General features: G+C 48.5%; 31 protein-coding genes across 31 annotated transcripts; 21 read left to right on the top strand and 10 right to left on the bottom strand.

The window, feature by feature from the left end:
- Window positions 1–14,424: 14,424 nt before the first annotated feature.
- Window positions 14,425–15,278, bottom strand: EI90DRAFT_3018072 (uncharacterized protein; the record flags this gene model as incomplete). The annotated part of the gene is made up of 3 exons (XM_039057182.1): window positions 14,425–14,486; window positions 14,576–14,670; window positions 14,830–15,278. The coding sequence occupies 3 exons, from the start codon at window positions 15,276–15,278 to the stop codon at window positions 14,425–14,427; spliced, it is 606 nt and encodes a 201-aa protein (XP_038913635.1).
- Window positions 15,279–31,946: 16,668 nt separating this feature from the next.
- Window positions 31,947–35,967, bottom strand: EI90DRAFT_3290899 (uncharacterized protein). Its single transcript, XM_039067250.1, has 7 exons — window positions 35,495–35,967; window positions 35,383–35,396; window positions 34,847–35,295; window positions 34,633–34,769; window positions 34,314–34,474; window positions 33,970–34,167; window positions 31,947–33,899 (listed from the first exon to the last, which is right to left on the bottom strand). The coding sequence occupies exons 1-7, from the start codon at window positions 35,690–35,692 to the stop codon at window positions 32,111–32,113; spliced, it is 2,946 nt and encodes a 981-aa protein (XP_038913636.1). The 5' UTR covers window positions 35,693–35,967; the 3' UTR covers window positions 31,947–32,110.
- A 2,823-nt stretch (window positions 35,968–38,790) lies between these two features.
- EI90DRAFT_3067280 (uncharacterized protein) lies at window positions 38,791–40,570 on the top strand. Its single transcript, XM_039061010.1, is given in 6 exon segments — window positions 38,791–38,816; window positions 38,829–38,852; window positions 38,896–39,015; window positions 39,072–39,655; window positions 39,736–40,387; window positions 40,409–40,570. 4 exon segments carry the CDS (start codon window positions 38,896–38,898, stop codon window positions 40,520–40,522), a joined length of 1,470 nt encoding a protein of 489 aa, XP_038913637.1. The 5' UTR covers window positions 38,791–38,816; window positions 38,829–38,852; the 3' UTR covers window positions 40,523–40,570.
- A 1,813-nt stretch (window positions 40,571–42,383) lies between these two features.
- On the bottom strand, window positions 42,384–42,623 carry EI90DRAFT_2928123 (uncharacterized protein; the record flags this gene model as incomplete). Its single annotated transcript, XM_039054956.1, has 1 exon — window positions 42,384–42,623. A coding segment is annotated over one exon (240 nt), but the record flags the coding sequence as incomplete, so codon positions are not given.
- A 2,147-nt stretch (window positions 42,624–44,770) lies between these two features.
- EI90DRAFT_2998482 (Osmotin thaumatin-like protein) lies at window positions 44,771–45,910 on the top strand. Its single transcript, XM_039056263.1, has 4 exons — window positions 44,771–45,108; window positions 45,170–45,358; window positions 45,412–45,528; window positions 45,585–45,910. The coding sequence occupies exons 1-4, from the start codon at window positions 45,021–45,023 to the stop codon at window positions 45,743–45,745; spliced, it is 555 nt and encodes a 184-aa protein (XP_038913639.1). The 5' UTR covers window positions 44,771–45,020; the 3' UTR covers window positions 45,746–45,910.
- An 83-nt stretch (window positions 45,911–45,993) lies between these two features.
- Window positions 45,994–47,623, top strand: EI90DRAFT_3223560 (VIT family-domain-containing protein; the record flags this gene model as incomplete). The annotated part of the gene is made up of 7 exons (XM_039066476.1): window positions 45,994–46,388; window positions 46,458–46,600; window positions 46,790–47,016; window positions 47,080–47,134; window positions 47,203–47,254; window positions 47,317–47,395; window positions 47,459–47,623. Exons 1-7 carry the CDS (start codon window positions 46,111–46,113, stop codon window positions 47,621–47,623), a joined length of 999 nt encoding a protein of 332 aa, XP_038913640.1. The 5' UTR covers window positions 45,994–46,110.
- Window positions 47,624–47,763: 140 nt separating this feature from the next.
- On the bottom strand, window positions 47,764–50,836 carry EI90DRAFT_3126915 (ubiquitin carboxyl-terminal hydrolase 14; the record flags this gene model as incomplete). The annotated part of the gene is made up of 10 exons (XM_039063959.1): window positions 47,764–48,108; window positions 48,182–48,315; window positions 48,371–48,703; window positions 48,755–48,840; window positions 48,906–49,726; window positions 49,783–49,901; window positions 49,959–50,141; window positions 50,204–50,435; window positions 50,491–50,634; window positions 50,744–50,836. The coding sequence occupies 10 exons, from the start codon at window positions 50,834–50,836 to the stop codon at window positions 47,764–47,766; spliced, it is 2,490 nt and encodes an 829-aa protein (XP_038913641.1).
- Window positions 50,837–52,282: 1,446 nt separating this feature from the next.
- Window positions 52,283–53,800, top strand: EI90DRAFT_3156126 (uncharacterized protein). Its single transcript, XM_039066034.1, has 5 exons — window positions 52,283–52,923; window positions 52,984–53,117; window positions 53,178–53,277; window positions 53,333–53,371; window positions 53,432–53,800. Exons 1-5 carry the CDS (start codon window positions 52,675–52,677, stop codon window positions 53,510–53,512), a joined length of 603 nt encoding a protein of 200 aa, XP_038913642.1. The 5' UTR covers window positions 52,283–52,674; the 3' UTR covers window positions 53,513–53,800.
- Window positions 53,801–53,827: 27 nt separating this feature from the next.
- Window positions 53,828–57,197, top strand: EI90DRAFT_3067300 (uncharacterized protein). The gene is made up of 11 exons (XM_039061011.1): window positions 53,828–53,911; window positions 53,956–53,997; window positions 54,057–54,117; window positions 54,197–54,488; window positions 54,540–54,738; window positions 54,809–55,255; window positions 55,313–55,830; window positions 55,881–56,151; window positions 56,204–56,588; window positions 56,649–56,786; window positions 56,843–57,197. The coding sequence occupies exons 2-11, from the start codon at window positions 53,956–53,958 to the stop codon at window positions 57,085–57,087; spliced, it is 2,598 nt and encodes an 865-aa protein (XP_038913643.1). The 5' UTR covers window positions 53,828–53,911; the 3' UTR covers window positions 57,088–57,197.
- Window positions 57,198–57,901: 704 nt separating this feature from the next.
- EI90DRAFT_3067306 (uncharacterized protein) lies at window positions 57,902–59,033 on the top strand. The gene is made up of 4 exons (XM_039061012.1): window positions 57,902–58,101; window positions 58,173–58,299; window positions 58,370–58,791; window positions 58,872–59,033. The coding sequence occupies exons 1-4, from the start codon at window positions 57,925–57,927 to the stop codon at window positions 58,932–58,934; spliced, it is 789 nt and encodes a 262-aa protein (XP_038913644.1). The 5' UTR covers window positions 57,902–57,924; the 3' UTR covers window positions 58,935–59,033.
- EI90DRAFT_3067307 (ribosomal protein L21e-domain-containing protein) lies at window positions 58,997–60,039 on the bottom strand. The gene is made up of 5 exons (XM_039061013.1): window positions 60,015–60,039; window positions 59,890–59,959; window positions 59,719–59,833; window positions 59,449–59,648; window positions 58,997–59,370 (listed from the first exon to the last, which is right to left on the bottom strand). Exons 2-5 carry the CDS (start codon window positions 59,948–59,950, stop codon window positions 59,258–59,260), a joined length of 489 nt encoding a protein of 162 aa, XP_038913645.1. The 5' UTR covers window positions 59,951–59,959; window positions 60,015–60,039; the 3' UTR covers window positions 58,997–59,257.
- Window positions 60,040–60,147: 108 nt separating this feature from the next.
- Window positions 60,148–61,152, top strand: EI90DRAFT_3067309 (ribosomal protein S9; the record flags this gene model as incomplete). The annotated part of the gene is made up of 5 exons (XM_039061014.1): window positions 60,148–60,155; window positions 60,312–60,366; window positions 60,525–60,841; window positions 60,909–60,966; window positions 61,031–61,152. 5 exons carry the CDS (start codon window positions 60,148–60,150, stop codon window positions 61,145–61,147), a joined length of 555 nt encoding a protein of 184 aa, XP_038913646.1. The 3' UTR covers window positions 61,148–61,152.
- Window positions 61,153–61,692: 540 nt separating this feature from the next.
- EI90DRAFT_3067310 (uncharacterized protein) lies at window positions 61,693–63,459 on the bottom strand. The gene is made up of 3 exons (XM_039061015.1): window positions 62,939–63,459; window positions 62,520–62,903; window positions 61,693–62,418 (listed from the first exon to the last, which is right to left on the bottom strand). Exons 1-3 carry the CDS (start codon window positions 63,055–63,057, stop codon window positions 61,758–61,760), a joined length of 1,164 nt encoding a protein of 387 aa, XP_038913647.1. The 5' UTR covers window positions 63,058–63,459; the 3' UTR covers window positions 61,693–61,757.
- A 1,760-nt stretch (window positions 63,460–65,219) lies between these two features.
- EI90DRAFT_3146302 (peptidyl-prolyl cis-trans isomerase) lies at window positions 65,220–65,945 on the top strand (the record flags this gene model as incomplete). Its single annotated transcript, XM_039065398.1, has 6 exons — window positions 65,220–65,261; window positions 65,350–65,368; window positions 65,501–65,547; window positions 65,602–65,680; window positions 65,743–65,798; window positions 65,862–65,945. The coding sequence occupies 6 exons, from the start codon at window positions 65,220–65,222 to the stop codon at window positions 65,943–65,945; spliced, it is 327 nt and encodes a 108-aa protein (XP_038913648.1).
- A 3,016-nt stretch (window positions 65,946–68,961) lies between these two features.
- EI90DRAFT_3126923 (uncharacterized protein) lies at window positions 68,962–71,160 on the bottom strand (the record flags this gene model as incomplete). Its single annotated transcript, XM_039063960.1, has 9 exons — window positions 68,962–69,183; window positions 69,240–69,782; window positions 69,836–69,960; window positions 70,011–70,104; window positions 70,157–70,255; window positions 70,309–70,416; window positions 70,472–70,603; window positions 70,672–70,887; window positions 70,954–71,160. The coding sequence occupies 9 exons, from the start codon at window positions 71,158–71,160 to the stop codon at window positions 68,962–68,964; spliced, it is 1,746 nt and encodes a 581-aa protein (XP_038913649.1).
- Window positions 71,161–71,433: 273 nt separating this feature from the next.
- Window positions 71,434–73,238, top strand: EI90DRAFT_3146304 (Met-10+ like-protein-domain-containing protein; the record flags this gene model as incomplete). Its single annotated transcript, XM_039065399.1, has 9 exons — window positions 71,434–71,605; window positions 71,635–71,730; window positions 71,779–71,877; window positions 71,934–72,005; window positions 72,061–72,125; window positions 72,177–72,287; window positions 72,337–72,573; window positions 72,625–73,008; window positions 73,086–73,238. 9 exons carry the CDS (start codon window positions 71,434–71,436, stop codon window positions 73,236–73,238), a joined length of 1,389 nt encoding a protein of 462 aa, XP_038913650.1.
- A 339-nt stretch (window positions 73,239–73,577) lies between these two features.
- EI90DRAFT_3126925 (uncharacterized protein) lies at window positions 73,578–76,401 on the top strand (the record flags this gene model as incomplete). Its single annotated transcript, XM_039063961.1, has 14 exons — window positions 73,578–73,756; window positions 73,818–74,021; window positions 74,085–74,227; window positions 74,287–74,408; window positions 74,461–74,581; window positions 74,642–75,015; window positions 75,079–75,210; window positions 75,269–75,403; window positions 75,462–75,487; window positions 75,541–75,792; window positions 75,843–75,961; window positions 76,013–76,119; window positions 76,177–76,299; window positions 76,354–76,401. 14 exons carry the CDS (start codon window positions 73,578–73,580, stop codon window positions 76,399–76,401), a joined length of 2,085 nt encoding a protein of 694 aa, XP_038913651.1.
- A 582-nt stretch (window positions 76,402–76,983) lies between these two features.
- Window positions 76,984–79,324, top strand: EI90DRAFT_3067322 (uncharacterized protein). The gene is made up of 9 exons (XM_039061016.1): window positions 76,984–77,598; window positions 77,653–77,872; window positions 77,928–78,017; window positions 78,070–78,159; window positions 78,216–78,293; window positions 78,347–78,459; window positions 78,518–78,554; window positions 78,612–78,737; window positions 78,804–79,324. Exons 1-9 carry the CDS (start codon window positions 77,201–77,203, stop codon window positions 79,071–79,073), a joined length of 1,422 nt encoding a protein of 473 aa, XP_038913652.1. The 5' UTR covers window positions 76,984–77,200; the 3' UTR covers window positions 79,074–79,324.
- Window positions 79,325–80,690: 1,366 nt separating this feature from the next.
- EI90DRAFT_3067326 (uncharacterized protein) lies at window positions 80,691–87,058 on the top strand. The gene is made up of 16 exons (XM_039061017.1): window positions 80,691–81,024; window positions 81,077–81,236; window positions 81,289–81,578; window positions 81,632–82,451; window positions 82,506–82,724; window positions 82,779–83,047; window positions 83,114–83,127; window positions 83,177–83,194; window positions 83,247–83,267; window positions 83,322–83,599; window positions 83,656–85,073; window positions 85,123–85,172; window positions 85,229–86,091; window positions 86,148–86,273; window positions 86,333–86,563; window positions 86,615–87,058. Exons 1-16 carry the CDS (start codon window positions 80,840–80,842, stop codon window positions 86,861–86,863), a joined length of 5,211 nt encoding a protein of 1,736 aa, XP_038913653.1. The 5' UTR covers window positions 80,691–80,839; the 3' UTR covers window positions 86,864–87,058.
- Window positions 87,059–87,455: 397 nt separating this feature from the next.
- Window positions 87,456–89,027, top strand: EI90DRAFT_3156138 (uncharacterized protein; the record flags this gene model as incomplete). Its single annotated transcript, XM_039066035.1, has 2 exons — window positions 87,456–87,649; window positions 87,707–89,027. The coding sequence occupies 2 exons, from the start codon at window positions 87,456–87,458 to the stop codon at window positions 88,920–88,922; spliced, it is 1,410 nt and encodes a 469-aa protein (XP_038913654.1). The 3' UTR covers window positions 88,923–89,027.
- A 308-nt stretch (window positions 89,028–89,335) lies between these two features.
- Window positions 89,336–91,666, top strand: EI90DRAFT_3067331 (uncharacterized protein). The gene is made up of 3 exons (XM_039061018.1): window positions 89,336–89,744; window positions 89,796–91,286; window positions 91,341–91,666. Exons 1-2 carry the CDS (start codon window positions 89,665–89,667, stop codon window positions 91,270–91,272), a joined length of 1,557 nt encoding a protein of 518 aa, XP_038913655.1. The 5' UTR covers window positions 89,336–89,664; the 3' UTR covers window positions 91,273–91,286; window positions 91,341–91,666.
- Window positions 91,667–92,126: 460 nt separating this feature from the next.
- On the top strand, window positions 92,127–94,314 carry EI90DRAFT_3126930 (uncharacterized protein; the record flags this gene model as incomplete). Its single annotated transcript, XM_039063962.1, has 12 exons — window positions 92,127–92,179; window positions 92,230–92,551; window positions 92,612–92,727; window positions 92,784–92,877; window positions 92,934–92,994; window positions 93,056–93,064; window positions 93,121–93,292; window positions 93,350–93,469; window positions 93,530–93,761; window positions 93,814–93,905; window positions 93,988–93,995; window positions 94,052–94,314. 12 exons carry the CDS (start codon window positions 92,127–92,129, stop codon window positions 94,312–94,314), a joined length of 1,542 nt encoding a protein of 513 aa, XP_038913656.1.
- A 640-nt stretch (window positions 94,315–94,954) lies between these two features.
- On the top strand, window positions 94,955–95,952 carry EI90DRAFT_3067341 (uncharacterized protein). The gene is made up of 5 exons (XM_039061019.1): window positions 94,955–95,037; window positions 95,092–95,184; window positions 95,240–95,366; window positions 95,418–95,590; window positions 95,658–95,952. The coding sequence occupies exons 1-5, from the start codon at window positions 95,005–95,007 to the stop codon at window positions 95,820–95,822; spliced, it is 591 nt and encodes a 196-aa protein (XP_038913657.1). The 5' UTR covers window positions 94,955–95,004; the 3' UTR covers window positions 95,823–95,952.
- A 160-nt stretch (window positions 95,953–96,112) lies between these two features.
- EI90DRAFT_3281479 (Yip1-domain-containing protein) lies at window positions 96,113–97,302 on the top strand (the record flags this gene model as incomplete). The annotated part of the gene is made up of 6 exons (XM_039066827.1): window positions 96,113–96,142; window positions 96,238–96,244; window positions 96,296–96,358; window positions 96,408–96,831; window positions 96,894–97,011; window positions 97,069–97,302. 6 exons carry the CDS (start codon window positions 96,113–96,115, stop codon window positions 97,219–97,221), a joined length of 795 nt encoding a protein of 264 aa, XP_038913658.1. The 3' UTR covers window positions 97,222–97,302.
- On the bottom strand, window positions 97,123–97,836 carry EI90DRAFT_3067345 (uncharacterized protein). Its single transcript, XM_039061020.1, has 3 exons — window positions 97,778–97,836; window positions 97,644–97,708; window positions 97,123–97,545 (listed from the first exon to the last, which is right to left on the bottom strand). The coding sequence occupies exons 1-3, from the start codon at window positions 97,826–97,828 to the stop codon at window positions 97,359–97,361; spliced, it is 303 nt and encodes a 100-aa protein (XP_038913659.1). The 5' UTR covers window positions 97,829–97,836; the 3' UTR covers window positions 97,123–97,358.
- Window positions 97,837–98,925: 1,089 nt separating this feature from the next.
- On the bottom strand, window positions 98,926–99,620 carry EI90DRAFT_3018092 (uncharacterized protein; the record flags this gene model as incomplete). Its single annotated transcript, XM_039057183.1, has 2 exons — window positions 98,926–99,287; window positions 99,329–99,620. The coding sequence occupies 2 exons, from the start codon at window positions 99,618–99,620 to the stop codon at window positions 98,926–98,928; spliced, it is 654 nt and encodes a 217-aa protein (XP_038913660.1).
- A 3,554-nt stretch (window positions 99,621–103,174) lies between these two features.
- Window positions 103,175–103,858, bottom strand: EI90DRAFT_2927960 (tectonin 2; the record flags this gene model as incomplete). Its single annotated transcript, XM_039054952.1, has 1 exon — window positions 103,175–103,858. The coding sequence occupies one exon, from the start codon at window positions 103,856–103,858 to the stop codon at window positions 103,175–103,177; it is 684 nt and encodes a 227-aa protein (XP_038913661.1).
- A 1,539-nt stretch (window positions 103,859–105,397) lies between these two features.
- On the top strand, window positions 105,398–106,470 carry EI90DRAFT_1771147 (tectonin 1). Its single transcript, XM_039052182.1, has 2 exons — window positions 105,398–105,450; window positions 105,500–106,470. The coding sequence occupies exon 2, from the start codon at window positions 105,587–105,589 to the stop codon at window positions 106,265–106,267; it is 681 nt and encodes a 226-aa protein (XP_038913662.1). The 5' UTR covers window positions 105,398–105,450; window positions 105,500–105,586; the 3' UTR covers window positions 106,268–106,470.
- Window positions 106,471–107,635: 1,165 nt separating this feature from the next.
- On the top strand, window positions 107,636–109,613 carry EI90DRAFT_3156145 (uncharacterized protein). Its single transcript, XM_039066036.1, has 2 exons — window positions 107,636–108,927; window positions 108,977–109,613. Exons 1-2 carry the CDS (start codon window positions 107,815–107,817, stop codon window positions 109,334–109,336), a joined length of 1,473 nt encoding a protein of 490 aa, XP_038913663.1. The 5' UTR covers window positions 107,636–107,814; the 3' UTR covers window positions 109,337–109,613.
- A 2,211-nt stretch (window positions 109,614–111,824) lies between these two features.
- Window positions 111,825–112,801, top strand: EI90DRAFT_1771352 (uncharacterized protein). Its single transcript, XM_039052183.1, has 4 exons — window positions 111,825–111,849; window positions 111,923–112,188; window positions 112,294–112,425; window positions 112,506–112,801. The coding sequence occupies exons 2-4, from the start codon at window positions 112,095–112,097 to the stop codon at window positions 112,673–112,675; spliced, it is 396 nt and encodes a 131-aa protein (XP_038913664.1). The 5' UTR covers window positions 111,825–111,849; window positions 111,923–112,094; the 3' UTR covers window positions 112,676–112,801.
- On the top strand, window positions 112,678–113,506 carry EI90DRAFT_1771427 (uncharacterized protein). Its single transcript, XM_039052184.1, has one exon. The coding sequence runs from the start codon at window positions 112,927–112,929 to the stop codon at window positions 113,404–113,406; it is 480 nt and encodes a 159-aa protein (XP_038913665.1). The 5' UTR covers window positions 112,678–112,926; the 3' UTR covers window positions 113,407–113,506.
- Window positions 113,507–132,415: the final 18,909 nt, after the last annotated feature.

The following is a 132,415-nucleotide window of genomic DNA, read 5'->3' on the forward strand; positions in this document are numbered from 1 at the left end:
TTTGCTCATATGCATCAGTCATCGATTTTTGATCGAACCTCATACCTTCCAGACCAGAGCTTGTGATGCTCCACCTCCAGCTCCGGACTCCTGTACTGGAACCCCATTGCACCTCCACCTCCAGAACTCCAGTCACATCTCCGCCTCCAGACTTTGACCTCCTCCTCTGTCATATCTCCTTGTATTCCTTATTACATTTCATTTATTACATCTAACCAATATTCCAGACTTTGACTTCTGACTCCGGACCTCCGGAACTTACTCTGGACCCTGCAGTCTCTACTGTATGGTGTCATTTAATTCCCTTGTTGCCTCCTCCTTATTTAGACAGCTGCTTCCTTGCCATATTAGTCAGCTGTCATTCCCCACAACCCCCTCCACTCATTCCCCTCTTGGCCTTGCCCTTTTGGGAAGCACCATAGAGTTCCAACCCTTGACCCTTGGGGTTGTTCCCTCAGTCCCCCTTTGTCCTCCTTCTAGTTCCCTTTGTCCTCTGACTCCACTCCTGTATTATTATATATACACTGTGTACATAGTTTCCTGTACCCCCAGTCTGAAATCGATAACAACTAGAGTCGACGACTAGAACCAGAATCAACTGGATTGTCCCCCCCCAAGAGACTCCCCCTGCTAACCTGAAGTTAAGGACCACCTTAGACAACAAAGCAACAGCACAGTGCTCCACCTGAGTCACTGAGGCCAAGGTCCCTCCTTTCCTGAGTCCCTTCTCCACTTCTGGACAATATCGCACTCTTCTAACACCTTGCCAGACTGTCCATTATGGATCTCATGTCTGGCATCAGTGTGACATCAAGGATGTATTAGCATTATGATTCCTCATGTCTATGGAAAAATCACATGGGTCAAGGCAAGCAACTCACCTTAACCCATGTGACACCTTTTCTGCATCACGGGAACATGCTCGGCTTCTACCCATAGTCATGTTATGAACTGTACAGTACATTTCCCTTTTATAGCAGCCAAGTGGGGAATAGGGAAACTTACCCTTCTTCTCAACTCAATCCCCGCTTAGGCAAGTTGTAGCTACTTTCCATAATACATGACAACTCAATCTGTCATATCCATGCATACCCGATCCCGACCTGACTCCCAGACCTCCATCTTCACCACCTCCGGAGTCCTACCCTACCGCTGTCCATTCCAATATTCACCTTCAGTCCTGACACCACACCTCCTCTCACCCCTCATGCCACCCCCACTCCTCCATCCTTCTCCTGCCCTATCTCCATCTGCTCCAATACTCACCTCGGACTGAACATCACTCCTCTCGCCACCCTCCTCCTACTCCTCCCACTCCTCCTACTCCTCCTCCCACTCCCCCTACTCCTCCTCCCACTCCTCCTCTTCCTCCTCACAACACCTCCACCCTTCCGTCACTCTCCTACCCTTCTCCCATCCGCTCTGATACTCACCTTCGGACCTGACACCTTTCCTCTCCTCCACTCCTCTCCCCTCTCCCCTCTCCTCTCTCTTCCCTCTGGCCCTCTTCTGCTGACCTTCCACCAAGTTACAACCTTCCGCCGCTGTCCCATACCTTGTACTTGGACACCACTTGTACCTTCGCTCCGAGACTCCATCATAGTTCCTACCTTGGACTTTGACTCCACCTCAGCTTTAGTCCATTGCATTGGTGACCTCATACTACGTAAACACCATTGCCAATATTCCTCGGACTTTCAACCCCGCCTCCGTAACCTCCGTAACCTCCGTAACCCCCAAGCTCCATGGATCATCTTTGGCACTTTTGCTGCTTGTAATGTATCTTTTGTGTTTCCCCCTCATCCTTATTTGGACTGCTGCTTCTTCCCATTCTAGCCAGTTAGTCATCATCCCCACTTCCCCTCCTCCTCCTGCCCCTCTGGGCTTTGCCCTCCCTACCTCCTTTCAGATGTATCATGTCATATCCATACAATCCCGACCTCCGCTCCGGGCTCCCGGAACTCCGAACTCCGACTTCCGGAGCCCTACTTCCCTTCCGTCACCTTCTCCTTGCCAACTCCCAAGAGGTTATCCCACCTCCGGCTCGGACACCACCTTCGGTCCGACTCCGGAACATTCCGGGTCCAACCCCAACCTCGACACCTTCCAGACGAGTATGCAAAACCTATGCTCCTGACTCCGGACCTCCGCTCCGGAATCCCGTTCGCGTCTCTGTCTCCGGAACCTCCGGTCTTAGCTCCGACCTCGGACTTTGACCCCACCTCCGCTTATACCCATTGTATTGGTTAGCTCATTCCATTTAATTATGTTTGCCAATATTCCGGAGTTTAACTTCCGAGTTCGGACTTTCCGGACTTATGTCGGACCTTGCAACTATTGCATTGCTCCATTCAATTCCGCTATTCTCCCTCATTCCTATTTGGGCTGCTGCTTCCTTTCTATTCAGTCAGCTAGCCATTCCCCACTCCCAACCTCCTTCCTTCCTCCTTGGGCCTTGGCCCTTCATTCCTCCTTTGAGAAACACCATTGAGTCAAACCCTTGACCCTCAGTGTTGTTCCTCTTCCATCTCCCTTTGTCTCCTTTCGTCCTACCCTCGCTCCTTTTGATTCCGGACCCCTCCTTATATACAATGTACATAGTAACTTGTAACCTCAGTCCGAAATCAACCTGAATTCCCCCCAAGAGACTTTCCCTCTGCTAGATCCGAAATTAGGGACCCCCAGGACAACCAGCAATGGCACAGCGCTCCGCATGAGTCGCTGAGGCTGAGGTCCTTCCATGCTAAGTCTCCGATTCCATTCCGGAGTCATCCGAATCTGCCCATTCTAACATATCACAGGTTCTGCCCTATGACCTTTGGTACCACTCTGCTTCTGTCATCCCTTTGTTCCCATTCAGATGCCTTCGTTCCGATTCGGACCCCCTTTGTTTCCTTGTGCTTTCGCCCTCTCCATTATATATATCGGCACTTGTACATACTTGTTTTAGGCCTTTAGTCTAAAATCGACCTGAAATGCCCCCTAGAGACTTCCTGCTCGCTGCCTATGTGTCAGGGATGGTACAGGAGAGGTGGGGGTAGCAGCGTAGCCCCCAGCGCTAGCAGCCCAGGCAGCGGCAGAGTGGCGGAAATGTATAGCAAATGGCCCTCACTCAGGCTCGCATCCCTGTCTGGCTTCTTAGGCTGAAGCAGTAGTGATTGTTATTAGGATGAAAGACTAAGCTAAACTAAAGTAAGACACTTGCCTGAAGCAGTAGTGAGAAGAAGGCTGCTTCTTCGGTTCTGCTTTGGCTCGGTTTATATACAGGTGGGAACGGGTCACGTGGGGGGTGCCATGTCAGCCTGGGTGGAGCCAGGTTATTGCAGATGGCTCCACAGGCGGTCCCAAGTGTCAGAGGGGAGAAGTACAAGTGAAGATGCATGGCGTATCCGGCGGCGCAGTATCCATGCAGGGTACTTGGTGCCGGACATGTCCGTGCTACATGGGTGAGGGGAGAGGTCATCTGTATAAAGAAAGAAAGGAAAGAAAGAAGACAAAGGAGAAAGGGAAAGAGGGAGAGGAAGGAAAGAGGGGCAGTGGGAGGGTGTGGTGCGGAGCGGCGTGCCCTGACATCACCCCCTCCTTAAGCCACTTCGCCTCGAAGTGGTTAGGGGGTTTTCTCGCTCTCTTCCTGGGGTGTCTGGGTGTGCTCTGTAGAACTCCTTGATCCGGTCGCGTGCGTTGGCCAGGTTGTCGCGAGGGAGCCACTTGTTTTCGGAGTTTGGCCAGCCCGTGAACTTCACCAGATACCAGAGCTTTCTGCGGTGCCAGCAGGAGTTGAGGACCTTCTCAACTTCATACTCTTCCCCTCTGTCTACGATTTTGGGGCCTGGGCGGGGGTTGGCAGGTCGTTTGGCGATCCCATCTGGACAGTAGGGCCGGACGTTTATGTCAGGGCACACACCCTGACTAGCCCGGACCCGGACCCGTGTCCAGACCCGCTTCCACCTGCCGTGCTTCCCACACGCTCCACACACCGCATGCTCCGGGCCCGGTTCCTACCCCTTCATGTGACTTCCGGGTATCCCCGGAAGTTTTCCTGATATGGTGGCCACTGTGGGAAGATGAGAAGTTAGCTTCCTTCTCATCTTCTTACCCACAGTAGTTGTGCCCTGGACAGGGCTGGTTACACCACAGGCTGTGGACCATAGGGGAGGGTCATGGGGACCCAGGAGTCGTCCCCTGACAGTTTGTCACCAATACCACTGGGTGGACTCCCCTCTGTCATGCTGTGAGCTGGAGTTTGATGGTGGTGGGGGATATGACCTTAAGGATTTTGAAGGGGCCAGTTCATTTGTGGTCTAGCTTCTTGGTAGGGTGGTCCGTGGTGTAGTTTTGGGTGCTGAGCCAGACTTGATCACCTTCTTTGTACTTGGGCGCTACTTCTCGGTGTCGGTCGTAGTAGCGGGCCATCTCTTCCGCTGCATGCTCTAGTGCCACCTTTGCCTCTTCCTGCATTTTCATCAGTCTCGAGGTGAATGCGTCTGCAGCTTTGACTTCTGATACACACGTGGGTTCCATCCCCATCCTGGGGTGTTGGCCTGTGTCGAGCTCAAAGGGGGTGCAGTGGGTCGAGGTGTGGATGTGGTTATTATGGGAGAACTCCGCTAGCGGGAGCCAGTCCACCCAATCATCCTGGCGGTGGTTAACAAACACTCGGAGGTAGGCTTCTATCTCCTGGTTCACTCACTCTGTCTGTCCGTCCATCTGCAGGTGGTAGGGCGCCAAGGGGGTCAGCTTGACCGCTAGCAGGGCCACTAGCTCTTTGGAGAACTGAGAGACGAAGGCGCTCCCTCTGTCGCTGAGAATCTCTTCGGGGAGCCCATGATGCTTCCAGACATGTTTGAGGAAGAGTCGGGCGATCCCGGCCAAGTCTACCGCTGTGACTGTAGGGATTGTGTGGATCTGCTTAGAGAGGCAGTCCACCACCACTAGGATGGCATTGTAGCCCTTAGACTCAGGGAGCTCTCCGATCATATCCACAGAGATTACCTGCCAGTGGTGGGTGGGGATCTTGTTTGGCATGAGCTTCTCCACCTTCCGCAAGGGGAATGACTTGACTTGATTGCAGGCGTCACACCCTGCTATGTAACGGCCTACATACTCTGCCATCCGGGGCCACCAGTAATTGCAGGAGACAAGCTCCAGGGTTTTCCATCGCCCCAGGTGTCCTGTCGCCTGCACGTTGTGGTGTAGCCGCACCAGGTCGTGGCGGAGTTGCGGGTCCTTCGGGACATACACCTTTCCCTGGTAGAGGACCAGCTCTCCATCTCTGCTCCATTCATCCGTCCTGAGGGTTCCATCTCCCAGCTCCTTCAGCGCTTTCACTACCTTCTCATCACAGTCCTTTGCCATGTGTATTCTTTCCAGGATGGCTGCCTCTTCTCCCTCCACTGTGATGGCCTCGGCCATGCAGGCTTCAAACGATTCTGGCTGTAGGAGGGTCAGGCTGTCGTTGTCATCCCTTCCCTTTGGGTGGTCAGCACAGCGAGAGAGGGTGTCCGGCTTCCCCATGAGTTTCCCTGGTCAGTGGATGAGGGTGAAGTGGAAGCGGGACAGGAACAGTGACCACCGTGCTTGGCAGCAATTCAGCCTCTGCATGGTGCGGAAGTAGCCTAGGTTGCGGTGGTCCGTGTAGATATCGACCTTCTCCTCAGCCCCTTCTACAAAATGATGCCACTCTTCTAGTGCTCGGACTATCGCGAGCATTTCTTTGTCGTAGATTTTGTAGTTGCGTTCTACTTCGGTGGAGCTCTTGGACATGAAGGCGATAGGGTGGAACTCGCTGTCGGTTTGGAGCTGGGACAGAACGGCGCCAGTGGCAAAGTTGGAGGTGTCACATTCAAGTTTGTAGCAGCCGGAGTCAGCGGGAAAGGCAAAGATGGGGGCGGAGGTAACGGCGACCTTGAGGGCGTCGAAGGTGCACTCTTCATTCTCCCCCCATGTCCAGGCCTTTGCTTTATGGGTCAGGGCATGGAGTGGCCACGCCGTCTTGGAGAAGTCCTTGATGAAGCAATGGTAAAAGTTTACAAAGCCCAGGAAAGATTGTACCTCCTTCACCTTCATCGGCATCGGCCAGTCAAGGACCCCTTGGACTTTCACTGGGTCCATGGCAATGCTACCCTCGGAGATGACAAGTCCGAGGTATTCGATGCGGCACCGCTCAAACTTGCACTTTTCCGGTTTGAGGAAGAGCTTCCTGCTTCGCAACGTCTCCAGCACTTCCTGCACGACCATCCGATGCTCCTCTAGGGTGGATGTGAAGATCAGGATGTCATCCATGTAGCAGATAACGACCTCTCGGTCGATGAACTCCCAGAGGATGTCATTCATCATGGTCTGGAAGGTTGCTGGGGAGTTGCATAGCCCAAAGAACATCACCATGGGTTCAAACAGGCCCCAGTTGGTCACAAACACCGCTTTCCACTTGTCACCATCTTTGATCCGTACGTTGTTGAACCCCCAGCGCAGATCTAGCACTGAGAAGTACTTTGCATTGCGAAGGCGTGCGAGGACGTCAGAAATGAGCGGGAGGGGGTACAAGTTCTTGACCGTTATCTCGTTGAGCTTTCGGTAATCCTGGACCAGGCACAGGGACCCATCCTTCTTCTTAATGAAGAATACAGGGGTGCCCATCGGCGACTTCGACAGGCGTATGTGCCCATTCTGCAGGTTCTCACGTAGGAACTCATCCAGCTCTTTCTGTTCCGGTCGGGATAGGGGAAAGGTCTTGCCTCTAGGAAGCTTGGCATCTGGGGTTAGGTCAGTAGCATGGTCCCAAGGCTTCCGGGGGGGTAGGACATCGAAGGCTTCCTTTGAGAATACATCCTGGAAGTCTCTGTAGTGCTCAGGCACCAGCGCTTCCATCGTCAGTGTCATATCCATCCCCAGCCATCGACTTCCGGTCCCTCCGTTCCCTCCGGTCTAACTCCGCTCCTTCTTCACTAACCTCGGAGCTCCCATATTCCGCAATCCTCTCGGTACCCCTCGATGGTCACCACCCCCTCATTTCAATTTATTACCTACACCTCCCTAAGTACGGAGCCCCGAAGACTTCCGGACAGCTCCAACGTCCGCTAGCACACTCCTGCCTCCGCTGGGCAATACACTTGCCTGCCCTGCAGAGCCCACCTTCGGGCCTATCCCTCCTTTCCGTTTCTGGGTTATCGCCTGCCTTTCCGCTAACCCCGCGACCCGACTCGTCGGTAATATTCAGTCGGCTAATGTTTAACCCCGTTAGCTCCGCTCCGTTCGGCTCCGCCAATTGCGGACCCGTCTTCGCTGTAACCATATATATATCCCACTTGTACATAGGTTACACTCCAGTAATAAAATCAACTAGAGTTACCCCCCTTAGGTTCTGATTGCCAGTCAGTAAGTTAGGGCACGGACGTGTCACTAGGCACAGCGCTCTTGGCAGAAGTCGCTGAGGCCAAAGCCCTCCACTACGGAGACACTCCCTCGTCTCGAATCTGGTCTCTGACAGTCAGCGGTTTCGCCTCTGCATCTTGGGCTTCTTCCACTAGGCATTGGGACGGTGTGGTCATCGCCCTTAGGTTGTGCCCCCACTCTGGCAGGATTATGGCAGCGTAGATCCCGTCCCCAGGCTCCACTTTGGGGGTCTGCTCAGCAGTTGCTTGCAATGGCCGGCAGGAGGAGGGGCAACGGGACATGGTGACCTTCTGTCGTGCCCAGTCGACCTCTGGGTTGTGGTGTAGCAGCCACGAGTGCCCAATGATAAGGGATTGCTGCCCTAGGTTTGCCACGGCGAACCGGGCCCACTCTGTGTGTTGCCTGAATGTCAACAGGGCTTCCAGCTCTTCAGTGATGGCCCCATTCTCATTTGGCATTCCATCTACATTGCGCACTGGGATAGGTTGGGGGAGCGGGGTCATCTTGAGCCCATGCTTCTGGATGAAGTCTGGGCTTATGAAGTTCCCAGTCACACCGGAATCTAACAGCACCGAAACGGCAACCGTGGTGAGGGAGGGTAACATGGTCACTTTTACTTTCATGTTGAGGGAGCAGGGGGACTGTTTGGCAAGCACGTAGATGGCAGGTGGGGAGATGGCCACCTCAAGTGGTGGGCCAGCAGCTTTCGTGCCTTTCTTGGTTGAGGATGCAGTTTTCCTCTGTTTCTTAGCAATTACCTGGTGGAATTTGGACAATGGTGCGGACTCACGCGTATCTTGGTATTTACACTGGGTACTATTGCTCGTAGGCAGCCGGGACGCATCCCTCACTGGTCACCTTCCTGAAAATCCTCCAGGGGGTCTGCTTCCTCTCCCTCCTCATCTCTTTTGGGTGTCCCTGTCAGCTGGCTTCTCAGCCCTTCTGTGAGTGCTCAAAGGTCCTCCAGGTGCATGTGGCGCATTCGGCAAACTTTTGGGAGGGGGCAGTCTCGTGCAAAGTGCCCTGGGGCATTGCAGTTGTGGCACAGCCCTCGCCGTGGGTCAGCCCTTGAACGGTCGAGGTCCATTGGCTGAGGGAGCAGAGCTGGGGGGTGCGGGGCCATGACTGTGGGGGTCATGGGGGCGGTGGTGGATCACGGCGGGGGTCCGGGTGGCGGGCATGTGAAGGGCTGGGGGGTTGTCGGTGGCGGTCTCACAGGGGGAAGGGGCAGTTTAAACAGGGGGAGGCGGGGTTGCGTCACCTGGAAGCACTGCCACTGGTTGTCGAGGAGGGTGGCTTCTCGTTTCCATTCTGCCCAGGTCCTTGGCATGGGATGCAGGCGATAGATGCTCTCACAGAGCTGCGTGTTGATCACTTGTTCGAAGCGGTCTACCAGCCCCACGTCACCTAGCCGCGAGGCAGGGCTGTGGATCTCGAACTCCTGGATAATCTTGTCCATGGAGTCAGTACCTTGCTGCAGGGTGGCAAGCTTCTGTCAGGTGGTGGCTTTGCGGTTTGGATCTTGGAACATGGTGTTACGGATACGGAGTCTCCAACAACCATATCCGTTGCATAGTCAAAGACTTCTCCTCTCTATCGCTCCCCCTCTCTCTCCCTTTTGCCCTCTATCCCGATACCCTATCCTCCTTACTCGTTCTACCCCTTTCCCCCCCTCGTGCAAAGCTTTCCCCATTGGGGTTTTGGTGCTGGCCAAGGTTACTTGTGTTTCACGGGATTTCCTGCGACCCTTCCATTTGTAGATAGTCACATGTCTTGTACAGAAACCACCGAAGGCGGTTCCCGCTAACTACTATTACTCTCTACAACTGTCTTGTGTGTCGTCCCCTGTAACAACCCTTCTCTTGTGACTCAACTGAACCTGTGTGACTGTACAACTCACAACATGTCCTATAAGTCTGGTTATGTCGAGTCCTCTAGCGGTCCTCGCTGTGAGAACTCGAGGTTGCAAGTCGAAGACTCTCGACATGTATATCATCCTATGGAATCTGTACCCTATGGGACTTCATCACTCAGCTCTCCCCCCAGTGCTCAATGGACAACGTCATATCACGATCTTGGAGATCGTGAATACTCTGAGGCCCACATTCCCATGATGCCGGCATGCTCGCTATGCAAGTGCCAAGTAGCCGTCCATCCATCGTCTGTTCCCTCCCTCGTCAGTCATCACATCCCCCCGCCAATGGTATGTTCCCTTTGGGAACGCCAAGTCACCGAAGGCCCCGCTAGTCATTCCTCATTGCACGCTCATGATGTCAACCTGCTACCGGTATGTTCGCGCTGTGAATGCCAAGTAACCGATGGCAGTTATACAAAGTTCTTACCCACCTCATGAGTCACGACCACGCACACGGTACGCTCCATCAAGGAGTGCCAAGTACCCATGGCTGACCCGTCCATCCTGACGTCTCCGACTACCTACCATCAATTCCTTAATAGCTCACTACATCACCAACCACGATCGATGGGAATTCGATCGTCCACTCCCATGCAAGACTGGGATCACTCATCAATTACATATCCCATTATGGTACAGACTTCGTCATCCCTCTATAAGAATGGATCGAGGAAAGGGGATTTCTCCCCATCCCTGTAACACATGGCATCGAGCTCCACCATAAAGTCGTCCATAGTGATTGCGGGAGATCCCACTGTCAGCAGCGTGATCGTGCACTGTGTCACCCATGCTCCCACAGCTCCTCCTTTCATGTACGACAAGACGAAGAGGATCTGGGACAGAGTGTCAGGGAACTCTGCTGCGCGGACATGGAAATAGATCCTGCATTCCGCCTTGAAGCGGTTGAGGTCCTCGCTCGCACCAGTGAAGGTGGTGGGTGTGGCGACCTTGGGTGCTTTGGGTTTGGGTGCAGGTGTGGGTGCGGGTGCGGGTGTGGGTGGTGGGTTTTGGATTCTGCTCTCGAGGATTGCTTGCAGTTCCTGGAACCTGGTCAGCAGGTCCTGGTACTGCTCCTCAGTCACCATGCTGGAGGAGGCGGGGGAGACTAAGTTGAAGCCTTCTTCTGCTGTCAGGGATGGTACAGGAGAGGCAGGGGTAGCGGCGTAGCCCCCAGCGCTAGCGGCCTGGGTGGCAGTGGAGTGGTGGGAATGTATAGCGAATGGCCCTCACTCAGGCTCGCGTCCCTGTCTGGCTTCTTCGGCTGAAGCAGTAGTGAGAAGAAGGCTGCTTCTTCGGTTCTGCTTCAGCTCGGTTTATATACAGGTGAGAACAGGTCACGTGGGGGGTGCCACGTCAGCCCGGGTGGAGCTGGGTTATCGCAGATGGCTCCGTGGGCGGTCCCAAGTGTCAGAGGGGAGAAGTACAAGTGAAGATGTGCGGCATATCCAGCGGTGCAGTATCCATGCAGGGTACTTGGCACCGGACATGTCCATGCTACATGGGTGAGGGGAGAGGTCGTCTGTATAAAGAAAGAAAGGAAAGAAAGAAGACAAAGGAGAAAGGGAAAGAGGGAGAGGAAGGAAAGAGGGGCAGCGGGAGGGTGCAGAGCGGTGTGCCCTGACACTATGAAATTAAGGACCAAATGGACAAACAGCAATGGCACAGTGCTCCGCTTGAGTCACTGAGGCCAAGGTCCCTCCTTGCTAAGTCTCCGGTTCCCCTCCAGAATCGTCTGCCCTCGCCCAGTTCTAACACAATCCCTGCTTAGTGAGTTTGAGGAGCTTGGGATAGGATCCAGCACCTGGCTGCCTGGGACACTGCAAGTGTCCAGCTCTGAGGTAGGGCCACCCCCGGACAGAGGCCAGGCCCTGACAGAAAACCACAATCAACATGCTAGAACTCACATATGAGTTCTTGAAAGGCATCATGCACCTTCATGGACTCCCAAGATCCATAGTGTCTGACAGAAACACTAATTTTATGTCCAAATTTTGAACAGAATTAAGATTACTTGGCGTTCGTCTAAAAATGACAACCACTTTCCATCCAGAAGGTGACAGACAAGCTGAACAAATGGTTCAGAGCATCATCCAAGTAATTCGTGCAGCTGTTCCACCAGATCAGTGTGACTGGGTACTAAAGGTCCCTCTTGCTGAGTTTGCAATAAACTCAAGTGTGAATAAATTGACAGGGTATGCCCCTTTCGAACTTATCTATGGGACAATACCCCATATGATGGTGGAAGTTCCACTGACTAACCTCCCTGGAGTGGGTGCCTTCGCACAGAAAGCATTAGATAACCTCCAGGGTGCCCATGATGCAATAATAAAAAGTTGCGTTGAGCAATTGGTCCAAGCCAATCAGCATTGGTGCCCAGATCTGCCTAAGCTGAAGGTAGGTGACTTCGCCTACTTGGTGTCAGGGCACGCCCCGACACACCCCACCCGATCCCCACTCCGCTTCCCCGCTCTGCACTGCCTCTCCCTCCTCTCCCTCTTCCTTTCTCCTGTTCTCCTTTCCTCCTTTCTTTCTTTCTCTCTTTCTCTTACATGGACCACCTTTCCCGCTGCTCAATGTATCACCAGCACGCATGCCCATTTCCCCTCCTGTATCTTACATCCCTATATTGCCGCCACCACCGCTGCATTCGCCCTGCACCCACAGCGGGCCCTCTCAGGATCTCCCGCGGAAGCACCCGGAGAGCCGTGGCTGTGTGCAAGGGTGACGTGGTGCACCCCACGTGATCGATCCTGCATGTATATAATAACAGCTGGAGTGGGAACCAAAGAAGTAGCCTTCTTCTCACATTCCCACTTCAGACTAAGTGGTCGGGGACACTCACCCCACGATGGGATCGCTATCCATCCCACCGAGTCCTGCATGCCAGGACCTTGCCACTTTCGGAGCTGTCCCTGACACTTGGCAACAAAGGACCTCAACCTGCCTAAGGGAAGAGCAAAGAAACTCCTCCCCAAATACGTCGGGCCATATGAGATCCCCGAAGCACCCAAGGATTTATCCAATTATACACTCAAGCTCCCTCCAGAGCTTCTCAATAGGGGTATTCACCCCAAGTTCCATGTTTCTCGCTTGGCCCCACACAAGCCAAACAACTCACTGCTATTCCTGGGTCAGGCTGCCCAAGTCTTCTATGACTTTGGTGAAGATCCTGAACAGGAATATCAGGTCCAGGAAATCCTGGATCATTCCTGGGACACTGGCGGTAGCCTGTGGTTCCGTGTCAAATGGGGCCTGGGGGATCTCACATGGGAGCCTCTCACTCATTGCGACGAATTGGCTGCATTAGATGACTACCAATTGTTACATGGAGTCAATGCAGTAGAAAGTTTGAATAAGGAAAGCAAATTTCCTTCTATTCCCACATGAGGGGCTAATAAAGCGCCCCATCCTACATGCTCCCAACAGACTACCCACTTGGGAATAGTCCTACGACCTAACAAAGGACAATAATGGCACTAGTTACCATATTTGGGTTTTGCCTCCGAGGGTATGAACATTGTTCCCATGGACAAAACTTCATCCTTCTTCTTTTCCTCCATCATGTCTGAGCAAGTGCAAGATAACTTCGGGAGAGAAATGCTGCCTGATGACGACCATGGGCAAAGTCCATGATTGAACACCACCCCCATGGACACTGAGACCACAGGTCCCACTTTAGGCAATGTTCAAAATACTTTGACACCGGGTGCTGAGGCCCCCAGCATCTCCAATATCCCTGATCCTACCCCGATACCAACAGTATCAGGGCATCCTTCCCCTGTGATGGATGTGCAAGCTACTGCAGCTTACACTGTGTCTGACCATCAGACAATGGGCCCGCAATTTTTTGTGGACTCGATGGCACCAGGACAAGCGCCACCATTGCCATACTTTAACCCCAATCTCTGGGGTTACTGCCCTTCCCTCCCTCATGGAGCACCCACTCCTGAAGCGGCTCACCAGCCACATGCTACAATGTCAGGGTCCTTCCTGACTGAACTCCTTACAGATGCAAACACCCGTGTTCGACATCTTGACGACAATGTTGTGGGGACAACTCCATGCACAGTAAAAAGTCAGATTCTGCGGAATTTACCCACCAACACACACTACACATCCGCTGATGCTCCCGATGCTCATTCTATCACTATCCAACACTCCATACACTCACTCCTTATTTTTCCATATTTTCCCCATCATTCCCGACAGTCCCAAGCCAAATTCCCACACCCAACCACGCTGCCAATTTCACCCCCTCTCCAGATCTCCATACCCACACATACAACCCAGCCGTTTTTCCACCCATTGGTGATGCTCTACCTTCCTTATTCACCCACAGAGCATTTCCCAGAATGGCAACCCCATATTCAGATGGTTCAGCATGGTGTAGGGTCTCACATGGTCTTGACAGCACCTGTCAATGGCCACATCTCAAGAACTACTGCACCAAATGGGGTGAATAAGGGCTCGTTGGAAAGCTGGAGACGAGGAGGTTGCTGACGGGAGGATCGGCGGGCGCTGTGGCGAAGTGTTGCGGAGTTAACTTTCACAATTCCCATTTCAGACCTGTTATCATATATTCCCCATTCATTCATATTTCTTTTATTGTTTCTTTGTTCCCAATTGGATATTCATTATTTACGGTTGCCTAACGGCCCGTTTACATTCCCCCATTCCATTCATTCCATTTCCAACTCATACAAAATAGATAATAGCTTGTACATAACAAGTGAGTACTGAATAGACCCGTGAAGGGGTAAGAAAGAGTTACATCCAAGTGGCAAAGATGCCATCCACGACCCTAACGCCCCCCTTGAGCTTGTTGCTTACGTCTAAGATCCCTCTGCTCATAACTCTCAGCCTTGACATCCAAGACAGATGTAGGTGAGTGTTTAGTTGAGGTTCTAGCAGACCCGGTAGCACCCCAGGACCAAAACCTGGCCCCACGAACCACACCTGTGCACACTACAACCCTCCCCCTCTTCTCTGTCTCAAGTCAAGGTGATTGACCCATTACAACGAACTGTCGCAGTCTCAAGAAGGGACTCGACGTATCCAAGAAGAAAACATAGGGCTCCATGAGGAACTCTTTAACATCAAGCTTGAGAACCAGTGTCTTACCAGCAAGTTGCAGGAGGTCTTGTTACACCGGGATTTCCTCCAACGAAAGTGCAACTCACTGGAAAGGGACCTCAAGGCATATGAAAAAGGTTGCAAGGAAGACAAGGCATCATGCCCTCAAAAAATCCCTTACACAGAAACACGTACCCAGAATGCCCCCATTGAGAGGGTGCATTGTGTAGACAACAACCCTCATCCACACCCTGGACCAGTCAAACTGGCCCATCCTCAAGTATCCATTGCTGACCCAACGGTGGGCCATAGGGCCCAATCCAATACATCCAATCCCAAGTTGGGAAAAGAGTGGGCACTGCATCACCCCCTTCTACCACTCAAATATTCGTGGTTCTGGCTACCTAGCCAGAATCACTCTCCTTCTCCTGGGACGTGGAGGAACATACCCATCCCAGGTTCCTTCCATGCCAACGACTTCATACATGGAGTTACCATTAGTGGCCAGAGATGGCTCATCACCACCAAAATAGGCCATCGTCAATGGTGATGGGACAACTTCATACTCCCATTCCTGAATACAGTGAATGGGTTCAAATTCCTGGTCAACCTCAAATGGATCAATCAGCAGGTTGGGACAGCTGGCATTATCAATGATGCCCTGGGTGATGTTCATGACCTTCATGCTCGTTACTTCAAGCTGAAATTCGAGGGCACAAGGAATCCTTCTGTGGATGACTTCAACAAGAGGTATGGGTACGTCCAAAGGACTCCCAAAATTCTCAACAAGGCAGGGATGAAGTACATCCTGCTGTTGTTGTGGAGGCATCATCCTTCCAACAAGGCAAGGGCCCGTAGGGTGGCCAATATGACTGCCTTCAAATTCTCGAAATTGCATGTGGGCGACTACCCCATGCCACCTCCCCCTCCATTGTGGTCAGGGCACTTCGTGCCTGAACCAGCTCCACCTGTGCCTCCACAAAAGACGTGGGTTTCTCTCTCTCAACTAATGGATGGTAACTATGGCCATCTACCCACCACCTATCCCCAACGAGGATGAGGATATGAAGAGTGATGGCGGGGTGACTACAGGGTCAGTTGACGAGGCTGTTCCTCTTCCTGAATGTCGTTTCCCTGCTGCGATCCGGTCTGAGACCAAGGCCACTGTTGCTGGCCCTTCAGACCTTTCTAGTGCTGCCATATTGGCTGCTGCTGACCCTTCCTCCAAGAAGGTTTAATCACCTTCTCTTCGTTGAGGTATATGTGCCTCATTTAACATGGAGGGGTTAATCACCCCCCTGTTCTATCATCTGCTCTGGTGTGTCATTTGTACCGCTGAGGCCTAACGGCCTCATCCATCATTTTGTTTTGTTTTGTTTTCTGCTCTGGGACCGTTGTAACAATGGTGCTGCAAAGGCCTAACAGCCTTTGCTTTACTATGTTCTCCACCCCATTCTCTGAACCATCATAACAATGGTTGTGTGAAGGCTTGATGGCCTTCACTTCCTTATTTTCTCTGATCTGCTGAAACAGTGGGTTGGTGGAGGCCTAATGGCCTCTACTTTATATATCTTTTCTTTGGTCTGTCGAAACAACAGACCCGTGGAGGCCTAACAGCCTCTACCTTGTATTAATTTCTGGATCCATCGAAACAATGGAGCTGTGGAGGCCTAACAGCCTCTACTTTCACTTAATCCTGAAACTGTCATAGTAACAGTTTCATCAAGGCCTAACAGAATTCTTGTAAAATTTTGAGGGGAATGGCTTAATCACCATTCCCTGCCTTATATCTATTTCTTGACAACTTCTTGTTATACCTGCCTGTGTGATATTAATATCACAAGGGAGGGTGTAAGGGAGATAGGCCGCATATGTCATATCCATCCCTGGCCATCGACTTCCACTCCCTCTGATCCCTCCGGTCTACCTCCACTCCCTCTTCACTAACCTCGGAGCTCCTGTATTCCGCAATCCCCTCGGTACCCCTCGATGGTCACCACCCCCTCCTTTCAATTTATTACCTATGCCTCCCTAAGTATGGAGCCCTGAAGGCTTCCAGACAGCTCCGACGTCCGCTAGCGCACTCCTGCCTCCGCTGGGCAATACACTTGCTTGCCCTGCAAGCCCACCTTCAGGCCTATCCCTCCTTTCCATTTCTGGGTTAATGCCTACCATTCCGTTAAACCTGTAACCCAACTCGTCGGTAATATTCAATCAGCTAATGTCTAACCCCATTAGCTCAGCTCCACCATTTGCAGGCCTGCCCTCATTGTAACTATATATACTCAACTTGTACATAGGTTACACCTCAGTAATAAAATCGACTAGAGTTTACCCCCTTCAGTTCTGGTTGCCAGTTTAGTAAAGTTAGGGCACGGATGTGTTACTTGGCACAATGCTCCTGGCATAAGTCGCTGAGGCCAAAGCCCTCCACCACAGAGACATTCCCTCATCTCAACCTGGTCTCTGACAGCATACTTGCAGCCTACCCTATTCATTCTTTATTTATCGCATCGGGTTTGTACCTGACATGACACTTCTATTCCCAAACCCTTCATTCTACCATGCGGTCCCAAGCTGCAAATATCACATGTACATACTATATATTTAACCTACATGTGAGGGGGTAAATGCTTCCCTCCCCCATTGATAAATACAGCTTCATACAGCATACTTTAACGGACTGGGAGTGTGAGGCAATAACTGACTATCATGAGATCACTCACAAACTCAACCATCTTAACAAGCCTTACAGTACACCTGGCTGGGCATTCACATGTTCATCAAGGACTACATGTCCTCCTGTACAGCATGCGCCTGCGCTAAGGCTCCACAACACAAGCTGTATGGCTTGCTCAAACAGCTACCTATTCCCAAATGCCCATGGCACTCCATATCAATGGATTTCATTGAGCACCTTCCCAACTCCTCCGGCTTCATGGCTATCTTGGTTATCATCGATCGGCTATCAAAGCAGTGCATCTTCGTGCCAACAACTGATACCATAACAGCCCCAGAGTTGGCGAAGTTGTTCCTCCTCCATGTCTTCTCCAAGCACAGTGTTCCCTCCCACATAACCTCCGATAGAGGTTTAGAATTCATCTCCCACTTCTTCCGCTCTCTTGGCAAGGCCCTGGACATTCACCTACACTTTACCTTGGGTTACCATCCCGAAGGCAATGGTCAGACCGAACAAATGAACCAAACACTGGAGCAGTACCTGCATGTCTATTGTAACTACCAGCAGGGCAATTGGTCTGAGCTCCTGCCTCTGGCTGAGTTCACCTACAATAACATGCTGAATGCTACAACCGGTGTTTCACTGTTCTTTGCTAACAAAGGTTACCACCTGAACTGTTTGGCTCACTAATGGAGGTGGCTGTGTAGCCATCAGAGGGAGAGCAGAATGGGATGAGTGTCTGGAAGTACAGCCTGTGGGTTGGCCAACAGTAACTTGGCACTCCTGGGAACATACCGGTAGCGAGTATAACATGGGCTCCTTGAGGGAGCCACCTGGCTGTCTGCTAATGGGGACTTGGCACTCCTGGGAGCGTGCTGGTAGCGTGCTGGGAATGGTTGGCTAGTGGTGACTTGGCACTCAATGGAGTGTACCAGCAGTGTGGGATACTGGGACTCCCTTTGGGAGTCACCTAGTTGGTGGCTATTGGTGACTTGGTGCTCATGGGAGCATACCAGTAGCAGGAGTTGTTGGGGAAAGTGGGCTGGTGGACCAGTGCACGGTAGTGGGTGACCGTGGGAAGCAGGACCCATGGGTGCATGGCCAGGCATCCTGGAGCTGCCTGGACCATATCCCTCTCCTAAGGAGGTGGGATAGGCTACAGTTCCTGATAAGGGACTATTGGATGGATGGGAGTGACTGCTCAACCACCCGGTGGACTGGTGGGAGCAGGCAGCAGGAGGTTGGGCATGGGAATGCCCTCCTCATTGCAGTTTTGTCATGGAAAGGATGAATAGGGAGGTGGACATGGTTCCAGGGTTACAGGTTGAGTGTACAGTGGTGGCACAATGGTGTGACAGTTACACAAGGTTTGTAGGTTATGTATTCAATAAGGAAAAACATATTGCCATTTGCCATACATGTCATATGACTTGTGTCTATCTAATACAAAGGTTGTAATGGCCAAGGGAAGTCCCTTGGAAATCAACAAATCCCCCAGCCAGCACCAAAACCCAGTGGGAAAGCTTGGCATGGGGTTTGGCAAAGAACAAAGTGAAGGGAAGGAAATGTCTTACCTGTGTGCATGGTCGATAGGAATCTCCATTTCCATAGCATGAACCTTGCCATACACCTGTCAGGGCACAGCCCCTGACCCCACACACCCTCAGGTACCCTTCCCCCATTTTCTCCTATTTTTCCCTTCACTGTTCCACAATCCCGCATGCACACAGACCCGTGGGAATGTTCTGGGCAAGTTACTCACCCAGAAACCATCACAGCCATGACCGTGGGAACTTTCTGGGCGAGCAGCTCGCCCAGAATCTTCCCACGGGGGGGTGCCAATTATGGAAAGTTGGCAAAGAGCCAAAAACTGTATAGTTCCCAACTCCCATTTGTAGCGGCTTCACAGGAGGTTGAGAAGGTTACCCTTCTTCTCAACTCATTTCCTGTGAAGGCTGGGGCTAGCCCCCTCAGTGAGTTTGAGGATCTCGGACTGGGACTAGACACCCCAGCATCTAGGAGGATCTCCTTGGCCCTGTCACGGAACGAGGGCCAGACCCTGACAACACCCCAAGCGAGATCTGACTTCAGTGCGAGCCCAGGAATACTCAGTCAATCTCGACTCTCTCTCCACCAATTTCTGTGAGGAAATGAACCATGCACAGCAGCACTATAAAGGCCCTGCAGATGCTTGACAGCTACCTGCTCCCCTGTTCAACATTGGAAGCTCCGCATTCATGAAGGCCAAGTACTTCCACACCACTAGGCCTTTGGTGAAGCTCACCAATAAGAACCTTGGGCCATTTGAGATCATTGCACAGCCAGGTTCTCACTCTTGTACCCTCCACCTCCCTGACACCATGAAGGCTGTGTGCCCAGTCTTTCATGTCTCCCAACTTGAGCCCGCTGTCCCCAACTCCATCCCGAACCACATGCAGCTGCCACCACTGCCAATCAAAATCAACAGCAGACTTGAGTACGAGATCACCAAGATCCTCGACTCTAAAATCGATCACCAGTGAAGCTGCAAGCTGTTGTATCTCATATGTTGGGACGGTTACGAAGGGATGACAGAAGAGACTGAGTGGCTCCCTGCAACTGAACTTGGTCACGCTTCAGACCTCGTTGCGGACTTTCACTCACAATACCCAGATAAGCTGGGACCAACATGCACCTAAGACATGGGATGGAATGGATGGATTGCACTTAAGGATCATGTAAGAACAAAGTGGAGTAGGAGTTGGAAGTGAATGTTGTGGGCTGATCAACTCTTGACCCTGTCATGCTCGCCTCCCTCTCCCCCACTTCCCTTGCCTCACACCTTGCCCTTGCCTCCATCAATTGCCTCTCCTCAGTGTCACAGACATGTTCCAACAGTTGTCCTGCCACGGTGGTTAGACCAGAGATCACTTGATGGATGTCATGAAGCACCTCATAAATCCTGTCCTTGCCTGTCCTTGTCATTGACCACCTCATCCTCCTCCATTTTCACATCGTCCACATCCATTGTTGACCCCTCTCCTTTCAGTGCCTTGATATGGGGTCACTTCATAGCTTGAGGCATCCTGCCCCATGTATGCCTGGACTTCTGACATGCAGTGCAGATGCCACAGTCACTGTTGCCTTTAACGCACCCCACACCTCTCTTCACACAATGCTCACAGGGTGGTAGCCCTTCCCCCACCACCGATGTAGCAGCAGGACACTTTGATCAGGATGATCAGTAAAGGTTCCTGGCAAAGATCACACTGATTGGGGTACTCACCTTGCCTGTGACCACATCTGACACCTTTGATCACCTCTCCTCCTCAGCAGCAAGGTGCACAGCCTCAGCTCTAGCCCTGGCCACCTCCTCTTGTTGTTGGACCTCATGACATGCAATCTCAGCCCTGCAATGCCACAACCTCTCCACTTGCTTCTGTTCCATCAGCTTTACATTGTGATCGGACTGATCGACGATGTCCTCCTTGCTCCACATCCTTATATCTGCTGGATTTTTCTTGGGAGCCATGAGGATAGAAGATCAGAATGTTGTGGTGGTAAGTTTCATCACCATGTTGGTGGAACCAAAATTTCGGGCTCAGCCGGACCGATTCCCACACCAGTTCCCTGGAACTTCAAGGGTTCAGTCCTAAGAGGGGGATACTGTCACAACCCAGCATTCCCTGGAGTCAGACGACCTCCTCCCTGACCTTTTCCCATGCCCAAACTCTCCCCACACACTCTGCTTGCCGCTGAAGGAGCAGATCCCAGAGTGCAGTTTTCCCTGTTCCTGGTTGTGGGGGAGTGTACCTGCTGAGTACGGTGCTGTGTTAGTGTTTTGGTTGCTTTTTCAACAGTTTAGTGTGCTATAGAAAAATCAAACAATCAAACACCCTGTGGAGCTGTTCAAATAATTCTGTCTATCTGAGCCGACTCTGGTCTGTGTCAGGGCACACCCCACCTGACCCCATGCCACACCACCCTACTCTGCTCCCCCGCTATCACTCCCTGTTTCTTCTCTCCCCTTTCCTTCTTTCTTTCTATTTCCATTCCATGGTCGACTTCCCCTTCTCTATGTATCACTACCTAACCCTGCTCCCCTGATTGCCGCACCTGCCATGCGCTGCTCACAGAGTGGCACACCTCTGGGATCTCCCGCAGAGATACCCAGGGGAGTGCAGCTGTGTGCGGAGATGACGTGGCTCCTCCCATGTGACCCCAACCGCATGTATATAATAGTGCCTGGGGTGGGAACAGAAGAAGCAGCCTTCTTCTCAACTTCCCACTTCAGACTAAGTGGTTGGGGACACTCACCCCACAACAGGACCACCACTACGCATAGCCAACATCTGTCCCATCGAGTCCCTCGCGCTGGGACCTCGCTGCTTTTGGAGCTGTCCCTGACAGTCTGTTCAGCTCTCAGTCAGAATTCACCTAATTTTACCACTTTTTAGTTTAGGAAGTGATTACTCCTATGTGTGGAGAGATACTACTGTTTTCTCCCTTCACACTGTTACTTTTTGTTCAGTAGTAACAAACTGCTTCTAAGTGTCTTACTTAGATGCCTATAAATCTCCTATCTCACTTATCACACTGTTGTTGCCTTTTGTACAGTGGCAAACTTAACTGTCTTATCACTTTTTCACACTGGAGTGAGAACCAGAAGTGCTTGAGAGAAATATTACTCTATTTTCTTACTTCTCTTACTGTTGTTGCCTTTTGAACAGAGGCAATCTTAACTGTCTTATCACTTTTTCGCACTGGAGTGAGAACCAGAAGTGCTTGAGAGAAATATTACTCTATTTTCCTACTTCTCTGAGGGGCTGCAAAGAGAGCGAAATCATGGTCCTTTTATACCTTTCAAAACCTTTCTTTCCCATGCTTTGCACTATTTACATGCAATAGAGTATTTACAAGCTTTTGTTCTAGAAAGTGCTAATGACTTGCCCAGATGACTTAGTCAGATATGACTCAACCAAAATGACTTGGTTAGATGTGATGGGGCTGTGTATGACTCAGTCTGAATTGGTTTCAGGCTGTGCATTTCTATTTTCAAGAAATGACTCAACCATATTATGACTCAACCAAAGTGACTTGGTCAAAAATGACTCAGCTGGAAATGACTCCATCAGAAATGACTCAGTCAGGGTGTCATATAGTTCTGTCTAGAAAATATTTCTAAGTAGTTGTTCATAGGTTCATATAATCCATACAGTGTAAGAATGTGAGGAAATGTTCTTCAAAGTATGTTTTAACATAAACAGTCCAAAAAAGAAAATGTCATAAAAATGTAATGTATCTTGCCTAAGTCTTCTCATCCTTAATATCGGATCCCCCTCATTCCCAGCTTTCCATTCATACCAGTTTTGATGAAGATCCACTGATGTGCAGCCATGGGAACATCTGGTGAATGTCTGTGCACAGGGAAACTTGTGCCAAGACTGAGGCTGAAATGTGTGGTCACCTCACCAGTTAAAGTGTTTAACTTGTCACATGACCTTCAACATGGTGTCAAATCCGAGTGATACACACAACCTTGATTAACTCCTTCAATTACTCTTTCCTCCCATTCCAGCTTGCTATCATACAAGGGCCAAGCGTCCATGCATGTGAGGGTCATTCTTTAGTTGTTGATGATATCCTTGGAACGTTCCCTACACCACCCGTCACCATCTAACCACTTCCTGCCACAACTGAATGACCCCTCCCTAATTGTTGTTGAACAACCTAGCAGTGCAGAGTGCCACGACCTTTTGTTCCATGTTTCGCCACACCTTGTTAACTCGTGGTGAAGGTCACGTTTGACCTTCGCTGTCTTAACCATGTGCTGCTTGTTTGTTTTCCTCTTTCTTTTCTCCACCCACAATCTCTGTGAGATCTGGTGACTTACTTTCTATTCAGTTCTCTAGCACTTATATACAGCTTGTAACTATTGCTTGTACTGCAGTTTGAAATCAACTAGAATTCCCCCCTAGCTTACCTCTGTTCCCCATAAGACCTCTGCCTTCTGAAGTATTGGGACCACATTGAGAACGGGGTGCAACGCTCCTCCCTGAGTCGTTGAAGCTGAAATCCTGGCCTGCTCACCTAAGTAGCCTTGGCCTCGAGATCAGTGGGGTTGACCCTTGCTAAAGCTTGGTTGTGGGTAGGACACCTATATCCTTAGCGGCCAACATTCAGTTGCCAACGGCTATCATCAGCAAGACCTCGCACAGTTCTGACATAGTGTAGCCATATGCACAGTAATGCACAGTCTGAATTCCGAATGACCGAGTCATAGCAGACTTAATGGTACAGTGCTCCAAAAAACCGTTTCACTTTCACTTCATGAGTGTCAGGGCACACCCACTCACTGTCAGGGTTCAGCACCCTGCCTTAGGGTGCCCCGGACTCCCCACCTACTTTACTCCCTTTATTCTTTGATTGTTGCCTTGTTGTTGCCTTTGTGTGTTGTGTACACATGTGTGCATGGGATAGTGTGGGAACTTTCTGAGCAAGCAGCTTGCCCAGAATGTTCCCACAGGTCACAGCCACAATTCTGGGCAAGCAACTTGCCCAGAACGTTCCCATGCTTACTGGGCACTGCCACCTGGATGTTCCCCCTGGGTCACACTACACAACTCTAGGAGCTGTATAGTTGTGGGCATGTGACCCATTCCTTTATATAGCAACCATGTGGGGAGATGAGACCTTCACCCTTCTTCTCATCTCATGCCCCACACAGGCAAGTGTATATATTCTCTTCCCTTTTACTACACATCTCATGCCCCACATAGTGTGAGGACAGGTCGGATGGGGGGTTGAGGTCAGGGAGCCTCCGAATCCGAGGCCAGGCCCTGACACTCACCTGGCTCCACAGACCCAGCTCCACCTGTGTCAAGGCATACACCCTGACCTAGCCCATACCTGCACCCACACCTGCACTCGCACCCGGACCCATGCCCGCACCTGGCTGTTGCACTTCCCACATGTGCCCTGTGCCAGACGCTCAGTGCAGCCAGATGGCCTGGACCTCAGGTCTCAGGTCTCATGTGACTTCCAGATATCTCCAGAAGTTTTTGATCTATTGTGGCCACTGTGGGAAGATGAGAAGTTAACTTCCTTCTCATCTCTGACCCACAGTAGGTGTCATATCCATCCACAGCCATTGACTTCCACCGCTTCCGATCCCTCCAGACTATCTCCGCTCCTTCTTCACTAACCTCGGAGCCCCTGTATTCTGAAATCACCTCCACATCCCTCGATGGTCACCACCCCCTCTTTTCAATATATTACCTATGCCTCCCTAAGTATGGAGCCCCGAAGGCTTCCGGACAGCTCCGACGTCTGCTAGCACACTCCCACCTCTGCTGGGCAATACACTCACTTGCCCTGCAAGCCCACCTTCAGGCCTATCCCTCCTTTCCGTTTCTGGGTTATCACCTACCATTCCACTAACCACGTAACCCGACTTGTCAGTAATATTCAATCGGCTAATGTTTAACCCTGTTAGCTCCGCTCCGCTTGGCCCCATCGTTTATGGGCCTGCCCCCGCTGTAACTATATATACTTGACTTGTAAATAGGTTACACCTCAGTAATAAAATCGACTAGAGTTGACCCCCTTTAGTTCTGGTTGCCAGTTAGTAAGTTAGGGCACGGACGTGTTACTTGGCACAGCGCTCCTGGCATAAGTCGCTGAGGCCAAAGCCCTCCACCATGGAGACATCCCTTCATCTTGATCTGGTCTCTGACAGTAGGCAAGTTGTATATACTTGCCTCTCTTCTATATATCATCTCTGACCCACAGTAGGATTGTGCCCTGGATTGGGCTAGCCAGACCTGAGGCTGTGGGCCATAGGGGAGGGTCATGGGGACCCAGGAGTCGTTCCCTGACAACCTGGTGCCCCTTCCCCTCTTTCCTCCTTCTCTTCTCTTCTTTCTTCTTCTTCTCTTTCTCTACCACTCCTCCATCCCCTTCCCTTTACTTCACTTCTGTTCTGTAAGTTATTTACTTAATTGCGCTATATGCACGATATTATGTTTGCCTCACACTTCCAGACTGTCGAATACACTATAATGGGCTGTATTTTCAACGGGGAAGTAAAGGCCAATTCACCCTTGCAACATTCCCACGCTTCCATATATACAATGTTTATACATATTTATTATGCAACAAATATACAATAAAGATATAAGATGAAGGATGGGGCAAGTATTGCCACCACTCCTTACATGTTCTTTCTCTTTATTACACAGACTTCAAAAATGGAGGGAGAGGGGGAATCATCTATTCTGTTTCAATCGCTACATACATATACCCATACAGCAAACATACAACTTGTGAAAAGAGTCCAAAATATATGGGTTTGGCTGAGCTAAGCCTCCACCAACAACAGTGGTAAGGTTTGGCTGCTGTTGGCTTAGAATAAAATCATCAGCAAAAAATTGTTATGCTCCTGAGTGCTCCGGAGTATCGAGAGCACTGGGAGAATCAGGAGGAGATTGGCCGGTCCAGGAACAGCCCATTTCCTCCGGAGTTGGCTAGGTACTCCAGGGCACTCCCAGGAGGGCCTGGAGCATTGCTTTGTGCACAAACATATCCAGTAAATACAATTTAAATGCTTCAAAGTGTATAGGGGTGAGAAGCTTCTGGGAGCTCCTGGAGCATTTGAAAATGAAAAGGAAAAAAAGAGGGAAGATCCCCCATGAATACCTCCTACCACAAGACTAACACAACAAGACACTGCTTAACATTTAGATCAAACACTATACTATATATCAAGGACACTGAGACTCACCAATACACAATCAAAATTTATGGCCTGATATATGATTAATCTGGCAACTTAATCACTTTCGGGCTGGCAGAATATGGGGGAGGGGGAAATGGGGGAGAATGAGGGGGGAAATGAGGGGGGAATGAGGGGGGGAATGAGGGGGGAATGAGGGGGGATATAGAGGGAAATGAGGAAAATTTGAAAAATAGGGACTTCTAAAAAGTTGAAAAAAATAATTAGGGAAAAAATCAAAAAAATTCAGGAACTGTAGTGCCTTTGAAGTGCTTTCAGGATATATAATTATTTGCAAAATTGAGGAAGAAATGATGGAGAAAAATGGAAAATACTTTCGGAGACCCAAGAAAGAATGAGAACTGAATTGATGGGAAAGTCTGAAAATTGAATAGGGAAGTGAGGGGAAGCCTTGTAGCATTGTTATTTTCTGCTGTTCTAATTTTTCCTGATTGTTCTTGGTCTCACTCCCAGCTGCTACTGGATACTCCTGGATACTCCTGGAAGCTCCTGGGAGGGTCCAGGAGCAGCTAATGGAAAATACTTTTGGAGACCCAAGAACTGAATTGATGGGAAAGTCTGAAAATTGAATAGGAAAGTGAGGGGAAGCCTTGTAGCATTGTTATTTTCTGCTGTTCTGATTTTTCCCGATTCTTCTTGGTCTCATTCCCAGCTGCTCCTCAATACTCCTGGAAGCTCCTGAAAGCTCCTGGGAGGGTCTAGGAGCAGCTGGGAGTGAGACCAAGAAGAATCAGGAAAAATCAGAACAGCAGAAAATAACAATGCTTACAAGGCTTCCCCTCACTTTCCTATTCAATTTTCAGACTTTCCCATCAATTCAGTTCTCATTATTTCTCGGGTCTCCGAAAGTATTTTCCATTTTTCTCCATCATTTCTTCCTCAATTTTGCAAATAATTATATGTCCTGAAAGCACTTTAAAGGCACTATAGTTCCTGATTTTTTTTTTTTTGATTTTTCCCTAAATTTTTTTTTTCAACTTTTTAGAGACCAAAATTTTCCTCCCACTGTTCCTGGCACATTACATACTCCTCACCACTCCCAGCTGCTCCTGAACCCCCTCCCAGGAGAACACTATTGGCTCCAGGAGTGCCCAATCTGCTGTTTTGTCTCCCACATGCTCCAGCCACTCTTGATGCTCCGGAGCATAACGGACTTTTGCTGATGATTCCAAACAACAAAAGAAAATGAAAAGAAAAACACAAACTTCCTCATACCACTCCAAACACTGCGTCAAACCTCCGTCCCTTTATTCCATTCGACTCTCCTCATCCATAGCTTTCTAACAATACCGATTTTGTGAAATTTGGTGGAGATTTGACTGAGAACGGGAATTCTCAGATGCAGAATCATATCTTGATTATCCATGCACAGGGAAACTTGGACCAAATATTATGCCATAATTCCAAGACTCCTCCAATGACTTCTTTAGCATTTGTATCATTTAAATAGCCCATATTCTCTTGGAATTTCACTGAGACTAGCTCACACATGAGCATCCACATAGTTCATATCATCCTGTGACTCCTGTCATGCCTGATAATCAGAATATCTCCACAACCACTGAACCGATTAGGGTGAAATTCAACACTGAGTCTTTGGGCATTTCTCTGGATTTAATGACCCCAATATTGTCCTCTTCCGTCAACTTTTGACCTTGTTCCCTTGGTCGTGGTCAAGTGCACGGACTTCACTCATGAGGATATCTCAGGTTGGATTTCTCCACCAAATCTCAACCAATTCCTTCACAGAAAGGCTCTTTCGGTTCATACAAAAACCCTCTTTCTTCTTTCTAATTACTTCCCCCTATGATTCCTTTTTCCTAATAATGTACAAGGGTGGGAGCCCAATTTGACATATTTGCTGCATATGGTTCCATGAAATTGAGCACACCCGTTATGCACTCCTACAACGCACCCAGTCTTGGGTGCACCAGTCGACCCAGGTGCATTCTCATCATGCACCCACAGTGGATGCCCTCAGGACCTCCCATGGAGGCACCTGGATGGCTGCAGCTGTGTGCATGTGTGAGGTCTCAGTGGATTGCTCAGCACATAGAGCCATAAGTGATATGATGGTGTGTATATTACAGTGTGTGTCAGCAGATAGCCTGGAAGTTACCACTTACCCACATGACTATATGTACCTCATAATTACATATGGCTCAGGGTTCAGGGCTATTGCCCTGACATTCTCCCCCCTTGTGATGCATACATGGTTAATGTCAGAGACCAGGTTGAGACGAGGGAATGTCTCCATGGTGGAGGGCTTCGGCCTCAGCGACTTATGCCAGGAGCGCTGTGCCAAGTAACACGTCCATGCCCTAACTTACTAAACTGGCAACCAGAACTGAAGGGGGTAAACTCTAGTCGATTTTATTACTGAGGTGTAACCTATGTACAAGTTGAGTATATATATAGTTACAATGAGGGCAGGCCCGCAAATGGCAGAGCCAAGTGGAGCGGAGCTAATGGGGTTAGACATTAGCTGATTGAATATTACTGACAAGTCGGGTTACAGGGTTAATGGAATGGTAGGCGATAACCCAGAAACGGAAAGGAGGGATAGGCCCGAAGGTGGGCTTGCAGGGCAAGTGAGTGTATTGCCCAGCAGAGGCGGGAGTGCGCTAGCGGACATCAGAGCTGTCCGGAAGCCTTCGGGGCTCCATACTTAGGGAGGCGTAGGTAATAAATTGAAAGGAGGGGGTGGAGACCATCGAGGGGTACCGAGGTGATTGCAGAATACGGGAGCTCCGAGGTTAGTGAAGGAGTGGAGGTAGACTGGAGGGATCGGAGGGAGTGGAAGTCGATGGCCAGGGATGGATATGACAGTTAATGATGAAGAGAATAAAAAAGAAAAAAAGGAAGTTACTTTGAGTTTGAAATTTTCAATGAGTGTTTTATTATTGCCACCTTAAAGTGGACGATTTGTACATGTTGGCAAGAGAAATTGAGGGAATGAATGGGTGTGGGGCCATCACTTTGAAGTGAACAGTGATACATGGGTATCATGAAGGGGAAAAATGATCAAGAGAAGAAGTTTTTTCAAAAATAAATTTCAACCCAAGGACTATATGTCCTTGGTATTCCTCCTCACTTGTTTCATGAGGAGTTGTCAGAGACTTGGATTATTGTCGGAGTCAGACAAACTGTCAGAAGATGGATGGAAGATGGTTTGGGTTTCTGTCTGAGTCGAGGTCAGAGTTGATGCAGAGGTCTGTTGGAGCATGTGCATGGATATGCAGGCGGAAATATGCGGCGCATCTGGAAGTGCTGTTCAAGGTTAGCAGAGTGGGATCGTGGCCTCAGTGACTCAGGTGGAGTGCTGTGCCCTGAGCTTGACATTTGGGGGAGATCCCATATTTACAGACTGACACTTACAGCGGACTTCAAACAAGACTTGCGGGTGGAGTGGACCTGTAGGAGGAGCGCGGACTCTGCAAGCACGGACTCAGAGGGGGGGAAGCCCCCTTTGCAGAAGGAGGGACTCAGACCAGACAGGGGGGTACTCTAGTTGATTTCAGACTGAGGTCCCCGAAAGTATTTACAAGGTATAAGTAGGTAAGAGAAATCAAAAGAGGGACCGGTTGGTCCGGTGCGGAAATGAGCAGGGACTTGTCAAACTAAACCAAGGACGAGAACCTGGGAAATGGGAGGCAAGGAATGAATAAAGTCAAAGCGGATCAAGTACCAATATTGACAGATTAAATGAATGAATAGGAAAGTGCAATAGCACACAGATCAAATGCCAATATTGGGATGAACATAATAGGCACTCAGCAAGGAATGAATGTTATGTTGCCGAGTGACAAAAATGGCCAGAGGACAAAAGTGGAGGTCAGCGCACGGCACCAATACAAGTCTGCAAATAAGCAGGGTCGGTGTGGTGCCGACACAAGTCTGCGAACAGAGGTTGATCTGTCAGCACTGTCACACAAGGACAGCATGAAGGCCAACAGAGGTACAGAGGGGAGTGGGAGTGTTGACCTGACCAGAGGTGTCAAGGGCAACCAGAAGTGGCCAGAGGGTGCAGAGATGGGCAGAGGGTGCGGAGTGGGCAGAGGGTGCGGAATGCATGGAAGCGGGGCATGGCTGTGACCACATAGTGGGAAGCAATGAGTGTGGTTCAGATGGAGACAAGGCAGGCATAGGAACTGGAGGGACTGAATGCTGGGAGCGCCAAGGGCTCAGGAACTGGAGGTAAGGTCGGAATACCGGCAGGGTCTAGGTTCTGATTATTGGCCAAGTCTCATGCAATAAGGCAGGGGGGCCAGACATGGGGTTGGGGGCTGGTTAGGATGGGTTTCGGGTCAGCGGATTTGCCTATCGGCATTGGTTCACCACTGACAGAGCCCTGGGATTTGTCGGTCGTGACAGGAGTCATGTGTAAATGGTGTTTACACACAAGTGGTGGTGGATGTGGGTTTGGGTGGAGAAGTTTCTGCAATTGTTACTTGTGGTTCCTTGCATACAATATTGTGTGCAGGGCCTCAAGTTGGAGGAAGGTGTTTTCATGGGCACCTCAATGGTGTGTTACTGTGTCACTTTCCCTTTCCTCAAGGGTAGAGTTATTGCCCTGGAGGAGGGTTTTCCTCCAGGTTGTTCATCTGGACATCCAATTGCTGTGTCAGATGCAATGACATAGCCTGAGCTATGGTGTCAAGCTGTGGGCTCGATGAGGTGGGCACTTCCTGGGTGGGAGCAGGTTGTTGTGTTCCCGAGCCACTTGGCTTGGGTGTGGAATACGGTAAGTTTACCATTCTTCCCATGGGGAAGGGTGGTCGCTGGCTCATTTGTCCAGCATGGAGACTTGTATCTCTCTCTCGGTACTTGGATGCTTTCGCTTCCTGCCCCACAGCTTTTGTGGCATACAGTTCCATGAAATTGAGCACACCTGTTATGCACTCCTACAGCATCAACCTTGTTGGCCATCTCCTTGAATGATGTTATGGGCTTTGTGTTGGAATATGGGATGGAGTTGTCGAAATTGTATCCGGTGCAACTACTGGACTTATCCAGAGCTCCAATTCAAATGGCTTCAAATCCAGGTCACATGGCAAGGACATAAAATCATGGACAAGCCTGGTATCGAACCCAGGACCTCTAGCGTGCATCCATACACTACTCACCCTTGAGCCATGCCGGTATAGGCTGTTAAACTCTATACTATTGGGAACATATTATATTCTCCAACAGGAGTAACCTCCCACCATCAGGGATGGAGTAACCTCCCTGGCATAATGGGCGAGTAGTGTATGGATGCACGCTAGAGGTCCTGGGTTCGATACCAGGCTTGTCCATTTTATGTCATTTGTCCAGTCACCTGGTTTACCTCATTTGGATATCACGGAGTAAGTCCCGCGGGGCAACGTGAAATTTCTTCACTTTGGACTCCATCTGGTGTAAAGGATAGTGCACTGAGCTATCAGTGAGTGGTGGCGGCTTGTTCCAGGGTCAGACTTCTCAAGGATCGAAGATGAGTCTGGCTCAGCACAGCCATCCATGAACGACCGCGTATTGTTGGTTGTGCATCAAGAGAAACCGCGCAGTAACCAGATAGTATATTCTCCACAGGCAAGGATTGCTTCCAGTCCCAAGGCAGTCGACCGACTCTCAATGCATCGAGGAGCTCGGCCTCCTTAAGGGACTTTCATCGAATAGTATCTGCTTAAGTTTCAGTCAAGTGCAAAGATGCCATGTTCGCGGATTATGATGGCTCACTGTGATGCAAGTACAGGCAAAGGTGTAAATATCGTCTCGGTGCCACAGTTGAAGATTTCTGGGGCACAATAGCACGAGGTGAATGCAGGACCTGACGATGTATCCCCTGTCGTTAATATAACCGATCCACTAGGTCAAAGATAGCCCGAGGTCACACAACTTGGTGTGCCCAGCCTCGCTGATTAATATAGAATTGAACTTTGAATACCCACCTTGAAGTGTAGGCAGGTTACCAGCCTCTATTAGAATAGATTTGAAGTGATCGTTGGCAGGCAGCGCACAACCACAGTACGACGCAGACCACGTAATTAAGGATGAATCGCAGTTAGCATCTTGCCTGCACAGATTGGACGAAAGAAAGTCACAACAATGTACAGATTAATTAGCCGAGTCACCACTCATAAAAATAGCGAAGAAACAAAAGTAGAGACAAAAACATGGGAGTAAACAAAATTACAAGTTCAGAAAAGAAAAAAAAGGAGGGGACGGAGACTACAGTGAGTCAGGTAAAGGGAGCAAACCCGAGAGATCCCTTTTAGTTCCGAGTCCCTAACAAATCTCAGCCTGAAAACCTAAGACTGCTCATGAAATCCACCATCCCATTGGGAACGTGTCGCGACGAAGGACCACCACCCGAAGAAATCGTCGTTTTCTCCCGATGGGCCTTCTCCGACTCTTTCTCCCGCTCACCCTTCCTCAGTCCCTCTTTCTCTCCTACTAAAGGTGGATAAGCATGATGAGACCCATGGCTATGATCCTTCCCGTTGACCCCATGTCCTCTCCTCTCTTTCTCCTTGTCCCTCGACGAACTTCCCCACCCTCCGAAGATACCCAAATGTCCAGTAAGACTCATCTTTCTAGAGGGCTTCTTCGTCGTTGTCGTCGTGACACCGTTCTCGTTCTCGTTCTCAATAAGTGGAGACACGGACCTTGCTTCGCTCGTTTGCAGCGGTGACGACCGATGCACCGCCGAGTCCGCTAACGGTTTCTCCGGCACAGAAAGAGGTAGAGCAAAAGAATCCCCGACAACACTCCCAGGCCTCGATGATGAGGGGGGTCGTCCATTTATCATCGGACGGGGGGGATTCACCGTACCAAAAGATGATTCCGATGAAGACGGATCACCTGTACTGAGCGGTCTTGCTGGAGATAATGGATGCGCGGAAATAGTTCGGCGCGGCGATCTGTGATGACTGATGGGCGTCTCGAGCGTAACGTTTAGTGGAGATGTCGACGGGGGACCGGAAGTGAAGAGGCCATCATCCACAGTTGGGGATCCTCCAGCAGTACGAGCGTTGAGAAAAGCGGATATAGAAGGCCTGGTAAGGGATGAATGCCTTTTGTGTCCGGTTTGTCCTTGATTGGGACTAGGAGGAGGGGCAAGGTGAACGGTAGAGGGAGTGGTGGTTGGTTGAGGTGCAAATGAATGCAAGTTGGATGGGAGGGGAGGGACAGGGGGAATGTTGGGGTTTATGATGGATGAGCGCTTAGGTGATGACTGAGGGGATTCAGGAGCAGTTCGGGGCCGCACGGACGTGTGGATGCGAGGTAGATCTGTAGACGTTCGTCTCCGTTGTAAACCAGTGGGACTATATGAAACGGGGGGAGAAGGGTTAGCAGTGGGATGATCCACACTGGGTGCCGCTGTTAGAAGAGTCGTTGTGGAGCCTGTACTCAGACTATCTTTACGCTTCGTTCTGAACCACGAGGTGCGATGATTATCCTTTTCTTTCTCGTTTGTAGAGGAATGTGGAGCGATTTGGGAGAAGAGCATTGACGGCTCCTTGTGTAAGGTCAACTTGGCAGGAGCAAGCTCTGCTCTCGTAGGGGATGGTCGTTCTTTCTTTCGGAAAAAGGACGGAGTGAGCGATTGAGACGATGATAGTAGTGTTGATGAAGCCGCGGATGACTCTGGTGCTTTGGTGACCCTGGGCGCTGACTTGTGAAGTTTGTGCGGGGAAGGTGATCGGGGTTGAATTTCGCTAGATACCCTAGAAGAGGCAGAAGATTCATGTGGATTCAGATGCGGCGTTGTCGACGTGTCCGGGCCAGAAACGGATTGGGCAGAAAAAGACGCTCTCGATTCAGTCGGAGCAGAGAACGTCGAGCGCAAAGCGTCCGAGAACCCAATTGCAGGAATACGGGGAGGTTTTCGGGGAAGTCCAATCGCTTCAGAGTCCATGTCTACCGCTTGGTAGAACAGTACATAGCCAGCTGCTGTAGATGTGTCGCCAAAATATTTCGGTATGTCCGATTCCTGGATGGTCGAGACGTTGTCATCGTCAAAAACGCGCCACACTCCACCATACGACTTGACGATCGCTATGTAATGACCGTGGTGCGGTCCACTAATGAAAATAGGGAGACGCTGTCAGGTCCACAAACCCCTCCATCACATCCCAAGAGTATCCAACTTACCCTCCTATGTGTACCACAAAGGAAAAGAGTTCATACAGCCTATCTGGATCCTCTGCATCATCCACGGTATTGAACAGCCTCAATTCGAGCGGGAACGCCACTCGATAACCGAGCTTGACATACTTGTCCTCATCCCAATTATGCTTGAACCTTTTCAAATGCAGCGCAAGCACGTTCGGTAGCCGTTTGATTTTCATCCTTGAAAGAACCATAGCCCCAAAAAAGGCAATTGTGTCACACAAAAAGCAACGTCAATGGTGCAATTCAATCGTGTGGAACAACCATATGCGGGTGGCAATCAGACAAATAATGACGTTGCCAACCGCCTATGCTCAATAACTCACCGCTTCTCAGCCTCCTGGAGACCGCAGCATGAGTCGCAGAAGAACTTGTTCTTTTCGCACAGCATTTCGCTCGCACTGAACTGCTTCAAACAAGATGTGACGCTCGAATTCCGTTCGATGTCGATCGACAAATCCAGAAATGCCTCATCCCGAGACGAGACCTAAGGGAACGGACTGTTGTAAGTTTCAAATTGAAATGAGCCGATTTGTGACCACGGGGACACGGATAATCCCGATCGTAGAAAGGTGGATGAGGACCGCGTGATGCCCTGGCAATATCGGAGAGGGATCCGAGGGGGTTGATCGAACAAGTGCTTACAATTTCGCAGGTCAAGCACCGCGTTTCATTTGTCAGCGCTCCTTCAAAGAGCGTCTGAACGAGTGTTCTTGGATGAGGTGGCCGTGCAACATTATTTGACTCGTTGGATGTGCGTGTGGATGCAATTGATCGTGACACTGGACAACGGGTTAAGGCAACAATCAGCAAAAACGGGAGGAAAAGGGAGGGTTTAGAATAACAAGGATCAACTCACGATCCTCCCTCCCTTGGACGTTCCCCTCTAGGTCCTCCACAATTTTATTAAGTAAATAATTCAAAAATTCATGAGCATCCTGATGCATTGAGCTCCTAAACAGTTCGTTTTCCTTCTTCAATTTCGTGATGAATGATGTCGGTTGTACCGTCCCCTTCATTTGAGGGTGTGATGAGATGTGCAAGTATAGGGAACGCAGAGCGGAGAAGAGAGTTGAAGGGATGGGGGCAGGTGTCGGAGGCGGTTGCGTAGTTGTTTGGGGGTGGCCCCTTAACGGGCGCTCATCTTTGTGCAAGGGTGGTGTAGATGAGGGGGAATCGGATCGGACGAGCTGAGGGACAGGTGGATGTACACCAGATGGTGTCGTCGCGTGTGGGTCGGGCGTTAAGCAGATGAGCTCCCGAAACGGCTGGCAAAAATACAGGGCTTGTAGCACAGAATTGACATAGCTGGGAGGGTGTGAACAAAATTATCGAGAAGACATATAAAACAGCACCTGTGAGACAGTGGGCAAATCGTTGAAGGCGTGAACTCACCAAGTGTTGCCAAACTGTATAGATGGTCCGTATGCACGAATCGGGTAAAAAGAACGCAGATAAGCAAATCCCCCCCTTGACGAATTGCAAAATGGGCAATTCAAGGACCCACATTTTCCATGCCAAACTGCTTGGCATCCGCTCCTCCGTCCTCCGCTGAGGTGAGTGCACTACCACTCCCATCCACATATTGGGTCCCTGCATGACCCGATCCATTAATTATGGAATCGCCGGACCCTGTACCACTCGCGTGTGCAGCGGAAGATTGTGGTTGTTGGTTTGAACCCCCAGTGATCCACTTCTTGAGCATCGGCCGTAGAGCACAGAGCAAAAATCGAGGGTCTTCCTATGCAGGTGGCCACTTCCTATTTGAAATGGTGTGCCGAAGGCGCACAGGCGCGCACAAACACGAGAGCAAGGATGAAGATTCAATAGATTGAGGACCAAGAGAGAGCTCTCAAATGACCGCCTGTTTCTGCACTGTCGCTTGCCCCAATTGTGCCAAGATGGGTGCTCCGCTTTCAAAGGGTGTGTTTCTCTATTTAAAAGTGTGAAGTGAGATAGATGCAGAAAGAGTGACGGTGGGCAATGCAAGGAGATAATTGTTTCGCAAATGGTTGAACCGCCACGCGATGCCAAAAAACTGAATGGGTTTGCTTCCGAGGTGGAGATCCACGCCCCGACGACCTCGGGCGCTTCGCACATCGCTAGGACCGTTTTGTCCTCACACACTACCTGTTTAGCCGTAATTATTTGGTGAACTGTAGCCTGGCCATGGATACGTGCGAAGAAGCTGGTTGTGAGCAACGAGCTGGTTCCACCCATTCAACGCCAAAGAACAAATTATTGCATATTCCGAATGTATGATGTATGATATATCACGGGCACTGCAAAAGCAGATCACAAGGCGCTGAGCGGGTATGGGTACTGTTTATTCCATCTCTCGCCTGGGGTTGGTGGGCACGAGATTAAAGTTTGAGACCCAGCCGAAATCCGAGCACTATATATTGTGGGAAACTTTGAGACAAAAGGGATATACATATGGATAGATGGGGATGCACGGAAATAATGAACTCGCAAGTTTCTCCGCTGATCGTGGCTTGGTCATCTGCGATCTCTTGCGATAGGCGGTACGGTGAATAGGATACCAGTGATACAATACTGCAAATGAAATCGATCCTACATACCCAAAGGCAGAAGCGCCGTGATGGGAAGGGAGTACGTGTTGCACCTACTAGCGTGGTACCCGTTTCAGGAGAAACTCGGGTTGGCGCCACCGAAACACCCCGGATTCCATCCCACGTCCCTTTGGGAACATACCGATCATCATCGATTGCTATGAAATTAACTCAAGCCGCAGACCTCAATCCTTGTACATAATGTGAGGCTGGGGGGGTCAAGTCTTGGTCCAGAAGGGCGTGATGAACGATCCTGACAGTGCCCAGAGTTGAGCCTCATTGTTGACCCCATGTGAAAGGGACGACGCCGGAGGCATTACGGCATTCAGCTTGGCTTGGTTTCGGGTATTTCGTCTGGGGCGTTCTTCATCGGGTATCTGCAAACCGAACATACGTCCCCCACCGGACACACCCGAGACGGATCCCGTCGATCCGAAGCTGATTTTCCATTTCCAAGGGCACGCCCGGGCTGTGTTGTAAACGCGGCGTTCCAAATATGGCAACCCGCTTCAGCGGTTCACTCGCAACCAAGATGTAATATAGAAAGAAATATAACTAAAATACACACGGCGCTCCAGCGCCCATATTTGTACTTCCCAACAATATTCCAGGCTCTTCTATGCCCAGCGCTTACGCAGGCGCCTAGTAACCCCTAGAATATTCCCGGATATTCCGGTTCAGTTTCATCATGTGACTCGTATTCCAACAGGCTGACACCAAGTTAGGCAGGACACACCAGCTTTACTCCAGTAGGATAGGATACCGAGTAAGTACTTTTAAAGGACTCGTTTCCCCACAAAGAGTACACCACGGCGTCGACCGGGACGGAAACAGATATATCGGCGGAAGGAGCTCTTCAAACATTCACTTGGCGGGGTAACCCCAAAATCATGTGGTGGCTTGTCTCCCAGCGGCGGATCTTGGCCGAATTGGTTGCTTATAGCATCGAAATATTCCTGTTGGTATAGGAGGAGAGTTGGTGTTCTGATTAATCGGAATTACAGCCGTTTTTTAAAAATTAAATCCGATTCCATCGGGTTGGTGGGGTTGGACAATCATTTACCAAAAAAAGCTGGCTCGGCCGTGAGGGATCTCCTTATTTGGGTAGATCGCTTGACGCCTGGGTCCAAATTTGTCTATTTTGATAGAGGCGCTGCATGCACACGTATATATCGCTTTCGGAACCGGAAAGATTTCTTTGAAATGGCTGTAATAGCTCATTCAACAAGCAAAATCTCCAGAGGTTTCTAGAAACGATTCTGTTGCCGGTGGAAAATGAGACGTTTCCAGTAGAAGCCAGTTAAAGCCGGTGAGGTTTGGACATTAGAGCAAGCACCAAACAGTGACAGCTTGTCCATAAGTATATCCATATATAGGTAAATGGGGCAGCCCCTTTTCGCTGCGTAGATGAGCATGCATGTGGCAGGAGCCTTGATTGTTTCGAGGAATCCCAAGACGAAAGAGTCCTGCATGGCTTGAGCATATTCTCAATCACCATGCATGTCGACATGCACATGCACATGATAAGATCCCATCATGGCCGAGGAGGAGGAGAGACTTATGAGACTTACACTCATATTCCTCGACTTTGAAATCTTATGCGATGGAATAGGTCGACATCTTTGTACTGACCTTCTCTTCCGGACCTTCATTCTGGTCCTAAACTTGAACCTCGGCGACGATTTCGGGGATCTCCATCCGTGCACTTTTGCATCCGCCGTCAATTGTTGAACTCTCACCGTCCGTCATCTGGAAGGGGAGGAGGTGCGGGAATCTCTGGAAAGGCTTATTGACATTCCCTCCGAATTCCCGCATCACATCGAATTGAAACTAATCGGTGGTCATAGCTAGACGTCTCCTCCCCGCCATGTGGACATCATCAGCTGGAGACCATCACATTATTTTGTCAGGGGGTGGATTCCCTGGCCTCATCCATAGCCCCGTCTCCATCACTTTAGCGATCCCTAATGCCAAATCTTCCGAGATTCCCTCCATCCCCTCACTCAAAAACCGTAACGATTAAGTAATAGAGTATACCTATATGCTTTCCCAGCAACACGCCGTGGATTGGAATACCTCTCTCCAATTCGTCCTCAGATTTCAGATATACTTGAACGACACCATTGTTCCATTCTCCCGAGCTAATCAAGATATTCACTTGCCTCACCGGGTTGAAGATCGGCACCCTTCTGCTTCGGCTGTACTGATGTAGCTAATGACTCAGAGAGAGGAATAGCTTATGTAAGCGTTGCACAGCAATCCACCACCCCTGCCCGGCGTACAATAGATGAGTATGTGGCGAGAGCCTTGGTCACATCGCGATGGTACTGAACACATGAAAGGCTATTGGCGTGATCTGTATCTTAAAGCACCCCAAGACGGGGTCCTGCAAGACTTAAGCCTATTCTTTGATGGGCTCCACAATGAAGGCGTGAGTCAGGTAGATGGGGCTCAGGTGCGCGCAGTTTGGTTGCATGACCTCAACACTCAATCAATGTGCCTACGTGATAGGATCCCACAAAGCCTTCTCATCTTCTTGGAGTACCATACGAGATTGCGCATCACATCTTCACATTCCTCGACTTTGAAACCTTACGCGATGGCATGAGCCTCACAAGCCGCAACATTCGACATGCTTGCGTCGATATTCTTTTCCGGGCTTTCAAATATCGTGCTGTGCTCTGCAGCGACGATTTCGGGGATCTCCATCAGTTCACGAATACCTCTTCGGTATCCTTTGTCAAGCATATAACTCTCCGGGTCACTGGCCCCCGCTCTATTCGTCACGCGAAAGGGGGAGAAGCGCGGAGATCTCTCGAAACGCTAATAGATATCCTTTCCAAATTCCCACATCTCATCGAGTTGAAGCTGGCTGGTGTTCACAAACTTCTCCTGGAGAATTCCCCCACCGTGTGGACCTCCTTCGGACATCACCAGCTTGAAAGCCTTACGTTATCTATGCATGACGATATCACACAATCAAAGTGGGGACGTTTTTTGGCCTCGCAGCCCTGTCTTCAACACTTAGCGATCTCCAATGCCAAAAATTTTGATATTCCCCCATCCCCTCACTCAAAACCCTGGAGATTAATCGGGTCTTGGGGAATATCTGCTTTCCCGACGACATGTTCACTCTACATGCATTGGAATACCTCTCCGTCGACGGCGTCGCCAGACTCTCCTTGTCAGACCTACCATCGTTAAAAAGACTGGATTGTCACTCGGTCAGCACATTGATCACACATTCGACACTCCCAAATCTTAAGGACGTTTGTTTGAGCGGGATAGACCATTTCATTTCCCCTCCAACTCCGTTCCCTTCCTTGTCGCGAATCTGGGTAGGGGGTGCACAGCAGCTCCTTGCACGCGGATGCACAACACTCCATTCCGTGGCATTGCGCTACAACTACGGGGTTCCACCTGATCTGGACGTGCTAAAGGATTCTGCATCGTCACTACGTTACCTCATCTATGAAATCCCCGAGCTACAAGACGAGGTCCCGCCGTCCTACTATCGAATTACCAAAACATTCACTTATCTCACTGGTTTGAAGGTCCGATTCAGCTTTGCTCCGCTTCGGCTATGCTGGCCCTCTTCCGAGAAGAGGTGCCCTATCAGCTCCTTACTCGACCTTTTGCAATCATTAAAGTACCTTACGATAATTGACTGGAATGTCGAAATATTGCGTGTGGACCCTCACCTTCCCGACGACCCCCAGTCCGATCGGACGAGACAGGAGGTTGTAGATTGGCTCGATAACTTCGCAATGGACTGTATGAGCGCCGGTCCCTCGCTCCTCGATGCCAACTTCAGTTGTCATGAATACGTCAGTCTCTGGGCCCCCCAGATCTTTGAAGATCTATACTGGAGGAGAACGCATACCAGGTCCTCCGTCAAACAACCTTTTCAGAGGGGGGCTTCGAATGTGGCCTGGATCGAAGGCACGTTCTTTAGGCGGTAACTGCACCCCAGCTAAGCGGGGACGCTGAGACAAACAATAAATACAAGGTTTTTCCACGCTTCACCGTTGCTGCTACCCACTCGCCAATGCGCAGGAATTCTACAGTATTTGTCTGTCCTCCAGTGCTTGCCAGGGTGATACATTAGTTTACATGAATCAGTTAACAAGATATTTAACAAGAAATCAGACGAATGTTATCTCGCCTCAGTCTTGCTGTACGTGAACTGAGGAAAGTCGTGAAAAATTTTCGCTCTGTGAGCAACGCACTTTCCATAGTGCACGGCGATACTCAGAGAAAGGAATCATGACGCCGCAACCTCAGCATCGTGAGTTATCAGCGTATGTCGATACTAAGACTTCAAACAATCTTCTATCTGCGTACCCCTACCAACGACCCAATGGACGTTAACACTATCCCTGTGTTGGTCGATGCGTTGACTCGGGCCGCCTCTGTCATTGTCTCAATATTGGGAACGAGTCGGATAAGGCAAAAGAAGAGGTTGATGTACCTGAATCAAAATGTGCGGAAAGGATCGATAATTGCATTTCTTGGCGAGTGTTTTCGCGAACGTCAGTGTGTGATACAAAGTCATCAGCACACATGCAATTTTATCCTTGGAAGTATCCCAGTAGCCGGATAAATCTTCCTGACTCCTGCGCCCTCAGAAATTGGGGAGCGCGATAAAGACTCAGAGCAACTTTAGATTACCCCCTCTAAGCAAACTCGTCACATTTTATAGAACACCCAAACATAATTCGTCCAAAGGGTATCGTGTGGATGATTAACGGTGCCACACCAACAACGAATTTAATTACGCACCCAATCTTCGAACGGGGGCTTACAATTCCTCCCTCCAACAAAGCAACAAAGAGGTATGAATCAGACCCCCCTCCCCTCCTCATGTCGAAACTCTATTGCTTCTGTGCAACCACACGTAAGGGATAGAATATCAACTCTGTTCACATCAGGGATTGAGTGGATGTTGTGTGATGGGACGTTTTGAGGCGCTTTGGCGCCTTTGTCAACACTAAACTCCTTTCTACGACGGCGTTGCCACTCAGCATACGACGCGTATATAAGGGAGAAATATTTTGGACATTCCACCTCGGATCTCTTATTCGAGTCTGAGTCTAACGCGACATAGTCCTAATTCTAATAGGGATTACGTCCGAGAAAATGATGTATATTTGGTTGTGAGGGCGTTACACCTGATTGAGACTGACGAAAGAGTGGGAGTGCATATACTCAGACTTGTGGATTGACAGGAGCGATGAGGATGAGAAAGTGATAGAGATCTAAACCCATTTTCATTACATATCGAGCTCACCTATGCCGATCAAAAAAGTTTCATCGACGATTTCTCCCGGGAGACCCTAGGATTCAAAGAACGGAGCACAGGGTGGAGGAGAGGTAGGCCTCACCTCTATGACTTCGCAATATTAACCAGAGGCTCGTTGTCACGTGGCAGTGCGGCTATCCCCGTCGCACAACGGCCCCCTAACAATCTGTAGAAGAAGTGGCTACTCGGCGCAAGCGGACATCTGTCTGTTCCATCGACGACCAACGATCTTGCTCATCTTGCAAGAGGACAAATGTATATAACCTGAATCGCAGAACAGAAAGCGATAGTGGCATTTTAGAATATCGTAGCCCCCCCCCCTTGATGCGACGACTATTCCCTTCATTACCATGGCTCGCACCCGACCCACTTTCTGTCTGGTTTCGTTCACTGAAGTGCTCAGCGATGTAGTCATATATGGCGAGTACCCCGACACCCCAACTCGAGTCTTGAGGCGTGTCACAGTTTTGGGAATGCCTGTATCTTCACTGGACGGCCAGGCCCCAAAGAGGTACGGCACCTCAAGACGCGAGTCCTAATTTTGGGGTACCGGCCCGCCTGGGTCGCACTGATGGGCGAGAGTGAGTCGGGTTCCAACCATTGTGATATATACATGGGATAGTTATGACATTAAGCCCAGGACGCTTCGCAGTCCGCCGCACTATATTATTATGTTGGAACGTTGCGATCGCTTCTCCAATGACTTGTGATTCTGGATTCATCTTGTTATAGAGGGTCTTGTTCTCTTGTAAAACGAGCAAGGCCCTTGATTGTCAATGTCTTCAAACCGTTGGGTTCCAAATCGCCTCCCGACTTTGCGGATCGAATAAGCTTGGCTATTGTCTGCCTTTCAGCTAATCGAAAGAGCAGCCAAAAAGAGCACCATCACCACAACGAGCGTGATTATCTGGAACGTTTTTTGTCTCGCTTGATGGTAGTGCACACGCGTCTGAGTCTCTAACACCAGCGCAAGGAGAACTGGGAAAAGAAGGAACGAACGGAATGGCGGTTATATATACCGAGAGCGAGACAAGAGAAGGAAAATGATGATTGAATGTTTTTAAGACACCGCCGTGCGCCTCAGGGGGCTTTAAATTAGCGTTATGGTTTTGGGGACCAACATGGTCCAGTTGGGGGACAAAAGGGGAAAGAAGCCTTGAGCGACATGGATTTCTACGTCACAACATGACGTTGTCCTGATGAAATGCTGCGCCTCGCCCTCAACTGCATCACCAAATACCAGGAACGGTACAAAGCTCGCCGTATGAATAAGACAAGGGTTCGAGGGCGAAGTGTGTGTAATCTGTGGTCTCGTTACGATTCCGTGGTGCATGATGGCACCGGAGTGCCAGGTACGCAGAGACGTCGATACATTTGGGGAAGGCGCGTAGTAAACTCACAACCAGTTTGTTAATGCGGCGTGCAACACGCAATGTGGCTCAGCTTGTTCGGTCGCTTGAGTCATCACCAGGCAGATGCAAAAGCTCAGACACGAGTTGCGAAGCAGCAGTCCCTCCAACTGTTCGCCGGGATGATCTTCCCGGACGATGACTCATTGTGGTGCTCTGTGACGTAGTTGTCAACTATATGGTCGCTCATTCAATTAGTTTCCTGTTCTCTACGCTATTGAACCTGAGACCGAGCCACGGACTTAGCATCAATTCGCTCATCATATCCTGCACAAAATGCCCATTCTCTTTACTTCCCATATGTAAGACATGAATGGTTGTATGACGAGAGCTACGATGTGCACGGCTTAGCCGGTGATGGAAGTACGTTTAGTCGACCGATTACCACTCGGACTCCGCTAACTAGGATACCGCAGCCTATTGGATTCCAATGCAGGGCACGGGTGGAAATTTTGAGTGTATGTATCGTAGTGCAGATTGAATCATTACGCTGTGAACCGGCGATGGAGTACCACCCTATTAAACTGACCATGACGAAGTGCCAATCATTGATATTCACTGTACCGCAAGTTCGTACCAGGATGGGATACTGGCCCACGATCGAGTAGTTCATTCTGTCCATGATGTGGAAGGTGACGGAAACGACAGAACAAGTCTACACATTCTCTCCAGATGGACATACCATCGGGATAGGCAGTTGAAAACAGAGCAGAGGGGCATCTACTTCTGACTCATGCCTCAATGCATGGTTCGGTACCGTAAACACCTACATAGTGCAGTACAAACCAGGTTTTCGTGCTAAGGGAGCAGAAGGAAATGGTAGAGGCGATGTGCGTGTTGATCAATTGAATAAGGGGAAGCGGACACAGCCAGGGAACAGAGTGTCATATATAGTAGTCAGCATTCAAAATGTGACACTGACACGATCCGAGATTGAGAGGACCCTGGGCAATTTGATATTTAGGCAAGACGGTGAGAATCATTTGCAGAGTGGCGGGAATGACTCTAATGAGTACATATGTGGCAAGAGCCTTGGTCACACAGCGATGATGGTACTGGAAATTACCCGCTCCGCGCCTTGAGACGCTTCACTACCAAGGTTGCGAGTTTGATCTAGGTCACCACGGCGCCCCGCAGCTAAGCAACGAGCTCCTCTTACACTGACCATTGAACGTCTGAATCACACTTGTGCAAGCGGAGATGGGTAAATTATAAAGCAGGAATGGCAAAATACAATAATGCCCAGCTTCTCAATTACTTACTTACATAAGTGCATTGCAAGGAAAAGGTACCCCTAAGTAAACTACATCAATTATCGGCCATTTCGCCGAATTGTGTTTTTCCGGATCCCGAACGACAGATATGGATACGTTGCGGCCTCACAACAGTATGTACATAATTGTCCAAATATTTTGTTGTCGGTTGACTGCGTTCTGGTATCGTGGCGGCCACTGCTTACATCATACGCATGTTGAAGCTACTCTTGATACCCGCGCATTCGGAGCCGGACAGCTGCCAGATGAGAGGAAGCTTCCTCTCATCTGGCCGCCGTACTTGCCAAGAATTTCTGGTTGAGAGACAGCTCGGCAACTCATTTTCTTTTCATCAAACAATATACTTACTCGGATCAAGGACCATGCTACAGATCTTGGGCTCCGTAGCACTTAACGACCTAAGTTTATACAGGAAAGCAGTGAAATGAATCTCTAAGGCAACATTCCCCTCTTTTGTCTCTCCTTAGGACTCACCATGAAGCTCCTCGCTGTCGCCGCTCTTTTGGCTTGCATCGCCTCTACTTCTGCCATCACAATTACCTTCAATAATAAATGTTCTTACAGTGCGACTCTCTTGAATGCTTCGGCTTGCCCATGTTGCTGACTAAAGGACTCATTCGATAGCTGTCTGGCCTGCGATTGGGAAAGCTCCCAACGGTCAGCCGGACCCATCCGTCTCCTTTGGAACAACTCTCGATCCTGGTGGCGAAGCCAGCTTTTCAATTTCGGATTATGAAATCGGTATTCGCGCCTGGGGCCGTACTGGGTGCGACCACGATGGTGCGAATTGCGAGACCGGTAGCTGCGAAGGAGGTTCGTATTCTTGACCGCCGATGAGTTCAAAGACTGATCTGTGCTTGCAAAAGGTCTCGTATGCACGGATGCTGGTATCACCTCAGACGTACTCCTCTCCGAGTATGGGTATGGAGACTTTGGCCGGTGGGGTGGTAAGAGGACCTCGTGGGATCTCGCTCGCAGTAACAGTACGTGCGGTGCCACTTTTCCTTGCGGCATGGCGATCGATTATCCTTGTTCCTAGATGTCAACATTCCTACCCGACTTGACTCCTCCGATGGCCAATCTGTCACATGCCTCGACATGAGTTGCCCTGATAATCAGGCCTACTCATACTCCACTGATTACGCCGCTGACCGCAACTCACCGCTTGGCCAGACATACACCCATGTCTTCTGCCCCTGAATTGATAAGGCCCTAGAGAAATTGTAATATATATATATACCGCATATCATACACTATACATATATGGTCTTTTTCAGCTAGCATGTTTGACACCTTGTTCACATCGCTGAGTGGAATTTCGTACTTGTAGGTTGAACAAGTCAAACTCAGAGCGCATGAAAATATGCGGGTCTGCCTGCTGCTGCCAGACACCCATCTTTTGTCTTTTGTCAGATCGACGTCGAAAAGTTATGCGAATGATCTGCTCGGAAGCGAAGTGCAGTCCAATGAAATGTCCCCACATGCACAATTCAATTCCAAACCTTATAGCTTAAAGGCCTTCCAGCTCCACGGCACCCCCTGCCTGACCTCGTTACTGCACCTCGATGGCCCACCAAGCTACAGACCTCGCCCGTAACTACGGTTCCATATCTTCTTCCAGCGAGCATGCCCCCGCCGTGCCCCTCAGACGCTCCAACGTCAATTCCAATGGCCATACCAACACCACTGCCGAGCCGCTGTGGGCTCTGACTTCTCACAATGACGAGCTTGCACCTCTGGCTGCGAAATGCGATAAGCATAACGAATCCAGAGACGTGTGCTGCAAAACTCTCAAGGGGGACGATGAACGCATGCTCATCGATCCAGACGTCGTCCGCGATATGTAAGCATAGCTTCAACCTAGCGTTCGATATGCAATGATCTGACAAGCTAGTATATGCTGCTAACTTAGAATCATTGGTCTTTCGGATGGTCTCACTGTTCCGTTCGCCCTTACGGCTGGTTTGTCATCCATTGGCGACTCTCGTATCGTCGTCATTGGAGGTGTGGCAGAGCTCATCGCAGGTGCAATATCCATGGGAATCGGCGGGTTTTGTGAGTAAAGAGTTTGTTATATCTCTCCACTTTCCGCGCACAAGGCCCGCTTCCCTCGATAACTTATAATTCAATTCTTCCATTCCCTTCATTCATTTTCTTCATTTCCATCCACAAACCCATTTAGACCTCATCTTATCATTACTTCCTATCACTAACTAAACCTTCCCGCCCAATTATTGCTCATAGTGGCGTCCCAAGCGGAGCGCGACCATTTCTATTACCTCCGCAAGCGAACCCGGCATCGCGTTCAGCGATCATGTGCCGGAGAGATGGAGCGAGAAGTTCACACCGTACTAGGCCCAGTTGGCGTGAACGAAAAGATCAGCCGACAACTTGCGGATGACCTATTGGCGTTGGAAGATCAGCAAACTCGTGAGGCCATTGAATATGCTCGGACACACCCCGAGAGTGTAGTACCAAAGAAGTCGTGGTGGAGATTCAACTCATCGATGACCGATACTGAAAGCGGTCCGAAGTGGAATTCAGACGTCGGTTTGACGGCTTTCTTGCTGAAATTCGGCGAGGGGATGGGTGAGTTTGCGAACGTGGCATCTTTGCTGGTCGGATTCTTTATTTAATCACATCCTTCCTTTTCTCAGAGGAAGTCCCAACGGCCCGGCTTTACATCTCAGCGTTCACGATCGGCATGGGGTGAGCATTGTTTTACACATCAGCAGTCCCTCGATCTCTCAGCAGCGTAAATTTCAATGCAGATATTTTATTGGTGGACTCATCCCGCTCCTTCCTTACTTTTTCATTAATGTCGCTCAGGTTGCTTTGATTTACTCTTGCGTCAGTCACCCTTCTTTCGTCTTGCTCTATTTCGGGCCTTTACTCACTCCCCGTGGATCTCAGATCATAACGGGGATCGTCTTGCTCATCTTTGGAGCTATCAAGCAGCACTTCACTGGTGGGAAGGGTGGTTTCTCAGGATATGCTTGGGGAGCGTTTAGCACGCTCTTCGTTGGAGGTGTTGCAGCTGGTGCTGCATTCGCCATCGTCAGAGCTTTGGAAGCTTAGAACGACAACCAAAAAATGCAACTTATGCGCTCTCATCAATATATTGTACCTCACCTTGTATAGATCATGCAGCGTTCTTTCAATTTTAATGATATGCTCTGTTATTACACCAAAGCGAAACAGTGCTTTGTTAGTACACTTTACAACCTTTCAAAAAAGTAGAGATAAGCTAATGGCATCAAAGATTTGACACTCTCCTCGTCAGCTTTGACTACTTTCTCGTCGTTGAACAACACCCAAGAGTCTCCATCTGCCGCACCAAGTCCTGGTTCACGAATATGGGCCACGTAATGCCCAGAGTGAACGGAAGGACCCTTGTGGGAAATGAACGCTTTCAGTCGGTAATTTGCTGGAAGATCAACAGTGCCTCCCGGAACGTTCTTCGTGCTAGAAGTCACATCAGCACCACCGAGTGGTGTTGAATCTTCGCCTGTGTCATCAGGGTGACTGAACAGCCAGTCGATCGCTCGTTCGGTGCTTCCACCCTAGAGAGCATGGGAAACGAGCCAAAGCCATTCCGATTAGAAGGAACCAAAGTGGAATTGAAGAATCACCTACCGTTTCCCTCAAAGCTTTTCGCGCCTGCTTCTCTGTGAAACCCATGTCTGCGATCAAAGCAATTGACTCGGGGGCTGGTTCAGGACCGCTCGCACCGCCCCCACTGCTCTGAACTGGTATCGGATCATCAATGTCTGTTGAGTGCGAACGGTCAGTATGAATTCCGCGAAGCGGGATGATAATTAATACCGGGATCGTCCATATGTGCAAAGAGCCATTCCATTGCGGCCTCTCCATCCTGATTCCCCGTCGCTAACAACGCCTTTTGGCATCTAATAAGTGGGAAGCCCATCGATTCGAGCATAGACAGCGCCCCTTCATTGTATGTTGGCTGGTTGGTAGTCGCACCTGAAGATGATTCTGCATGCATTGGTGGAGGCTCAGTCGAAGCGTATTTTCGATGGGAAGACCGATAAGCTTTTTGTTCACCTTTGGGAAGAGGCTCCTCTCCCGGCTGAATTCCATGCCCGAGATACTTGTCCAGCGTGATGTTCCCCGATGATGGGAGTTGAACGGGAATGGCTTATGAACCATTTAGTTAGCGTACGATAGCGACTCATTTCGAATCCTCACCTAATTTCTGAGGCACCCAGTTGACGAGTTGAAATTTCTTCGCGTGCACGACCAGTACTTGGGGAAAAGTTGCAAAGCTACTCTTTCTGCGATGGAGTCCGCAGCAATGAGCCCCCATAGATTCCTAGGGCAATCAACAGCAACAACCTACTTATTAGCGATCACATTCTTCGAACAAGCAGGACATCTCCACTCCAGTGCTTCGGTAGCGGTCAAAAGGTTCAGACACTCCTCAAACAACACATCCTCGTATTGAACGTTCGCTGCCTCTTCCCCGACAGCTTTCTTTTCTCTTGCTGGTACGGCCACGCTCACGACGTCATGTTCATCCACCCGATAGCTCACCCTTTTGCAGTCCCCACATTGGAGTCGCTGCTCCATTCCATAATTGAAAACTTCGGTAGGATCCTGAGCGTGCCCTCTTTTCTTATAGCCTTGGCGAAGGACCTTAATGAGATGCGTAAGAAATTCTTCTGAATCTTGTTGACGCATCGTGGAGAACTCAGAATGCCCTTTCCCTATAAGGGCTTTGAACATGGCCGGCTTTATTCCCTCCTGGAAGACTGGTTGTAGAGCACCTGCAGGGATGGAAGCATCCGAATTCGGAATCGGAGCCTCAGATATCTGCGCGGGGAGCGCAGAGGAAGGGGATTTTCGCGGGTGGGAATACCTCCCAGAGAGAAGACCATCAGCAAGCTTGTACAATTGGCATTCTAGGCAATCTGCGGGAGAGTCGTATGCGCAATTCTGGAAGTGTTGCTGTGCAGCTGAATCTAGGGTAGAAGAGTCGGAAGTAATGTAATATCGGGAGCGGAAGGAGGGAAGTGAAAACAGGGTTTGAACTGTTGAAGCCATGTAGCAGCTGTTGCCCAGATTCGAGAGTCCTGTCAAGCCAGGCCCGAACAAAGGCTCAAAAAATTTTCCGTCCTCTCCAGTCATGCTAAAGTCAAACTTCAAGTTCTGCTCTATTTGCTGAACACGGAAAGGGTTAAATTCAAGAAAGGAGGCGAGGGCAACGGAGAGTTTACCAATTCAGTGATAGTTTTCTCCGTCTTAACCTGAGATTGGATGTTAATACCGAAAGCTGACAAATGCAACGCTATTTCGGGGTCCAGCTTGGAGTCGTTGCATGCATAGCAGTAAATGTCTGGGGCGACATCATCGGTCTGGAGAAATAAAGTCTGGACGAGGAGGATAAACGTACCTGCATTCCCCTCAGCGGTGATCGTCCCTAGTTTGACTGCGACAGGATGAGATGTTTCCTCCCAATGCTTCAACCCGTGTCCATGGCCTCCCAGTCCACCAAACTGCTGTCTCCCACAACCCAACGAACCACAGGTTAAGCATAACCACAAATTCTCCGTCAGCTCACATAAAAGACAATGGGCTAGCCCGAAGCTTCAATATGTGTCGGTGTCGGGGTTTGTTGGAGCGTAAGCGTGTGTTCACATGCTACGATTTCTTCTTCCCAGGCTTTGACTTCGGATTGACGAGCGGAAGACATAGAAGACATGATTCCGTCAATCAGGGACTTCACTTTTATGTTTTCAGAGGCTTCAGGAATGAGTACACCGTTTTCTGTATCATCTATCCACGAGCGGAGAGTAGTACTCCAAGTGTATTTATCCTCTTCGCGCTCTTCCAGTATCGCTATGCGCTTGAGCGGCGGTTCTTGATCATCCTATGAACCCAGAAAATAATTGTATGCCTAACAATTGGAGTCAAATATGGCATACTCTTCTAGGTTTTGCGTGTCTTTGGATATTCAACGACAACGGATGGCCAAATTTCTTCGCGTGAATTGTGGCATGGCGCCTCTTCTGATCCACACATCCTCCATTGAAACATGTAAGGCACACATCCACCCCTCCCTGCCCGTCCTGTCTCGGCCGTAATTTTTAGATTAGGTGAGGAAGCCCAGCGTCGATCGAGGGAAAGCAATGCAATGATCAGCGTATCTAAATATTCAACAGTTCGGAGAGAGCGTACCTGAGAATCAAAGCATTGGGTGCACTCCTCGCGGTGGACCGCTTGAGAGAGCCTTGGTGAGCTGAGGGGAACAATCGCCTTGATCCATGACATTGTGCCGCCGATCTGGGTAAGGCTAGTTAGGGAGCAACTTCCCACGATCCGCACGTGAACAAGCTCTGTGAGAATCTGGCTGAAAAAGGAAAGAGGAAATGGAGGAAAGGTGAAAAGTATAGTAGAGAATGCAGTATGGGATGTTTCATTTTCTCTATGCTTTGTTTTGGTTTAGTGTTTAACGGTCCAACGAAGATGGCTTCTGGCATCAGTGCTCTGTATTGTCAGGGTCAAACGTGGGATGTGGGTTGCAACATGAAATAGAAAATAAATCAGGTTAGCTGACTGGCTCATTCCATGTCCAATGGGACGCGCTTTCCATCACTCTCAACAACGACTTCTGCAACTGCACCTCTCACCGTTTGTGACCACTGTCAGTCCAAGTGGCAGGCCCCCGGGTTTTCATCCATCCTTCACTCCCATTTCGACCCCGGACTTTGACCTCTGGACGTTGTTCTGATGCATGGCATTCCAGCGGTTGAATGTAGTCCCCTGATAATTATAATGAAATTGAACTAGACACATCGGTCATCAACACAAACAGTCACGAACGCCAACTGCACAATGGAAGCTTGATTAGCACCGAGAACAAGCTCATTTAAAATAGATTGATGAACTGCCCACTGCGACCATTTTATACCTTCACGCTCCAACAAATCTCGTCATACTAGATTGCTCGCCTAACCTGCATGCATTGAAGAACGGATTGCATTTCAAGAACTGGCTTTGCATGTACAGCGCGGAGCGAACATACGGTGATGCTTTGTTGTGTAGTACATAGACGCCACCGGGCCTGAGTGAGGCGAGTGAAGATAATGTGAAATAGTGGGGGAAGGCATTGTCAATCAAGTTGCTTGCATGAGAACCTAAACTAGGCGTAGAAGTTAGAACACGATTGATGTGCACAATGTGCCATTGCCGCAGGGTCACCGATTGGCCGTTCAAAGTCACAGACCACGTTCGCGGGGGAAGGAGATGGGCTTAAGCAACGTACACCGGAGGGTCTAGCTTGAGATATCTGGCCTCTTTCAGCGCTCGGACTTCACAAGACTGTGATACCGTTCAAAAGAATACTTGCGCGGGGTAATGGGACATACAGCAGAACGGAAGGATCCAGTTACTAGATGAATTGATCACCGATCGCGGAAACAACTCCGGTGATGTCCCAAGCCGTGGGTGACGTCACGGGCAATCGGATTGGCTCGTACAAGTCATTAATCTCTCGTTGACGACATTAGGTTGGGAAAATAGCAAAAAGAAAAGATAAAACTGCAGCACTCAGGATTCCCATGTAGTCCCCTACCATGGTACTAACTAAGCGGTACACGGCTTAACTTCGCAGATCGGACGGGATGCGGTGTTTTCCGAGTCCTATGGCCGCAGATGGGATAATCCGTATTCCCACGTTTGATAAACCTCTATATCGGTTGTGGCAGTCCGTCATTAATGGAGCGTGGGTGCGGTCTTAGCTGAGACAGAGGAGGGTTGGAATTCGGCTGGGGAGAGAGAGAACCGTTGACCTATATATAGATGCATGCTTTTCAATCCACTTGCCTTCCCCGCCAGTATAGATATTCATCAGACGTGGAAATACGGATTATGCCATCTGCGGCCATAGGACTCGGGAAGCGCCGCATTCCGTCTGATCTGCGAAGTTAAGCCGAGTGCCGCTCAGTCCCCTACCATGGTAGGGGACTATGTGGGAATCCTGAGTGGTGCGGTTTTATTTTTTCCTTTTGCTACTTCTTTCTCCCTTGTCAGAATAAATACGTAACATTTCTCGCATCCTGAGTGGACAAAGCCGCTAGCCAAAAATATTCTTACAGCGGCTCGAGAAAATGCACGTCAGCGCTTTGCTTATCTTCTCCTCACTCGGCATCGCGAACTCCATTTCTGGAGTTATCGCAAACTCAAATGTTCATGAACGGACCAGTGGTACGAGGGAGGTTCGGTTGTGGGATCATCGATCCAAAGCACCAAACTGTCCCAAGACTGCCCACACGGAGAGTCTGTCGAATAGCACATTGTACCTGTGGGCTATCAATGCAAAGGACGGGTATTCTTACCCTGAGTGCTGGGCTATGCAAGTTCGTTCCTCATTTCAATCTGGGCAATGAAACGATAGAGCTAATCTACACCACTTTCAGCCCAATTTCACTATTCCTCACCTGGCAGGCTTGGAGGGGACTCTAGGTTTAAGTTTGGGTAACGGCTCAGCCGTGGGATACAATAGGTGGACGAAGGCTTTAAATTCTTCCCTTCATGGACCCCCCGCAAACCAGTGAGTTTGGACTGACCTCCACAATTGCAACCCAACCCGACGGGTAGTTTGTTTCACCAGATATGTTATGATCCTCACTGGCTCTGTGCTGGTGCACTTCCCCAATGTTACGGATATAGTAAGGCTGGTCGCAGGCCAAATTATCATCGCCATCGACATCGTACGTTGGTTTTGGCGTCAGATCTGCGCCATCTTATCCATCCTCACATTTTTAGTCTTCCGTCTCCTCTGGACATTATAGTGACTGGGCCGCGGTAAGCAGGCTCCTTTGGCCCGATCTCGTGGTGTTGGCTGCACTGACCCTTCTATTATAGGGAGCCTCGGCGATATCGGTTCAGTTCCAAAATGGTTTGATACCAGCCCATTCTGTCGTCAACTCGTCCTATTGCGGGTAACTTTGATCGGTAGTGGTCGTGTATACATCTTATGGAGGGTGCTGCTGTCGCTACATTTTGTTTGTCATGGAGGCTGGAGTCTTGCCTGTCGCTATATAGTACTACACAGATTTCCTGAACACAGATCAGGCACGGGCCTGCACTGCTATTTCAATAGGTCGTATCTCGAATTCCGTATACAGCTGGTGGGGGCTCCAGTAACCTCAGAGGTGATATAGAAAAATATAGTGTTATGCCCCGAAGGGGCCTTTGTTGGACCAGATGAGAGTAGTTAGAATTTTTTAGGGTAAACAACTGTAAATACATGCTCGAGGTTGTCCTTCCAACAGGTGAAGCGTGGTTGCCTCCAGCAAGCGCTAGGCGCTCGAGGATTTGACATGTGATTTGAATTTGCAACTAGTCCATTCAAAGCAGTTATTCAAAAAGGTCGACTTGGAGCCATCATGTCAGTTCCACATCACCATCATCGACCAACTCTCAAGCAGGTACGGGGGGTGCGATAGAGCTTCAATGCTATTCCCCTGAATTTTTTCTTGTGCGTTAGCAAAACAAATCTTTTAAATCACGACATAAAACGAAGGGTCAGCTCAAGGCTTTATCGAAAGGTAATAGCCCTCTGTGTGTCTACACAACCAATTCGCCTTCATTGCATTATTCTTACCTTTTTTGGATTTCTACCCTCAGGCCGGGCTGTACGCCAATCTGCCAAAGCGTCGCAAAACCCTCAGAGTGCCGCAGCGCAGCTCCGCGCGGACCGACGCATCCAGTCAAAACATTTGCAAGCGAAAAAACGAGCTGAGATTGTTGAGGCGGGTCGGGTTTTTTCTGGTCCCGATGCGGCTCCCAGAGTGGTAGCAATCATCCCTTTGTGCGAGGATGTCAATGCTGTGGGGGTTTTGACTGCCTTATTGAGCCCATTGGACTTGGGGGAGGAAATCCTCGGAGAAATACCGCAAACTGGCTTGTGGAAAGTGAAGTAAAGCATCCGACGTTGATTCCCTTGTTAGTCGCTAACATGTCCCCCAAGAATTCCTCGATTCAAAACGTCCCTTCAAACCTTACTCCTACCATACCACTCATTCTACGCCGCACTCGACGCGACCAAGGCTGCTGACTACGTTATTTTTGTCCTGTCGACCCAAGTCGAAGTGGATGATTGGGGTGACACGCTACTTCGAAGCTTGCAAGCGCAGGGCTTGCCCACAATTGTAACTGTTGCCGCCGATGTCAGTAAGAGTTTTCCTTTACACCCGCCTATTCGTTCAAAATTGTAGAAGACTCATTGTGCCCGAACAGTCCTCGTCCACAACACCCTCGTCATCCTTCAAGAAGGACCGTTCCCTCGTTATAAAATCCCTCCTTTCTTTTATTCAATACTTCTTCCCATCTCAGCACCGCGTACACGACCTTGGTCCCGCCTGCGTTCCCTCTGAAAATTCTTTATTGTCTTCCCTCAACCAGAATGAATGCCTCAATGCGCTCCGCAGTCTATGCGAGGGTCTGCCAGCGAACGCGAGGTGGCGAGATGGCCGAATGTGGCTTGTTGCGGATGCCAATGAAGGGTATGGCTCCAGCATCCCTTCACTATCCTGGGAGCCAAATTTGCAAGAGACAGGTGCAGCCGAACACGATGACGGGGAGCCACGCGGGACTCTGAGTGTAATTGGGACCATCCGAGGTGCACCACTTTCTGCTAATCGTTTGATACATATTCCCAATTATGGCGACTTCCAGATTGACAAAGTGTGCCATTTGTTTGTAGTGGTCTGGGTTGATCGATTGATCATGTTTTGCTTTTAGGTCGTGGATGCCTCAGCCTCCACTCAGCGCGGGAAGAAGGCGACTACAAACTCCCAGGAGCCTGAAGTGTCATCGGAACTGACAATCCTCGCGCAGCGTTCATCCAAATCTGGCATGGATGAAGATGAGGACGTAGATGATGCTGATTCCCTTGTTTCTCGGATGGAACCCGATACGATGCAAAATGAGCAGACTTGGCCCACCGAAGAAGAAATGAATGGTGGCGTCGCAGCTCAGACTGAAGATTCTGTTAGGAAAGGTGTTAAGAAAGTTAGAGTCCCCAAGGGAACTAGCTCTTACCAAGCGGCCTGGATTGTCCACGAAGATGATGAAAACGATGTGGAAGAATGGGAAAGCGAGGATGAAAATAGCAAGGATGGTAATGAGGACGAGGTCATGGAGGACGAACCGACGGAGGCTCCTCAGTTCAATGAAGAGGAAGAAATGGAAGACATTGCCCTGGATGAAGGCAAACGTGGCGCATTTGAGGATCTTGATGCAGCCGAGGAGGAACGACAGTAAGTCCTCGTACCCTTTCGCTATTACATGTCAACGAGACGAAATCCAGGCTTGAATCGTGGCGGAAAGCACAAGCAGAATCTCGTGCTCGTCAGAAGGAGGACGAGACCGATTTGGAGTTCCCGGATGAAATTAACACACCTAAGGATATCCCTGCTCGGCAGCGATTCGCTCGTTACCGTGGATTGCGATCCTTCCGTACGAGCCCCTGGGATCCTTTCGAGAACTTGCCGTTAGATTACGCTCGGATCTTCATGCTGGAAGACTACAAGAGGATCGAGAAGAGCGTGCGACGGAAAGCGGCGGAGGAGGGTGTGGCGGTGAGGACCTTTGTTTCACTAGTTCTTTCACACTTACTGACGCTCTGGTTAGCCTGGCACAAGGGTGATTGTGTACATAAAGAATGTACCGCGATCCCTATACACCTCACAATCATCGCCTTCGTCAGCTCTCCCTCTGATTATCTTCGGGCTCTTCAAATATGAACACAAATATTCCGTCGGACACTTCTCAATCCAACGCAACACTGAGTACACAGGATCTGTGCGCTCAAAAGACCCCCTTGTTCTCTGCGTTGGCGCCCGTCGGTATCGGGTCAACCCCATTTATAGCGAGCATCGTACAGGGAAAGGCAATGGGTTATACAAGTTTGAGAGGTACCTCAGGCATAGCCATGCTACTGTCGCCAGCATATTTGGACCAATTGGGTTTGGCAAGCAGAGCTGTACCCTGCTGAGGGAAGATGCGGACCCACAAGGTAAGCAATTCTTCACTGTTCAGCGCTCTGTTGCCGGCTGAAGCTATACGCTGTGACCAGCACCCAAACTCGTTGCGACTGGCTCTTTCATTAACGCAGATCCAAAGCGAATAATTGCTAAACGCATTATCCTAACTGGGCATCCGTACAAAGTTCACAAGAAAACCGCGACCATACGATACATGTTCTTCTATCCTGGTAAGCTTTATCGAATCCCATAGATTGAATGCTATTGACCATCCTCCCTCCAAAAGAGGACGTCAAATACTTCTCCCCTGTTCAGCTTTACACCAAGTACGGACGAACTGGTCATATCACTGAATCATTGGGCACACACGGCTACTTCAAAGCCCACTTTGATCAACCCATCTTTCAGATGGATACTATCTGCCTCAACCTCTACAAGCGAGTGTTCCCGAAGTGGAGCGAGCCATGGGTAGACCCTACTGTGAGACCCAAACAATTAAAAGAGACAACATCCATGGATGTGGAAATGTAGTCATTTTCTAATCACTGAATTTTCCCTGCGCATTTTACAATACTATTCTATTGTTAATAATGTTCAACACACATTATCCTAGTCTTATTTTGTGCAAGGATAGCGGTGGTGATGTGTCATTGTTCCATGTGGTATGTTGTAGCATTAGCGTTCCGCTTCTAGTGCGATAATCATCTTCGAGCACGTAAAGGCATGTGCCAGCTGATGTGTGCAAAGTGTGTGCGGATTAGGCTATTCATGTTGAAGCCACAAAATCCTATGAGAAGGAAAACACGTTGTAGTGTGCTTGGATCCAAAATAAACTTTGGCGATGAGACACTGTTAGGGGTTTAGTGGTATGATTTGCCCTCAGGGATGAATATTAATCCAAAAAAGATGGGCGAGGTTCCGCGATCGATCTGCGGCAAGCCCCAATCATCTACAGCAGCAGCAGCAGCAGCTTAGCTAGAGCTTGTTGTTCTTGTGTTCTTGTGCCCCGCAGCCGCGTCCGTGCGTGGCAGGTCCCCCGACATGTTGACATCTGAGTGTACATGAAGGGTTCATCAGTACATGGTAAGATCGTCTAGTTGGCATGATCGGGGTGGAGTCCCTTGAGTTGCAGCGTGGTATGCAAGCTCTAGCTGCCCAGACCTGACTAAAACCCGAGTGTGGCGTATGTTATGAACTCTGGCATATTGTATGACGATTCTACAGTTGAGGGGCCTATGGAAGGGATATATGGTAGGTCTCCATGTGAAGGCAGGGAAACAATAAGACAAAGTACATGTACCTAAGCGCCGTTGAATTGCAGTAAATGGCATCCACATGACTCACCGTTATGTACGGAATATAAAACCCATGTCAGAATCTCCCAAAGAGTTACCGCCCACAGACGCGGATGGTGAAGACAAGGCCCTCGGAGTCCCGGAACCGGAACTCGTGCAAGATGGCTCACCGGAAAGGGATCAGTCTTCAGAGAAAGGAGGTGATTCACAAGCGGAACAAACCCCGTCCAAGCCTTCGGAGGCTCAAGATGTAATATCCTCTCCTGTCTACTGAGTTCCTCAGAGTGCTAACTTTTCAACGTATTGGTGTTCATACTTAAGTCACCATGGCACGCGATATATTCTCCCGCACATGGCGCTTACTATTTCTATAATACCTCCACGAATACGACAACTTGGGTGAATCCATTAGCCCCAGCGCAACCTGATACCAAGGAAGATACGAAAAGTACGTACCAGTGTTTCAGACCATCCGAGTTTCTTATTTATCGATCTGCTGCTCTGCCTCGTGTTTCTAGCCCGGACTCCCGAAGCATCAACATCTGCACCATCTTCTCAGCCCCCACCATCCCAACCCAGTTCCTCTGCAAAGCCTGCCGCTCCCACATCTGATGCCCTCGGCGGAATAGACCCCGAATTGGCATTCCTTGATCCTTCCCTTGCATACGCCGGCCCATCTGCCTCGTCCACATCCATCGTCCCTTCATTCACCGCCAAGTTCTCCGCACGCACTGGGAAATTTGCAGGCGCCTCAGCACGAGATCCATCCCATGTCTCCGAGTACGAACGCGCAAAGCGCATGAGCGAGGCGTATTTTGACGTCGAGGCGTGGCAGAAAGAGGTGGCAGAAAGAGACGCAGCGAAGAAACGGGCAGCCGAAGAAGCAGAGGTGGTAGGGGAGAATCCAAATCAGAAGAGGAAACCAACCAAGGCTGATATTGTGCGTCTTATAATAATTTTGTTTTCATCGGGAACACGTTAAGCTCACGTCGCCCACCTTACTCACTCTCTTCCCATTAGGCACGGTGGAAGGAAGCTAAGAAAGAAAAGAAATCCCGGAGGACTGCATGGTTGCGGGAATGAGCCCCCTGATGTACTTAGATAACGTTAACTGTACTCTAGACCCGCCGGTCCACCACGATGGGTATGACTAATAGCATTTCAGAGCAATTTCTAATTCGCAGAAAAGATTACATAAAATGGGCATCTAACGCAGCTTCAAATTGAACGCGCAGGCTTAAGGCAGGAAAATGCTGGAGCGTAACTCTGATTTAGATCTAGTATCTGACAACTCTCGTTGAAGATGATCCATTTGGTTCGGAAGGGCATGCTGTCAATCATATTCGACATGAGTGAAACATACAAGAGATAATGGAAAGGGGATCGAATGCCAATGAAAGGAGAATTTAGATAGTCGTCTCGTAGCGGAGAGGAACGATTGTCTGTGGGAGGTTGTCGACGCCTGACACGATATGAGCAGTGCGGGGTTGGGCAGGTATACGCTTGAGTATAAGTTTCTCTGTGAAGGGTAAAGACCGAGTGTCATCAGAACAATCAAATTTAACGGAGTAAAAGAATCGGGGAATTGCCAACTTACTCGTCTCGCCATTCTTCCTGGCCTCAGCCCTCTTCTTTTCGTTCTCCTTCACACGGTTTACAAACTCCTCTCTTGACCTGGAGTGTTTAACGTGCTCAACCCGAACGCTGATTCGCTTCTCAATGTATCGATTGCCGACAATCTTGTTCACGATGACACCAACAGCTGATGGTGTTATATTGAACACAACACCCGTGTGACTGTTAAAATGCGGAGCATGCATGCATGAGAGGGACCATTTGGTAGAATGACAGCTAAGCTGACACTTACCCATGGTAGTACTTGTGGGGCATGCCCTTCTGTTGAGCCGAATTTGTCTTAATATCAACAAGATCACCCTTGCGGTAGGTGGTGAGGTACGTCGACATTTTGATAGGTCCATGCTCTGCGACACTGCTTTAGAATTTCGCATATTTGTGCATACGGCTGCAAGTTACCAACCTTTGAACCCGCGCTTGAACAGGCGGCGCGTACGTGCGCGATAACCGTATGAGTGTGGCATCTTGAGGACCTAGTTCTAAGACTTAAAAAAATATCCCAATTGACGAGGACGATGAAACCTTTACCTTAGCGTTTGGAAGGAATTGATTGGCGGGGAATACCGAGAGCAGAGATACTGTGCAGTTGGCTGTGCTACTTTCGGCTGATTTTGGAATCCGGAAGCAAAATAATTCCCTTCTACGCTTTCACCTCGTCAAGATGCCAAGGTGCGACGACCAGGACCTGCGATCTCATACTCAGCTTTGCAGCTTCTAACGTCTCTCTTTTGAATGCTTTAAGGGCCCCGAGGAATTACTCGAAGACGTTAGTTATTGTTCATCCTGCTGGAATAATTTGACAAGTCCGGACTGACAGTCTCTCAGTTATAAGGTTCCTCAACGACCTTACGAGGCCACTCGCCTCGACTACGAACTCAAGGTTTGCATTTTGCATCTGCAGTATTGCCTCAAGAAGTACTAAAGTCCGAACCCTTCATTTCGCGTGCATGCGTATAACGTCAACATCTTGTTTGTGCCATTCTCTGCATACTCGGCTTTTTTCGTCTTGTTCCGTGCATCATTGTCCACAACCTTCAGCTTGCCGGCGAGTATGGTCTTCGCAGCAAGCGCGAAATCTGGCGTATCGCCCTTACCCTATCAAAAATTCGTCGTGCCGCTCGTGAGCTCCTCAAGCTCGATGCCAAAGACGCTAAGCGTCTCTTCGAAGGCAACGCTTTGATTCGTCGACTGGTCCGTATCGGTGTACTGGACGAGAGCCGCATGCGTCTCGATTACGTGCTCGCTCTTAAGATCGAAGATTTCTTGGAGCGCAGATTACAAACTCTGGTGTTCAAGAGTGGTTTGGCGAAGAGTATTCATCATGCCCGTGTCTTAATCCGCCATCGTCACATTCGGTGAGGATAACTGCCCGCTCAATGATCCATTGACAAGTTGTACTGATTGTTGTTTAACATCCCTTAGAGTTGGTAAACAGATGGTCAACATCCCTTCATTCATCGTTCGCCTTGACTCGGCGAAGGTATGAAGTCCCTTTTTAGTCTTTGCGATGATCCCACCGTTTTGACTGGAACCATTTTGCGCAGCACATTGACTTTGCTCTCACTTCTCCATTTGGTGGAGGTCGACCCGGCCGTGTTAAGCGGAAGCGTGCCAAGCAAGCTGCTGCGAAAGAGGAAGGTGGCGATGAAGATGAGGAGTAGTTTATTCTTCCCCCATTATGATTGCCGAACAGGAGTGGCGGGGGGCAACTCCTTGTCGTGCAATAACTATTCCGCAAAAACATGTGCTACTCTAGTTCGTCATATGCATGGATCATTACCATTCTTCCTTTTACTGTACGCACCCTATGAATGCATATGCCCTGGCGTTGTGCTGCTCAATTGTTGTGCCAATTGATTCCCAAGAAACAATCGGGCTTTTACAATTTCAGTTTAGACGAGAGATAAACTCCAGGGACATTTGTCTCTGGCAGCGTTGGCTCGGACAGACGGACGTCTGCGATCACAGTGAATTACCGAACAGCCATAACATGAATAATTCACGACGAGGGGGAGGACAAGATCAAGACAGAAAGGGGGAATTCGTGTGCTGATCGTAAAGTAAGATTGGGGAATGACCGGAGAAACCGAGTCAGAAGGAGAGTGGAATGCGCAAAGGGTATGAAAAGGAATGATCAACCGAAAAATGGGCAATTAATGAGCGAAAAGGAGCTTGAAATCAGTCCAGCCATACAGTCAACGTGAGTGCGAAGGATAACCAGCGTGCACAAGAAAGAAAGAAAAAGAGGCAAGGTTCAATTCAACACCACCATCAGCTAAAGTTCCTAATCCAGTCCAAAATACCATCTACCCTCCGACCATCATCAGAATCTCTTCCACCCGAAAGTGTTCTCATCAAAGCCCTCCCCACTCTTCCACTGACAGAAAAATCATCATCTGCCTCTCCCCCTCCAGCAGGATAGTTGCCGTTGTAGTAGTGTCCACCACCACCACCACCCATTACATCCCCATTCGCCTTGTATCTCGACACAATCTTCCCATCACCATCCACCAGTTTGACATTTTTGTTAGAACACCGAGCGCTCCATGCCCGCCAGAATGTACGTTCGTCAAGCGTTACAGGCACATCCCTCACACGAGAATACAACGAGAGTGGACCAGGCGATCGCGAGCGTGTGGGAGGAGAAGATCCACGGGAAAAGGGGAGATCGTCGAAGGGTGCGTCGGAGTCAAACATCTCGGTAGGATCCGCGTCGAGTAAGTGGATAGATTGTAGACCCGGGAAAGATCGTCGCGGTTCCTTAGAGGGGTACGCGTCGCGGACAGGGGGGATCGATCCGATGAGGATGCTAAGCTCGTGGTCGATTATGCACTGTCGGCGCGTCATGTTGGGTAACATTGGCATAGATTCGTCAATCCCATCACGGAGTGCTCTACCACGCGAATGCGGACTCTCCCATGGATAATAGTGCCTAAGGGGAGATCGGGAGCGTGCAGCGGAGGTGTGCAGTTGCATGGTCGGTGAGCCAATCCCGTAGAGAATCCATCGGCGCTCAGGCCTACATCGTATAACCCAATTCGCTTGACATTAGGGTGTCTCCAGCCTGAATAACGACGACCTGTAGGTTGGTGGCTGTACGAAGAGGGTGAAAATCGCCCGTCCCGATGGACACCGAGCCAACGTGACGAAAAGATTATGTCATCCACATTAGGACACAACGCAAGAATCCGAGGGATGCTTATCCTATCCGAAGTCGGTTCCTCAAGGTCGTCGAGCTGAGCGTTCTCCGCAAAGTCGTCCCATGACATATCATCGCCAGGGCAGATGCGCAATGTAAGGACCTTAAGCTGCGCTCCAAACTTTTCAAGAAACGAAATAAGAGCTCGGATGCCTTCTGCGGAGACACTAGTTCTACCCGTGGGAGTTCGGAGGGTGAGATGCGTGAGGGAAGGGAAGCTCGCTTGTTCGGTGAGAAGAACGAAGGCAGGAACGTTTCGGGTGAAAGGAAAAGTTCGAGATTTTTCAGACAAGAGAAGGTGAGGGAAGTGTGAAGGGAAGAATCAGCAGCAAATTGGAAAGTCATACAGCGAATAGAGAGTAAATTATTCATAATGGTTGGGAACTCTTGAAGAAGCTGTATGTCCGGTCCCCCAAAAACCCATTCCAATGACTTGATGGAGGAGTTGGGCTGGAGAGATCGGAAAATGTAACCATTAGCTACTTCACGAAAACCGTATGGGGCCGCATCAATGAACACTTGGAGACGAGGACAACAGGTGACAAGTCGTCTGATGTGTGACTCGAGTACGCCCTGGAACGAGTGGAACTTGATGTGCGTTACCCACCATCCCAGACCGCAAGCCGCGAATCTCGACGCAGATTTGGAACGACTCTGATCAAGAACATCCAAAAGGAGTTCGAGTTGCCTAACGCGTCGAATGACAATATGGCGAAAGAGGAGCGTGTAGCTGTGCTTCCTCCAGTCTCTACATACTGCTGCGATGGCTTTTTTCGTCCGAAGGTTCTCGGAGAAGGCTTGGATGCTGTTTGAGGGCTGATTGGTTGGGATGTGAAAAGGGTCGCGAAGTGAGACCGCGTCGCGTACACCATGTCCAACATGTACCGGGGTATCAAAGAATCGATCGTCTTCAGTTGCGAGTTGGAATACCATAGTCCATATCTCCGGAGGGAGGCTGGAATTACGCTTGCTGTACGATAGCATAGCCATGATGACAAAAGAGAGGATTGGGAAGATGGCAGTGGGTATTTTAAGCTTTGGGGTACTTCAACAGGTGATTGGGTAACTAAGGGGCGTTGAGGTTGTGGTGAAGAAGAGCCTGCCTCCTTCAGTGGACAATAGTATTAAAGGAGATTGGTTTGCAGGGCAGGCCCTTCAATCGCAGTGTTGGAATACAAGTAGCCTGGGAAGGAGGGATAGCCCCCGATAAAGTGACCCTTGTCGCCAAAGACCAGCCTCAGTTCGCGTGCCCGGAAATACCAATGCTGATTGGAGACGTGTACACCTGTAGCATTACTATTGACTGAATTGCGACGAGGGGCCATCAAGGGGCCAACTACTGTTGAACTTGTCATTGAATGCAATTTCGACAAGCGCAGCTGAACACGTGACTGAAGATTCGGTGGCCTTGCGGCTCCGACCGGTTCCATCCCGTTATGTCTCGAACGCACGGCCTCGAACGCACGATGATTACATTCACGCCCAGTCGCTCAAGCCACCGAGGGGTCTTTACATATCCCTACTGACTGGTCCCAGTCACAAATCGCCATTAGCGACCCTCTCAGAATGCATCGCCAGAGCCGCACAAGATTGTGATGTAAAACTTCCACAACGGGTACATTACGTGTCTGCTAAGAAGTGATAAGTGAGGCCACTCGTTTCAGGCTTGCAACGCACGTACTTCCTTAGCGGCAGACGAGCTGACCGCACGAGCGGTCCCCCAGATTTGAAGAATCGCGCGCCACTCCGCTCTGTTCTATCATCAGCCACAAACAGCCACCCGCAACAAACAAAGTGGATATGGCACGCGCGGTCGCAGTGCATCTTTCACCCCATCGTAACCGACAACAAGGTGATTCCTCAATCACGCTCCCACGTGGTGGCCAGATCGATCTTCCTCTCCCGGATGCAGCTTTAATTAGTGTATACGGAGAAAATTCCCTGGATTCTTGTTTTCTAATAGCCATTTCGAGCCTCCTGAGTCAATGAAGGAGGGAGGGGGGCCTGACGGTTTTCATTATCCGCCTCTTGGATGAGGGCGAGTCCAATTAAGTAGTCTAATAGGGCCCCTCCACGCAAAATAATTTCCCTTCTTCCCCTTTCAAACATTAGCTTCTTGAAATTCGCCCAATGCCTCTCTGAATTGGGACATATAGCAGAATTGAAGTGGCGATTCTCTCAGATCAGGCAATTCTCAAGTAGTGGGACAACACGTTTCACCTGAGAATCAACTTTCATGTTCTCGATCTCATTTTGGGGAAATCTCGGATGAGGGGAGGTCAGGGTTCTTATTTATCCCTGCGAAACATCTTCGAAGTAGGAGACGAGGATGAGACGAAAATGACTATCAGATTGAGTCACGTGTGATCGATCTCCCTTGCCATCTGATTCCGTTGGATGGGCTCAATCAGGGCTCGATAGCGCCATAAAAATCTGACCTTGGGCCTGTCTCTCCCCCTCCTGACGCCGTAACTCCCCCTCTTCTTAGTGAACTTTTGCTAACTTTCATCTCTGTACATTCGATCCGCCACATTATGGGTGTCGAAATTACCCGACTTTCACCTGGTGATGGCAAGGTTAGTTACAGGCACTGATCGGGCCACAAGCAGAGCTCTCCGATATCTAGCTCCCTCTGACTCTCACCCATCATGCCATGTCTCATAGAACTTCCCTAAAGCTGGAGGTTAGAATTGTCTCCTTGCTCCCAGCCTCTGAGCTCTGAACTTTCGAAACTTCTGTACTTATTTTAATGATCGATTGCTCCTTCGTATTCGAAATACCACGTCAACATCTTCTTTATCTTCATCACACATAGACACAGTAGTGATCCACTATGTCGGCACTCTTCTGGACGGGAGTAAGGTGAGATGCATATCATCGTGGTCGAGGTGGACACTGTCTCACCCGCGGCTCCAGTTCGACAGCTCGCGCGATCGTGGTGACCCCTTTGAGACTGTGATCGGGAAGGGAAGGGTCATCAAGGGTTGGGACGAAGGTACACTTTTTTTGCTATCACTCTATCTCTCGAAACCTGGGCTGAATCTCAGGATTCCACAGGCGTTCCTCAACTCTCCCTGGGTGAAAAAGCCATCTTAACCTGCTCACCTGATTACGTTCGTACCCCATAGCACAAGATCTGTTCATAGGCTAAACCGAACGATCGTTACATTTGATAGGCATATGGAGCGCGAGGATACCCACCGGTTATTCCTGGCAATGCGACCCTCAAATTCGAGGTAGAGCTCATCAAGATCAAGTGATCAACATACATACCTCTTCATCTCGTTTCGAACTCTTTTCGATGCACGGTTCTGTCGACTGATCTCGTGTTTCTTGACCTTTCTCTCCGCTGCTTACCCCTCCTCCACTTTTTACTTGTAATTCTATGTAGGGATCATTCTTCCTTTCACTCTCGGCTGGCAGCAATCAACATTACGCGTATTCCGGACTTCTTTTGGCGATTGATTCGGTGAAACCCAGCTGAGACCAGTATTTTGAATGACCACCTCATGAGAGAGGACAATTTGTCCAATCGATCAGCAGTCCCTGATGGACATGATCTCACTGAGCGATATGAGATACTCGATTTGTCAAGAGCGTTCCGGTGAAGGATATGGCAACGGGCCTGAGACTACCAACCCCGAGGATACAAATCACTACTGTATTTACGCATAGCCACTCCTTGACGAGGATCCACAACAACTCATGATCACACGATTAGATCCACTAGTGCCCCACGAATTCCCCAGTGCGATCGTCTCCCATCTCAGACTCACTATTGAGCTGTCTTGATTTTCTGAATTATGATATCACTTTTGAGGATCGCATGCAGAGGCGTGCCTAAAACACTTTTGAATTGTTGTTGAATTATAAAGGGTCTTGTAAGTTCGCATGGTATCCAGTTCCCAACGAATGGTGCAAATACACCTTGTGAAATGACAACAGATAAGGACAGGATGGGGAGTCCCTGCAGCAGCTGCAGAAAAAAAAATCCCAGCGCCTCAACCTCAATGGAACCCTGATCTATGCGTCTCTGGGATTGATTCGAGTTTTAATCATTGGGGGAGGTTCCCCAAAAGAAACCCACGCTCGGAATTGATCGAACGGAGCCCTCCAAGGGGTTTCGACCATATTATATAGAGGCTGCGGTCTTGCCTACGTCCTGAGGGAAATTGTAAATCCCTTAACCAGCCTGTGTATGTAGAAACTGTGGAAGCCGCCAGCAAGTCGCTGCGGAGGATTCATGCGGGATATATGCGGTGATATAATTTGCTGTTAATCGAACATCCTTCTCTGATCGATTGATCTCTCCAGGGGAATGTGTGTGTACTATAAGGCTGTCTCTAGTGCTCACGCATTTAGTACAGTTGGTTATGTTGGAAGGACTGTCGTGGGAAATCCCCAGACAATTCTTCCTTAGGTACGCGTGCTTGGGCAATCGATTTTTTAATACATTCGCTATACATAAAAATACGCACAGACGTGCGTCGAGCAAAATCACCAGTAAGTCGATGGCGAGTTGTATCCGCTGAATAGCGGATTGCCATACCTGGAATCCCTTCACGTGCTCGGCTAGGCCAAGCAACTACGCGAAAAGGGAGCTAATGTATTGAAGGAATGTCAATACATTATGCGGGCTTTGCACTGCACCGCCGCCGCTTCACCTTCTATTTACACTCAGGCACGTTCCCTCAATGCTGTGATCAAATTGACCTTCGCCGCACCTTGAACTCCTTTCGGAGATTTTTCAGCAATGTATGTTTGTCATACGGCGATAGAGACGTTCGGCTTTCATCTAACGCTGCGCACTGCGCACATCTTACGTGATTGGAGCCATTGCTCCATGGCGAGATGAAACGTAATCTGCCACTCAAATGGGGCCCGGGGGTGTCAGCATTCTATAGAGTATTTGGTTGATGTTTTCATGGTTGCCATGTTCTCCACTACCCCACTACTCGACTCGAGCTCTTCGGATACAGACACCACCAAAGCATCGTGAAACTTAACTGTCCATCCCACACGAATGTATCTACCTGGAAAGAAAGGTAGTTAGTAACTTAGCTTGCGTTCGGATCTACTTTCCCTGGGTTTCTGTTTACTAATTTTCGTTACGGGATTCCCAGGTTCAAGGGACCGACTTGCACGGCCGCGATACCCTCTATTATGAGACAAAGAAAAGCGCCTGGGGGGATTCGTATTGCGCCGGGAATTTATCTCTTCAAATGAGCATCCATTGTAGTTTTTCAATTTGCTCTTTCGAGGGTTTCCTGGGGGCAGGGCTTTGCAGCTTGCAAAGCTAATTCCCATCTCCATCGAAATCAAAATTGACGAGGGGACACCTGGCGTGGTTCCTGGTGGCTGGTTGGTCAATAATGGGAATTGTACCTTCCCCCCCGCTGTGACGTGAGGGTTCGACGGGGTTCATTCCCTGCCCTGATGCTCCGCTGGTGGCCGAGATGCTAGCGTCACTCGTACATACCTTGCACACCCGAAGGATTATTCGGTAATGCTGAGGGGCGGTGATAATCAGAGTCCTTTCTGCCAATGGGCCTGGCGATCTGGCGGCCCCGTCATCATTACACCTTATCAAACACATAGCCCGGGCCTCAATGCGCATCGTGCATCTCACGGCAACGGAAAGGCACAAGAACGCATAGTCCCCTCGCCCCTTGCTGCGTCTGGCGTCCGGTATTCTTCCAAGTTTTCTTCCCTCACACCGCTAGCGCTACGTCCTACTGCGATTCATTTCCATAACCTTTGTAGGCCTTCATGCTCCTGACTCAAAAATAATGACTTGATTTTCGCGAGCCCGATCAGATCGCCAACACTGTGGTCTCATTATAAATTCCGATTCACTCACGAACCAGCGTCTATCAGACGTGACAGGTTGCGGGTTCAGTGGAACTTGTTCAACCGGAGATGCCTCTGAGGAATGGAATTGTTGACCGAATGTGAAAGGCTAAATTAAGCAACTTCAATCCTCAATTAGAGGTGCGTCTGCCGCCTTCGTAGTGTGATTCCGCTTTTGAGCCGCGCGAGCCACCTTTCTAAGACCCTACTGCTGGATCCTCTACATGTTTTATCATATTCCGTCTACTTATACTTGTTATGTTCTTAACCCCTCACTTGTCCTTTGGAGAAGCATCACTTTATCCCCCACTCTGGAATTACATTGTCATGGTATCGCGCTTTCCCTATTGACCTGCTGTGCCTGGTTTGTCATGTTCACGGAACGAAGAGATTTTCGTCAAGCAAAAGCCCAGGGTCGAACTGCACCTACACCCCCACGATTTTCTCCTTGAGCCATCTGACCATCTCTGTTCTTGGAATCTTTTCCCCCTCGCCCGTGGAAGCCTCTTTGCCTTTTTGCTCCTTCACACGCACAGTTCCTTCCTTGATCTCATCCCCACCGATGATGACAACGAAGGGTATTTGTTCCTTGTCGACAGTTTCAAACTGCTTTGGAAGCTTTGGTTTTACCTTGTACGCGAATTCAGCCTTTGGATGGACAAGAATGAGCTGTCAAAATTGGTCGTGGTGGACATCTCACTCACTTTGATCCCTGCTGCCCACAGCTCCTTCACAATTTCCATCCGTTCTATCAACAGTCCACCCCCCACGCTCATCACGTATACTTCTGTCGCACTCTTCCTCCCCACACCTCTGAAACCCCCTTGGGCAGCCTTCTCTTTCTCCTTCGCCATTAGAATAGAAAATACACGCTCCACACCTACGCTCACGCCAACACACGGAATACCTTTCTCTTTCTTTTTAGGATCACTTGACCCTGCGCCCATGAACATCCCCACAAGCTCGTCGTACCTCCCACCAGCGGCAATAGAGCCAACGCCAACCTGGGACTCATCGATCTCCTCCTCTTCGGCATTATTTTGGGGGTCTTCACCCGAAGAGGCAGTGGCAATGGACTTTTTCAATTTCGATTTGGAAATGATGGTTTTCATGGCAGTGTCGGCATTAGTGTTCGTTGTGGTTGTGGCGTCAGTGAGTGGTGGTGGTGCGGAGCCCTCGACCACTGCTTCATAGATTAAACCCGTGTAGTAGTCTAAACCTCGGGCCAGGCTCATGTCAAATGACATCTCCGGAAGGACTTCAGCAAAGATGCGGAACATGCATAAGAGACGCCAGTCACCTTGCTTGTTATGCCAAACACATCAAGGTAACTAAAAAGAAGCTTCATGTCTGCTATCCCTGCCTGTGCCGACCTGTTCTGTGCCAATCGTGACGATTCGAGCGTCTGGACGAGCTCAGAGCCGCCTTAAGCATTTGTTAGGGCTATCAATAACCGGCATCCATCCGTACCCTACCTTTCAGCTTGACAAACTCTCCGATTTGGTCCGCCACTACTGGATCCAGGCCTTTGTCCTCTGTCATTTCCCGCTTCACTTCGGACCATGGTAGCTGCATATCTTTCGGATTTTCGGCTGAGGGAAGACAAAGAAAGTGTACAAACCTTGTCCAGTTTGTCCACAGCAGACGAAATCGTCCGTATCTTCTCTGCGGGCACACCACACACTTCGAATATCCCATCAAGGATCTTTCGGTGGTTAATCTAATTAAAAGTGTATCAGAGAGATCTGGGAGGCTAAGCAGTGGCGCCATTACCTTGACTGTGTAATCCCCAACCTCAAGAGCCGTCAAGGCTTCACATAAAATCACCAAGACTTCCGAGTCAGGAAGCATCGGGTCAAATGATCCTGCGATATCGAAGTCCTGCAGGGGTTGTACGGGACTGAATAGACGCAAAATAGCTTGCAGAGACACTCACGCATTGATAGAATTCTCGCATGCGACCTTTCGTCATTGCTGGCGCGTCTCGTCGGTAGACCTTAGCAATGTGGTAGCGCTTTATTGCTGGATATTGAGCGCTGTTCATGGCGAGGAAGCGTGCAAATGGAACCTATCCAACCAATTCGGTGCGACATGTCAGACGCAAGGAGTCAGACCTTTACTCGAAGGGGTACCCACGGTAAGATCGTACCGAAGGCTACATAATTCTCCGCCTTGATCTTGTAGGTCATAGATGAGTTTGCTATCTTCACCGTATTTCCCAGCAAGGATCTCCCGGAGTTCGAAGACGGGAGTGTCAATAGTGCACCCTCCATGCGCTTTGAATACACGGGTAAGAGTGCTGAAAATATGTTCTCGTATTGACATCTCGATGGGCGTCCAGTCTCGTGTACCCTAGGCCAAGCAGATCGCTTCATTGATCGAGGACCAGAAGAGACAATTTCTGATGTTCATCCCTACTTTGGGTGTCTTCAACGTAATTTTTGCCTTCTTAGAGTCATTTTCCCCAGATCCTTTCAATAGAGCAGCTATCCGTCTATTGGTGTCAGCCAGTTTTTGTTGCTGCTCGCTGATAAATGCTTCGTCGGCATTCTGAGCCCGCAGTTCGCGCAGTTTGGCGGAGATGCCAGGGATAGACGCTTTGAGAAGTTCAAGATCGGACAACATTATAGATGTGGTGTATGCTCTAGTACCAGATCGAGGCAAGTAACAGCGTAGTGGATGACAGCAGCGTGAGGTCGGTTGAAAGAAACTTTTCAGCATTCAATCGATCCCGCCTGAGTCACTTTTGGATTCTTTTTTTTTTTTTTTTTTTTTGGAATTCAACCAAGGTCACGTGTCAAGCGATTGTCTGACGCTAGAGGTTGAATGCTTAGGGTTCTGGGGGGTCCTGACAGTTGTTTTTCGTGCAGGATTATCAGACTGGGCCGCTTCCTTCACATGAGATCTTTTGATCTTTCTCCTCCGATCTGCCGATTGGATCCATCCGCTCCCTTGGACCGCTCCAAGTTCACCCTTTTGTTGCCCGTCCTTGCTGTTCGAGTGGCATCAGAGAAATGTGGAACATTCGCTAGGAAAGAACCTATGAAAAAGCATGTCCTAATCTTCCCTTGTGATCGGTTGCTCTTAACAAGGCTCTAGTTAGATACGTATTGGACGTTCCAAGAACAAAGTCGATACTGCATGATCAAACCGACGAGAAAAAGAGGCTCATTTTACTCAAGGAATCAAGTATAGGTCTGTGGTACGCATGGATTGATGTTGGGACATGCAGTTGATGAGCAGCAGAGATGTTTCCGCAGGACATTCGTCACTATATTGAATCAGAAGCCGAGAGTTATCACGAGCATCAAGTAGTTTTTGATTATGATTATTGGACGGCTGGTTAGTTGAAGAACCTTTTTCTTTCCAAAAATTAAAGCTTCCATCTCTAAGACGAGATTCTTCACTCTATACTCCCCGATGCTCTCAGTGGCGACACCCGACGTCTTTCACATTGACCGGGCATCTTGGTATGTCTACTTGACCTGATATTTGAGTTATTTAACCGCTGGTTCTCGACTACAGCGCATTTTAACTTGAAAGAACTATATTTGCCTTGGAAGTACCATATAGGCCAAATTGTTCTTGATGTGAGCACTCTTGTGTCATTTCTTTTGGCAGATTACTCATAATTGTAATAGAAGAACAAAGGAGTCAAAACTGTAGTCAACAAGCTTGAAACTATCGATAATGAGTTTCGTTTCTTCAAGATGGAACTCCTCGCGGGCGAACCTGACTATGTCGTTGAAGTGGTATGAGCTTTTCTTGTGCGTTCGATCGGCTAGCTAAAACGGTGGCCAGCATGAATCAAATTGTCGGTTCAAGTTTGATTTCTCCCAAGTCTACTGGAATTCTCGGTTACATTCTGAGCATGAGCGGCTAGTATCCTCCTTCGATGGCTCAGATGTTATCGCAGACGTCTTCGCTGGAGTGGGGCCATTTTCAATCCCCGCGGCGAAAAAGGGTTGCGCCGTGTTTGGGAATGACTTGAACCCAAACAGTGCTAAATATATGCAGGCAAATGCGGAGGGTAATAAGGTACATTTTTCTAGATGCTTGAGGAAATTTTCTCAGTGTTCAACTCTGAAGGTCGCCGCCAGAGTTCGAGTCTCATGTGAAGATGGAAGAGAATTCATCAGAAGGATCGCTCGTGAATCATGGCATACTCCTTTCCCTGGTCTAAATGGTCCCTTCAAGACCCCTAAACAACTGGAAAGAGAATCTCGGCACCGCCGAAACCATAATCTACCAGGTTCCCTCCCTGTCGATGTCCTACCCCGAAGGTACATTGGCCATTTTGTTATGAATCTTCCTGGAATGGCACTCGAATTCCTCGATGCCTTCCGTGGGTGTTTATCTGCGATTAAGAATGAAGATGGGTTCAATTCCACATATGATGTGATGCCACTTGTGCATTGTCATTGCTTCACTCGCGAATCGGAACGAGACAAAGCCGAGGCTGATATTCGACGGGTGAGCAGCAGAGTCTACACACTTTGATTTCGTTTATATTGACGATAACACTGTTTCTCCTTTTGAACACATGATAGCGAGCAGAAACTGCTCTTGGCGAACCGCTGCCCTGCGATGCGAGCTTCCACTTCGTCAGGGCGGTCGCGCCCAATAAGGATATGTACTGTGTGTCGTTTCGGCCATCGAGAGAGTTGATGGTGGGTGATCGGGACGTTTCGTTTCCGTCATAGGACGCGCGCTGCTTGTGCGGCTCCGTTTTATAATTCGACGCACCTCATGGCGCGTAACAGATTGTGGGATGCAAATGGCTGTAGACTGATTCTGCCTTCAGTCCGAGAAAGCAGGTACCGTTATGCCGACTATTATTTAATACACAATCCATTCTCCGTCGCAATATTGTATGTTCCGCGAATTCGAATTGTACGGCGCTGAATACTATATTTGGTGATTGAGGCTTTTGTTTCCGTTCCCGGGCTCATTTTCATCTGAGCTGTTCGGTGGACGTCATCTTCTTCAGTGCTTGAGTAGCGTGTTTTGGGGCGTTGACCAGGCTTTGGTTTGAAGCTATAATGGTCTTCCCTTTGCCGAGGCCTGTCCTGTGCGATGATGGCACACCTCAATCACCTGTGGCCCTTCCCGCTAAGTCTGCGCTATCATCTGTGAGGCAGGCGTTGGCCAAACCGGAACAAGAGACTGCCAAGTGGAGGCGGACCTTTGAAAAGTATGCAAAAGAGGAGAATGGCTCGAAGTAAGCGTCCAGTTCATAATTAGCCATATTTGCCATTGACATTATGTTGGAACTTGCGCAGATTCCTCGATCAGGACTCGTTCGTAAACGCCATTGTGCCTAAAGACGATCTTACGCGTATCAGCCGACAGCAGTTCGGTATCCTCTTCAAGGTCGCTGACCGTAGCCAAACCGGCCGTGTGAGCTGGGATGACTTCTTCCTTTTTGAGACCACCCTCAAACGTCCAGATGCTGAGTACTGGATCGCATTCGAATATTTTGACGTGTAAGTTTTTTTGCAGAGGGCCTTCCATCTGGTGGCATCGTTTACTGATGTTTTCCTGTTCAGTGATGGTTCGGGCACCATATCTGCTGACGAGTTCAAAAATGTCTTCTCTGCGAATATTGGCCCAGACTGCATACCGTTTAGCTTTGATAGTGATTGGCTCAGTTTGCACTTGGGGAAACGGGGAGGGAATCATGTTCTTGGATGTAAGCCTTTGGGGGTGGTGTTCTCGTCCCGATAGTTATACTTTGATTTCCTCTTCCAGACAACGAATTTACACAGCTCATGAAGGGTTTGCAAGGCGAACGTCTTCGTCAGGCATTTAAGTACCTGGATAAGAATCAGGATGGTTTCATCGGACCAGACGATTTCAAGCGCATCATATTGGTACGTTAGACCTGGTTTCAGAGCACCTGGCTTATGCGCTCTTTACATCTAGGAACTCGCTGGGCATAAGCTCTCTGACCAAATAATCGAACGCCTTCCCACGCTGGTCACTTTGAACCCCGGAGTTGGGGTTTCCTATTCGGAAGTCGGCGCTTTCCACAATGTCATTCGCTGTATGTTCGACACTTTCATTTCATCGCGATGCATCGCCTAATCCTCCGGCTAACAATTAGCAATGGATATCCTGGAGCGCATTATTCGCGAAGCAACTGCCAAATCCAAGGATGGTCGCATAGACATAGAGGACTTCCTTAATCATTGCGCATCCTCCACCCGATATTCCCTCTTTACCCCTATGGAGGCATCCATTATCTTCCATTTTGCCGGCGCTGGTCGTAAGCGGCTTGCCCTCATCGATTTTGCATCTTTGCTCGATCCAAGATGGAATGCCCTGCCTGGCCAGGCAACGGCTGTAGCAACTGTGCATGATCCAAAGCAACATCAGACAATCTTACAAGGTTTGGCACATTCTGTATACAACTTCATGTTAGGGGGTATTGCCGGATCGACTGGTGCTACAATGGTTTATCCTATTGACCTCGTCAAGGTACCGTTGTGAATGCGACACGTTTCAAGGGAGCTGAATGGTCGTCTCATGGTATACAATCAGACTCGGATGCAAAACCAGCGCAGCAACGTTGTCGGGCAACTGTTGTACAAGAATAGTCTCGACTGCGTTCAGAAAGTCTGGCGAAACGAGGGCTTTTTTGGGTTCTATAGAGGCATCGGCCCGCAATTGATTGTACGGACGACATGTTCTCGGACTTTCTGGGTCATAACGTTATCTTGCGTGAATCCAGGGAGTTGCCCCGGAAAAAGCCATCAAGTTGACTGTCAACGATCTCGTTCGGGGATATGCCACTGATCCGGAAACGGGACGAATCAAGCTAAGTTGGGAGCTGGTTGCAGGTGGTTCTGCCGGTGGATGTCAAGTTGTACGTGCGACTTCCTTGAAAGTTGAGACTTTGGGCAGTACTGATCATATAATTACAGATCTTCACAAACCCTCTGGAGATAGTGTTCGTTTCTCCTGCATGTAGATTGCCATTCTCTCACGCGTTTGTTCTACCAGAAAAATTCGCCTTCAAATTCAAGGTGAAGCCGCAAAGGCCGAAGGAACTCCCCCAAGAGGGGCGATCCACATCGTGAAGCAGCTTGGTTTGATTGGTCTCTATAAGGGTGCTTCCGCATGCTTGCTCCGCGATATTCCTTTCTCAGCCATTTACTTCCCTGCCTACTCGCACCTGAAGAAGGATCTGTTTCATGAAGGATATAACGGCAAGAAGCTGTCGTTTGGAGAGACACTTGCTTCGGCAGCTATTGCGTCAGTGTGCAATGGAAACATTATGAATAATGTATCTCACAACTTTTCAGAGGCATGCCTGCGGCATATTTGACAACTCCCGCAGACGTCATCAAGACTCGGCTCCAGGTCGAGACCAGAAAAGGGCAATCAACTTATAAAGGCTTAACTGACGCAGCTGCGAAGATCTGTGAGTTAATTCCCCCTGAATGTGGATTGATGATCATACCCCGTTCCCTAGTCCGCGAAGAAGGATTCAAAGCCCTATTTAAAGGAGGTCCCGCTCGTGTTATTCGCAGCAGTCCTCAATTCGGTTTCACTCTTGTTGCGTATGAATATCTACATAAGGTGAGTGCAACCTCCCCATCCGTGTAGTTTCACGAAACCTAGTTTCTTCATTCCCAGTATCTTCCATACCCGTATGGCGTCGAGAAGCCACAATTAGAGACACACCTTACCAGAGAACCAGAAGATATCACTCGCGTGCGGGCGCGCAACGCCCTCAAAATCCTTCTCGATTGCCATTCCGTACGTGAAGCTTCATTCCATCTTTATATGGTCATTACCAACTTGCTTTGTCAGGATTGGGGCACCTTCACCACGCCAAAACATTTCACTCCTTTGAAATAGATGTTCACACTGTTACGGTACGGCACAGCACATATAATGATTCTGGAGTACTGGATCACTATCATTGATTGACGACTGATTGAGGCTCAATCGTGATGTTTCCCATTTGTTTGTCTAAAGGGGTTGCAGTGTCTGCTAGTCGCGGGGAACCATGATCTTATTCAGTTTGAAATGGACTTTCCATTCTTGGTTGTGGCTGTGTACACCCACTTATGGATCTACCTTCAACAGCAACCATAGCCTCTCCTAGCCTCTCGCTGCTCCAGAAACTGTGGCCTTCTGTGAGGTGAAGCGCGTGATGCATTTTATGGTACAACTTAGGATCGACTTTTCTTGCTGATTCATGGGCACTTTGATTCGCATGCTGCCTAAGAACTCACCCAGAGTAATGATTTGATGATTACTGATTCGTGATGAATGCTGTTGCGGTACCCTACTCAACGCGACCGACAACTTAATGGGTTCCATGACTGGCCTGTGTGCTCCGGGACGTTCTTGGCCGCACTGTCCTGGCGACATGATCTCTACGGATGAGGGTCGTCCAGGTGGCAGTATCATGATTGCTGAGCAAGAGCTATTATAAACATCTTTTTAATGCTATGGATGCTTCGCCTTTACAGTGACTTGTCCCCGTTGCTGATTGGACGCTCTCAGCAGCATTTACTTCGTTCTTCTCTCTTTTCTTCTAGCCCACTTCATATTTCGTTCTAGGCAGCGTAGATCGCCGCGCCGTTTTGATAACGGTTAGGGATTGTTAACCAGACGCACAGAGCCCACCGCCTCGTTGACGAGTTCCGAAATGTACAACAACTACTTCATCGCCGCTCTGCTTGCCTCTGCAACTTTGGGAAGGGCGCAGGGTGTTCTTGGAGGCTCGTCAGTCCCTGCGGACACTATGTCACTGGCCGCTGCCCCTGGCCCCTCTGTGACATCGCCCTCCCCTTCTCAGACTTCCGTACCTTCATCCACGTCTTCCATCATGAGTTCGTCGACGCCTGCTCCACCCAAGGACATGCCTCAGTACCCGTCGTACCAATACACGTCTGAAATGCCGTACAGCGTCATGACGTCTGGTGGATATAAATCGCTGGATTGCGGATACGGATATAAGAAAGGCAATGATGGGTCGTGTCAGAAGGAAAGCTGGTACTCATACACAGGCAATGGATGCTATGCCCAGACGACGCTCATCGTCAAGTGAGTTCACTTCGTTCGAAGATCCTCTGGTGTTTATCGTCTCTGTTGCGCTAGCAACAACGGTGGTTACAACTATAACGCCAAATGCTACTATGGTGGTGGAGAGACCAAGACGATTACTGAGACAGTGACCGACACCATGACCAAAACTATGGTTCAAACGACAACGGAGACTGTCACAGATACTGCAACCAAGACCGAGATCGAGATGCAGACGTACACTCAATTTGTTCCCACCACGCGCATCTGGACCAGTACTGAGATTATTGACAAGGTTGGCCCTCACACCACGCACTCAGAAAGCCTTCATTGATAGCTCAATGCTACAGACAAAACTCATCGAGCACACGATGACTGCTACTGAGACGCAGACCAACGTCTATACTACCAGTGTGACGAAGACCCAGACCGCTACTGTCGTATGTCCCCGTGATCCTACTTAGGCCGCTCGATGACTGATTTCACTCTCAGACGGATGTCGAGACCAAGACTGTTGTCTACACGAGTTTGGTGCCTACAACATATGTGAAAACTTTGGTTTCTACGGAAGTCATCGACAAGGTGCGCATCGCAAGCCCTGCGGCACCTAAAGTTACTGATGCGAAATACACAAACAGACCAAAACCATTGAGCACACTCTGTTGAACACCATCACTGACACGATGACTCAGGTTAAAACTCAGTTTGATACGGTGGCACGTAAAATATCCCCACTGCATGCTTTTCCGATGCTCATAGTACCCCCTAGACTAAGACAGACTTCATGACAATTTTCAACACCAAGACTGTCCTACAACCAACCACATATGTGAGGACCTATGTCTCTACCGATATTATCGACAACACAAAGACTGTTGTCAAGTGCGTGTAATAAAACTATCCCGTTGCATAGCAGTCTGAGTCCTTCTGTCCCCTCTAGCACAATGACCGAATTGATGACTGACACCGTGACTAAGGTGCGAAGTTGGTATGCAATGCCTTTCTGACTTTCCTTACGGAAGTTTCTATCGTAGACAATGGTTGACACAAAGACAATCCAAAAAACTCAAACAGAGACGGATTTCATCACTCGGGTGTATACTCAAGTGGTTCCAACCACGTACACTAAGGTCTGGATAAGCACCGAAATCATGGATAAGGCAAGCCACGTTAACGCTTAACACCGATACCCCTTCCTGCTGACCTCTTGCTTTGGTGTTGGGTAGACGAAGACGGTTGATCACACTCTATCGACAGTAATCACATCCACGAGAACAGACGTGATGATGACCACTGTCGTCTCCACCACGACGCCAGTCCAAACGTCCCTATCAAGTTGTTTGTATGAGTGCAAGCAACAGTACAATATGTTGGGCCAGTACTATGACAATGCCCCCAGCCGGCCTACTCCGGCGTACGAGCATGAATCGTATGCTCCTCCCGTCTCCACTGACCAAAGTGGCGGCGGGTGCTATGGCGGTTCATGCCGTCGTTAACTCCGAAGTGGTGGACGGCGATTCCCATTCTTCACGACCTCAGATGCTATTGATTTTCCTGACACGAACTTCACGTCGTCGCTCTTTGTGGTCCTTTCTCGAGATCGAATTAAGTCGTCCCTTTTTCAAGATCGTATGCTTCGTTTTGTTTGCCATTTTTTTGCCTTGTTCATTTTTGGGTTTGCCTTACAGTTCCTCTCCTTGAACAAATACTGAACTTGGTATCGTTGTCAATTGATATGTTTTTGCCGATATGGGGACATGGGAACGGTGTTCGGCGAGACTGAATTGAAAGTTACATCACGCCGCAAAGTATGGGGAAATGGGAAGCGTTCAACACTCGGAACGTACCCTGGTTTTCCGTGGAATCGACGGTTGGAGAGGGATGACTCCTTCTGAGCTTGATCGAGTCATCATCAACTGCCGATACAGGCTTTCAGCCATGCGCTGAAACGTTTGTTGGAAGACCAGGGAATCAGGATCAGATCTAGAATCATCATACATCTCAATCATCGCAACCATTGCACACCCCAGTTAGGGCAATAGAGCTTACAAATGGCTGGCACGTTAATCCTTGCCTCGGCGACAAAATCACGAACAGTTGGACAATAGTAACTTGATCAGCTTGTTACAGCACGGGCCGAGAACTACGATGTATGTATTTTCAAAACCTTGGTTGATTTGAGCCGCGGAGTGGCGGACCCGCACAAAGGCAACGACTTGTGAGATACTCGTGCCTATGGAGACGATCATGCGATCGGGGATCTGGACGAGCCCCGTAGAGTGTTTGAATACAGGAAGTCCATCCAACGGCGGGCTGAGCAGTGGTATAGCAACAACACCAGATTCCATAAACTGTCGCATCATGGGGATGCGCCACGGCTTGACCATCGCTGGGATACGTTTCATTCAATGCTCTAACTTCCGCATGAAATACCACCCGACAGCGGATTAACGAGAATGATTCTGTCTTGGTTCATCGAAATTCCGTATTTCAGCATCCCTGAGCCTAATCTATTGTCCCACCACCCTGCTTTGGAAGCTGCACTCGACAGCCTGGGCAGCGGCAAGCTTGGCCGCGATCCCAGAGGTGATTCGGGCTATGAATTCACAACAGATTTGGGAACTGTTGTTGCAGGTAACTAGAATAGTACAAAGGGGACAATGTAGGGCTGAGACACAAACGCTCAGTACTAGTGAGGGTTGACTCGATGCCGAGTCGGGGATCACACCGAAGGAAGGTTGCCGACATAAAATTAATTGCAACATCCTGCCAGGCCTTTCAGAATAAGTGCTATTCAGTGGTAAGCCGACAGAAGACATCTACGCACTGGCTGGGCATCTCGACTGCATGCTATTCAGAACACGCAAAAGTTGGTCGAACTCGGGGGGAACAGTGTGATGGTTTCGTAGTTCCATTAATCTAGCCAAACTTCGTGGACCTCCACGCTTGCCTAAAACGTACAGGAAATCACCAATAAAGCCACCAAATTGGGAACATGACCCGGCAATAATGGTGGGCGACTGGCAATTTTGTCAACCTTCTGCAATGAGACGCCTCATGGGCCTTGAGAAACGTGAGGATGGCCCGGTGAATGGACAACGACAGCGTGGGAACGGCTCTCGCCGGAATCCGCAAAATATTTGTGGCCATCGCTTGCCTCGTAAACGCGCCCACCCTCATCTCTGACGCCTTCCCAGCCTCTTCTGGTCGTAGCATCTGCGGCAGGAATTGTTAATTTCCACTAATAGCGGATTTGCGCATTATGGATTTCGCAAATCCATTGCCGTCGACAGTCAAGTCTGCCTCTTTCTACGTGTTGAGCACAGAGGAAATCAAACGTATATCTGTCCAACAAATCACCAATGATTCAATATTCGATCAGCTTGGCAGACCAATCCCTAAAAGTCTTTATGATTCCGCATTGGGTCCCCTCACACCACGAGACATGTGGGTGCTTGGTCGCTTTGGTCTATATGTTTCACTGCTTATGCCATTTCAGTTGCGAAACTTGTAAGCTGGACTATTTCAAGTGTCCCGGTCATTTCGGGCATATTGAGCTACCTGTTCCTGTGTACCATCCATTTTTTATGGTGACACTCCTCAAACTCCTGCGGTGTACATGCCTTTTCTGTCACCATTTCATGTTTGGAGCAGCTATTGTCAGTTTTAAAATCTCTCTGTCACGACACAATAGCTGATCGGAAACTGTAGCGAGCCAGATTCACTGCGGTATTCCGCCTTCTGGAGTACGGCTTGCTCGCGGAGGCTCAAGCGCTGGATGAATTTGAGCCTGACTTTGCTGACAATGATGAGGAAACAGATGCCGGGGCGCTTACCCTTCCCGAATACATCAAGAAAGTCGAAACCACAGTTGATCACGCGTTACGGTCCCGCGGAGGGATCCAAGATGGCTACAAGCACGAACTGGTTTTCTCTTTTCGTCAACAAGCAATAAAAAAATTCCTCCAGTTCCGGTTAACCCGTTGCCGTAACTGTAAAGCGTGAGCTTCAACATTCCCTTTCTTTATCAATGATGTTAACTCATCGTCCCAAGTGTGGCACACACCTTTCGCAAAGAAGGCTCAGCAAAAATAGTCCGATACGACTTGACTCCGCTCCAGAAACAAGAGAACTCGAGGCATCATGTCGCCACACCTGATGTTCTTAGCAGTGAAGCCGCGAAAATGCCTGTCACTGTGGATGATGATGACGGGGGAGAGGAGGAACCGGCTCCGCAAGCCGAGTTTACGGACGACGAAACATCGGACGAGCTGGTAAAAAAGGATGTTACTAAGCCGACAGGTGCTCCTACGGTCGGTAAAAGGCGTGGTCGACAAGAATTCCTATTCCTCCCTGAGGAATGCCGTGCTCATATCCGAAGGTTGTTTGCCAACGAGTCAACCCTATGCTCCCTAATCTTTGGTCGACACGGTCCGTATGCTTATGGCAATGGAAGAGCTTCGGGACTGCCTAGCAAGACCACTCCTGGGCAGGCGTCAGCGGACATGTTCTTCTTGGAGGTTATGCCAGTGTCACCGAATCGCTTTAGACCCGTCCAGAGAGTGGGAGACGCGCTTTTTGAGAATACCCACAACCAAACGTTGACTCATATTCTGCAAACTTCTCTCGAGATCAAGCAAGTATCTACAGAACTCAAAGGTTATTCGATTAAGGATGGGAATATGTCAGCGGATGCCGTCGAAGAACAACGGACTCTAGCACTCCAACACCTTGTTCGTTTGGTTCTCAAGATACAGCGCGATGTCGAGTCCTTTATGGACAGCAATAGACACACCAGTCGTACGAAGCTTCCTCCGCCAGGCGTCAAGCAAATTTTGGAGAAGAAGCAAGGCCTTTTTCGCCAGAATTTGATGGCATGTCATTTACTATCGTGCAATCATTCCGTTAGACATTAATGAGTTATTCAGGGGAAACGGGTAAATTTTGCCGCCCGTTCTGTAATCTCGCCGGACGTGAATATCGAGACAAATGAGATCGGCGTTCCCCCCGTGTTCGCAAAAAAGTTGACCTTCGCGGAGGCGGTCACAGATGCCAACGTTCACGAGCTACGCCAGGCGGTTATTAATGGCCCAACATGGCCTGGAGCCAGTATGGTGCAGATGGAAAATGGTCAATGTATTAGTTTGGTGAGTGACTTTATCCTCATGTTACGTTGTCGTATCGACAGCACTGTATCGCAGCTTACTACAATGGACAAGCGAAGGGCTATCGCAAACCAGCTTCTGACTCCGCAACAACAGCCCCCTTCTCATTCCTTGGGTCATCTTGGCCTGACGCATCGCTTGCAGTCCGGAACTCCTACCGTCAATAAAAAAGTGTTTCGGCACCTCCGTGATGGTGATATGCTCATCGTGAATCGACAGCCTACTCTTCACAAACCGAGCATGATGGTCCATAGGGCAAGAGTCCTTCGAGGCGAAAAGACGATTCGGATGCACTATGCGAACTGGTGATTTTATCTTTTGGCTCGTATTCCTCTCGCTAACGGAGGGTTCCTTAATAATTGGTTGTACAGTAACTCGTATAATGGTCAGCAATGTCTACTTTGTATCATACCCATTTACTAATCGATTTTCAGCTGATTTTGATGGTGACGGTGGGTCTCAGAATTTGACTTTATTCCTGGAGTTCTAATGATTATTTTCTAGAGATGAATCTTCACTTTCCCCGTGAGTGTCTGACTTTGTTTGGATCAACAAAACCTTCCCTCAATCGTTTTGCAGAAAACGACGTTCCCAGAGCGGAAGCTATGGTGATTGCCAACACTGATGACCAGTATCTCGTACCGACGTCCGGTGCGCCTCTTCGAGGTCTTATCCAGGATCACGTCGTAGCCGGGGTCTGGATGACGAACAAGCAGACCTTTTTTACTCGCGAAGAGTATCATCAAATAATTTATGGGGCTCTTCGCCCCGAGAACGGATACACCGGGTGTGGCAGGGTACTGACACTGCCTCCCGCAATCTGGAAGCCACGTGCCTTGTGGACGGGGAAACAACTTGTTTGTGTTACTCCAATCCCGCTCACGATGTGTATGAATACCTTCCGTTCCTTTAGATCTCTACGGTTTTAAAAAACGTTACACCCCCCAACTCCAAGGGGTTGAATATGGAATCCAAAGCTAAAGTTCCTAACAAGTATTGGGGGCTTTTCTCCACGGAACAAGACGTCGTTTTTGTCGACGGCGAGCTGGTCTGTGGCATACTCGATAAATCTCAATTTGGTGCGACTTCATATGGTATGGTGCACGGCGTTTACGAGCTCTACGGTGGAGAGGTTGCTGGAAAGTTACTGAGTGTTCTTAGTCGACTATTCACGAAATTCCTCCAACATCGAGCCTTCACTTGCCGAATGGATGACTTAGCTTTGACTCCATCTGCTGATGCGGCTCGAAAGTTAGTCTTGAAAGAGGGCTCTAATTTTGGCACCGAGGCTGCAATGGACAATTTCCCTTCACTGTCGGACCCCCAGTCACCTAATGACGAAAAGCCTGCAGCTTTGAAAAAGTTGCTGGAGGAAGTGCTTCGGGACGACAACAAGATGGCTTCCCTTGATGTAACTGTTAAGAACAAGATGAGGTCTCTGAAGAGCCGGCTCGACGATTTATGTGTTCCAGGAGGCCTTCTTAGACGGTTCCCGGACAATCACATGCAGACCATGGTGACTAGCGGTGCAAAGGGCAGCGCTGTCAATGCAAACCAGATCTCATCTGCACTTGGACAGCAAGAGCTTGAGGGTCGCCGTGTGCCCGTGATGGTCAGTGGAAAGACGCTACCCTCTTTCAAAGCTTTCGAGACTGCCGCCATCGCCGGTGGATTCGTTGGCAGTCGGTTTTTGACTGGATTAAAACCGCAAGAGTTCTATTTTCATTGCATGGCTGGCCGTGAAGGTCTCATCGATACTGCCGTCAAGACCAGTCGTTCTGGCTATCTTCAGCGATGTCTGATGAAGCATCTCGAAGGGATTCGCGTTCACTATGATCACACCGTCCGTGGCAGCGATGCCTCCATCTATCAGTTCCTCTACGGTGGAGACGGCCTAGACGTGACGAAACAGAAGTATCTCCTGGACTCGGAGAAGCAGAAAAACTTGTTGCTTTTCGCTTCCCAGAATCAGCAAGCCCTTGCTGACAAAATTAATTACTCTGCGCTGATGGACTCGCCTATGATCAATAAGGAAGGTGCTCTCTCCCACTCCAAAAAAGTTATCTCGAGACCGAGTAAATATTCCCCAACCCTTTCGAAGTACCCACCTTGGTTATATCTTGGGGCCACGTCCGAGCGGTTCAGCTACGCACTGCACCATTACATTGAAGACAATCCACACGGTGTCATCTTCAATAAAGAAGCGGAGCCTGGACTGTCAAAACGTCGTCGCCTGGTAAATCGCAAGACTTTCCGGAGCCTCATGCACGCACGCTATCTCCGTTCTTTGGCCGATCCTGGCGAAGCTGTCGGGGCGCTGGCCTCTCAGGGGTACGTATTTTGACACGGAGTAAAATCGCAATTTGACCCCTTATTCCAGGGTAGGCGAACCCTCGACTCAAATGACGCTGAACACCTTCCATTTCGCAGGTCCGCGTAACCCCTTCGCTCATGTCTTCGCCAGTTAGCTTACACTTCGTCATCAGGACATGGTGCTGCAAATGTGACACTTGGTATTCCTCGACTTCGTGAGATCATTATGACAGCAGCCCGGAGCCCCAAAACTCCAACGATGACATTGCCCGCTACAAGCAGCGCTTCAGTGGCGGATATAGCTGCTTTCTGCAAACGGGCCAGCCGCCTAACCCTGTCCCAAGTCGTCGATTTTGTTCAAGTTGAAGAAATGTATATATCGCACTCCAATGTCCGGAGACGACAGTACAGCGTCACCCTTGAGCTATTTCCGAGCGATCAATTTCACGAGGAATATGATATCAACAGAGCCGAAGTATTGAGGACTATTGGCACAAAATTTGGCATCGCACTCTCTGCCCACATTAAGCGAGAGCTCCGAAGGGCGCGATCGGATCTCCAATCTGCTGTATCTGAAGCGAATGTCCCCTCGGAGGGAGTGTCCACTCGCGGCGGGGCGGTAGAGGACGTCGACGGGGCTGAGCAGGGCGACGATGAGGGTGTGAAGCATGGTGATAACACACACGAGCAACAAGGAGATGAGATAGAGTATGAGGAAGGTAACAGTGACGATGAAGACGAGGAAGAGGAAGAGGAGGAAGAGGAGGAAGAGGAGGAAGAGGACAATGAGGACAAGAATTCGAAACTAAATGGGCAAAATTTGACAGCCAAAGACAGTCCATCAAATAGTGAAACCGTGACTGACATTGCTCAGCCCTCAGGCAGTGCTGCCGATGCCCCATCTGGAAGCTCGGCTACTCAATCTGCGAGACTTGCGAGAGCGGACGACGCCCTAAGCAAGTCCTGCGAGTGGTTTGTCCCTGGATCTTTGACTTTTCACTCCAAACATCAATCAAGTTGCACGTTCAGGCTTTCGGTCAGTATTCCGTGGTACCTATATCCTTCCATGTGTTCGTTTATTCCGTCTTACAGTTCCCAGTTGGAACCCCAAAACTGTTACTCGTTGGCTTGGTGGAGCAGTCCTGCATTAGATCCGTCATACGTGAAATCCCTCAGGTCACTCGCTGTCTGCATGTCAAGAAAACGGGTGACGAACGGGTCAGTTTTTTGATGCACAATATTGTTTATGCTCGTATGTCCGAACAGGATACCTTTAGGAAACTATGATGACAGAGGGATCGAACCTCCAAGGGTTATGGGGATTCGTTGATCAGATCGGCGACATCGTTGACATTGACGGGGTCACAAGTAATGACATTTATGCTGTGCTCTGCACCTACGGTGTCGAGGCAGCCAGAGCAACCATTATCAGCGAAGTTCAGAGTATCTTTGCATCATATGGTATTGCTGTTGATGGAAGACACATCGAATTAATCGCAGATTACATGGTATGATTGTGGCTTTTGTGCTTTGCGCCTAACCTTACCACCTTCTCATAGACATTCGATGGAGGTTTTAGAGCGTTCAATCGAATCGGTATCGGCAGTAATTCCTCACCGTTCCTTAAAGCGTCATTCGAGACTTGTGCTAAATTTGTAACGGAAGCAACTGTCTTCGGGGACTTTGACAGTTTGACCAGTCCTAGCGGTGCCATCGTGCTGGGTCGACCCGTCCAATGTGGTACTGGTGCATTTGACATCCTTACAGACTTGAGTGCACATGCCGCCAAATATTCAATGTCCCAGTAGTTTCCAGATACTTCATACATGGTTATCATAGAGCCAATGTCATATCTTTACACCGCACTATCCTTTGTACACCTCCACGTGCGCTATTCCACATTTCGACCTGGCGTATCGTGCAAGTGTCTGTCTAGGCAGGAGTCCAGCCTATATAACTTCGTAATAGTGTCTGCACTGGGTGTATTTTGTAAATACCGAGCCGGAGGGCTTCAGTGTGCGATTGAAGATATGCTCGTCGTGTTGGGGACTCAGCAGAGCGTAGTCCAGGGCAGCCAGAAGTCTTACTCGGCCTATGTTCTATCGCACCGCAGGCACTCTGGCCTCATGCTGCGGTGTATTTTCCCGCCCACCTTTATACTTTTATAGTTCTCCAATGCGAGACTGATGAAGTAGTGATTGTCATCATAATTCCTATCTGATAGAGGCTGGTATATAACCTGCCTAGTGTCGTTACGAGTCATGGGTGCATTACAGTATGCCCTTCTTCTGTCTTGGAATATTGTTGCCACTTACCCATCTCATAGCGGAATTGGCCGTACCTATTGTATTGGGTTGATACATAGCCACTGGCCCACTCATTTCGAGTACATGCTCTCTTATGGCGTCGTCGTCACTTTCTTCTGTCGTTTCCCATCTCATGAGGGCCTCCGTGGGCTCCTCTATCCCAGATAATGTGTCAGACCAAGATTTGGACCGATTTGTTGCCGATCTCATCCTGAAAGAAGCCAAGGAAGCCGAAGATAAGTACAAAGGAAAGGAAGGTATACGTGCATACCTTCCACACACTGGGCTGTGAGTAGCGGATTTCATTTGCTCACGATCAAGCCGATTAATTGTTCAGTGAGATAGGCCAGAGGGTAATCTCCCACGGACGAATAAACGTTTCCTGAGTTCGATAATAAAGAACGTCGATGATCATAATGCATCTATCCTTCGAGCACAGGCCGTGACAGCTTTAGAGAAGAAAGCGGACAGGGAAGAATTCGAACGCGAGGAGCGAAGAATGCGTGCCATCGAGGCCTCCAGAGAACGCTTTCGACGATTAATGGGTGATCGTCGAAGTCGTGAAGCTGGGGCAGTTGGTGATCGGAAGGGTAGTTCCAGAGATGAGACGCCCCACAAACGCCTACGCAGCAGTGCCCTGGAAGAGATGGGGGATAGATATCGGGACCCCGAACGGCGTCGGCGTGATGATTCCACTAGATCTGAATCCCGGCATGCCCAAGGTTCGTCGACGGGGCGCCTCGATTCTCCTCACCCATCCTCCCCTTCGCCTTCGCGTTCTATGCCTCCTGACCGGCCACAACCGGACGATCACTCAACGGCTGGAACCCTCGCCCCATCTCACACATCGCGATACGAGACTTCTCATCCCACACGCAATAGAGACAAGCCATCATCCCAGTATCGCGCACGAAGCCGGTCTCATTCGCCTAAAGTGCGCAGGATGAAACGAGGAAGGAGCTCTTCCCGTGACAACGTTCGGGACTCAGGTCGGCACCAGCGCCGGCGTTCGCATCGTGATGATGTCGGTGGATCCTGTTCAAGGTCGCGATCACGTTCCCATTCTCCCCGTCGCTCCCGTCATCATTCTTACAGATCTTCATACAAGGATAAGAACTATGTGAGCCATAAAGAGCGATCCAGTAAATCACAGCCACACGACACCAAAGAACGTTGTCCTGACTCGCACAAAAAGGCCCGTATCCGAGACCGATCGACTAGTGCTCATTCCGAAGAAAGCGAGGTAGTTGTCGATCGTCCCTCTCCGTCCCTGCTCACAAAACCACTGCGGTCAATCAAAATGGACCGGTATTTTGATCCCAATTACGACCCTGCGTTGGATTACCAACCCAGTCTGAAAACAGATGAGTTTGTTGAGGAAGGGGCATTTGATGATTGGAACATGATGCTCGAACTAGTTCGAGCCAGGCGAGAGGACAAGGAGGAGAAGAAACGAAGGGAGAGACTTGGTCTCCCTGCATCATCAGGCGGGACGAGTGCCATGGACATTGTTTACAAGAAACGGGGTTCAACCAGAGAATGGGACCTTGGGAAGGAATAGACTTTACCATTATTAGCCCAATTACGAGTGTAACTTGTACATTTTTCTTGTACGACCCTTTTGATTGGAGCTTCTCACTTTAGAGCTGAACATTGAACATCTCTGGTCTCTTTCCCGTGGTTCCCGCTAAGGAGCGAGTCCTGCATCCCAGGAAAATTAAAAAAACAAGCTCTATTGAAAGTTATCTTTCCCTCGGGGCCGGGGAACCTCAGTTGGTAAACCTCACAATCCACAACGGGTCATACCCCATAACTCGCCTTTCATGAGTTCAGGAACCTTGCGTCCCTAATGGATCGATTAAACGTTCCTACAAGGATTGCAAATTTCACGTAACCGATTGCTTTCAATCACCGACTATTGATGTGCGAAACTACAACTACTCAGTGACGATCCTCCATGTCACCTCATACGTTATTCAGCATGCAGAACGAGAATTTGGCGGCGAGACTGGCAATCACTTGATAAGCTTCTCTGGGATTGCAATAATTCATGAATGAATGGTCAAATGTTTTCATTCACAGCGACCGGAAATGTGTCCCATGAACGGCAGCTCAAGACACTGGACCCCGCCCAACCACCGATAATTAGACATTCTACGGTCGGCGCTACGTTCACACAAGCTTTCCCGAAGTCCGTGTGTGTTTCATCTCTCGCTTTGCTCCCGTTGAATGGAGCACATCGGCGGTTTCCATGACTACCGAAACCAACGCAGTTTGATTCGTAAGCGCCATCACAGTACACTATGGCGGACGGCGTTATCCAGGCACTCTATGGGCGCCTCGATGATGTCGTTGCTAGTGGCAAGTTCCGGGATGAATTATCGTAAGCTTACCCGTTCCCACAACCATTCACCGATCTGAAGCAGCATTTCAGGTCAGCCCGGAATTTGACGAGGCTCGATGAACTGCGTCTGACCATCCAGGCGTATGAACTTGCTCTGTCACATGCAAAATCAGAGTATGATGAATTGTTGTTGGCAAGGCGTTGCGAACTGGCCTTAACAATGCCTGTTTCTCGCCTGCCAGATGAAGTACTAGCAACGATCATGGAAGAAGCCTTTGGGGGCATGTTCATGACTAGCGCAGGCCGCAAGTGTCTGGCAATAATTGTGGGAGTATGTCGCCGATGGTACAATATCGCCGTTAATATCCCGCGATTCTGGCGGGGTATTGAGTTTGTAGACTCGAACCCAGCAGCCAATGTGCGTTCACTAGAACGTGCACGCGCGTACTTGATACGGTCCAAGATGGCTCCAATACACGTTCGTTTCATTGGTCTAAATAAGGAATTATCTACACAAGGATTCGAATTCATACATGCCATTCGTGAGCAGTTAGGGCGTATCGAACAGCTCGAGTTCCATTCGGTGAACGACGCGCAAGTTGGCCAAATGTTCCCCTTGAACTCTTCTCTCCCACGACTCCGTAGGCTGGATATATCCTTTGGGCTGGAGGACAGGAAATTTTCTAAGGATTTCGAAAACTGGGATGTCGACATCATGTCTGTCCCTATCATGTTTCCTGACTTCTCTGCTTCGACGATTCAGTCGCTTGCCGTTCGCCTCAGCGCGAAATTTGGCGTTGGCTTACGCGGAATTGACGCATCCAACCTCGCTTCAGTGGAGCTCCATGGGAACCCGGACCAAACCGATCTCTTTCGTTTTCTCGGCCATTGTAGCAACCTTGAAACCCTGGTCCTTGTTACGTACGGCGAACGCGAAGGATACGATCCAGTGCCCTCGATTCGGCTCCCTCGTCTTACATCATATAGAGCATCAGGAAGTGCCGCCGTTTGGTTTTCCCGATATGTTTTTCATGCCCCAAACATGAAGAATGTGGAATTTCACGTGGGTAAGCTTGATGATGAAATCGAATCATTCTTGGATGTGTGCGACGGTCCGGGTCTGGTACCCTGGAAGTACCTCGACACTTTCGCCCTGAACACTGACGATGACGATGACCGCTTCGATGCAACCATCGGAGAGTTCCTATTGTGTCACCCGCGCCTTACCAAAGTATGCTTGCCCATCGGAGTTAATCTATGCGATATCCTCAAGTTAATTACACCCCCGGCTTCGGCGTCGTTTGGGGGTCCCCAACTCCGTGTGCTTCAGCTAGTTGACGCCCCTGACCTCCGTGACTATCCTTTTCCTCCTATGGATCCCATCACGCCAGTAATCCATGCGCTTTTGGACCGTCTTCCGGAGCTCCAAATCGAGACGACGGATAACTCCACGGAAAGGAAAGAGAAATTTGTAGGGTTGGGGACGTTGTACCCTGGCAGAGTGATCGAGGTACAATCATCTGGTTTTGTCGCGTGGAAAAGCTTGTATTATTCTGATCACGCCTGACTCTAAAGACACTCGTCAGTTCAATCAGCTCAGTGTTCGAGTATAGCTGATCACATCTTTTCGGCCAGACATTGATCCTGAATCCTGAACCCTAATAATTCCGCCCCTTTGTAAATTCTGTAGTGAATATCAACACCTAACTAGCCGGCCAAGCCAACCAATTAGACACACAAATGACCAGCACTCCATCATCGACCCCATTCGAACCTCATGCTCCATCACTGGCTGAACGACTGCGAGCCGGATGCGCGTGCAAAGGCGATAGGCATGAATATGGATGCACCCTAATCGACATGATGTTACGAGGAAATCAGGTGTGATGTTACGGCGATAGCGTAGAGTGGAAGGCGCTATATACATTGAGTAGACAAAACCCTAAAATTATGACAAGAACATTCTAAGACAAACTCCTCAGCAATGGTAACATTTCGAGAAACTGGGCCCTATGAGGTTCTCAACTATAAAAAGATCCGTAAATACTAACCGAAAAAGGCTCAGCGCTGGCAGCTTTGCCACTGCTCCTAGCAAGCATTTAGCATTTGAATGATTGTGGGAGCCTGTGGTCATACATACGCTCGAAATTCGGTTCTCCACTCGCAGGAGGACGCAGATGGGTACCTAGCTGACAATTCTGTATGGAGACCAGACCAAGCGTTAGAGTGGACGTTTGGATGTCGGTTGAGTCTCGTAACTGGAGAGTCAGAATCGCTGTATAATATTACATAGAGGCAGGCTAGGGACCAAAGACAAAACGTGATCCTGTTGACAGGTAGACTAGTCGGGATAAAGGGGTTCCGCGTGATCCTGCCTCGATAAGGTTATGTTCATTCGTCTCAGTAGTTTTGACGATCATGATGGCACCTACACCTCCAGTCGCCCACTTCATTTTTGCTTCATCTCCCTTCTGGTAAGCATGTCTACCTCAAGGTTCATGGTTTGGACTGAGTTCCCTTGCAGGGGCCACTCGAGGCCCCAGCTGTATCTCGCATTTAGCCTTTTGGAAATGTTCCCATCTCTGCATATCACATTCCTTGTTGCCCCTGTCTTCGCTCCGAACATCCCTAAAGAGACAGCTTTTTTCGGTCCCTCAGAAGACGTCCGATCTCGGATACGCGTGGAGCCCCTTGGCCAATCGGGATTGAAGCAATCCGATTGGGAGCCCCAGTATCTTACATTTCTTGAAGATCTGAAGCCATGGCTTTTATCTCTCCCCCCTGAATCATCCCAACACGACTCGGGGGATGGATTCTCCAAACGGCCGACGCTTGCTGTAGTCGATGTATGCAATACCTCCTCGGCCTTAAGGCTGGTCAGTGATCGTCTCGCACCTTTTTGGCAGATACTTCTCGCCGGATGGACGGATGCGATGAGACAATTAGCAGATGACCCCTCGCATAACTTCTCCCCCATTCGGAGTCTTGCATATGGCTGCGGGCCCGCTGCCTGGACTTTATGGTAGGTGTTGTCACGAACCCGTCCCAGTATTCGCTCTCTTATCATCTCAACCGAAGGCGTATGACTAGAGCGCCCAGTGTAAAACGCTTCAAGGCACTCAAAGAGGACCCAAACAATGTATCAGTGCCTGTTGAGGACCTCCTACGTCAGGTAATCTTCGCAATTCTGGCGTCTTGAGCGGTGAATTAACCACCACGTTACGACAGGCATTCATGTATACGGATGGCTCGGTCATGGAGATTGAGGGGGTAGGAAAAACTTACGATTGTGTGTACTTTACAAGATGTCCCCCATGTTCACTGATCGGGGCCAATTATATTTGTCACAGATGAATTGGGTAAGTTGCATATGGCCTTAGGTTTTTGTAGGGGAATTGATTACACTTCCATATAGTCCCCCAGGCTGAGGCTGTTCCGTTCGATGGACATTGGCTCAACTTTGTTTTCGAGGGTGGCGCTAAGATCCGCAATTTCTCTGGACTCGTACTGTCAACGCCACCGGACATCGAGCCTGGACTCCAGCGTCGAATTGCCGAGGAACTGAACGGTATTTGTCTGCATGTAGGGTGAGTTCCTGCATTGCAGTTTCGCATGCTTTATTTGTGCTGAGAGAGTTATGGAAGGCCGCAGTTCCCTCCCTCGTTCTGGGCTAGGGAGGCGACAGCGATTGTGCACCATGAATCCATTGAGTTCCTTGATGATTGTGAGAAACGTTTTGGGGCGAATTCGGTGGTGTATATCAGGTAGGCTTGCCGTCGCATGTTGAATGTCGGTCATCTGTGGCACTCACGAGTGTTGACTAGTTTCGGTTCTTTATATTCCCCATCACAGCGACCTGACCTTCTAGAAACATTGATAGAATCGCTTCTATCCACTGAGCCTCCACTTCCATTCCTGTTAGCGACTGCCACTATCGGTGATGTTATCTCGGACAGAGTGCGAAAGCTCGTGTCGGAGAGTGGAGGGAAAGGGTTAATTACTGGATTTGCACCGCAACTGCATGTTCTGCAACATCCCGCTACAGGATGGTTCTTGGTGCGTTCAAGTATGTTATTGCGGCTGCGCTCTTCAATTGACAAGTTGACAGACACATGGGGGTGCGGGTTCGATCACCGAGTCGATCATTAACAGGGTTCCTATGGTCCTATGGCCGTGCATGACCGATCAGCCCATTGCTTCGTAAGTCCCATTACTCCATGGGGAAAAGGGGGATACTTACTCAGGTGGTAATCTACTTTGCCGTATGGGTCTCGGGTTACAGTATGAATCGTGGGTTCACTGTCTCATACGCATTGTGGTTTTGGATCTCATGGAGTATTGTTCAGTGACGCTCAACTGGAAGCTTGCCTTTGAACTTATTCAAGTCCGTACGGGCCCGGGGGCTGGGAAGCCCACCTATCGAGGGATCCAGCATGAGAACTCTATTGAAGCTGTCAAGCGTGAGATGGCCGAGACGTGGAAACTCATGCGAGGACCAGAAGGACGAGGGGTGCGCGAGCGTGTCAACCAGATGGGAGAGAATTTCGAACAGAGTTGGAAGAATGGACTGGCACGAGAGAACATGCGCCAGTTTGAGCAATTCTTCTAATCACCGCCATAGGCCTTTACCGTGTTTTCGCTTCTTAGATCATGGTAGGTATTATGAACCCCCACGAATTTGTCTTCGAAGAGATGCAATCATCACCAGCTCGATATTGTTTGACAGGTGACACCGTATTCAAGATACCATTTTACAGCCACGTGGTCAGTGTTTCCTGAGTTCTAGGCGAATGTCTGAGTAGACGGCCTAGTCAGAAGAGGGGATGCAGATAAAACACAAGACTGTCAATAGTAGCCAGAGGCATATGCAGGCAAAACCCCTGCGAGAAGTCAATCAGCAACAACAACAATCTTGCAAATAGTGCGGGCAAGTTGGATATGTCCGCTTTCCGCGATGTGCATTATGTCGATTAATTGAACGAGCTGGGAAAGCAAGAAAGCTTACAGACAAATGCGGGAAGAGGCTTCAGAAACACAGACAGCGGGTCACCGAATTCGTGCGCATCGTCAAGACGTCAAGAGCTAGGTAGACCTGCCACTGCAACCAGGCGATGGTTAGGGATCTGACATTCAGGGTAATGTCCCGGCGTTAAACTCCAAAGTCCGTCAATTGCCCGATGGCCGTATTTGATCTTGGCTCCACGCCTGGGCAGGATCCCAGCCTCTACTAAAGTAGACTCCACGCCGCGGGGTCTTGTTGTCACCCTTAAGCCTAAGCCAAAGAGTTGTTCACCCTAGAATGGCGTCCGCAATGGCTAAAAAAGCTGGCGTGGTCAGTTTATCCTCTCTGGTATCAAGCCTGACGCCATTTGACGCTTGCATATAGGGGCTCTTCGCGAAGCACATTGCGCAGTACGAACCAGCGAACCCCCTTTATGACACGTATACCGATAGTAAGGGAAAGGTCAAGCGGCGGAAGGTGAGACCTACATTGTGTGAGTTGTGTTTGCCAGTCCAACTGACAGTCTGTGAAGCGCGAGCTGCCGCCAGGGCTGTCGCAAAGAGATGCTAAGGTTTTGAAGCAGGTTAGATCTCGAGCACACTACCTTGATAAGGGTTTTCGTATCTGTGGGATGCGATTCGGTTGGACATTCATCATCGGTGAGGTTGCAGCACACAAGTCTCCTACTTCTGTGCTCACGTTTCACCTAGGTCTTGTCCCTGTTGTTGGGGATGTCTCCGACGCGGTTCTAAATTATAGTCTCGTCATCAAGAAGGCTAAACAAGCCGAAATTCCTAGTTGGCTCCTCCGTCGCATGCTCCTCAATAATGTGATCTCTGCTGGAGTGGGCTTCATCCCTCTGGTAGGAGACGTCATTCTTGCTGTAAGTCTCATAGGGCCCCGACTGTTCACTCTCCACTTTTTATTTATGACTATGTCGTCATTTACAGTCATACAAGGCCAACTCGCGCAACGCAGCTCTTTTGGAAGAGTTTCTTCGTATACGCGGACAAGAGTTCTTGAAGGGCTCTACCCAAAACGCTGAGATAGTAAAGCCAGGTGCAGGACGAACGCGCGACGAAGTCGTTCCTGGTACATCCACTTCGTCCCGTTGATCTTCACCAGCTATATTCATAGGGTCCCGTAAAAGAGAGGCTGGTCACTTGCCTACTGCGATACCTCATCTCAGATACCCAGAAGCTTCTGTACTCTCCCTTGCCTGAACAAAGTCTAAATTACATTTCGTTCTTTTCGTTCCACAGGTGGGGAAGTCAGTGCAATTGTTACCTGCTTTACAGTCCAGGGCGTTGAATTCTAGAGGTCCCCAGAAATGATCGTGACGCTTCAATATTCAGTCATACGTCGTGTGACGTGACAACTTCGCAGCCGCCACAAACCAGTTAAGATGAGCTACCAGACGCTTGAAGCAGACGATGTAAGCCATGAAATGGACCCCTTTCAATTGGGGAACTGGCTCTTATGGAACGTTCTTCGGCTAGATTGACGAGATGTTGCTGCGAATCATTAGAGTTTAAATGTGAGTTTCCATGAGTACCTACGGTCCAACACTGACCACAACCCGACCAAGCTTTCCTTGGGGATAACTCTAGTCAAAATACCCTTTCTCAGAATGCGTCACAGCCATCCCGTGGTACTCACGCATTATTTCATACCTAATACCTTCTGAACCTCCCCTCCAGGATACTTGCAGTCTGAAGGCTTATCATCCCCTCCCTGGACTGTAGAGTACTATCAGAAATACTTCGATGTAGACACGAAGACGGTGCTTTCTCGGTGTTACCACACTCTCAACCCTTTCTCCCATCCTCCCAGCTCCGTCTACTCCTCTCCAGATCTCTATGGCCCATTCTGGACACTCACGACAGTTATATTCTCTCTCTTCGTTTTTTCATCTCTTGCATCTTCAATCTCTTCGTACCTATCGGATAAACCTTGGGATTACGACTTCAAGCTCTTGGGTGTGGCTGTTGGGCTTGTCTATTCATACGGTATCGGAGTACCTGTTGCTTTATGGGGAATCCTGAAATGGGTCGGCGGTGGTGACGCTGAGTGGAGTTTGCTCGAGGCCATCAATGCCTGGGGTTATGGAATGACTGCCTGGATGTAAGCGCTTTTCCACCGAGTATTCCCCAACGATCAGTTTGAGTTGATTTTGTTCTGGTTAGACCCGTGTCTGTCCTGTGTATCATTCCAGTGCCAGTCCTTAGGTGGACTTTGGTCGGGATCGCCTTTGGACTATCAGGGACGTTCTTAGTGAGGAACGTGTATCCTGTATTGTCAAGTGTACGACTCTATCAACATTCGCGATTTGCAGCGCTTAACCCACCGTTGTTTTGCCAGGTCCCTCAAAAGTCCGTGCAGCTCATACTGCCGATATTACTCATCTTTCACATTGCCATTGCCATCACCTTCAAACTCTTGTTCTTCAGTTATTACATTGTAAAAGAGATAGGGCCAGGTGCTGGCGATTCGGGCGCAGGGAAGGGGTCATGATGTCGATAGCAATAGATACATTGTTTAATATGCAAGCGTTCCTCCATGGCCTTAGTCCGGTTGTTGTAATTGAGATTTGCGACGGGAACAATTTGGCAGACCAGATGCTACATGCGAGAACAGAGGGAGCGGAAGTTCTATGACGATGGTGATGACTTCACTTTATCCCACAGACGCTGCCAAACGGTAGGGTCCACTTGGACACTGAAATTCCGCGTGTTGTTCACCACACTCTGAATGTCGTCATTCCATTGTTGCTTGATTCGGGATGTAAAACTGCGGTCGGGGATGCGAGCTGCAGCCGGAAGAGGACCCGGCGGTGGGCTGGCCAAACACTTGAGTCGAGGGATTTGGAAAGGAGATGGAGCCTAGAGGGTTGTGACGGGAAGATTATGAGGCTCAGTGGCTCGGCAGGTCATGACGAAAAATACCTTGCTCTAGATGTCTGAGTTGATTCTTGAATGGAGTGGGAGAAGGAATAGTAGATCTGGTGGAACAAGGCACGGTCAGTTGGTTTGCCGCTATAATAAGCCTAAGGATACTGGTAAGTGCTCACCGCAGTTGCTGAGATGGCCCCTGCAAACGTCCCAACAGCAAAGCCACTCATTTATATCCTTCAAACAACTGTATCTTCAAAGCGTCTTTGGTTGAATCTGGGTCTTTAGCGAGCGGCCTCAGTACCGGGCTGAAGGAGATAAGTCCGGCACTCGAATTCTGAAGGCTTGGCCGTGAGAACCTAACCAATATTCTCAATGCCGTGATATTCAGGAATAGATTGCTCAGTTACGTGATCCATAGGGAATTGTACTGTTCCAGGCCTGTTCTCTGTGGCGAAAAACGGTGGCCGAACTTGTCATTCCAATGTACATGTCTCACTTTCCCAATGTGTACTAGACTCAGCATCGATCAAACACTAACCACATGTCAACAGGATGGATCTTCTAAGGGCCTCTACTTACGGGCGGGACCATCATCGGCATTGTTCTCAGAGATGACGTTAGTGGCCATTTGCATTTTTTTGGCACTATGCTACGGCCTCAATGTGGGCAGGCGACCGCTTAGCATCATTTGGATCAGAAATCTGACCCGGAATAATGTCGACATGTGTCAATGTTGAGGATCTTCACCCAGCGCTTCAGGCCCTCTGCGAAATTCTTCGTTACCCGCTAGGGATTCCGAGAGGCTCAACTCCCGCAAAGGCCGACACTGCATGTAAGGGCAAGTCCAGCTTTCCCTGCTCTTTCTATTGTCGTGATCACTGCTCTTGGTCGATACTGTGAGATTTAGGACTTCAAGTCCCCCATCATTGTTCTGATGTAGTGACGAATATCGGGTGTTCAGAATTTTGACGAGTTCACGAACAACGCCGTTAAGGGAGAACAACGTCAGCTGAGTGAGTGTGCGGGTTGAGATGACGGAAAGCTAGTTAAGGATAAGTTGGCTGAAATGTGCCCAGAATATGCCGCCTGCGAATGGTTTCAGGACGAGGGCCTATTCACGATAATCCCATGAATCGCCATCGACGGAAACCGTGATAAACAATGATTCCAAATTCAGGGCTTTTAGAGGGACTAGCAGGTCTCAAAGGCCTTCGAAGTACCTGCTGTCAAAGTGAAGCGTTCAAGCGACGGAAGAGTGATCGGGTGGGCATCAGTTGGATCGGAATCTCCTTTGACAATGAGGAGGTCAATGAACTCCTCGAGGTCAGGGGAATTTTCGAGAAGTTGGTGGAGCATTCCATATATCATTGCCGTTCAACGTATTGATAGTGGTCAGATGGAACGGTGCATCGGGCATGGACGTGATTTCGAGTTCTTCGATCTTAAAGGTTCGCAGCAATGGTGCATCAATGTACTTCAAATCGACGCGGAATGTTTCCCACCCAAGTCCTCGAAAACACGATCGATCAATGCGGAGGTCCAAAGCCCTTAGGTCGCTCGTATCGATATCACCATCTTCCAACAGTCTGAATGGGACAAAATGGTTGTAGTCCGGTGCGAGGATCATTCGGAGGGACCCTAAACGAGGCATCTTCTCATCTCCCTGGGCCCTCTGGATGTCTAGTTCTATTGGCACATCACTTTGACAGCTAGGTTCTCCAACGTACGCAGCTTCGTGGCATCAACATGCACCCTGGTCCATAACATGGCGTAAGATGCTGCCAGAGTCCCCCAGTGCGTGCACACATTGACAGGATTCGAGGCAATCCCCACTTCAGCGTGCACTGCCATATGAAAGATATTCAGAAGGATGCGTTCTGGAAGTATCATGATTGAGGCGAGGGAGTTCAGTGTAGCTACATAACGAGATCGCAAACTCATCTTCACCGTTTTCGATTTCTCCACAATGTCTGAGGCCTGCTGAAGATGCTTTCGGAGCGGGTCGATGTTCTTGGACATTGTCCTTCTCCGTGTGTCCTCGGGGGCCAAAAAGACAGGGACGAGACATAAGAAATTCCCTGAATGAGATTCTCTAAGGTGGATAGCAATGGCGATATTGAAGCCAAAAGGTTACTAATGTCTGACATTGCGTTCATGGTGGCTCGAACGAGCCGTGTCGAGTTACACGAGTACGCCTGAAGCGAGGTGCTGACTAGATGAAAGAATGTGCAGAAACTTCGTCTGCTGCGACTGGGGGAAGAGCTTCCCGAAACAACTCAGATATCCGAAAAGACGACCGTTTCTTCGATTCCTGAGAAGTGTCACTAGAAAACCGGTGAGTTGGTATGTAGTAGGAATCCAGGAACGGGATCTCGCAGCATTATCATGCGATCATCAGAAGGCTCGAAAGGGTGTCCCCTCTTGAACAACCGTGAGAGAGGCCGAGGCTCAGGTTTCTCAGACATCTGCACTAACAGTCTAGGAAGGGGGTAAATGGCCAGGTCGTGCGGCAACCTCCCCCGGCATATTTAGAAATGCCTTCGTCGACCAAGGAAAGCCGAGCGATCATCATGTAAATAGGATCAGTAACACCCAGCAAAGTAATGAGGTTCCCATTGTTTAAAACTGCAAACCCTTGAGTTCGACTGAACTGCGCTGTGGGTCAGTGATGGCGCAGGCAAAGTTCAAAGACCTGCATCGCGCGCACGCTTATAGAGGCAATCATCTGCTCAATCATACAGTGGCACACCGGAGCTACTAGAAAGTGGTCGCCTGAGTTCTTGAGAGTCCCAAATGGTAATGCAACTGAAATATTCCATATTCCAAAGAGGCTGGTAAAGGAAATGATACGAAGGTGACGAAGAGTGAAGCATTGTCGTCATTCATAGCTAGTAGAAGCGTGAGAAGGGCGATAGACGGCACATACTTTGGGTAGGCCTTCCGACGATTCACGCGCTTGTGTGAACAGAACACTTTGATTGCTGTTGTTGTTGTTTATTCTGGATATTTATCCTGCAAACTTTAGGGTGCTCGTGAGAGCGCCGAGGGCAGGGGTTGGAATAGATAAAGTGAGAAAATAATAATCTAAGTCCGATTCGAGTGCTCTCATGCGTTCTGACGAGGTAAACTCCGAATGCTGCTCCGCTTTTGAGTTGTCGCGTTGTGCTGGCCGATTTTGGGTGACGGTGTCGACAGAACGCTTTGACGATTGAATAGAAAGTGCCTGGCTCTGCGGCAGCACCTACTCTATTTTTTTTATATAACAACCGCGAATCCCACCTTGCCGATCAATCAGGAGCGTCCTATCCTGGACAATCGGTACCTTGTAAGCCTCCTCTGGCGATTCACATCTGTCATGTCTCTCTCTTCCGAGGGGACATTGGTGTCCTTCATACGACACTACGAACTCGCTATCCACGACAATTCTGGGAGCCTCAGCGCACAATCGAGTCACGCAGCCATGGGCTTGGGTACTCCGTTGTTGTCAGCCGCCCCCGCTGGTGACGAAAAAAAAACAATTATCGGTTCTATAAGGCTTCTCCAAGCTGTCACCTTTGCCCTTATATTTTATCCAAATCTCGACCAGATACCGAATATGCTCCTAGCATGCTTCAAATTTATAGGGGTTGTGGGCGTTAGGATCTCCATCCCTCATGTTTATTCTATCCACGTAGACTGTGGACGACAATGGCGAAGGTCCTCAAAGGACTAGATGAGGTTCGGAAGGCACATAAAATCTTCGTGCTCTTCCTGAAATCAGTGGTCTAATCCAACGGTTCAACTTGTACGTGCATGTAGCTCATCGTTCACTCATCTAAGTCTCGACTCACCCTTGGCTAAAACAACAACTAGGGCGACTTGAATTACTTAAGCGTAGGAAACTCGACAAGAGGGTAAATTTGGCAACCGGGATATCCTAGGAAATAAGCAACGTATTGGTGATGCTGTCGTGATTTGTTTTGTCCGTGCTCAGACTGCCCAGTGACTCACAGGGGCCTAACGTATATAAGCCTGAATCTCCTCCACTATCAGTGGACCGGCTGATTTCTACTTCTTGAACTTCAGATGAACCCCCGAAGCTTCCCGAGCGAATGCAAAATACGATGCTGTCAAAAGCAACTCGGGATACTTGCCGATTTGTGTGGTTGCGGAAAGACTGCTGTATCAATGAGCATCGCCTCCACTCTTGGGTCGTTTGGCAGCGTCTTTCCTCTGGGATAAAAGTCAAAAAGGAACAGAACTTGATTCGATTGAACATTTTCCCTCTGCCCTCGCGCGTCAACTTGCCTCGTCCATTGCCGAGTATGAAAACCTGCGTACCAGGTAACTGCGACAGCCATCCTTATGGAAGAGACTTCCAGGTTCTACTCTGGAGAAGCAGATGGGAGCTTGGGTGTCAATCCCATGCAGGAACTTGGACGACTATTTCCTTGGATGAGAGAGGCGTTTCGTCATCATCTCGGATGATCTAGATAGTCTAGAGGCACCACGGTTTCTGATGAGGCTTGTGCTTGTGCTTGCTGAGCTGCCGGGTATATTTGCTATGTTAGCCTGCTGTCGCCCAGAGTCACTAGTTGTGTCGGCATCCGCCAAGGCTCGAGGTCAGGGCCTTGTCATCCTGTGAAGGTGTGGACGTGACCACAAAATCTGAGAAGCTCATACTGTGCGGCGCATGGTCGAGAAGGGGCTTCGGACTCGCATCAAAAACTCCAAATGTCAGCTGTCAAAGGGAGATCCTGATGCTTTCGCTTCGTCTTGTCGTAAATCGCCTGTCATGGCCTCAATCCGAGTTCGGAATGTCTGATTTCGTCATGGTGCAACCTTGAATCTGAATTCATATCCCTCTGTGCCTATGCCCGATTCATCTGGAGTTCCTTGTTTGCTAGTGGGCGTCCTGAAGAAGGGAAAAGAAGCCACGTTAACATGCTAGGACGTCGTAGGGGTGTCTTGCCTAAGGATATAACGCGCCCATTGCAGGAAATGTGGGCCCCGACACTTTAACATGCGATGTCAAATATGGCTCTAAACATCTTCCAATTATGAAGATATCCTAGGATGTCCCAGGACATTCAGTTGGCCTCCGTCACCCACAGAAAATGAATTGCAACTGAATCCAGGACGTCGCTGTTTATATAAAAATGGCCTTCACACGTCCTGAGAACCCCCCTAAAGGCCCATATCTTGGCTACCTAAGGTGCACAAGGCGGACGCGTTTGCCTATGAGGTACCTAATGTGGAAGATACTATCTACTGGATAATGAGTATGCTATCATTATGGAACTTTATACAGCGAGCGGGATGAGGGATGGATGGTGAATACGGACCTACGCTCGTGCACGAACGACGTTTTTGAGCAAGACCTCCGTATTCAAGGTGATAGGGATCTGCCAGCTGTTGGTCAATAGTTGATGTTATGATTGATATACTCTCCTTGACCCCTCGTTCGTTAAGTCACAACAGTTTGAATTCAGATGATGTACAAAGGCATAAAGCCACCAAGAGAGTAAGTGGAACCGGGCTTATCTATGCCCAACTAGCGACGCAAAGGCAAAGATACTTTGAAAAAAAAAAGGCTAATCACGAACCCAGCGATAAATATTGCCGGCCGAGTTAACACCCCAAACCACGCCATCGGCACCCGTACCAATATCCGCAAGCCCACCAGTGACCTGGATCCAGGGTTTTTGATCATCGGCTGTGTACGTGAAGATGCTGCCCGCGCGATTAACTCCCCACACATTGGTTTTCACTCCAGCATCGATCGCAGTAAGGTAACCGGTAACTTGGACCCAGTGCCTGGGATCCCCCTCATCCCCAGTATAGCGAAAGACGTGAGTAGCGGAGTTGACCCCCCAAACCGTGCCATCGGCACCCGCTCCAATATCGGTTAGGGCACCGGGAATCTGGACCCAGGGATTGTTGTCGTCACCCGTGTAACGAAAGATGTTGCCAGCAGCGTTGACCCCCCACACATTGGTGCGCGATCCAACGGAGATTCGTACCAGGGTGCCAGGAATTTGGATCCAATGATTGGTTTCCCAGCGATAGCGAAAGATGTTGCCAGCGGAGTTGACACCCCAAACCGTGCCATCAGCAGCAGCACCAATATCCGTCAGGGTGCCAGGAATCTGGACCCAGGGGTGGCTGTCATCGCCTGTGTAGCGAAAGATATTGCCAGCGGAGTTGACCCCCCAGACGTTGGTGACCGATCCAGCAGCGATTCGCACGAGAGCACCGGAGATCTGCTTCCAACCCATTGCAAGTGATGATAAACTGGAGGACAAAGGCCTCAGTGCTGTGAATGAACGACGATATTGGGGAGAATATACCTGATAAAGCAGAGACTACATAGACGTGAGCACGGTATACTGATGGACGGAATTTTGTACGTACCGCTGTGAAGGATCGCTAGTGATGAGGGGAGAGATCTCTGCCCACACTTGTTATCTATATGTAGTGGCTCTTTATTTCAGGAAATGTTGAGCCGATCATGGGCTGGGAAATGAAGCTGGGCAGATGACCAGGCTTTCTAGCGGGGTCTGGAGAAGCAACAATTCATCGCTTACATAACTGTACAGAGAAACCAATTGATCGGGAGTCCGATTGCGGCTGGCTTACAAAGCTAGTTGGCCTCAGTATAGCCACCCATAATGAATGAATGGGGGGGAACCTGCGTCTATCTTTCAGTCTCCAAGAGTGCTCCTCACTGTGGATAGCCTGAAGAATAGCGAGTTGAATGAAGTATGTCTCACCATACAACTCTCATATGTTTCACGACTTAGGCCAACCATTTCTTGGCACCGACACTAAACCGAGCGTCTTCTTTAATTCATCTCAAGTACCCGAAAACTCTATCAACACTGTGGCCGCTGGGCCCTGATATTACTCACCTGGGGGGAGGACTGTCTACCAAAGTCCAAAAGCAAAGCCTAGTACCATGCTCGTTGGTGTAGGTGCCAATCTGGAGGGCCATACAAGTTGCTGCAGACGAAAGGAGTGAGAGAAGGACGTTTCACAATGTCGAAAGGATTCTTAAATATATCTCTTCGAACACGGGCCATATCTTGGGCAGAACGTCGAGTTCTCATAAACACGGGGTGGAAAATATATGCGGACGTACGGACAGTTTTAGTCATCAAGATAAGCCCAACCATATTCATTCTCGCGGATTTCGATTATTAAAAGCGGCGTGCCATGGACACGCCCGGCTCTCATTTGGGTCTCTGAAAATCACGTTCAAACAACAAAGCCTCAATTGTTCATTAATAATGGAGCGGAGACAGATGGAATCGCCCAGCGCAGTTCTGCGCTGCAGAAACCTGGGTGGACGATTGTGCAGGCTTTCGCAGAAGTGTGGCAGTCCTCGGAGTGGCGCTATGCAAAAGGGACCAATTCAAATGGCATCTATTGCCGAGCGCCAATCGTAGCGTTGCAATGCCTCATGAATGTCCGGGTTGTTTGGATTCAATTGCAACAAGGCGATTTCGGTTTTGACTTCTCCGTGATTCGTCCTAATTTGGATTACTGGTGATTGAGTTCTTTTCAATTGGCTTCTCGGATTCCGGCATACGGTTATGTAAGCGATGAATTGGCTTCTGCCAGGCTGGTCACCTGCCTAGCTTCATTTCCCATCTGGCTGCTGAGGCTAGGCGAGTTAATCGCCTAGCCTCGCCTAGCCCATGATCGCTCGTTCAATTCAACATTTATTTCGTATTTGTTAGAACGCGGGTTCAACTTGGTCCTGATCGGGACGTAGGTCATACATAAACTGAAATAAATAATGAGCTACTACATATATATGACAAGTGTGGGCAGAGATACCCCTCATCACTAGCGATCCTTCACAGCTGTACGTACAAAATTTCGTTCATCAGTATACCGTGCTCACGTCTATGTAGTCTCTGCTTTATCAGGTATATTCTCCCCAATATCGTTGTTCATTCACAGCACTGAGGCCTTTGTCCTCCAGTTTATCATCACTTGCAATGAGTTGGAAACAGATCCCCGGTGCTCTCGTGCGAATCGCTGCTGGATCAGCCACCAACGTCTGGGGGGTCAACTCCGCTGGCAATATCTTTCGCTACACAGGCGATGACAGTCACCCCTGGGTCCAGATTCCTGGTGCCCTGACGGATATTGGTGCTGCCGCTGATGGCACGGTTTGGGGTGTCAACTCCGCTGGCAACGTCTTTCGCTATCGCTGGGACACCGATAATTGGATCCAAATTCCTGGCGCTCTCACACGAATCTCCGTTGGATCGCGCACCAATGTGTGGGGGGTCAACGCTGCTGGCAACATCTTTCGTTACACGGGTGACGACAGCAATCCCTGGGTCCAGATTCCCGGTGCCCTAACCGATATTGGAGCGGGTGCCGATGGCACGGTTTGGGGGGTCAACTCTGGTGGCAACATCTTTCGCTATACCGGGGATGAGGGGGATTCCAAGCACTGGGTCCAAGTTGCCGGTACCCTTACTGCGATCGATGCTGGAGTGAAAACCAATGTGTGGGGGGTTAATAGTGGGGGAAACATCTTCACGTACACAGCCGATGATCAAAGGCCCTGGGTCCAGGTCACTGGTGGGCTTGTGGATATTGGTGCGGGTGCCGACGGCGTGGTTTGGGGTGTTAACTCGGGTGGCAATATTTTTCGCTGGATTCTGTGATTAGCCTTCTTTTTTCAAAATGTCCTCTCTGTCTTTGCGTCGCTAGTTGGGCATAGATAAGCTCGGTTCCACTTGTTCTCTTGGTGGCTTTATGCCTTTGTACATCATCTGAATTCAAACTATTGTGACTTAACGAACGAGGGGTCAGGGAGAGTACACCAATCATAAAATCAACTATTGGCCAACAGCTAGCAGGTCGCCGTCACATTGGATATGGAAATCTTGCTCTCGTGCACGAGCGTGGGCCAACACTCGCGATCTCACCGCTATAGGTTCGTGGCTTGTAGTCACTCCCCATTCCTCATCCCGCTCGCTTTACAAAGTCCCATAATAATAGCTGTGAAAATACTCATTATCCAGTAGATAGTATCTCCCACATTAGGTGCCTCATATCATAGACGAAGGCGTCCGCCTCGTGTACCTTGGGCAGCCAATATGCGGGCCTGTAGGGGGGTTCTTAGGACGTGTGCACAGGCCTTGAGGCCATTTTTAAACAGCAACGTCCTGAATTCCCATTTTTTGTGGGTGACGCAGGCCAATTGAATGTACTGGGACATCCTCACAATTGAACCTTCCGAACCTCATCATCTAGTCCTTTGGGATTTTCTTCATTGTCATCCACGGTCTACGTGGATAGAATAAACACGAGGGATAACCGCCTACAAATTGTAAGCCATGCTAACAGCATATTTAGTACCTGGTCGAGGTTCGGAATGGGGAAAACGTGGGGGAAAAGGCGGCGGCTTGGAGAAGCCGTATGGAGCCAATAGTTGATTTCGTTTCGTCGCCACAAGAGCAGCTGTTACTCTATTAACAACGGAGTACCCAAGCCCGTGTGGTTGCGTGATTTTATTGTTCCCCAGGATTGTCGTGGATGGTGAACTCGCTATGTGCCATGTGAGGGACATCAATGGCCCCCCGGGAGAGAGAGATGTGAACCTCCAGGGGATGGATGAAGAGGCTAGATAAGGTGCTCTTGATTGATCGGCAAGATGGGGATGAAGGAACAGTACGATGGCCCCGTGCGGCAACCTCCTCGTGACGTAGTCAGAAATGCCTTGGGGACGAAGAAAAGCTGAGCGATCATTACATAGAATCAGTGACACCTAGGAAAGTAACTGTTTAGGTGCAGACTCTTGAGTTCGACTGAACCGTGCTGTGCGCTGGATCAGTGACGAGGCCCACTAGAAAGTGGTCGCCTGGGTTCTTGAGAGGCCCTCAAGTGGTAAGTGTTCCAGAGGCAATGGTGCGAAGGTGACTATGAAGAGTGAATCATTCAGAAGGGCAGCGATAGATAACACCAGATAACACCACGTGCTTTGGGTGTGCCTTGAATTTCAACGATCAAGACACAATGCATTCGGCCAGCTCCGCTACATATAATACACATGTTTCAACTAATCAATCGCCTTGACTTGGGTTTTCTACTTTTGTTCTCGTTTTTGCATTGTACATTCTTTCATCTAATCAGCCCCTCGCTTCAGGCTTACTGTATTCGTGCAGCGCTATCTATCTTGACGTCACACAACACCGCTTGTTGAACCGCCATGAACGCAATGTCAGACATTAGTAACCTTTTGGCTTCGATATCGCCGTTGCTATCCACCTTGGAGAATCTCATTCAAGAAATTTCTTATGTCCCATCCCCTGTCTTTTTGGCCCCCGAGGACACACAGAGAAGGACACTGTCCAAGAACATCGACCCGCTCCGAGAGCATCTTCAGCAGGCCTCGGACATTGTGGAGAAATCGAAAACGGTGGAGATGAGTTTGCGATCCCATTATGCAGCCACACTGAACTCCCTCGCCCCAATCATGATACTTCCAGAATGCATCCTTCTGGATATCTTTCATATGGCAGTGCATTCCGAAGAGGGGATTACCTCAAATCCTGTCGATATATCTCTGGTGTGCAGGCACTGGGGGACTCTGGCAGCATCTTACGCCATGCTATGGACCAGGGTGCATGTTGATGCCACGAAACTGTATACGTTGGAGAACCTAGCTGTCAAAGTAAGGGATGTGCCAATAGAACTGGATATCCAGAGGAGGGCCCGAGGAGATGACTCGTGGATGTACGATGATGAGAAGATGCCTCGTTTAGGGTCCCTCCGAATGATCCTCGCACCGGACTACGACCATTTTGTCCCATTCAGGCTATTGGAAGATGGTGAAATCGATACGAGCGACCTGAGGGCTTTAGACCTCCACATTGATCGTTCGAGTTTTCGAGGATTTGGGTGGGAAACGTTCCGTATCGATTTGACACACGTTAATGCACCATCGCTGCGAAGCTTCAAGATCGAAGAATTCGAAATCACATCGATGCCCGATGCACCGTTCCATTTGACCACTCTATCGATACGTTGGACGGCGATGACATATGAAATGCTCCACCAACTTCTCGAAAATTCCCCTGACCTCGAGGAGTTGTTCATTGACTTTCTCATTATTGTCAAAAGAGATTCCGATTCAAGTGATGCACACCCGATCACTCTTCCTTTGCTTAAACGCTTCACTTTGATAGCAGGGTACTTCGAAGACCTTCGGGACCTGCTGGTTCTTCTAAAAGCCCCGAATTTGGAATCATTATCTATCACGGTTTCCGTGGATGACGATTCATGGGATTATCGTGAATACGCCCTCGTCCTGGAACCATTCGTAGGTGGCATGTTTCTGGGCATATTTCAGCTAACTTATCCTTAACTAGCTTTCCGTCGTCTCAACGCGCACACTCACTCAGCTCACGTTGTTCTCCCGTAACGGCGTTGTTCGCGAACTCATCAAAATACTGAACACTCGATATTCGTCACGACATCAGAACAATGATGGGGGACTTGAAGTGTTAAATCTCAGAGTGTCGACTAGCAGGAGGGATGGCGACAATAGAGAGAGCAGGGATGATCTACGAGAGCTGGTCCTGACCTTATATAGATACTGGCGGCCGTTGCGGGAGTTGAGCCTCTCGGAATCCCTAGCGGGTAACGAAGAATTTCGCAGAGGGCTGAAGCGCTGGGTGAAGATCCTCAACATTGACACACGTCGACATTATGCCGGGTCAGATTTCTGATCCAAATGATGCTGAGCCGTCACCTGTCCACTTTGAGGTCGTAGTATACTGCCCCCTACAGCAGGAGACAAAAAAAATGGCGACCTAATTTATCTCGATGATTGATCAACGTTCTAGGGAAAATGATGAGCGCTTCTTGAGTCGTCACGTCTCGGCATGACTGTTACAAAAATGGGGCCTGAGGCGCCCATTTTCGTCCGTTCTTGACGCAGGAAAGTGGAAAGTGGAGGTGAGGTGGTTCATTAGGGTTTACAGATGGTTTCACAGATGTTGTAACATGAGGTTTAACAGATGTTAGCATAGCGGGTTTTTTGGTAATTGTTTATTTTGTTAAACTATATTACTATATAAATCACATGATACAGAACCCATAAGAGTCTAAAATGGGAAATTCCCATTTCCATAACAATGACCGTGACTGCTGACTGCACAGAAGAGAGCGTCCAACTCCCGGACGTGCAGCACCTGGCTTCATACCTTAATTCGTGCTTAATGGACGGGTAACCTCGGCCATCAACCAAGTATGAGAAATCGCCTGCAGAGCTCCACACCACCCCTGAGCAAAGAGACAGGTAAAATATTGGAGCTTATAAGTTCCTTGGACCACCTCCAACAATCTCAGTCACTGTGCCACTAACCAAGGCACTCGAACAGGCAACGTGTGAGAGCCTAGCCCAATCAAATGCCACCTTGTGTAATAGCAAAAGCAAATGAAGGGACTCGCGCAAAACAAAACATCATGCCATCGACAATGAACATCGCACCAGCTACCCAGCTACCCACACTTCAGAACAACAGCCCCAACATCGTTGGGTTGTATGTGTGTATGACCACGGAGAGCAGCGGGTTTTGCCAGTTTGCTGCAGCTTTGCGTTCGAACTTTGTGATGCAGCTCATGTATATATTAATTCATCTTGAGCGGTCACAACATCAATTGTGTAGCTGCAGCGTTGGTGTTACTCCACCGCCAGAAATGTTCTTAACTAGAGCGCGATTTAGCTTTTTTTGACTTGGTGCGAATGGCCGATCCCCCCAACTTAGATGACAAGACTCTTCCTCTGAGCTGTTATAATTAATGTAGATCAATTCCGGCTCCTGCAGACATTTTTATGGAGCCCAGGAGCGGTCCCGTGTGTGGTAACTCCTGTGCTGCTATGCGATTAGTAACTCCCTCCACATAAATCTTCCACATAAACACTAGCTATATATGTGCCCGGCCTCCGGTGATTCGTGATTACAACAATGAGACAGTTCACTGTCGATGAGCCACTCCATGCATGCCGAGGTTGTACATTATCAAGTACGTTAGTGAAACCAGCTCATGATTATCCAACTGATCCTCGGAGGTGCTATTGCCACGTTTGGTGATGTGCTTACCCAGCTTGGGCTTGGATGATTTGTCCAGGGGCAGCAAATGACTCTGTTGTACCCAAAGTCATACGCGGGTTCAGTCGTATCAGAATTTGTGGCCTTTTCCAAACTCAAATGGGTACTCTGGGGCGCACCGGTTCGAAAAGAGCGTCGGCTTCGGGCGCCAACTAGTCACTGACCATCATAAATGCTAGATTTGGTTTTATTATTGAGCGAGCTCTCCGTCCTCTTCCGGCCCTGGATGGTAACCCGAAGGACACCCAGACAGCACCTGACAGTCAGCTGCCGCTCCGAGTCGTCTGGCATTAGAGCATACACCCAGATTTGACCGATTGAGGCAGCGACGATCCGTACTTGAACGATCCAGGCCCCATGAGGCCTATGATTTCCCCCATTCATTTCGTTTCTCGGCCTGCTGCCCGCACCATAATGTAAACGGCCGGAACCGGTCGTTGGGTTCGGACACTGGGAATTTGATGTCGATTCTTGATTCTGGCTGTCACGTTATGTGACTTGATTCTGACGCCAAGAATGCCCGTTTCCTTGTCCGAGACAACCTCCGATCGCTGTGCACGGTTGCTGACAGACTCATAAGAAATAGAGTGAGGATCGATGTGAACGTCGTCAGGTAAAATGCCCAAAGAAAGTGAAGTGGAGAATTAGTGTAGCATAACTGTGTGGGTGATTTGGACGTGTAATACGTAAGAGACGTAATGAGGATGGATCTTGATAACACCGTATTACTAAACGCGTCGAATTATCGGAAGTCCGAAGCCCCCCCTGACGTCAAAGATGGGGAGCGTCGGAGTAACGATGGAGCGATGAAGAAGAGATTGAATGGTAGGTACGCGCGGCACCCATTGTGCTCCAACGGCACCGAGCGGACAGGGTGTCACAACGCATTCAGAGATGACCAGTGAGCGACTCCTCTTTAGTCAGATGGGAACAACACAACCCGGGTTAGGGTTGCAGTAGTAGTTTCACACATCCAACGCTAGGGTTCCGGATTCGGGGGTAAGGACCGCGGGTATAAAGGTGAAGGGATCTCCCAGCATTGATAGGGGTTCACTTGACAGTACTCCATGTGATACATCCACCACAGAATGATGATGGGAACCTCACGAGGTTCATTCGACAACCGGGTGAATTTTTGTGTACAACTATTTACTTACGTACTCCGATCCACTCTATGGCTGACATAAGCACCTCCTTGAGGCCTATATGTACCCGCTGTTTCGTTTCCAACAATCCACAGGCATCGTCCAGCTCCTCCCTCTTCACCTCTTCCTCCCCGTTATTTTTTAGTAGTTGTCCATTCACCCAGTCCCCCCCCTCCCGTTCTATCCACAATATCCTCCACAGGCACTTTCCATCACAAACCGACCCGATGATGATGTTCACTCCTGTCGCATTCCTACTATGCTTGCTCACTCTGGTTACCGCCAGTCCCATCGAAAAACGTATCGTCCCAATCTCCAAATGTAAGACTCTGGCAACTGGTATTTTGCGGTCCGGTGCGTTTTCGTTTCATCACCCCATGACATTCATTCATCCTATTCCTCTCGTCGCTCACGCTACTTCTTCAGCCACTGGTCATAAACTCTCCCTCTCATCCCACAACGTCTTATCGTTCGGGAAGAAAGACCTTCATGTAGACTTCCAGAGCTGTCAACCAAACTTTGGTCACTGGGATGGTAAAAACAGTACTCCAGTTGGAGGTACGTTCCGTCATTATTTCATATTCCGAACGCTTCTTCTCACATTAGCGACTAATTCCCCTGTCACCACTCATCTACAGGTCATTTGGTCGTCAAGTCTACTGGCAAATGCTTGACGATCAAAACTCCTTACACTAGCCCTCCCTTCACCGTCACAACGGAGCCTTGCTATTACTCTGACGATAGCGGCCAGACATTCTCAAACTTCATCGAGGGGAATGGCAGGAAGATTTACTTTGTTGGGAAGTAGGTACCTCTCCTGCCCCTTATGATCTTTACTCACGTTGGTTCGATGGCATGGCACAGTACCCAAAAGGACGGCTCGCTCAAGTTCTTTCAGAGCAAATGCAAGTCTGGATTTTATGGCGTTTCAGGTTCAGCCAAGAACGGGACAGCGTTGCTCCAATGCGCCAACAGCAAAGGCATCGTCGCCTTAACCCTCTAGTGTCTCATCTCATTCCTCTCATCTCATTACCTTCTGGCCGATAATGCCTTTAACCCATGACACGCAGGCGCCTCACGTTATCAGACCTGGTCGTCTTTTCGGTTCTCAGTTTGCACCGTCGTTCGCCACGGATATTTTCGTCACACCTCATCCTTCGTTCTAGCACGTTTCCACTGCTCAGACGAAGCGTCCTTTTCCTTTGCATTCGGCGAAGGACAACTCCCAAAGTCCATTTTTTATTTTACATCCGCGTCACCACTATTCCTCCGTTCCAAGTACTGGTAGTTTCCACTCACAAAGGACACATTATTAACGATTGCGCACTATCACATTGCATGCAAAGAATTGCACGCTTTCCATATGATTGGACACTGGCTTTTGGTTTCTCACTTCCCATGTGCAATACATACAGCAGATCTCTTTTACTCCCTTTTCCCTTCAACTTCTTCGTTGCCTCTGGTTGGGTCCTGCGCTTCTCCGCGGTCTTTCTGTCTTCTCCGTTGCCTTTCAACCCTACTTTTTTTTTTTTTTTCTGAGATGAACAATTGTAAATTTAGCTAGGCTACGGTGTCTTTCGGTTCAGCATAACACCCATGTTCCCTCAATACAATCGACGGATGTCTCTGGTCTTCACAGGCCAAAGGCTCGCATAGATGGGCATTCCGGAGAGTTGCCCGGAATGTTGTTGGTGTCCAGTTGTCCAATAATGTGAGAACGTGTTAGGTTGGAAGTGTGGATGGTGGGTGTTGCGACGGATCTTGATCGTAACATCAAGGGCGTATATACAAAGTGTGCCTTTACTCGATACATAATGTTGAATGCACAACCAGAGGCTGGAGTCATGCTACAGGACCAGGACGGTGTACCATCCCCGGCCTCCATTCAACTCACACCGATCCGGCCGTCACCGTTGCGGGCTCATCTGCCGTTATTTTTCTTTCTCGTGAATCCTGGCCGCCTTTGTGCGAAGAGGGTTACCATACTCTTGATCGAATTGTTGTCTTTTCCTACTTTGGGTTTGAATACTCAGGTATGTTGTGGTTACTGACGATGGGAACGATAGAATCTTCGAGACCGCGCCAAGAGGGAATTAAGATTTCCCACGAGAATCACACCGGACGAGATTTCACAAACCCACTGGGTATTCGGTACACCAGGCTTCTTCTCGTACTTTCAATCGAATGGCCACGCGTAGAGAGGTATGAGAATCAATCAGCTCCAAATTCTTCTTACCGTGCATGTGCAAATCAGATCTAGGCACGGAGTTGAGTGATGGTTTATGTACAAGCGCTGCATGGAAATTTTTGTGGGGAAGGCCGTAATTTCCCAATCAGCGGGGATTTTTCTTCACCTGCATCGGGAAAGGATAGCGATCGGTGAGCAAGTCTAGACTGGATAAGAAATCGGTGTCTTTTATGCGTGTTCCTTTAGGTCCGGTCTCGTGTTGACGTTATCTTTGCGAGCGCGCTGTTCGAAGCCGGGATTCATAGATGACGACGACGACGACGACAACGACAGAGTAATCAACACCGCTAGGGTTTATGATCCCCGGTAGGATAGTTGGGCGTGTATGGGAAAAAGAAAGGTTATGAACATATGTGGTTTGCATCCGCAAGCATCGGATTGCCCGCGTTCTGAATCAGCCGGTTCCGTTATGCCATGATGCAGTCCTTTCATAGAGGCCCCCGCACGGAAGCCCCAGCATCTCTTCCAGATAGAGATTCAGAATCTGCCTAATTTTGACGTAATCCGTACCGCGATCCAAGGACTCAGTGGCAACGTTGCAGCCGATCGGTTGACCGAAGTCTTAAATAGCATCAGTCGCGATGTAGGGACTCGGGAGTATGTTAAGATCCGTGGTGTTCATCAACTTTTACTGAGGGTCTACATGGGGAATTTTATTATTCACAAGTAGAGACTTGAAGTTGTCTCTGAAGGTACGACTGAAGAAAAAGGCTTGAAGCAGGCGATCCCCACCATTTTGTGGCTGTGCTGACTACCAGAAAATATGCATGGTGCAAGATGAAGGATAGTTAATGTATACTCCAAATATTACAGTCCTAGAGTGGTGTCATACCCTAGGAAGCTTGGGTACATGTGAGGTCTGTATGGGCTTGCCCAGCACACCAGGCTGTAAGTGTGTAAGATATTTACTTAATTCCCGCTACTCTGTAGCGGGTCCTGCAAATTTTTCGCCCGGGACTGAATTCGTTTTCTGACAAGGTCCTCCATTATTGCCAATTCTGCATAACCCAGGGTCCTCCAATCACTATGTTCGGTTGCTGTTCGGTGATTGTTACAATCCAATACCACTTCTTTTTGGGCTCTTGTCTGCAGGTCCGATTCAATATCGGAAATTGATCTGCCATGCTTTTGCGCATTTCATGCTCTGATGATAGTTCTGATCTGGATGGAGGTGACATCCGACATCCCCTCCGCTGTTTCCAACAAATTTCTATTACTGTATCCAGATCGAAAGCTCACCATTCAAAGTTCCGAGTTCATCACGGTTTGCATTGCTCTGTCTTACTTCTGAAATCTCTACCTCTACTTCTCCATTTAAAGATCCTTATCAGCATCTGACACGCTTTCGGTCTCTTGTCTCATGATATACTTTTACTCTGAGGTCAATGTCCACTGGCCGCACCTCATCCTCTCCCTTGTTACAGAAGGTCATGAGGATTTGCCTTCCTCCAATGTCATGCTTCCTATTTGCTGCAAATGTCATCGCTCTTTAGAACCTTGTCATATTCCTAAAATGGCCATAGCTAACGATTAATATTTCGGACCCATTCCGGAACCTTGCTGAGTTGACCATCATCAAAGCGGCCCTGATTGTGCGGATTGTCCATTTGTGCAATGTTTTGTCCACTGGTCATTCTATTGATCCTCCTTCCAATCCCAGCATGATTGAGCAAGTGTTCATAGCACTCCCTGTAACTGTGGGGACTCAAAAATAGGGCAAGAAGAGTGGTGGGTTCTGCCGTGTCAGGCAGCGCCTATCAGTTATTGCGCTATATGCGCGATATTATGTTTGCCTCACACTTCCACACTGAGAAAAGTGATTCCATGATAAAATCAGGTGTGGCATGCGACAGGGGTTTGCGCATAAACCCAATTTAATCTTGACTTGCCTGCATCATAAATCCCCATTTGTTCATGAATTTGACCAGAATCATGTTGTAAAATCTTGGTTTGCAGGGGACTTAACTGTGAAGATTCACGATAGTATCACCAATATTTTGTCCTACTGCCGTGACTAATCCGAGACTTTATCACATATTTATGAAGGACATTATCTCATTGGAAGCTCACCAAGTGCATTTAAGTAAAGGTGGTGTGGAAGAGTGCTTCTAGTATGAGGGCTGGTGTCACGAACCTCTCGGCACTAGCGAGTGTGGGAACGGAGCAAGAGTCGTGAGATCATGAGAAACAAGATCATGAGCCAGAAGATCACAAGATCACAAGAAATCAATTGAGGTCAGTGACCTGTGTTGACCAGTTGAAGAATCTGTCAAGAACATGTGAGGAGGGCAGTGTCCCTGGACCTTTCCCCAGAAGGAGGCCGGAGGTAGAGAATGAGCGGAGGGACTGTGGCCTCAGTGACTTGGAGAGGAGTGCTGTGCCTACGTTCGGTAATGCTTAGGAGTCTGGTCCTTAACTTCAGAACAGGAGGGCGCAAACTCTGGGGGGTAGTCTAGTCATCGATTTTGCACTAAGGTGCCATCAACTACAGTACAGGACTTATATACATAATAGAAGACAAATGGGAACAAAGGGGAAAACCCAAGGGGGACTTACCCACTTGCCAGGTCAGCGAGCTTGTGAGAGAATTGCCTTATCGGGTGTTGTGGAGTGGGTAGGTGAAGGGTGGAATTAGTGACAGCTACTAGAAGTGGGAAAACCTTTGCGAAGTGGGCAGAGGTCCTAGGAGGTCTGTAGTAATATTGGGTAGATAGAAATATTAATAATCGTATAGGATGAGGATAAGTGGTACCGGAGAAGGTACTGGAGATCGGAGGCAGAGGTGAACTGGAGGTGGACTGGAGGGTATAGCGGAGGTGTGGGGGGAGGATGGACTGGAGGTGGACCGGAGCGGTGGCAGAGTGGAGTGGAGGTGAGGTGGAGTTGTTATGGATATGACAGAATCCATCTTCACTGGTCAACTCCTTATATACATGAAAACAGGCCAAGACATGCGAGATAAGACAGGAGAAACAGACCAAACATCTGAGCCGTACAGGTAGTTGCAAGGCTACATGAATTGAGATGAAACTGAAATGAACAAGACATGTGAGACACATGAGACATCCATCAAATCCGTCCAGGGTTACGGCTTAACTGTAACAGCTGGGTTGATGAAGAGTTGGTGGAACAAGAAGATTGGAGGTGAAATGATAGCAATGAGAGAAGTCGAGACTACAAGCAAAGTGAGCATGGTGTTCGTTAGACTGGAAGATCCAGAGTTGGTTAGGCATGACAGCAGATGAACAATTGTCACCTTTCTGTCCCAAACCCCTCAGGCTTGCACATCTAGCCCTTCCCGGTTTGTCATTTCCTCTCTGACCAGAGCCCCTCATGCTTGCATGTCTGCACTTTCCCATGGCCATCATCACCTCCTTTTGGGCCCAAGCCCCTTGAGTCTGTGTGTCCACCCAGTGCAGTGAAGAGTGCCTAGAAATCATGAGCATCCAATCAAATAGGAAAAATATTGAGTACCTTTTCCAGCTTTGGTATGCGTGTGATTGCTGTCAGGTTCCACTCCATTCTCCTCAATGAGAGAGGTGGTTTTCCCCAGAAGAGCACACACTATTCGAAGGTCAGCATGTTGAAAAGAGTGTGTGAAAAATTAACTTACGTTTTGGTTGCAGTATTGAGATGAGTGTTAGCAGGATTACAGATCAAAAGAAGCTAGATGGTTGATGTAGGTGTATGATAAAGTTATCTCTGGTACTGTCATATGCAAGTGTCCATTCAAGGCCTACCCAGATGTTGGTGGAATGGAAGGATTGCAGTTTGGGGCTTGGGGCTTGGGAGGTGACAACAGCAATATTGATGAGTAATGCATTTCGGACTGAGTTCAGTGCATCACAACCATTCCAAAGCCTGTTCCAGGCACAGGACTACCCAGCAGGACACTTGGACACTGAAGGAGAGAATGAAGGAAGGTCAGTTGGGAGGTTCAAATGAGACCACCACCAAGCTGTTCCCTGGTTCTTTAGTTAGGATGGGGAAGTGTACTAGTAATATTTGTTGTAATTGTAGTACCAATCTGAGCATTTTGGCTAATTCTATTTTATGGGTTAGTCTAAAAGTTTCTGAGAATTGAATTACAGATAAACAAAGCCCTGCGGAGCTGTTCCTCTATTGTAATTTCTCAATTTGTCTGGGTGTAATTCTGTGTAGGATTGTTTAATTTGGATTTTAACTTGAATTAAATCTTCTACTTGGTGAAGTTTCAAAGATTCTACTCAGTTAATGGGTTTAGATTGTGTCTGAAGTGTCCCTTGAGTTTGTTTTTATTTTTGTCTTATTTTATTGCTTGTTTTAACAGTAGCAAAATAACTGTTTTGTGTTTACACTTTGAAATCTGGAGTGTTAACCAGCTCTCCTGTTGAAATATTTACTTAATATTTCTCTCCCTAATTGCTGCCTTTTACTACAGTGGCAATCTTAACTGTATATCACTTTTTTGCACTGGAGTGACAACCAGAAATGCTTGAGAAAAATAATACTCTATTTTCTTACTTCTCTAAGGGGGGCAAAAAGTCACAGAAAGGGTCTCCCTTTTATACTCCTTGGGTTGCCTTCCTTTTTTCATGCTCTACCTCATATTTACAGGATTTATTTACAGTGTATTTTCCTCAAACTGAATAAAAAAATGAAATTTTCATGCTATAGTTCTACTGCGCTCTGCTGCGCTGAACTGCAGCTCTACTGCGGTCAGACTGCACCTAGAATCCTTATTGTCCTTCCTTGCCTAAGCTATTTTAATGGTTAATTAGAACTTGACTGCGCTGCATTTGTCGCAGTTTTCTATTTTAAATTCCTCATATTTACCATTAAGTTTGCTATGACTTGGTCATTCTGAATTCAAACTTCGCATTACTATACATACAGCTGCGCTGAGACCTTCAGCTGATTTATTCTATTTTTATCCAGTAACATTTAGTTGAAATGAGACTTGAAATGATAAATGAGTGAATTATTCAGGTTTAGAACTGAAAGAAAAAGTTGCTAGTAGTCAAGAATTGTTCAAATGAATGTATTATAGCTCTCTGCTGAAGGAGTGGAGCTGGATCACCTTATGTAACCAGTTTCCTACGTCCAATAATGATATTAGAGTTTGTGCTGATTTGCTTACTGACCATGTTTTGGTTGCCAAATATATAATTGTTCACTGTCTAAACAACAATAAACACCCCCCAACGATCTCATCTGACGTATAGATCGTCTATGGATAAAATTCTATAATGACTTTACTATGATTTCTAGTCAATATTACACCTAGATATACCACTTTTCAGTAGGACGTGATTTTCCTGATAATTTACTGAAAGAAAACTACTAATAAAATAATTCTGCAATAAATGTTACTCAATACAGGAGTGACCAAACTGCTCTTTCTATCGCTTAGAGTGCGTGCTAGTTATCTAGCAGGTTCAGGATCGCTCACTTTTCTCCTGTGGTGTGATAACCAAGTATTGCTGAGAGATTATTCAATTAAGAAGTCCCTCCACCGAATTCTCACTAATTCTCACTATGACACTTTTGTTCAGCTGTGTCTAACTGACCCTAACTCACGCTTAGAGTGACGTGTTAGTTTTATATTAGCTAACAACTAATATTTGCTTTTATCTTTTGGAGCAAACGAACCAACCACTGGTGAGGAGAATTAAACATCTGAGGTTTGAGAGGGGGCAGAAGCGGCAGCCTTTTATGCTTTTCAGAGGCCTCTCTACTCCCATGCCTCGCACTAGTTACATGTGCTACATTTGTATTATAGATAGTTCTAGAATGATATAGGGGCTTTGTCATGACTGACAAGTCCCGGGGCTCTGTCAGTGGCGAATCAATGCCGACAGGCGATTCCGCTGACCCGAACCCATCCTTACCAGCCCCAACCCGATGTCTGTTCTATCGACCATGCACCGCTTCTGCACCTTCTGCAGCCTCTGTCCATTTCTGGTTGTCCTTGACACCTCTGGTCAGGTCAACACTCCCCTCCGTATCTTGCTGGCCATCATGCTGTCCTTTTGTGACAGCACTGACAGACCACCCTCTGTTGCGGACTCATCAGCACCATGCTGATTCCCACATCCCTTTGCGGACTTGTGTCGGCATTGCACCGACCCTGCATCCTGATTTGCGGACTTGTATCGGTGCCGTGTGCTGACCTCCGCTTTTCCTCTGGCCATTTGTCACTTGGCAGCTTATCATTCATTCCTTGCCGAGTGCCATTTATTGTTTGCTTCCCTGCCAATATCGGCATTTGATCCCCTCTTTATTGGCACTAGGTTATTGATCTCATTCAGTTATTCATCAATAACCCTTGCCACTTATTGTTTATTGATCTGTTCCTCATTTCCAGTTCCTGGGCTCTTGTCCTTATTTAGTTTGACAATCCCCGCTTATCTCCGCACCGGACTGTGCCGGACTGACTGGCCTTTCTATATTCCCTCTTGCCTATTTATATACCTTGTAAATACTTTTGGGGACCCCAGTCTGAAATCAACTAGAGTACCCCCCTGTCTGTTCTGAGTCCCTCCTTCTGCAAAGGGGGCTTCCCCCCTCTGAGTCCATGCTTGTGGAGTCCGCGCTCCTCCTACAGGTCCACTCCGCCCACAAGTCTTGTTCGAAGTCCGCTGTGAGTGTCAGTCTGTAAATATGGGATCTCCCCCAAATGTCAAGTTCAGGGCACAGCGCTCCACCTGAGTCGCTGAGGCCATGATCCCACTCTGCTAACCTTGAACAGCGCTTCCGGATGCGCCGCATATTTCCGCCCGCATATCCGTGCACGCGCTCCAACAGACCTCTGCATCACCTCCGACCTCAACTCAGACAGAACCCAATCCGCCTTCCATCCACCTTCTGACAGTGTTCTGACTCTGACAGTATTCCGACTCCAACAGCATCCCAGTCTCTGACAATAATCCAGATCTCTGACAGGCTTGGGCTGTGTAAGCTTAATGGACTTAGGACATGACTCAGCAATAAGTAATTCAGTTCTTTGTCTTTTGGGCCGATCTTAGTGGGGTCTTGTAGTGCTAAAGCTATGCTCTATACTGCCTTAATTACGAACGTTATCTTTAGAAATGACTTCGCTATAAAGGAACTTTCTAGACTGTTCTCTAATTCACCCCTTTTTATGAAGCCACATCATTACTAATGTTCTAGAGCTTCCCCAATTAATTAACTGATCCGTGGACTTCTGAATCATTTTATGCTTATGATACAAGATCCAGATCATCAATCATTCCTTTGTTCCGATTTATTTGAGCTTAAAATCAAAAAGTTTTGAAGAATCATGGGAAAATATACAAGATCCAGTTTTTTAGCATTTTCTCCTCTTCTGATGCGATCAAAAACTGTTCGCCCGCGCCGGGGAATACTCTGTCATATGGTATTCGGTCCGCCAGACTTTCGGGCGCCAATATATTTCCCTTGAGTCACATTACTTTTTGTAAGAATTAGCAAATAAATATATATGAATTATAAGGTATTTCGCCGTTTGAGCGATATCTCCGTCAGTTTTGAAGCCTTTAGAATGAAAAAAAAGCGTGGATAAAGTTAAGAAACAGTACTTTCAGATAGTAAAAAGATTACAGTCAAAAGTTTACTGGTTCCCGAGATATTCACATTTCTTTCCCAATGTTCCTTCTTATTCTGCCGTCTATGTGCTATTTTCTTGTTGTAGGGATATATTCTTTGACTATTACACCTATGCCAGGTTCTAGGCATGCTTGTAGTAGATTAAATCTCATGCTACATGGGTGTGGATAATTTATAATGATCTTCTAATGTCTGTCCAGTCTCATAAAGATCATGAGATCTGTTAAACATCTGAACTTGTCACCTGATTGTTGACTATTCTGATAGATCATTGTTTTATTCTTTGAATATTATTTCTCCTACACTGCTTCATTAGTATATTATTCCCTAAAATTCCCGCCATGGTCCATCATAGTTTAGTGGTTTTCATGGATTTCATCCATCTCCCCTGATTCCCCTTTGTATTATTGCATCCTAGTCCTTCATATGTATTGTTCATTGTTATAGTAGGTCATCCTTGAAGATATCATATTTTTATGTATTTTGTTTGGGGTTTTGGACCTCTAGAAGCTGTCTTCCCACGCATTTTCAGGTTTCTAACTTCATGTCCTTGTATCTCATTCATTTATGAATGGTTTTCACGTTCTCGGCATCATAAATTGTTATTTATTCCCACCTTTCCAATGGTACTAAAGTTGTGTTCTATTTCTTGGTATTTGTCAAGTTAGCAAAAGTTCACATGCACATTTGGTAATCATGTGCATCATTCCCATAGTCGTTTGTATACGGGCACCGTTTCTGTTTAATTGTTCAGGATTTATGGTATGCACAGGTGTTTGTATCCTCATTATGGGCTTCCATGATTTATTTCAGATTTTTCCCTCATGATCTAAGGTTGTTTTGTACTTTCCGTGCTTTGTTTTGACCGGGGTCTTCCTTATTTGGACAGAAATTGGTCTTCGCGATCTGCTGAAGTGCAGATCTCGGTTCCGATGGCCAGTTCCTTTCGCATCGCTGTAAGGGGGCAAAGGGATCTACCACCCTAACGAGAAAGAGAGGGGGCCTAGGGTTTGGAATGCTCAGGGGAGGTCCGGATGATGAGAAAGGGGAGGGAGAAATGGTCCGGGTGCAATGTGATAAAAATGATAAATCTCGTAAATCTCACTAGGAATCAAACTGATGGGAACTCTGTCCCTGCACTATGTCTTGAGCCTCTTTGGCTTCGTATTCGCCGCTCTGGGCGCTGGTAAACTTTGCTAGAACTTCATGTTCTTGTTGGGAGCACCTCTCTGTTGGGGGAGTCCTTTTTTTAAATACAAGAAAGAGGGTAACTATAAATATGAAAGAAATACGCGTGGAAATCCGAATGATCCGACGGGTCTATGATGGCAACAGATCCACAAGGAACACTTAAGAAAAAAGCAATATCAAAGCAATATTGATGTTGTTAAGGAAATAAAGAACCATGGCGATCGCCTCAACCGCTGAACCAAATCCGTCGCTCGTAACATCGTTCGACTCGTGTTAACAAGGGCTTTCCAACGATACCAAATTCGTCCGGATCGGTGGAGAATTGATGGAGATATGGAGGAAGCGGCAGAATATGCGGGTGACAGTTACCCAATCTGGAAACTGATGGTTGTCCGTGGTCAGGAATGGCTTAAAAAAATCAAAAGAAATATGGAAAACGTGGAAGGGATATATGGAACAGTGGTAGATGTGTTTCGGGAGTGGGGTGTGGTAGAATCGCGATAATCGGCTTGTTTGCGTGGTACTGGCTGTGCCTGCCTACATCGCCACCCTCACATGTCTTTAAGCATGATGCGGATTTCTATATTCCCATCATTGGCGTAACTTCACAACGGCTGGTCCGTTTGGGCTGAAACTTTGCATAACTATAGTTTCCTATTTATCATAATTTCCGTGTAAATTTAGTTGTGTGTTTTAAATATGGATCCTACATAAACATCGTCTTTTCCCTGAGCCATGACTTTGGTGTCACTCATCCTGTTATTGAATATCTCATTGATGTGTGACCTTTTTATTATGAAAATTTGGGTGGATTAAGATTAGATCCCTTCCTTTCTAATGGGCTATCAAGCTCGTCTTGGTCGTTACTGCTTGTTCTTTGCGCTTGCCTTTTAAACGTTGTCCTGAGTTTTGGTCATATCTCTGTCGTTTATGGGTAGTTTTCCCTGTAATGAGTTTGATTGGGTCCGTTTGGGAGACATCTACATTTCCTATTATAAACACGACTTTGAATTTTGGATTAGTTCCTAAGGAATCCTTGTTCTGTGGTACTTCCATCCTCAGCTACATGTGTGGGTGTGGGAAAGTAGTTTCCGTGGAGGTTCTCTGGTTGTTTTTATAGTCAAATCTTGGTCGATTATCCTAATTCTTTGTTTAATATTTGCTATAAATTCGCCCGAGAATTCCGTCTTGTTGATGCTAAGCTTGAAGTATTTTTGCTAATTTTCTTTCTTCCAATTTATCATATGTAGTCATAATAATTTGTAAAAATTCGTAAAAATTCAGGTTCTTCTATTTTCTCATATCTACTTGTCATATGGGGTTTTGTGATTTATCTGGCATATTTGCTGAGAGGGAGAAAAAGGCTAAGTCCAAATCAGGTGGACTCGGACCAAACAAAAACAAATAATGATCATGACCACACAGCACTCGTTCATTCTGACCACCTGAGTCTAGGGCCATCAGATTTCTTTTGGTCAAGGTCACTAGATGCTCAGAAAGTCAAGCAGCCATACCCAAATGTCCGGTGTGCACTAACTTAACAGCTGTGCAACCTTGCATCTTTGAGTGTTTGCAGCTGCCACTTCTGGGAGAACCATAGGGGGTCAAGGACATTTGTATGCCCATTTTAGCCTCAATAGCTAGCTTTTGGGACTCAGAGCTGACTTTGCTTGATTGGGAATGGTCTGCTCCAGCCAGCATTTGGGTTATCCGGGAGCTGATGCACCTTCTGACTGCTTCTGTGCAACTCCATAACCCATCAAATCCCTCTGAACTTTGTATGCACATTTGATGGCTCTCTGGGACTGTCATATCCATCCACAGCCATCGACTCCACTACCTCCAATCTCTCCAGACTACCTCTGCTCCTTCTTCACTAACCTTGGAGCTCCCGTATTCCGCAATCACCTCCCCTTCCCTTGATGGTCACCACCCCCTCTTTTCAATATATTACCTATGCCTCCCTAAGTACAGAGCCCCAAAGGCTTCCGGACAGCTCCAACGTCCGCTAGCGCACTCCCGCCTCCGCTGGGCAATACACTTGCTTGCCCTGCAAGCCCACCTTCGGGCTGATCCCTCCTTTCCATTTCTGGGTTATCACCTACCATTCCGCTAACCCTGTAACCCAACTTGTCAGTAATATTCAATCAGCTAATGTTTAACCCTGTTAGCTCCACTCCGCTTGGCCCTGTCATTCACGGGCCTGGCCCCACTGTAACTATATATACTTGACTTGTACATAGGTTACACCTCAGTAATAAAATCGACTAGAGTTGACCCCCTTTAGTTCTCGTTGCCAGTAAGTAAATTAGGGCATGGACATGTAACTTGGCACAGCACTCCTGGCATAAGTCGCTGAGGCCAAAGCCCTCTGCCACAGAGACATCCCTTTGTCTCGATCTGGTCTCTAACAGGGACCATTTAAGGGATCTCAGTTACATGGACTTGGCTCGAACTCGGTATGGATGCCATTTCTCCACATGCTCAACCCCTGAGCTCTGGGCCATGTTTCTTTAGGAGATCGCCTGCTTTCACTGCATCTGAGCCATTGTTTGGGATGGGCTCTTGAGCATTTAGGACTAGCTTAACTTGCTCTGGATAATGAATTTATTGATTAATTATTGCCACCTGCATGTTAGTTTGGACTTGTATTGTTTCCTATAATTTCATCACACATTTCATTCGGGCCTTGGAAACGTGCATATGTAGATACTGAATTGAAATCATATTTGGCACCTGAAAATTTGCTGCAACTTTGTCTGAGTGCACATGCAATAAAAATCCTGCTCTATTCAGCCTCCAGAAAGCTGTGGGGCAGTCCATGAAATTATGTGATTAAATTGTGCTCCTCTCAGCCCACACCAAGCTGGAGGTGATGATCTGTGAAATGACATGATAGTTGACAAAATCCTGCTTCCAATAATCCTGCAGTGGTGTAGGGTTTTTCATGAAATCCCATCATATTACATGACCTTATCATGGAATCACTTTCCTCAGTGTCCAGACTGTTGAATATGCTATAATGGGCTGTATTTTCGATGGGAAAGTTAACCCTTGCAACATTCCCACACTTCCATATATACAATGTTTATACATATTTATTATGCATTGTTTGATGTCCTCATTTCACGAGACTAATCATGGGGTAACAACTGGAATTGGCCCAGCTGACACTGCAACCTCTCTTGCTCAATTGGACCCTGCTGCACCTGTCTCAGCACCATGCTCACCCCTTTGCTGCCCTATCTTTCACGAGTCGCTGTGCAAACCTGACCATTTGATGGACCCAGGAACCATGCCTCAGTCATATGCTGGGTTTTCTGGCATGGATGCGCAAAGCAGATTATACCAGTAGAGGTTCAGGCCGTGTTTATAAAAAGGGCTTCCATGATGCCCCCTTTCCTCTCCTTATCGGCTGAATCCCCTCGCATCTCTCATGGTGAGTCAAACACCAACTTGCTGCCACTCATCAAAAACTCACACTCATGAACTGCCACTGCTGCTTCTCCCACTTCCCTGGCTGCTGTTATCATCTTAACTTGCTCATATCCGCTGCTCTAGTTTGACTAGTTTTGTCTCTATTGATTCTTCAAACATCTTATGATCATGCACATGTCTGAACATGCCCAGACACAAACAACAAGCGGCTCGGCCAATGCTCAACAGTCTATCTTTGAAGGGCTTGACCTTGAGCAAGTTGCGACAGCACCCACCAACCAACTGTTGTGCTCCTTGACCAACTTGATAGTCTCGGATCAGAATACTCAAATTGGTCTATTGGATTGCATGGAGCTTACCGACAACTCTGGGAGCTCCTCAACCAAGCTGCTGATCTCAACAGTCAACAATGAAGTGAACTTGCAGATCAGTACATTGCCTGTTTCGACCAAGATGCGCAAATCAGAGAAGAGGTGATCATTCAAGGAAGTCAGCACCAAACAAACCCCAAACGTGTCCTGTCCATCACCCAACCAGGAGGTGTCAACCGCTCTGATGACCATACTGCCAGGGTGCCTGAACAAGTCAGACAAATCTTCCCAACCATCAGATCTTGTCGGCAGCAGGAAGATGATGGAGAAGATGAGCATGGGGGAATGTCAGGGCACACCCTGACTAGCCCGGACCTGGACCCGCATCCGGACCCGCTACACTTCCTGTGCAGACTTCCTGCACTGCATGCTCTATGTGCCGCATGATCTGGCCCCAGATCCTGCCCTCATGTGACTTCCAGGTATCCCTGGAAGTTTGCCTGATATTGTGGCCACTGTGGGAAGATGAGAAGTTAGCTTCCTTCTCATCTTCTTACCCACAGTAGGTTGTGCCCTGGATAGGGCTGGTTACACATAGGGCTGTGGACGATAGGGGAGGGTCATGGGGACCTGGGAGTCGTCCCCTGACAGGGAAACACCAAGCATCCATGGGAAGTTGATGATGACCATGATGCCTGATATGCTTGGAACTGGGATTACCCAGGAGGTAACTGGCCCTGGGATGTTAATAACCCACCTAGCAACCAACAGAAAACCTAATGCCTGTGAAACATCTACAACCTTGATCCCAAAGCGGCAGTCCAAAGCCTCACTGCACATGGACGACCACCAGCTTTTCCCCATGCATTATGGTGCGACCTCATCTGTGACAAGCACATCAACCTTGCCACCATCGTTGAAGACCATAATGCCGTTGCACCCCAATACCATGACTCTATTGACCTTGGTGGTGGGGCTGAACTCACTCTTGGTAAGTCCAACTCCAAGGGTAAGGTGAAGATTCAAACACAGGGGGAATGGATCACTGGCTTTGAAAAATATAAGCATGCACTTCTCTATGCCTACCCACACCAACGAGAGGAGCTTGATACCTATTATGAACACATTCAGGATAAGTTTAGCACCTGTGCTGACGAATTATCTGTCATCAGTTACGACTCCACCATCCAGAAATTTGTCCATGAACGTTATCACCTTTCCTTCACTGACATTCACCTTTTCAGTGATATCCAGCAAACCTATGGTGCGCAGATCCAATCTTGAGGAAGGAGTAAGCAGGGAAAGGGGGTGGGGACTGTCCCCATCTGCAGTGAATTTAACACAAAGAAAGGGTGCTTGTACGATCCATGCAAATTTAGGCACATCTACTGGGATTGCAGTGGAGACCACCCCCGTTTCAAATGCACAAGGGAGGCTGGCCAAAAGATGGATGCCTGAGGAACCTTCTGTGGGACTTGAGCATGCCAGGCAGTGGCCCCGACACATGTGCTTTATATTCGGTTGCAATGACCGTGGATGCACACCTTCTGCCACATACATGGAAAGCATGCAGCCAATCCCATTGGTCCCGCCTGGTGACTACAGATATAAAGACATTTCTCAGACAATCGCTAAGCACCCATTCTTGTTCAAAATCATCACACCCATTGATGTTGACCGCTTTGAGAGTTTACTAGTGACTCATCCAAATCGTGCACTTGTAGAGTTGATGTGCTTTGGATTGTGCCATGGCCTATGGCCTTTTGCAGACACTGACGATCCTAAGCAGCAACTTGAGGGTATAGTTTTGCAGCCCACAGGCCTGCCTAACCTGGATGATGAGTCAATTGAGTTTCTTTGGCAACAACATGATGCTGAGATAGCTCTTGGTCAATACTCCAAATCATTTGGAGCATCCCTACTACCAGGAATGATGGCACAGCCTGTGTTGACAGTACCAAAGAAGGGCTTGTCCAAGCTTCGACTTGTGAATGATCACAGTGCAGGAGTGAAATCCCTTAAATCCCTCATCCTGACTGAAGGAGGTTTCATCAAACTTGACAACCTCTCAGACCTGATGGCCAACATATGTGCACAGATGAAGACTAATGGCAGTAATAAACCCTACTATGTGTGGAAGTCTGATGCTTCACAGGCATATCAACATCTTCCTATGCACCCCCACTGGCAAAGCTTGACAAGCTATGCTAATTGATGGCCAGTATCACATTGATAGATGTGCAGTATTTGGTAACCATGTGTCCGGGCACTTGTGGTGCTTGTTCTTTGGGCTCATCTGCTGGATTGGGATACATGTCAAGGGAATCCCTGACTTGCTGCATTACGTTGATGACGCATTTTCAGCCAGTTTCTCACCAAGCCTCAACTTTTATGTGCCATACAATTGAAGTATGCCAGCTGGACAGGCTGAGTTCTTGTGCCTCTTGGACTGGATTGGGGTTCCACACAAAGACTCAAAACAACAACATGGAAGGGTCCTTGAAATAATTGGGTTTGAGGTGGATCTGCCATCAATGTCAATGTGAATCTTGAAGGAGGCAAAGTGTTACAAGGATGGGGAGAACTTCTCCCTTCTTGAACCATTCTTGTAGTTGGAAGACGATTGTGAGATCTCGTTTGTACCTTAATGGGATGTGTAATTGATGGGAGGTCCCAGTCCAGACTCCTTCCCAGTCGCTCACATGATTTCTCTGAGGTTTAGCCACAACTTATGTTGCCTCCGAAATCTGTCGAGCGACTGGTACAACTTGCAACACGTGATGTTCCCACACTAAGTTGTAATGAGTTGTACATAGGTTATGGAATATAATTTTTAGTATTTATGCATGCAGTCATTGCACCCAACCCAACCTGTGGAGACTAAGGGAGCACATCCAAGGGTGTGAAGTCAATATCTGGGTGTGCGCTGTAGGAGAAATAACGGCCACACTATGGAAACCCATTATGGAAATATGCCAGATAAATCACAAAAACCTCATACAACAAGTAGATATGAGAAAATAGAAGGACCTGAATTTTAACAAATTTTACGAATTTTTACGAATTATTATGACTATACACGATAAATCGAAAGAAAGAAAAATAGCAAAAATACTTCAAGCTTACTATCAACGAGACGGAATTCTCGGGGGAATTTATAGCAAATATTAAACCAAGAATTAGGACAATCGACCAAGATTTGACTATAAAAAATAATCAGAGAACCTCCATGGAAACTACTTTCCCACGTCCAAACACGTAGCCAAGGATGGAAGTACCACGGAACGAAGATTCCTCAGGAACTAATGCAAAAAGTCAGAGTCGTGTTTACAATAGGAAATGTAGATGTCCTCCAAACGGAACCAATGAGAGTAATTACAGGGGAAACTACCTATAAACGATGGAGATATGACTAAAACTCCTGCAAAACGAGGACAATGCCTAAAAGGGAAGCGCGAAGATTAACCAGTAACGACCGAGACAAGCTTGATAGCCCATTAGAAAGGAAGGGATCCAATCTTAATCCTCCCAAATTTTCATAATAAAAGGATCATGCGTTAATGAGATATCCAATAACGGGAATAGTGACATCGAAAGTCCAAGCTTAGGGAAAAGACGATGTTTGCGTAGGATCCATAGTTACAACATACAACGAAATTTACACGGAAATTATTAAAAATGGGGAACTATAGTTATGCAAATTTTCAGCCCAAACAGTCCAGCCGTTGTGAAGTTATACCCATGATGGGAATATAGAAATCCGCATCATGTGTAATGACACGTGAGGGTGGCGATGCGCAGGGAACCGGCCGTCGGAACCGAGATCCGCACTTCGGCAGATCGCGAAGACCAATTTCCGTCCAAATAAGGAAGAGCCCGGTCAAAACAAAGCACGGAAAGTGCAAAACAACCTTAAATCATGAGGGAAAAATCTGAAATAAATCACAGAAGCCCATATGAAAGAAATAAACACCCACGCATATCATAAATCCCGAACAATTAAACGGAAACGGCGCCCGCATACGAACGACTATGGGAATGACGCACGTGATTACCGAATGTGCGCGTGAACTTTTGCTAACTCAACGAATACCAGGAAATAGGACACAACCTTGGTACCATTGGAAAGGTGGGAATAAATGAAAATTTATGATACCAAGAACGTGAGAAAACATCCAGAAATGAATGAGATATAGGGACATGAAGTTAGAAACCTGAAAATGCGCGGGAAAACAGCTTCAAGAGGTCCAGAGTCCTAAATAAAATACATAAAAATATGAAATCTTCAAGGACGACCTACTATAACAACGAACAATACATATGGAGGATTAGGATGTGATAATACAAAGGGGAATCAGGGAATATGAACGAAATTCACGAAAACCACTAAACTACGACGGACCATGACGGGAATTTTAGGGAACGATATTCTAATGAGGAGGAGAGCTATAACACATTCGTTTGAGTAATTCTTGATTACTAGCAACTTTTTCATTCAGTTTTAAACCTGAATAATTCACTCATTTACCATTTCAGTCTCATTTTAACTAAATGTCACTAAATAAAAATGGAATAAATCAGCTGAAGGTCTCAGCATAGCCGTACGCATAGTAATGCGAAGTTTGAATTCAGAATCATCGAGTCATAGCAAATTTAACGGTATATATAGGGAATTTGAAATAGGTAACTGCGGCAAATGCAGCGCAGCCAAGTTCCAATTAACCATTAAAATAGCTTAGGCGAGGGAGGACAATAAGAATTCTAGGCGCAGTCTGACCGCAGTAGAACCGCAGTTCAGCGCAGCAAAAGCGCAGTAGAACTATAGCATGAAAATTTCATTTTTATTCAGTTTGAGAAAAATACACTGTAAATAAATCCTGTAAATAGAAGGTAGAGCGTGAAAAAGGAAGGCGACCCAAGGAGTATAAAAGGGAGACCCTTTCTGCGACTTTTCGCCCCCCTTAGAGAAGTAAGAAAATAGAGTATTATTTTTCTCAAGCATTTCTGGTTGTCACTCCAGTGCGAAAAAGTGATATACAGTTAAGATTGCCACTGTAGTAAAAGGCAGCAATAAAGGAGAGAAATATTAAGTAGATATTTCAACAGGAGAGCTGGTTAACACTCCAGATTTCAAAGTGTAAACACAAAACAGTTATTTTGCTACTGTTAAAACAAGCAATAAAATAAGACAAAAATAGAACAAACTCAAGGGACACTCCAGACACAATCCAAATTCATTAACTGAATAAAATCTTTGAAACTTCACTAAGTAGAAGATTAAATTCAAGTTTAAATCCAAATTAAACAACGCTACACAGAATTACACCTAGACAAATTAATAAATTTCAATAAAGAAACAGCTCCGCAGGGCTCGGTTTATCTGTAAGTCAATTCCCAGGAACTTTAAAACTAACCCATAAAAATAGAATTAGCCAAAACACTCGGATTGGTACTTTATTTACAATAAATAACACTAGTACACTTCCCCATCCTAACTAAAGAACCAGGGAACAGCTTGGTGGTGGTCTCGTTTGAACCTCCCAACTGACCTTCCTTCGTTCTCTCCTTCAGCGCGAAGTTTAACAGTTTATATATTACTTGGTTGCCAGCTACTTGTTTGTGCCTGGTGGCGTAAGTGGTATAGTGCTAGATGAGGCTATGCAGTTTTTTTTGGGTGGCACATGTTTGATTCTCATGTAGGAAAACTTTTTTTGGGCCCTCCCATGGAATAATTGTGTGAAATGGTTGTTTTCTGTACACTAAGGAGTGGAGG

The sequence above is a fragment of the Cantharellus anzutake genome (genome assembly GCF_015039405.1).
Source record: "Cantharellus anzutake strain C23 chromosome Unknown EI90scaffold_40, whole genome shotgun sequence".
NCBI classification, from domain to species: domain Eukaryota; kingdom Fungi; phylum Basidiomycota; class Agaricomycetes; order Cantharellales; family Hydnaceae; genus Cantharellus; species Cantharellus anzutake.

What these genes read in the sequence shown, in the direction of transcription:
- EI90DRAFT_3290899 (XM_039067250.1), bottom strand. Translation starts at nt 35,692, where the DNA reads ATGCTCAAGAAGTGGATCACTGGGGGTTCAAACCAACAACCACAATCT. An exon ending in CGTCCAAGGGAGGGAGGATC is followed by an intron (nt 34,770 to 34,846) that starts GTGAGTTGATCC and finishes CCCGTTGTCCAG; the next exon opens with TGTCACGATCAATTGCATCC. An exon ending in CTCCAGGAGGCTGAGAAGCG is followed by an intron (nt 34,168 to 34,313) that starts GTGAGTTATTGA and finishes GGTTCTTTCAAG; the next exon opens with GATGAAAATCAAACGGCTAC.
- EI90DRAFT_3067280 (XM_039061010.1), top strand. Translation starts at nt 38,896, where the DNA reads ATGAAAGGCTATTGGCGTGATCTGTATCTTAAAGCACCCCAAGACGGG. An exon ending in GTCAGGTAGATGGGGCTCAG is followed by an intron (nt 39,016 to 39,071) that starts GTGCGCGCAGTT and finishes CCTACGTGATAG; the next exon opens with GATCCCACAAAGCCTTCTCA. An exon ending in AAACCCTGGAGATTAATCGG is followed by an intron (nt 39,656 to 39,735) that starts GTCTTGGGGAAT and finishes CGGCGTCGCCAG; the next exon opens with ACTCTCCTTGTCAGACCTAC.
- EI90DRAFT_2998482 (XM_039056263.1), top strand. Translation starts at nt 45,021, where the DNA reads ATGAAGCTCCTCGCTGTCGCCGCTCTTTTGGCTTGCATCGCCTCTACT. An exon ending in GACCGGTAGCTGCGAAGGAG is followed by an intron (nt 45,359 to 45,411) that starts GTTCGTATTCTT and finishes TGCTTGCAAAAG; the next exon opens with GTCTCGTATGCACGGATGCT. An exon ending in GGATCTCGCTCGCAGTAACA is followed by an intron (nt 45,529 to 45,584) that starts GTACGTGCGGTG and finishes CCTTGTTCCTAG; the next exon opens with ATGTCAACATTCCTACCCGA.
- EI90DRAFT_3156126 (XM_039066034.1), top strand. Translation starts at nt 52,675, where the DNA reads ATGCACGTCAGCGCTTTGCTTATCTTCTCCTCACTCGGCATCGCGAAC. An exon ending in CTGAGTGCTGGGCTATGCAA is followed by an intron (nt 52,924 to 52,983) that starts GTTCGTTCCTCA and finishes CACCACTTTCAG; the next exon opens with CCCAATTTCACTATTCCTCA. An exon ending in ATTATAGTGACTGGGCCGCG is followed by an intron (nt 53,372 to 53,431) that starts GTAAGCAGGCTC and finishes CTTCTATTATAG; the next exon opens with GGAGCCTCGGCGATATCGGT.
- EI90DRAFT_3067300 (XM_039061011.1), top strand. Translation starts at nt 53,956, where the DNA reads ATGTCAGTTCCACATCACCATCATCGACCAACTCTCAAGCAG. An exon ending in GCGACTTCCAGATTGACAAA is followed by an intron (nt 55,256 to 55,312) that starts GTGTGCCATTTG and finishes TTTTGCTTTTAG; the next exon opens with GTCGTGGATGCCTCAGCCTC. An exon ending in ATACATGTTCTTCTATCCTG is followed by an intron (nt 56,787 to 56,842) that starts GTAAGCTTTATC and finishes TCCCTCCAAAAG; the next exon opens with AGGACGTCAAATACTTCTCC.
- EI90DRAFT_3067306 (XM_039061012.1), top strand. Translation starts at nt 57,925, where the DNA reads ATGTCAGAATCTCCCAAAGAGTTACCGCCCACAGACGCGGATGGTGAA. An exon ending in TACCAAGGAAGATACGAAAA is followed by an intron (nt 58,300 to 58,369) that starts GTACGTACCAGT and finishes TCGTGTTTCTAG; the next exon opens with CCCGGACTCCCGAAGCATCA. An exon ending in AACCAACCAAGGCTGATATT is followed by an intron (nt 58,792 to 58,871) that starts GTGCGTCTTATA and finishes TCTTCCCATTAG; the next exon opens with GCACGGTGGAAGGAAGCTAA.
- EI90DRAFT_3067307 (XM_039061013.1), bottom strand. Translation starts at nt 59,950, where the DNA reads ATGCCACACTCATACGGTTATCGCGCACGTACGCGCCGCCTGTTCAAG. An exon ending in GTTCAAGCGCGGGTTCAAAG is followed by an intron (nt 59,834 to 59,889) that starts GTTGGTAACTTG and finishes GCAGTGTCGCAG; the next exon opens with AGCATGGACCTATCAAAATG. An exon ending in CCCCACAAGTACTACCATGG is followed by an intron (nt 59,649 to 59,718) that starts GTAAGTGTCAGC and finishes GCATTTTAACAG; the next exon opens with TCACACGGGTGTTGTGTTCA.
- EI90DRAFT_3067310 (XM_039061015.1), bottom strand. Translation starts at nt 63,057, where the DNA reads ATGAATAATTTACTCTCTATTCGCTGTATGACTTTCCAATTTGCTGCT. An exon ending in CTTTTCCTTTCACCCGAAAC is followed by an intron (nt 62,904 to 62,938) that starts GTTCCTGCCTTC and finishes CGAACAAGCGAG; the next exon opens with CTTCCCTTCCCTCACGCATC. An exon ending in CCTAATGTCAAGCGAATTGG is followed by an intron (nt 62,419 to 62,519) that starts GTTATACGATGT and finishes ATCTCCCCTTAG; the next exon opens with GCACTATTATCCATGGGAGA.
- EI90DRAFT_3067322 (XM_039061016.1), top strand. Translation starts at nt 77,201, where the DNA reads ATGTACAACAACTACTTCATCGCCGCTCTGCTTGCCTCTGCAACTTTG. An exon ending in AAACTCAGTTTGATACGGTG is followed by an intron (nt 78,294 to 78,346) that starts GCACGTAAAATA and finishes AGTACCCCCTAG; the next exon opens with ACTAAGACAGACTTCATGAC. An exon ending in AACACAAAGACTGTTGTCAA is followed by an intron (nt 78,460 to 78,517) that starts GTGCGTGTAATA and finishes TGTCCCCTCTAG; the next exon opens with CACAATGACCGAATTGATGA.
- EI90DRAFT_3067326 (XM_039061017.1), top strand. Translation starts at nt 80,840, where the DNA reads ATGGATTTCGCAAATCCATTGCCGTCGACAGTCAAGTCTGCCTCTTTC. An exon ending in TCATGTTTGGAGCAGCTATT is followed by an intron (nt 81,237 to 81,288) that starts GTCAGTTTTAAA and finishes CGGAAACTGTAG; the next exon opens with CGAGCCAGATTCACTGCGGT. An exon ending in TTTTTCGCCAGAATTTGATG is followed by an intron (nt 82,452 to 82,505) that starts GCATGTCATTTA and finishes TGAGTTATTCAG; the next exon opens with GGGAAACGGGTAAATTTTGC.
- EI90DRAFT_3067331 (XM_039061018.1), top strand. Translation starts at nt 89,665, where the DNA reads ATGGCGGACGGCGTTATCCAGGCACTCTATGGGCGCCTCGATGATGTC. An exon ending in AAGTTCCGGGATGAATTATC is followed by an intron (nt 89,745 to 89,795) that starts GTAAGCTTACCC and finishes GCAGCATTTCAG; the next exon opens with GTCAGCCCGGAATTTGACGA.
- EI90DRAFT_3067341 (XM_039061019.1), top strand. Translation starts at nt 95,005, where the DNA reads ATGGCGTCCGCAATGGCTAAAAAAGCTGGCGTG. An exon ending in TGGCTAAAAAAGCTGGCGTG is followed by an intron (nt 95,038 to 95,091) that starts GTCAGTTTATCC and finishes GCTTGCATATAG; the next exon opens with GGGCTCTTCGCGAAGCACAT. An exon ending in CGGTTGGACATTCATCATCG is followed by an intron (nt 95,367 to 95,417) that starts GTGAGGTTGCAG and finishes CGTTTCACCTAG; the next exon opens with GTCTTGTCCCTGTTGTTGGG.
- EI90DRAFT_3067345 (XM_039061020.1), bottom strand. Translation starts at nt 97,828, where the DNA reads ATGAGTGGCTTTGCTGTTGGGACGTTTGCAGGGGCCATCTCAGCAACT. An exon ending in GGGCCATCTCAGCAACTGCG is followed by an intron (nt 97,709 to 97,777) that starts GTGAGCACTTAC and finishes TTGTTCCACCAG; the next exon opens with ATCTACTATTCCTTCTCCCA. An exon ending in TCTAGAGCAAGGTATTTTTC is followed by an intron (nt 97,546 to 97,643) that starts GTCATGACCTGC and finishes GTGTTTGGCCAG; the next exon opens with CCCACCGCCGGGTCCTCTTC.
- EI90DRAFT_1771147 (XM_039052182.1), top strand. Translation starts at nt 105,587, where the DNA reads ATGAGTTGGAAACAGATCCCCGGTGCTCTCGTGCGAATCGCTGCTGGA.
- EI90DRAFT_3156145 (XM_039066036.1), top strand. Translation starts at nt 107,815, where the DNA reads ATGAACGCAATGTCAGACATTAGTAACCTTTTGGCTTCGATATCGCCG. An exon ending in CCCTCGTCCTGGAACCATTC is followed by an intron (nt 108,928 to 108,976) that starts GTAGGTGGCATG and finishes ATCCTTAACTAG; the next exon opens with CTTTCCGTCGTCTCAACGCG.
- EI90DRAFT_1771352 (XM_039052183.1), top strand. Translation starts at nt 112,095, where the DNA reads ATGATGATGTTCACTCCTGTCGCATTCCTACTATGCTTGCTCACTCTG. An exon ending in TATCGTCCCAATCTCCAAAT is followed by an intron (nt 112,189 to 112,293) that starts GTAAGACTCTGG and finishes CTACTTCTTCAG; the next exon opens with CCACTGGTCATAAACTCTCC. An exon ending in AAACAGTACTCCAGTTGGAG is followed by an intron (nt 112,426 to 112,505) that starts GTACGTTCCGTC and finishes ACTCATCTACAG; the next exon opens with GTCATTTGGTCGTCAAGTCT.
- EI90DRAFT_1771427 (XM_039052184.1), top strand. Translation starts at nt 112,927, where the DNA reads ATGACACGCAGGCGCCTCACGTTATCAGACCTGGTCGTCTTTTCGGTT.